Genomic DNA, 144,179 nt, shown 5'->3' with positions numbered 1-144,179 from the left:
CATGACAAATGGTGAGATTTGACTTCAATAGAAATCTGTAATCTGGAACCATGTAACCATTGTCGATTGTCGTAAAAACCCATCTGTCACCCTGACCTGGTCTGGCCTACATGTGACTCCAGATCCACGGCAATGTGTTTGACTCTTAAATGCCTCAGGGATGGGCAATAAATGCTGGCCCAGCCAGTGAAACCCACATCCCATGAACGAATAAAAACAAAGTGACCCGAGGTCAGAATCGAACCCTAGTCGCTGCCGTTGTGAGACAGCAGTGTTAACCAGCGGTAATAACCCCTCATGTCGCCTCTGATTATTTTACCAATCAACTGTGTACTCTGCTGAGCAGCCCTGCTGGCTCTCTAAACAATTTTGCAGTTGTTCCTTTTCATACTCGACATGGGCCTCCGTTGACTCTTATAAATTCCTTATAAATGCTTCATTAAATATCACCCCCGGAGCACAAACAAATAAAGTATCATCCCCCGAGGCCATGCAAAGATTAGACGTACCAGATAGCTGAGATTCCGTTACGTTACTTTTTGGACACCTGTTGGTGGAGTTGAATTGATGCCAGTTTGAGAGTATTTGAATAACCAGCGATGCATGTTCATGCTCAAGGGCCCACTTTCCATTAATTTTGCTGAGTTTAGTGAAAAAGTGGCAATTCAGACCCATTTAAACAGAGTGCAAAAACCCCACAAAGTAAGAAAACAACTTCAACATTTGCTCAAATGTCATTGAGGATGAAGAGCTGCAGAGTCAAAGTGGAAACTAAATATGTGTATACTTAGTGTTCCCAACATAGAGTGTCAATTGACGAAAGCGCATACTAGGTATTTGACGTAAAGCCTGATTCAGAATCTGCATGTTTTTTTTATGCAGCCAAATTAAGAGCTAGAGGGTTATGCAGGTCACTGAATATGCTTGAGTTTCCTTTCCCAATATATGTTCCTGTCACCAAAGCTGTCCACCAAGGGAACTAAACCCTAAACTTTACCCCATGTTTTACTCCAACCTCTCTGGCGACTTCTGAAGGAAGTTCAGCAGCATGGCTGAGTACAGGGTCTGTTTTTCATAGTGAAGTACTTCTTAAAATTACACAACGGTTTTGCCTCAACTACTTTCTGTGGTAGCGAATTCCACAGATTCACCACTCTCTGGGTGAAACTTGGGAGAGGGAAGGGAAGGTGAGGGATGTGCAACATCCATTGCGAAGTTTAACATGGACACCTCGTCGTAGCGGTTGAGAGTGTTCGAGGTCGAGACTGACCAGAGTCACCGAGGCCAATCGCAGTAGTTGGGAATTCTATTCAGGCAGTGTGTGGTCGGCCGAGCTGGGGTCCTGGGGGTTCATCCAAGATGGCGTCCATGGACCAAGATGGCGGCGCCCAGGATCTGCACGTGGTCCTGGGATATGGGGGTGGCGGTGCCCGCTGGCCACACGGGACCCGTGGAGATGTTTGTGGTGGCGGACTGGATTCGCCGCTGGAGACGGCGGCCTGACATACCCCCACGAAATGGCCCTTTTTGCCGCATCCCTTGCAGGTGGATGCGCGGGCCGGGTAGTGTTGGCGGGGGTGCTGGCCTGTCCGCAAAAGTAGCAGCGGGGCCCCTCAGGTTTGCCAATCTGCCTTGCAGCGCAGGCCTGCGGGGGAACGGGGGAAGTCTCGGGGTTGGCAGCTGCGGGGTTCCACGCTGCCCAGGGGGCTGCCGCGCGGTCTGGAACGTAGGCGCGGGCGTTCCTGGAGGCCACGCCCAGGGAGCCTGCAAGGGCCCGTGCCTCCCTGAGACCCAGGGTGTCCTTCACCTACAGGCGCTGGCGGATTTGTGATGTAAGCATACCCGCCACGAAAGCGTCCCGGACTAAGAGTTCCGTGTGTTCACTCGCCGAAACTTGCAGGCAGCCGCAGCTTCTTCCCAACACCAGGAGTGCGCGGTAGAATTCCTCCAACGATTCCCCAGCGGTTTGCCGTCTTGTTGCAAGCAAGTGCCGGGCATAGACCTGGTTTACCGGGCGAATATAGTGTCCTTTTAGCAGCTCGATTGCTGCATCGAAGTCTTCCGCTTCCTCGATGAGGGTGTAAATCTCCGGGCTCACCCTTGAGTGCAGGACGTGCAGTTTCTGCTCTCCCGTGGGTGCGTTTTCGGCCATCTCGAGATACCCTTTAAAGCACGCCAGCCAGTGCTTAAAGATTGCCGCTGAGTTCGCCGCGTGGGTGCTGAGTTGCAGACACACCGGCTTGATTCGGAGATCCATCCTTTCTTCTTAAAAATCTAGCTTATTAAATTGATGCACGATCAATGACCACTAAAGCGAGGTTGTAGTCCAACTGAAGGCTTTAATAAGCTAGATGTTTCCCCCAGCAGCTCAGGTACAGAATGAGGGCTGCTGGGGCGGCACGGGTTCTTATACCCCACCTATCAGGGCGGAGCTATTATACACTCTAGCCAATAGCAATCATACAGGTTCTACCAATGGTACTTTAGCCCCTTAGGTACCGTAATACCTATAATACCACAGCTACCACAATCCAGAGGCAGGAATTCCAGGTGCCTTGAGGAAAGATAACCTCCTGGTGTGGGCGGGAACAACACGCAGCAGTACTGTATAGTATGGGCGAAAATATCAGGCCGCTGTGTGCTCGTCACATGGTCACTTCACCCCCCCGAAAAAAGCTGCAACAATAAAAGAGCATTGGAAAATCACATTTTTGTGTAAACATAACTAATTTTCCCACATGGAAAACGTAGTCGTAATTTTACGGCAATGGGACCCTGTGTGAGAACCTCTCTGGCTACATCGAGGGCATCTTGAAACCCATCGTACAAGGTACACCCAGCTTCTGTCGCGACACGACGGACTTCCTACAGAAACTCAGCACCCATGGACCAGTTGAACCAGGAACATTCCTCGTCACAATGGACGTCTCGGCACTCTACACCAGCATCCCCCATGACGACGGCATTGCTGCAACAGCCTCAGTACTCAACACCGACAACTGCCAATCTCCAGACGCAATTCTGCAACTCATCCGCTTCATTCTGGATCACAATGTCTTCACCTTCGACAACAAGTTCTTCATTCAGACACACGGAACAGCCATGGGGACCAAATTCGCACCCCAATACGCCAACATCTTCATGCACAAGTTTGAACAGGACCTACTCACCACACAGGACCTTCAACCGATGTTATACACCAGATACATCAATGACATTTTTTTCCTTTGGACCCACGGCGAAGAATCACTGAAACGACTACACAATGACATTAATAAGTTCCATCCAACCATCAGACTCACCATGGACTACTCTCCAAAATCAGTTGCATTCTTGGACACACTCGTCTCCATCAAGGACGGTCACCTCAGCACTTCGCTTTACCGCAAACCCACGGATAACCTCATGATGCTCCACTTCTCCAGCTTCCACCCTAAACACATTAAAGAAGCCATCCCCTATGGACAAGCGCTCCGTATACACAGGATCTGCTCAGACGAGGAGGAGCGTAACAGACATCTACAGACGTTGAAAGATGCCCTCGTACGAACGGGATATGGCACTCGACTCATCGATCGACAGTTCCAACGTGCCACAGCGAAAAACCGGACCGACCTCCTCAGAAGACAAACATGGGACACAACCGACAGAATACCCTTCGTCGTCCAGTGCTTCCCCGGAGCGGAGAATCTACGTCATCTTCTTCACAGCCTTCAACACGTCATTGATGACGATGAACATCTTGCCAAGGTCATCCCCACACCCCCACTACTTGCCTTCAAACAACCGCGCAACCTCAAACGAACCATTGTTTGCAGCAAACAACCCAGTCTTCAGAACAGTGACCACGACACCACACAACCCTGTCATGGTAATCTCTGCAAGACGTGCCAGATCATCGACATGGATACCACTATTACACGTGAGAACACCACCCACCAGGTACGCGGTACATACTCGTGCGACTCGGCCAACGTTGTCTACCTCATACGCTGCAGGAAAGGATGTCCCGAAGTGTGGTACATTGGCGAGACCATGCAGACGCTGCGACAACGAATGAACGGACATCGCGCAACAATCACCAGGCAGGAATGTTCCCTTCCAGTCGGGGAACACTTCAGCAGTCAAGGGCATTCAGCCTCTGATCTCCGGGTAAGCGTTCTCCAAGGCGGCCTCCAGGACCCGCGACAACGCAGAATCGCCGAGCAGAAACTTATAGCCAAGTTCCGCACACATGAGTGCGGCCTCAACCGGGACCTGGGATTCATGTCACATTACATTCATCCCCCACCATCTGGCCTGCGAAATCCTACCAACTGTCCTGGCTTGAGACAATTCACACCTCTTTAACCTGGGGTTACCCCATCTCTGGATCTGTAAAGATTTAATCACCTGCTAATGCTCGCATTCCTAGCATTGTTTGGCATCTTTGAATGTGTCTATATATGTGTTTCTGGAACAGACCTCTTCATTCACCTGAGGAAGGAGCAGCGCTCCGAAAGCTAGTGACATCGAAACAAACCTGTTGGACTTTAACCTGGTGTTGTAAGACTTCGTACTGTAATTTTACAAGTGTAATAATTTAAACATATTTTTTCAGAATTAAAAATGTAAACATTATTTTTCAGGATGCAGTAGGGGAGGCTGCAGTGTTGTGGTAATGTACAAAAGCCCAATCTGAGACTGTTCAAATCCCATCATGGCAGCTGGCGCAATTTAAAATAAATTAAGAAAAGCTGGAATTAAAAGTTTATCTCAATAATGATGACCATGGAGCCATCACTGATTATTGTAAAAACTCGTCTCGTTCACTTATGTCCTTTAAGGCAGGAAGTCTGCCGTTCTTACCTGTTCTGGCCTACACATGACTCCAGATCCACAGCAATGTGATTGACTCTAAACTGTCCTCAGCAAGCCGTTCGGTTCAAGGGGCAATTAAGAATGGACAACAAATGCTGGCCCAGCCCAGCGACGCCCACATCCCAATAATGAAAAAAATGATTTTTTTTTCCAAAGAACAAGTCATAGGGTGGAATTCTCTCAAACCCCCTCCGCCATGTTTGATGGCAGGTGTTGGGGGGGGTGGTGGTGGGGGGGGGGGGGTGGTGAGAACATGGCGGGAAATGCAGAAATCGTTTCCACGCCGGCATGAATTTCCAATGGGGTCTTCGGCTGGTGCTCGCCATGAGATAGGCCTGAAAACCCGGCATGAACCTCATTTGCTGATGATGTCGATGAAGACATGTCCTTCCACGTCAGGTTCTCCTTGACGCAAGGGGGAAAACACGTTGGCGTGAAATGTTTCGAACAATGTGGCATGCAGATGTCTGGACTCATCTGAGCAATGCATAGGTCTGCCTCCGGAATTCAGGATGGAGGCCGCCTGCATCCCTGGACCCAGGAGCACCACAGCAGTGGGTCGGGGGGAGCATCTGCAGGTGGACCTTCCAGATTCAGTGCTCTGGAAGGGGGGTGTTCATCTTCCAGTCTCAGAATGTTCCTGTAGATCCATCTTCATTCTCAGGAAGTCCACCTTCTGGTCTCAGAATGTTCCTGGAGATCCATCTCCATTCTCAGGAAGTCCACCTTCCAGTTTCAGAGTGCTCATGAGATCCATCTTCATTTTTAGGATATCCACCTTCTTTCTTCAATAGTGGGTCAGTGATGTTAGACACAATATTATCTTCAGAAGGTTAACCATTGAAGGGTTATTAGGCAAAGAAAAATAAAGGCCATAACGTGGCAACAGCACATAAGGCCCAGCCGGGCTTACCGATCATGCTGGTCCAATCCAGGCCAACTTTTAAGTACCTGGTTCACAAGTGCCAATTGCTAGGCCTCCGCCCCTCAGTGGGGGAGCTCATATTCCACAAGCCCCACGGGGAGATCAATTAGGTCATCTGCGTGGGTCTCATGAGGGTTATTACATCCCTCCCCATGGAGTTCAGAGGTCCCTGGAGGTGGAGGAGGTTTCCTTTGCCACTTTGCCCACGGAAGCGTTTCCACTGGCTCTAGGGCTGGGTCGGAGGGTGGGAGGGGATGCAATGTGCCAGGGAGCCTAGCTTCCATGACAAACATCTGGAGGGGTTCTGGCCAAAATGTCAACCAAAACTAATAATGCTTCCGTCTCCATGTCTGACCCCATATCCTCCATCTTGCGCATATCTGTGTTCTGGCCCTTGGGGAATATTAGTCCTTGGCGCATGGGTGATGGGTAAGAGGGAAGAAAGTCTGATTCATCTGGTGGGTGTGGCACTGATGCAGACTCCCTACCTTTGAAATAGAACAAAGAACAAGAACAAAGAACAATACAGCACAGGAACAGGCCCTTCGGCCCTCCAAGCCTGTACCGGGCATGAAACAACGCTTGGCCAAAACCCTCAGCACTTCCCAGTGCCGTATCCCTCTATACCCATCCTATCCATGTATTGTCAAAATGCCTTTTGAACGCTATTCATGTATCTGCTTCCACAACCTCCCCTGGCACTCTGTGTCAAAAGCCTGCCTCGCATATCTCCTCTAAACTTTGCCCCATGGACCTATGCCCCCTAGAGGCCCCTCCGCTCTTGGGAAGAGTGCCTGTCCATCCACTCTATTCATGCCTCTCATAATCTTGTAGACGTCTATCAGGTCGCCCCTCAACCTCCGTTAGTCTAATGAAAACAGTCAGAGTCTATTCAGCCTCTCTGCATAGCTAACACCCTCCAGACCAGGCAACATCCTGGTAAACCTTCTCTGCATCCTCTGCAAAGCCTCCACATCATTCTGGTAGTGTGGCGACCAGGAATGTGCACAATATTCCAAGTGCGGCCTTACCAAGGTTCTACACAACTGATGGTTGTATATCATCGGCTTTGCGTACCATCGTATCAATCTACCATTTTGCGTACCATCGGCTCCTTGGTTTTGATCATATAAGAGGCTGGACCACTCTTCTGTACTGTAGTTACCGGTATCCAACGGACACCGTCCCCAAAATTCCGGATGTTCACAGTGTACCCTGGCTTTAATCCCTTGTCCTGGTTCCGGTGGATATTGTACTTTTCCGGAGACCCTGGTTCTTCTCCAGCTTTCCACCAAGATTGGGTAACGTTAGGCTTAGGCAGGTTCATAGTCTTCGGCCCATCAGTAATTCTGCCGATGTTACCCGAATCGTTATGTGCAGTTTGGTCTGATAGTTGACAGGAAACGCATCGATTTTGTCTCAACTGACCCTGTGACTTGTTTCTTTATTCCCTTCTTAAAGGTCTGTATCTCCCGCTCAGCCATGCCGTTTGAAGAAGGGTTGTACGGGACGGTCCGAATGTGTTTCACTCCATCCACCTACATGAACTTTGAGAACTCCTCTCTGGTGAAAGGGGTGCCATTACCAGTGACGAGCACCCGGGGCACCATGGACACTGAATGACTGGCATAGCTTCTCAATAGTGGTTGTGAAGTGGTGGATGGCATCCGGTGAGTAGGCGTCGATGAGTAGTAGAAACATTGACCCTAAGAAAGGCCTGGCAAAGTCGACGAGGAACCCCACCCAGGGTTGGCCTGGCCACTCCCAGGGGTAAATTGAGGCTGATGGCAGGAGCTTTTCATGTTCCTGACATGTTGTGCGCTGCTTCATCAACCTTTCAATGTCATCATCAAACCCCGGCTACTACGCATAACTTCCAGTGAGGATCTTGATTTTGGAGGTGTTTATTATGCAGGTCGTGTAGGATGGCATTCCAGGTTTTCCTTGGGACAGTACATGGGATCATCACAGGAGAATGCCGTCTTCAACACTGAGCTCCTGTTGCTTAGTTTTGAAAACCCACAGTTCTTCAGGCCAATTTCCCTGTAGTTCAGGTGCTGGTTTAGCACAGGGCTAAATCGCTGGCTTTGAAAGAAGACCAAAGCAGGCCAGCAGCACGGTTCAATTCCCGTACCAGCCTCCCCGAACAGGTGCCAGAATGTGGCAACTAGGGGCTTTTCACAGTAACTTCATTTGAAGCCTACTTGTGACAATAAGCGATTTTCATTTTTCATTAGTCCCTCATGTAGGAGGACGACGTGGTGCAACTTTGCCAATGTCGGTTATTTTTCATCCACTCACAAATGGCGTCCATAGAATTTAGCACCAACAAGGCCGTATCCATTATTGGTGGGGATGAGGGGCGTGTCGGCAATGGGAGTCGGCAATCTGTGCGCCCGGGAAATACTCAAAGGCGTACTCATACTCCACCAACTTTAATGGCCATTGCTGTATCCTGGCTGAAACTATCAGCAGTATGTTTGACTATCAGTGGTGTCTTCTTTGAAAAGGCCGAGTAACTGTTTCTGGTCTGTGATGATTGAAAAGAGCTGCCCATAAACGTATTGATGGAGTTTTTGACCACAAAATCATAGCCAGTCCTTCCCTTTCAATCTGGGCGTACCTGCTCTCCGCGTCAGCCAAGTTTCTCAATGCATAGGGTATTGGCCTCTCCCGTCCCATCATCCATCCAATGGGACAACAGGTGGTCAGGACCTTTTGTTGGTCATCTCCTGTAATTGTGTTGGCTTGAAAGAAATAAAGCATCCGTCCAGCATAATGGGCCCAATCTTCCACACCTGTGCCAAAAGCCTCAGGTCTCTGAAAAACCAGCATTTTTAAACTTGCTCAGACCTTGCCCTTGTGCTGAGGAATTCAAACGCCGTCCAGAATCGCGGCTGTGATTTCTCCTTGTCACCAGTATAATATCTTCAGGAGTCCCGAGAAGGTGAAACAATGAAGGTTTATTCGGCAAACAAAAGTAAAAGCCGCAGCACGGCATGTAGCACAGTTCCAGCCGGGACCACCGATCACGCCTGTCCCAATCTGGGCCGACTTTTGAATACCTGGTTCATGAGCCCCAGCTGCTAGGCCTCAGTCCCTTAGTGGGGGAGCTCGTATTCCACGAGCTCCAACGGGAGATCAATAGGGTCATCCCCGTTGGTCTCGAGAGGGTTATTGCAGGCAGCATTTCTATATGGCACCAGGACATGGTGGGAGACTACGCAGCATCCAGGCCTGCCCATCACTGAATGTGGGGATGCATAGGAATGAGATTGAGGGTGGAAAATTTGGTGTGTTTTCTCACCAGCCTCCAAAGCAGAAAACTCTCCATGTTCGCTCCCCTACACTTAGTCTCAAAATGCGAGAATTCTGCACGCAGGTTTAGTTTTTATCATGTTTCATCAGTCTTTTAGAAGGTCTCCTGTTAAAAAAAACAATCAATTTTAAACTTTTAAAATAGGTCGGATCTCCTCGTTAGGTATTTCCAAATTGTGAGGAGGCCCCTAATGCTTAGAAATACTGTGGTGTCATTCATTCCAAATTAGTGGGCAGTTCGTCCAAATTCACTCTCGTTCCATCCTTGCCATTTAATGTAGTGAATTATTGAAAGTAGCGTTGGTTGGCCAACAGTAATTTTCAGATTAGTCATGAGATGTGGGCATCGCTGGCTAGGCCAGCATTTATTGCCCATCCCTAATTGCCCTTGAACTGAGTGGCTTGCTAGTCCATTTCAGAGGGTGTTAAGAGTCAACCATATTGATGTGGGTCTGGGGTCACGTGTAGGCCAGGCCAGGTAAGGCAGATTTCCTGCCCTAAAAGAGTGAACCAGTTGGGTTTTTGCAACAACTGACAATAGTTCTATGGTCACCATTTGACTCTGAATTCAAATTTTACCACCTTCTGTGATAGGATTTGAACCCAGTTACCCAGCGAATTAGTCATTGCTAGTCCAGTGGCAATGCTACTGTATCGCCAGCTCCCACAGGTTTTGGGAGCTCTCCGATATCCAGTAGCAGTGATCAGAAATTAGCAACACAAAATCCGGCACACACTATAACTTCTCTCTTTCTCTATCCTATCAACTCTGTTAACCATCTTAAGCACCTCAAATAGATCAACCACTTGCTTAATCTTCTACACTCAAGCGAATATCAGTCCAGTATTAACTCAGGGCTGGTTAGCTCACTTGGTTAAACAGCTGGTTCTTGCAACTTTAACTTGCCGGCTCTGTGCCATGACTGCTGGCATTAGACCAACAGAACATTCAACATTCTCACCCATTTCAGCCAGAGCCTTGTAACACTTACATGATCAAACAACTCTCTTTTAAAGAACAAGAAATGGTCCTAGCAGGAAAGCTGACCAGTGAAATTTAATGTTGGCTACCATTAGTCAACAAGCATAAGGCCTTTGTGAATATAGTTCTCATCATTTTTATCATGGAAGTTTTCTGTACCACTTGAATCTTAACGTGGGGGCGTTTGTACAGGGTTCCTCAGTTGTCACACACTTTCTGAATTCCTTACTCACACAGCGTATCTCATGTTGGAAGTACCTGCTCATACACCTGAGCCCATGTTAATCTAGGCACTCTTCCATCCTGCTGGAATGCCGTCTGTGATTCCCACAGCTCGCTGATGGCAACTTGAAAGGATGCATTCATCATGGAGAGCGAGCAGCTGTTGAGGTTCTGCTTGATCTCCCAGTCTAACAACAAGTGTTCTGTTTATTGCTAGCCCTGTAGGATGATGTAATTATGTGACCCCCCTCCCCCACACATCTTTCTGACATACTTCACAGAATCGCAACTAATTGATTCACCAGCCACTCTGAAGTGACCATCAGAATATACGAGGAGTTCATTTTCCGAAAGATATTGGGTGTTTTTTTAATTTGTTTATCCCATTTTGTTCTCCTCCCGGGAAAGATGTGGGAGCTACAGAATTGGAACATTTTCCTTTTTGTATCCAGCACTGAGGGTCTTGTGGGTCAATGGGTAGCATCCCCAGTCGCAGCCAGAAACTCTGGGTTCAAGTCCTGCTGCTTGACTCAGATGGTTGATGTGGAGCAGATTGGTGACAACGGCACCAGGTTTGATCCCTGTCCTTGCTTGGGTGGATTTGGGACATGCCTCCCTTGCTCTACCCATGGTGGAGATTACCATACTGTGGGCTGGGCCTGCCTTTGGGCAAAGAACACAAGAATAGCCGGAATCATCGCAATTTCGATGCAGCACAGGTGTTAAGTTCTGTCTGTGGCATTTCACAATGCCAATCTAAAATTAACTGAATTATTGATTGAAATCTCCGGATTACCATTACGCCGTTACAGATCATTAGCTCCACCATATGTTAAATCATCTGCAATGTTAACTTGTCGGCTATTATTTACACACTCTTGCCGCCACTATCAGACCTGTCCTGAACTGAAATAATACTCTGCTTCGTTGTTGCTGCAATGTGAAATTCTCCATTTCACCTCCCACACAACATCCTGTAGCCTCTCTGAGTATGACTCAATTTATCTGGAGGTACATTCCCAGGTGGCATTCTCCCAACCTATGTCACATACAACAGAGATTTCTATCCCACCACTCGGACCCGGATTTTTAACCCATCTCCCAAAGGTGATAGGGCCTCTCAATTGGTTCGACAGACTGGCAAACTAGGTTATTCTCTTCATGTCGGCATTAGCGCCGTTTCAGGGGCCATCGAGCAAGATGACTAGGCGCTGAGCTGCCCTGCCATTTGCCTGCACGTTCCTGCCTGCACACTCTGTCTTCTAGATACTTTTCCCTGTCCCCTCCTTGTTTAATCTCACTCGCCCCTCAGCATTACCCACGGTCCTTTTCTCTCCTCACTGATCCTTTTCCAAACTGTACTTCACAAGTTCAAGGACATCTTGTGGACAAATTAAAGTTCTTTTTCCACAAGATATACATAGCTTATGTACACTTATCGGTACATAGCTGTATTGCTCTTGCACCCTTCGGATCCTGCAGCTCATCAAAAACTCCTCTCTCCATATCCTATTCACCCGTCATCCCTGAGCATGCTGACCTTCCTCAACTTCCAGTCCAGCAATGCCTCAAATTTAAAATTCTGATCCTTGTCTTCACACCTTATCATGGCCTCACTCTCCTTACCTCTGTCAACACCTCCAGCCCGACCACCCTCTGGCATCTCTGCCATCTGAACTTTTTTGAATTTTCAGAATTCTCAATTCTGAATTTTTGCACATGCCCAATCTTCATACCAACTTAAAAACATACAAAATAGTAGGCGAAGTAAGCCATTCGACCCCTTGAGCCTGCTCCACCATTCAATAAGATCATGGCTGATGTGTTTTGTGTTTCAAATTTCATATTCCCCATTCAACTCTGATAGCCTTTAATTCAAGGCGGCACAGTGGTTAGCACTGTTGCTTCACAGCACCAGGTCCCGGGTTCGATTCTCAGCTTGGGTCACTGTCTATTTGGAATCTGCACGTTCTCCCCATGTCTGCGTGGGTTTCCTCCGGGTGCTCCATTTTCCTCCCACAAGTCCCGAAAGACATGTTTGTTACGTGAATTGGACATTCTGAATTCTCCCTCTGTGTACCTGAACAGGCGTCGGAATGTGGTGACCAGGGGATTTTCACAGTAACTTCATCCCAGTGTTACTGTAAGCCTACTTGTGACACTAATAGAGATTACTATTATTACCTCCATCTTAACAATATTCAGTGATCCCACTTTCACCGCCTTCTGAAGCAAAGAGTCCCAGAGTCTCACAACCCTTTGAGAAAAAAGGGTTCTGAACATCTCTGTCCAAAAAAGAGTGACCCCTCATTTTAAAACAGTTCCCCCTAGTTCTGGACTCACACGCACGAGGAATCATCCTTTCCACGTCCACCTTGCCAAGACTGTTCAGGATTTTATATACTTTAGTCAAGTCCCTGTCGCTCTTCTAAAATCCCATGGAAACAAGCCCAATCTGTCCAGCCTTTCCTCATAAGACAATCCTCATTCCAGGTATCAAACAAGTAAACCTCCTCTGAATTGCCTCCAGCGGCTGTGCCTTCAGCTGCCATTCCCTTATGCTCATGAATTCACTCCCTAAGCCTCTCCAACTAGAACTGCAAGGGTTAATGAAATGTCTGGAGTAGCCACTAGAGGGAACCACAGATACAAATATATAAGGCATTGATGCTAAGCCTTGGGCGTGAGAGTAGTCCAGGAGTTAGCTAGAGACAGTTAAAAGTATTGTTGGTGTGAGTTAGAGCAGATCATAGTTTATACCATAGTAAGATTAGTTGCAGATGAGTGTGGTTTATATGTTAACAATCCACTGTGTATAATTTAGAAGTACGTGTCGAATTCGAGTTAGTAGTGTTAATAAATTTAGAGCTTTGTTTAAGTTGAAGCTATTTTGTGGTCTTTGTGAACACTACGCCAACCATCCTTAATCATGCTACCTCTGTCCCCTCCTTCAGGACACTACTTAAAGCCTAATTCTTTAGCCAAGCTATTGGAGCAAGTTTTTGTTTGATAACTCTCCTGTCAAGTGGCTTGGGATGTTATGGTAGGTTGAAAGTGTGATGAAAATGTGAAAATTGCTGTTATTGTGCATTATTTTCAAGTCTAAATACCCAAGAACATTTTAGCATGCATTACTGCACCCTCTGACATCAAACTCCTTGCATTTTCCAGTGTCTTTTGCTTTCATTCCATTCATTAACTTGTATTGCTCAGGGTTGAATTTTTCACATAGCTTCGGTTGTCAGTATCAGCTTCCCCAATTCCAGGTTACTTGACACATTGCCCATGGTATTCATTTTACCCACATTGTTTTCCAACCTGTGCCAACTATGACTGCTATGCTCTGGCCTCAATGCGAATGCTGATCACTTCAGCAACCTCAACGTTCAAAGATTCAGTCCAACTCTACCTCGGTAGCTAAAGTTTTATTTCCCTTCCATCCCTTCTCCGTCCTCAATGTGCTAATGTAAAGGGTCCTTGCCATGAACCTCCAGAGCTACTCCCAACTGGCTGCCAACCATATACATATCGATACAGACCATAGATCAAGAACGGCAAATTTCCTGGCAAGAACCTACGAATAGATATCAGGAATGGGAACCCGAGTCGAGAATTTCCTTCCAACGGGGAACGCTGAGGTCATTGTAGCATTCCTCAGGCAGCTCACCATTGAGCTGTGTCAAGATGTGATCCTGATTTAAAAGTAATCCTTTACTCTTACTCTCTCATGGCACGGGATTGGGAGGTGGGTGAGACGGGTGTGGTGTGGGGCACAGTGCGGTGGGGGGGGGGGGGGGGGGTGGGGGAGGGGGGAGAGGGGTGACAGTTGGGTTGGTTTCAAGCTAATTTACCCGTCAAATCTGTTCCAATTTTCAATTTCTGACTCAATTCCTTTCTCTCTTATCCCTCGATATCCTTGCATTAAAATTCTAACAGGACTAGACAGGGTAGATGCAGCGAAGTTGGTACCAATGATGCGTGTGCCCAGGGTGTGTCCAGAACCAGGGGTCACAGTCTGAGGATTCAGGGTAAACCATTTCAGACAGAGATAAGGAGACATTTCTTCACACAAAGAGTGGTGAGCCTGTGGAATTCATTGCCACAGGAAGTAGTTGATGCTAAAACTTTGAATATATTCAAGAGGCAGCTGGATATAGCACTTGGGGATAATGGGATAAAGACAGGGGCAGCACGGTAGCATAGTGGTTAGCACAATTGCTTCACAGCTCCAGGGTCCCAGGTTCGATACTCGGCTTGGGTCACTGTCTGTGCGGAGTTTGCACGTTCTCCCCGTGTGTGCGTGGGTTTCCTCCGGGTGCTCCGGTTTCCTCCCACAAGTCCAAAGATGTGCAGGTTAGGTGGATTGGCCATGCTAAATTGCCCTTAGTGTCCAGAATTGCCCTTAGTGGTGCGTGGGGTTATGGGGATAGGGTGGAGGTGTGGGCTTGGGTAGGGTGCTCTTTCCAAGAGCCGGTGCAGACTCGATGGGCCGGATGGCCTCCTTCTGCACTGTCAATTCTATGATTCTATGATTCTATGGGGAGAAAGCAGGATTAGGCTATTGAGTTGGATGATCAGCCATGATCGTGATGAATGGTGGAGCAGGCTCGAAGGGCCAAAAGGCCTCCTCCAGCTCCTATCTTCCATGTATCTATGTACGCAATAGAAGAAGAGCTGTCTTCTTATTAAAGTCCTAAAATCTCCAACATATTTCTCATGCATGTGAAAACTTGGATGGACCAAAATATTGTGAATTCAAACAGTTGAATTTTCGATGGTTGCTCTGAGAAAAGACATCTGGACCCTTTGCGTCTGGGCCAGGGAACTGGGATTCTGATGTCACAACATTGAAGGAAGTACATCATACGGTCAATTTCCCAACATTTACACCACATCAGTGTTGGACGTGAGCAATGTCCTTGGCCCAAAGCATATCTACAAACGTCAGGCAGGAATATCAGCTTTAACCCTGAACAGTAATTTGCCACATGATCAAAACCAGGATTTAAGTACAAAAATCAGATTTTCCTGAGGAGTTTCAGGAAGAATTTAAACTACAGGATGTGCCTGAAACATTGACCTGCCCCTGACCTTTGTGCTAGGGCCAGAGGGCAAAGGGCAAACTATGAGACAGGTCGTAGTCCTCCTCTTCTGAGAATCTGCATTCACTGTGCCGCACATTCCATTTGGGGATTTTCTGACTTTACAGAGGAACAATCATGCGCAAATGCTGTTTTGTTTTCATGCTTTCATCGGATGAGAGCATCGCTGTTACCCATTTGTTACTCATCCCTAAATGCCCGTGAGAAGATGGTGGTGAGTCACCTTCTTAAGCACTGGAGTGCACAGTGCTGTTAGGGAGGGAGTTTCAGGATGTTGACACCACGACAGTGAAGGAACAGCGGTATAGTTCCATGTCAGGATGTGGTGAACTTGCATGTGGTGGTGTTCCCAAGTGTATGCTGTCCTTGTCCTTTGGGCAACTTTCACATGACACACACTGCTCTCATTGATTTTCTTTTTAATTCACTGGAAGAGGTCATCCCTTGTTGTGTCAGCATTTATTGCCCGTCCCTAACTGAACTGGATGGTCTTCAAGGCCATTTAACAGTCAACCACTTGGCTGTGGATCTGGAGTCACATCCCGGCCTGACCAAGTAAGGACGGCAAATTTCCTTCCCTAAAGAGAATTAGTGAACCAGATGGGTGTTTGTGACAATGGAAAATAGTTTCATGTTAATCTTTGGACTTCTAATTCCAAATTTTCTTTTTTTAACTAAGTGTAATTTAGCACGGCCAATCCACCTAACCTGCACATCTTTGGACTGTGGGAGGAAACTGGAGCATCCGGAGGAAACCCACGCAGACATGGGGAGAAAGTGCAAGCTCCACACAGACAGTCACCCGAGGCTGGAATTGAACCGGGGTCCCTGGTGCTGTGAGGCAACAGTGCTAACCACTGTGTCATCATTCCGCCTCTAATTCCACATTTTTATTGGATTCAAATTTCACCATTTGCTCGAGTGGGATTTGAGCCCAGGTCCCGACACTCTTACCTTTAGATTCTTAATCTAGTAACAATACCAATACGCCTCTGCCTCCATTGTTTGGGATTAATCTATTTCTATGTAGACTATCTGCCCCATTCTCAGAGGCTTGTTGTTTTCTATGTTTCATCGGAAAATAACTCATTTACTTGAACTGAAATGTACGCAGGTTTAAAGCTGGGGAAGGAGACACATTTTAGAGTTCTCCTCATTGTCTGCCATAACATTGGTGTAAAGTCTGAAGAAACTACAGAGAGGACTGGTGGAAGCAGATTCAATAGCAACTTTCAAAAAAGCATTGGATATCTACTTGAAAAGAAAACATTTGCAGGGCTATGGAGGAAATTGTGACAGAACAGACCATTTGTTCTTTCACAAAACCAGTGTACACGCGATAGGGCAAATGGCTATGCTATGAAATGATATGAGTAAGATTAATGCCATTTTTCTGGGGATTCTACAGATCTTTTTGTGATAAATTCAGATAATTAGGATAGCTTATGCAGAAAGTCAACACCCAAAATTCCATTTAAGCAGTGTCACACTGGTTGAAATTCCAAGATGCCAACACCTCTAGCAACCACAGTCCACTTGCTAACCAATCTTCGTGTAGAAGATTGTAGTTTAGTCGGGCAGCATGGTTGGCACGGGCTTGGAGGGCCGAAGGGCCTGTTCCTGTGCTGTACTTTTCTTTGTTCTTTGTTCAATCAGCATTCGCTTCTCATACAGTATAAAGTTGCTGTCCCCCCTGACATTGGGATTCGTATGAATTGACCTAATGAGAGCAAGGTGAAAGATTTCGACAAAATTACATTTTTCAACAATACTCAAGTTCGGCTCTACCAATCAGCTATTAGGTGGCTTTGATTTAGGCCCTGATCTAAAATAATAACTCAACAGAGAGCCACATATTGTTTACATTTGCTTCAGTATAATCATATTTAACTAAATAAATTGAGTTTTAGCCCGTCTAATTGACTGAATGCAATGATCTGACCTTGTGGCGATTTTTCTCAACCAAAGTAACCAAGGATTGGTGCAATATCCCGTGTGAAATTCCCCATTGAAATGGGGGGAATTATTCCCTTTGTATCATGCACAAGGTCACAAATTCAAATCATAGCAAACAGAGGCTGCTGTGAACCTGAAAAACTGAACCGTAATATCCCTTACAACCCAAATAAGTTGCTATTCCTTCTTTTAAATGTCTTATTCAATTTTGTTTTGATAGATTGAGGGGAAAGTTTATTTCACATTCTCACTGTGTGTGCAGATTTTTTTTCGAGAATCAGCTGGTGTTGATCTTATTTTCAAGTTATATCCCGTGATTCACTCACCACAGAGCTATGAAACGGATATTGTTTTGTTGATAACGAAAGGCAGTATATCTGAACTATTTTAATTTAGTTACATAAGATTAATATGGCAATGATAAAGATACTTATGAAGTGTGAATAGTTCTCCTTTTGGAAACATAAGATGAAGAATGTTATATTGCCTATTTGATCTCATCATCCCAGAATAACAACGCATAAACAACATTATGCCACATTACAAATGAGTTCTGTGTCCTAACCTCAAACAATCTTCCACGAAACACATTCCAGACACTCTACACCAATAATATGGTGCTTATGTAGCTTGATATAGATAGCAAATGTTCCAAGATGCGATACAAGGCCAAAGGATAAAATGAGTGAATTAAATAATATTCCAGTATGTTAGAAGAGCTGAAAGTGATGACCAAATGCTTAGCTGAAACGTTAGGTCATGAGAAAGAATTCCGAGAGGTAGAAACATGGGCGCGATCCTCCGGCCACGCTGCGCTGGGAAAACAGCTCGCCACGGCACAGCGTGGCCTGTGAAATCCGGGAGACTTCCTACCGGGATCTACCCAGCTGCAACGCCTCCAGAGATTCAATGCAAATCTCGCAAGATGTTGCAAGGTGAATCTCGCGTACAATGGGCAGGATCACATTTTGACAAATCTGCACATTAGAGCGAGGCAGTAAGCTTTACTTACTGCAGATTCCAGATGTTATTATTATTATCTTTATTGTCACAAGTAGGTTTACATTAACAGTGCAATGAAGTTACTGTGAAAAGCCCCGAGTTGCCTCATTCCGGCGCCTGTTCGGGTACATTGAGGGAGAATTCGGAATGTCCAAATTATCTAACATCACGTCTTTCGGTGCTTGTGGGAGGAAGCCGGATTTCCCCGGAGAAAACCCACACAGGCTCGGGAAAGAACGTGCAGACTCCACACAGGCAGTGACCCAAGCCGGGAATCAAACCTGGGACCCTGGGGCTGTGAAGCAATTGTGCTATTCACTGTGCTATTGTGTTGCCCTACCTGAGACGTTGGGTGCTGCCCTGGCACTGGTTATGCCACCTGGGTACCCTGGCAGTGCCAGCCTGGCACCCTATCAGTGCTACTTAGGTGCCAGCCTAGCACTCCAAGGTGCCCAGGTGGCACTGGCAGCTGACAGAGGCACTGCCAAGGTGCCAGGTTGGGACGGCCAAGGTGCCAAGCTGACGTTTTTTGAACACGCACATTCGGGCCGGGGTTGCCCGTCGCGGATGTTGGGGATGCGGAGTGGGGGGCATGCCGGGGGGCCCTCCCATGTTGCGTTCAGGCTGGGGGGGAGGGAGGTTGCGGATTCTTTTGGGGGCCTTGGTGATCGGCAAGGTACAACAAGGTGTACCGGCGAGCGGAGCTCCCCACATTGTAAAAAACAGGGCTATGTGCGGCCTTGATCACGCGTTCCCCATTCAGGCCCCTTATTTGACATGAGCCGCATTGAGTAGCCATGTACTTACATCTATTTGTGCAAATAATTCATTCATTTTATTGTGAATGCTCCATGCGTTAAGGCACAAAGTCTCAGGGCTTAACTTTTTGACATTACTTTTCCTATTCCCATTGTTTTTCACTGTGACCCTATTTAATTCTGGCCCTTCATTTCTCTGCCTATCACATTCCTTATCCGTCTTTCTGTCTTTTATTTTTGTCCCTGTTTCCCCGTCCTCTGCCTCCATGTAGAGGCTCCCATCCCCAAGCCATTTTAGTTTAAACCCTCTGGCAATTATTCCCCCAGGACATCAGTCCTGGTCCTGCCGTTGTGTAACCCGTCCGATTTGTACAGGCCCCACCTCCCCCAGAACCTGCCCCAATAGCCAAGGAACCTGAAACTCTCCCCCTTGCACCATCTCCCGTACCAGCCTCCCCGAACAGGCGCCGGAATGTGGCGACTAGGGGCTTTTCACAGTAACTTCATTTGAAGCCTACTTTGAAGCGATTTTCATTTAATTTTTTTTTTTCATTTCTTCAGCCACATATTTGACTTTGTCCGACTATTTCTGCTAGGATGTGGCATTCATGGTAACCCTGAGATAGCTACCTTTGAGTTCTTACTTTTCAACTTTCTTCCTCACTCCCTATTTCTGCTTCTAGGATGTCATTTCTTTTTTACCTATGTTGTTTGTACCGATGTGTACCATGACCACTGGCTGTTCACCCTCCCCCTCCAGAATGTCCTGTAGCCGCTCTGAGACAGCCTTGGCCCTAGCATCTTATTTGCCACAGCAGAAACGCTTATCTATTCTCCTTACAATTGAATCCCCTGTTATTATTGCATTCCCACACATTTTACTCCTCTCCTGTGCAGCACAGCCAAACATGGTGCAGTGAATTTGGCTGTTGCTGCTTTCCCCGGAGAGGCCAGTATCCAAAGCGGTATATCTGTTTTGTCGGGGAATGACCACAGGAGATTGCTGCACTGCCTGCCTAACCCTCTTACTCTGCCTGGCGGTCACCCATTCCCTTCCTGCCTGTGGAGTCTGAGCCTGTAGTGTGACCACCTCTCTGATGTTATCCACGATACTCTCCACCTCGCGGATGCCACACAGTGTTCCCAGCCACCGCTCTAGCTCTGAAAGCCATGCTTCCAGGAGCTGCAGCTGGAGACACTACCTGCACACATGATGGCCCTGGGCACTGCAAATGTTCCCGGCGTCACACATAGAACAGGAAGAGCAAACCATAGCCTTGAGCTCTCCTGCCATGACTTACTCCTTTAAAAGAAACCTTCTGGAAGATACTTATTATCAAATAATATCAACTACTGTCAGGCCCTTCTCTGGTCTTCATTACTGAGGAATATAGCCTTTACAACCAATAAACCACAAAAAAGACATTACAAATTATAAGCAATAAAAGTAGCAAATACTTCCCCGACTGTACTCACCCAATCAGCTGCTTCCACTTGTCCTGCGCCACTTTGAATCCTGACATCACCCCAGGAGCTCCAAACTAGCACTCCGCGCCCACTCTCGTTCTTTCTCGCATCTTTTATCCTCTGCATTCCAGACTGCTCCACCACGATGCTGACAGCAGGACACACTCCCCAGACACCAATCAGCCACTTCCTCTTACCCCGCACCACCTTTGAATCTTGACGTCACCTCAGGAGTTCCACCTCTGGATTCAAGGAAGGTTCGCTGAACTGCTCTGCCCACCACTCCGATCAGCTGCTCAACCAGATTCACTCCTGCCTCCGCTGCTCTCTGGCATTTTCCCCAGATTCCGGTGCCACGGCAAAAGTACATTTGCAGAGAGGTCAGATTGGGTTTAATGCTCCCACTGCAATGGGTTTGAAGTTAATTAAATCCATCAAGCTGCCTGTCACCTACCTGCCTCTGTCCCTGTTGCAAATATTCCAGCGATGGAGGTGGTATCAGATGACTCCTCATCAGTGGGTCAACTGAGGTAGTTAAGTGTTTAATAATTCCCTCTTACGAGCCTCACCTCACTGCCACTGAGATTTTACTGGTGGTGGGAGAGACAGACACCAAGCGCCCAGCCCAGTTTCTTTGAGGCACATGGGGTGCAGGCATCCCTCTTCAGTGGGTTCCCTGGGCTCATCAGAGGAAGCCTGGCAAGATTTTACTCCCTGACCTCCAGCCTCCCACTCCCCCAGTGACCTCTCAAGACCCAATCCTCCATCCCCCTTGTTGGGGCCTGCCAGCTTGGCACCATAGAGGTCTACAAACACTTATCACGATCCACATGCAATGTCACACCCCTCTCTCCCAAAGTGCCAGACAAACATGGAAACATAGAAACTAGGAGCAGGAATAGGTCATTGGACCTTTCAAACCTGTTACGCCATTCAGTATAATCTTTGCTGATGCCTGATCTCAAAGCCATATTCTCACTTTCTCCCCATATGCCTTGATGCCATTAAAATCTAAAAAAAAAGGTTTTGTTCTTTTTCTTGAACACATTCAGTGACTTGGCAACGGCCGCATCATGTGGTTGACAATTTCAGAGGTTCACTACCCTTTGAGGTTTTTCCTCATCTCAGTCCTAAGATCTTACCACGTATTCTGAGACTGTGTCCCCTGGTTCTGTATCTGTGCATCTTGATTGGCCGGTAGCTTTCTGAGATGCAACTTCCTGTTCCTGAGAGGCGGAAGTCCTGGTCCAGTCACCAAGCAGCTCTCGTTTCCCTCTGCGGATTCTCCCCATGCCAGCAGGGTGTGTGTGTGGCAATCTGACACCTCATATAATTTAAACTGTGGTTTGTTTCATGCATTCATGAGATGTAGGCATTGGGACATTGTTGGTAAGACCAGCATTTATTACCCACCCCCAATTGCCTGTGAGAAGGTGCTGGGGAATCACTGCAGTCCACGAGGTGTAGGTTACACTCACAGTGCTATTAGGGAGGGAGTTCCAGGATTTTGACCAGAAACAGTGAAGGAACAGCAATATATTTCAAAGTCAGGATGGTAAGTGGCTTAAAAGAGAATTTGCAAGTGTTGGTTTCCATAATACTACTAATAATAAAAATCTGTATTAGTGTCACAAGTAGGCTTACATTAACACTGTAATGAAATTACTGTGAAAATCCCCTAGTCGCCACACTCCAGTGCCTGTTCGGGTACACAGAGGGAGAATTCAGAATGTCCAATTCACCTAACGGGACTTTTTGTGGGAGGAAACCGGAGCACACGGAGAAAACCCACGCAGACATAGGGAGAACGTGCAGACTCCGCACAGTCACCCAAGCCGGGAATCGAACCTGGGACCCTGGTGCTGTGAAGCAACAGTGCTAACCACTGTGCTACCATGCTGCCCATGCATCTGTTGCCCTTGTCCTTCTAGGGGTAGATGTTGTGGGATTGTAAGATTGGAAGATGCTGTTGAAGGAGCCTTGGCAAGTTGTTGCATTTATTTAAAATTAATTCATTGGATGTTGCTGGCCGGGCCAGCATTTATTGCCCATCCCTAATTGCCCTTGAACTGAGTGGTTTGCTCAGCCATTACAGAGTTGACACATTGCTGTGGATCTGGAGTCACATGTAGATTAGATCAAGTAAGAATGGTAGATTTCCTTCCCTAAAGGGTCATTAGATGGGCTTTTGACAATAGTTTTATTGTCGCCATTAGAGATTTTTATTGACTTCAAATTTCACCCTATGCTTTGGTGTGATTTGAACCAGGGTCCCCAGAGCATTACCCTGGGTCTCTAGATTACTAGTCTCTTGACAATACCACTATGCCTCCTATGGTGGACCACAGGAGCTGGGATCCTGAAAGTGAATGAGTGAGGGAGATGGGGGAGAGTTTCCTAAGGTGGTTAAGATAGGTGAAGGGAATGTGGGATGAGGTGGGTGACACGGAAAATAAGGAAATGGCCAGAGAAGTTTTCTCAGTTAAGGAGATCTCAGTGATGCTGTGAGACATGGTGAGGTCGAGGGGGAGGGTTTTGTGATGTGTTTGGTTGGAGAAGCTTCTCAGATAGGTGAGGTTGGCTATGGGTTGGAAAGTGAAGGAGATTAAAAAGGAGTGGAATGAGCAGGGGTTTTGGTGCAAATTGAAATTGTGTCAAAATCATTGTTTGGCTGTCCTTTGAGGGAGGACACACAAAAGGAGATCTCAGCGAGAGGGAAATGAAAGAGGTTGAGATACTCAAAAAAGGGACCGGAAATGTAACAGGAGATTGGCAAAGAGCACCAAGCATTCCGAACTATTGTGCAGTAAGGTTTCAGTGGGAAGCAATTCACAGATGTGAGTAAATATCTGTCATTGGCAGAATGCAAGCTGGTCAAAAATTGATGACCACAGGAAGGGCCAGAGACCAGATGTTGGAAGAGGTAAAAAGGACACACAAGAGCTTAACTTCAGCATGGGCAGAAATTTAAAACAAAATACATTTGACAACCTCAGGAGCCGGAATCTTTCAACAGTGTGGAAATTAGAAAGTTGTTTTGCTTTAAATCATGCCTTTTCGGACAGTCATAGTCTGTGTTGAGATTCAAAATATCAGATTTCACCTCAAATATTTGTGCCATTCAATATTGGACAGGGTGAATGTTTAATATTTAAAGAGATGCATTTTCTTGACAAAATCGCAATGATATACCAGCTTAAATCCATCATGACACTAAGTTGTTCTTCAGTTGCACAATTTGGCAAGTATCCACAAGTATTGCCCTCGGAGAACCAGTCATTGAGAAACTGCTGGCGGACTGGCCAGAATTTTCCATCCTCCTTGGCCCACCATTTTCCAATTATTTACATGGACTGACCGGATTGGGTTGCCAACTCTTGTTTGGGCATTGTCGAGGAGGTGTTATTTGCATAACCTCTTGTTACCAACCACCCCACCCTCACGCTCCTGCCATTGGTTGTCCAAAACACATTGCCTGTCTATAGCCAATTCGAAAGCATACCAGCTGATCCTTACCTGATTGGACGATTCCGAACTTTCTGTCAAAAAGCTTTCTAACCTCGCACCTGATATTTTTACAACTAATAAACTGACAGTACTCAAAAAAAAATTGAAACTGCAACATTTTTAATGCGTCCTGTGATTTTTCTCCTCGGTTAGTTGCTGGGAGCAGTCTCCTGGGGAATAAGCCTTCATTACTGGCGACTCAAGGGCAATCTGGGAGAGCTCACAACCCTAGGACCAGTAGGGTTGGGTAGATAAACTCCCTGATCATAGTTAAAATCGGGGAAACCATGCCATCATACTCTCCTTCCTATACATCCAATAGTGATCAATGCCTGCTCCCCAAAACATGCTCTTATTTCCTTGAAACAGATGCAGAGAACAGAGGCTAATTTATAGACAACGTCTTTGGCCTGGATTTTCACTATGATGGTGAGCCTCTCCGTCATTGCAAAAATGGTGGTGGAGGCTGAAATCCAGAGCTCCCGCCTCCAATCATGGCACCTACTATTTTCATAATAATAATCTTTATTGGTGTCACAAGTAGGCTTACATTAACACTGCAATGAAGTTACTGTGAAAATCCCCTAGTCGCCACACTACGGTGTCTGTTCAGGTACAATGAGAATTCAGAATGTCCAATTCACCTAACAAGCACATCTGTGGGAGGAAACCGGAGCACCCGGAGAAAACTCATGCAGACTAACTACTGTGCTACCTTGCTGTCCCTGGGGGTGGGAATGAGCTCGGGTCAGGATTTGGGCATGTGCATCTCGCAGAGGCAGCTGCAAACTGTTGCTAACTTTTGGTTGGCTCTTAAATCATAATTTGCTCTGTTTGTTTAACCTTTGCTCTAGAGCCGCCAGGTATCTTTATGATACCGCCACGAGGTTCAAGTTCAAGTAATGATCAATAACTCAACACACCAATTAGTAAGATTCAAATCAAAACACATTTATTATACACAGTAAATCACTACTCATGCATAAACTCTACTTTCTAGACTATTCCTATCACTAAAAGGCCTATACTTAGCTTCGGAATTGGCCCACCAGGTCAGGGGAACAAATGGCCTTTCGTTCAGGTCCTGAGTCTGCAGGATTCAAAAGCTGGTATGGACTTGTAGCTAGGAGCGCCTATCTCGTAGAGAGCGTTGACTGGAGACTTACTTGGTTGGCCTGGCCGCTTGGACAGTTCACTCTCGCGGGTTGATTTAAGTTGCTGAGTGACCCTGCCAAGAAGGACGATTTGAACTTGGGGGCTTTACTTTATAGTCCACAGGGGCTTCCCACCCTTCGGGGCAGACCCCGTACCTGGTTCCAAGTGATTGGACTGCGTTCCGATCGCTTGGATCAATTTCTCCAATACTGGAGTTGTTCCCTGATCGCTGGGCGGGCCCTAAATGTCCGTTGGCCGTCCTTTGTCTTGGCTCCTGCTGGAGCCGAGGAGTCTGGCTTGGCTTTCTTCACCTTGAGTGTTGCAATTGTGCCTTGGAATTGCTCATTACTATGCAGATGGCTGCTGGTTTCAGTGCTGTCTAGTTTCTGCACGTTTCAATACACATGATTTCTGCACTTGCTCAATTTTGCCTGTGTTGGCTGAATTTCCCTTCAGTCTTTGCGGTTCTCCATTTTAAGTCAGGAAGTGGCCAACTCAGGTGGCTACAAAACATAAAACAGAAGCTGCCTCCAGTCATGTCTGATTTTTGTTAACCAGGAGCTGGAAACTGAGCACGTGCAGATTAGGCTTGTAGGACCAGGTTAAACTTTGCAGACTCCTTTGGAGATATGAAGTACCCTCTTGGATAGGTAGAGTACCCTTTTGGATATGGTCCTGGGACACCTATGGAGGAGGCCAGATATCCTTTAAGATTTTTAAAAGTGGACATGGATGTTCGTAAAAAGTGCACAAACCCATTGGAACTGTTAAGAGAGTTGTCCAGATGAAGTGTCAAAGTGTCAAGAGAAACTATCAAGAGGAACTGTCAAGTTATTAAGGAGTTTAAGCTCCTGCCCTTCAAATCTTTGAAAAGAAAACTGCATTGACTGTTAAAAAAAATAATTACTTGCTATGTCACTCTGTCTGTTGACATAAAACTTGGGGTTATTTTTACAGGATTTGTGCTACATGACTGATTTAACTCCCTTCATTATCACAGTGGGATGGCTTCCAAGTCAGTTTGATTGATAACACCCAAGGAGTTATGGACTCTTTGAAATGGGACTATGAATTCCATTCCTTGTTTTTATAATGAATCAAGCGCTTGAACAAAATATTTGCTCTTATATGAGATCATGCAATTGATGGAATGCAAATGTAGTGAATGGGGTTTTGCGAATAAAAGTGAATTTTAAAATAAGCCTACAATTGGAATTTAATTTAATTTAATTTAATCTCAACATGGCTCCCTGAGTCTGCCCATGGTGGATACCGTGTTAGTTGGCATGATAGGTGTAAGGGCAAAGGGTGGTGAGTAGGGATTGTATAGTTGGGTCATTGGGTGGAATACATGGCATTAAGAATGTAAGCCATCATGTGGGACGGTTGGGGCAATAGGTTGGCATGGGGATTATGAGGATCCATGGGGTTCATAGAGGGAATCAGGTGGCATGGATAGGCATGGATGGGGCATGGGGAGTAAATGAGGGTGAGGATTGAGAGCTGGAGAGCTGTTTTTCCTTTGAACGCTTTTGAAAAAATTGTTGATGAAATGCCGGTGCACCGAGTTCGGCCTTCCGCCCAGCCCACCTCTGCACCCGGCAGCCCCCGCACGCGTTCTTTGGTCACACATCTCGACTGCCGGAGAACCCCGGTAAATCCCAACTTCCCGGGCACTTTCTCCCAGATTGGATTTGCAGAACTGGGAAATGTCCCGACTCCGCTATCCTGACCCAGGAGTGAAAATTCAGGCCTTTATGTACAGTAATAGTACTTCTTACTCACTGGTTCTAATTGTCAATCCTCAGTGCAAGAGGGTGGATTTTATGCCTCAGTGCATATCCACTGGGGGTCCAAATCACTGAATAAAGGTCTTATAAAGTCCATTGACCTTTTTGGGCTGAATTCTTGTCAATGCAGAGCCAACATACAAATGGAGCACAAGTGCATACAGCCGAGAATTTCCTTGCAGTTGCTCCTGATCAGCCACAGCGGTCCCTTACCCTTCCTGAAAAGCAGCTCTCAGTATATTCTCAGCTGTTCAATTTGGCGTTATGAGTGCAGGTTATTTTACAGCCAGTGCTCTGCACCTGAAGCCAGCACTGCAGCAGAGCGGTTAGCACTGCTGCCTCACAGAGCCAGGGGTCCGGGTTCAATTCCAGCCTTGGGTGACTGACTGGAGTTAGCACGTTCTCCCTGTGTCTGCGTGGGTTTCATCCAGGTCTCCAGTTTCCTCCCACAGTCCAAAGATGTGCAGGTTCGGTGGACTGATCATGCTAAATTGCCCCTTAGTGTCCAAAAGGTTAGGTGGGATTACTGGATTACATAATAGGGTACGGGCGTGGGCCTAGGTTAGGTGCTCTTTCTGAGAGACTGTGCAGACTTGATGGGCCGAAATGGCCTCCTTCTGCACTGTAGTGATTCTATGATTCTGAGAAGCCAATGGGCATAATGTAGTGCTCTCCCTCATCCTGAGGTTGGGGCAGGTGGGGACAGGTGGCATTTAATACCGCGATTCAGTTGAGAGGCCCTTTCAGAGCCTGCCTGCTCATTTCCAGTTGGGAGATGGTACCATAGTGGTGATGTCACTGGACTAAGTAATCTAGAGGCCCAGCTAATACCTTGAGGCATTGGTTCAAATCCCACCACGGCAGCCGGTTGAATTAGAGAAGGAAATCTGCCATCCTTACGTGATCTGAGGTGCACGTTACTCCAGCCCCACAGCAATGCAGTTGACTTTTAACTGCCCTCCGCAATGGTCTGGCAAACCATTCAATTCAAGGGTGATTTAAAGCAGACCAAGGCAGGCCAGCAGCACGGTTCAATTCCCGTTCCAGCCTCCCCGAACAGGCGCCGGAATGTGGCCACTAGGGCCTTTTCACAGTAAGTTCATTTGAAGCCTAATTGTGACAATAAGCGATTTTCATTTCATTAAGGATGGGCATCAAATGCTGGCCCAGCCGGCAGCATCCACATCCCGTGAAAGAATTAAATAAGTGGAGACCTTTGAGTGGGCAATTATTGAGCCTGAGTGGCACTTAATTGGCCTTCCCAAAAAAGACAACACAGGGCTCTTACCAGCCTTCCAGCTACCAACTGGCAAGTGAGACCCCCATCACTTCTATTCCAGCCAGCCCAATGTCTTGGTGGCGAAGCCTCGGTGGAAATGTGAAGCCTGTGGCACAGGGCAGCACCACGGCTAATAAGAGTAAGAGAGAAGATCAAATAGTGACCTATTGATGCCATGTTTCTTTAAAAGTAAGGAGGCTGTAAGAGGAAAGGAAGACTGAACAAAATAAAGGAAATTCTGCAGTGTTTGATCAAGAGTATTGAATGTATGTGCAGCATATTGATATAGCTGCGTAAAGATGTTTCAGCGTGTGGTGATATGCATCACTGAAAATACACAAGGGGTTATGTAGATACACTAGGACACTGTAAATACACAAGGGGTTATGTAGATACACTAGGACACTGTAAATACACAAGTGGCTAATGCAAATACACTAATACTAGGTAAACACTAGAGGGACACGACCAATGGGCAGTCAAGACACACACAGAGGTGACACTACCACAAGGGGGCTGGCTACCCATACGAAAGGACACAGCACACATGGGGCGAAATTCTCCGTAAACGGCGCAATGTCCGCCGACTGGCGCCCAAAACGGCGCAAATCAGTCGGGCATCGCGCTGCCGCAAAGGTGCGGAATGCTCCGCATCTTTGGGGGCCGAGCCCCAACCTTAAGGGGCTAGGTCGGCGCCGGACGAATTTCCGCCCCGCCAGCTGGCGGAAAAGGCCTCTGGTGCCCCGCCAGCTGGCGCGGAAATGACATCTCCGGGCGGCGCATGCGCGGGAGCATTAGCGGCCGCTGACGGCATTCCTGGGCATGCGCATTGGAGGGAGTCTCTTCTGCCTCCGCCATGGTGGAGACCGTGGCGAAGGCGGAAGGAAAAGAGTGCCCCCACGGCACAGGCCCGCCCGCGGATCGGTGGGCCCCGATCGCAGGCCAGGCCACCGTGGAGGCACCCCCCGGGGCCAGATCGCCCCGCGCCCCCCCCCAGGACCACGGAGCCCGCCCGCGCTGCCTTGTCCCGCCGGTAAGATAGGTGGTTTAATCTACGCCGGTGGGACAGGCATTTTAGCGGCGGGACTTCGACCCATCCGGGCCGGAGAATCGCGGGGGGGGGCCCGCCAACCGGCGCGGCCCGATTCCCGCCCCCGCCGAATATCCGGTGCCAGAGAATTCGGCAACCGGCAGGGGCGGGATTCACGCCCCAGATCTTCCTCTTTCCAGTGGAGACACTTAGTGAGTACAGACAGGGTTGACTGAAACACATCACACCCACCACGTGGATTGTAGCAGACTGGTTCGTCAGTCTGAGTAGCTATAGCAGGATTAACAGTAGAGTCGAATCCAAGCAGGAGAATCATTAACAGTAATAAACATGTTAAAGTTAGCTCCAAGTCTGAACCTTCCTTTGTCAGAGTGCACATCAAGGAAGCAGCTTCTGCTACGTCAAGAGCATAACAAAACACAGCGCATCTGTGATGGAGAGACCACTAAAACATGGACTCTTACAGGAAGCAAAATTACAATTTGTTGAGTTGTTTACTCCCTTAAGAAAAAGTCCTGAGTAAATATCAGTAATGACGCTGATTATTGCACGCTCATTTAATGCTTCCTTCACTCACAGGGGCCAGGGATTTCTGCCCCCCTCCCCCGGACTATCCAGTGATGGAGGTGGGTTGCCACTGGCTGGCGGGTTTCCTAACAGTGCAGCCAGTAAGCCATGGAAAGCACCATTGCTTTCAGCGGGTCTGGAAAATCCTGCTGCCGGCCAATGGCGGGTTGCCTCTGCTGACGGAAAACCCGCGCCTGGGGGGCAGGAAGATCCCAGCAGAAGTCGAACATAACGGGCTGTCTCACCCAAAACAGTCACATAATTTTTTTAATTTCGAAAGAGTCTGTTTTTTTTGTAACTTTGAACTATTCCCACATTATTCTGGTAATGATTGCTAATTAACCGACAACAACAACATTTATTTATTTTGTGCTTTGCACATAATACAACACAGAAGCATTATAAACCTCAGTATGACACCGAGCCACAAAAGGAGATATTAATTTGGTTGGGACAGGGGACCCCCATCTACCTGGACCTATTAATGGCCAATTTGCCTAGGCCCAGGAGCCGTCCAACGAGGAGTCCCTTCTGTCTCTCCATCCCCCTCGACACAGTGCCAGAGCCATGTATGAGTGTTCTGCTCAAAGCAAAAGTAAAATTAAGATTAAGTCACATGGCACATTTCCTTTCTAATGATGTCATGCTGATAACACTTAAAACAAATATGCAAATGCAGGATTCAGTTCCAGGTGAGTAGAGAAAGGTGTAGAGACAGTGATGTGGAAATAGGCAATCTCAGTGGTGACATAAATATATAGTTGGAAGGTCATCTGAGGGTGGTATACCACACCAAGACTGTGAACAGACTGCTCTAACCTCAGACTGTTGCCAGGGAGAGGGAACCGTGTTTGGTGTGGAGACAGAAAATAATGGTTTCAGTCTTCCCAATATTTAATTGAAGGAAATTCCTGCTCATCCAGGATTGGGTGATTCACTTCATTTCAAAATGTTTTCAATGTGCAAAGCACTTTGAGACATTGCAGTATGATGAGATGCTATTTTGAGAAAGTGTTTATGTGGCATATATCATGATCTACGATGTATAAAAGTGCTTTAAATGGAACCACTCCTGGAGTAAAGCTACTGCTGTATTGTTGAAAACACAATAACCAAATTGCACACAGTAAAGTTCCACAAATAGCGGTGTGATAGACCAGGTCATCTGCTTCAATTATGTCAGCCGAGTGGTAAATATTAACCAGGAAACTGGGGAGAGCCCAGCTTCTGTTCTTTAAAACAGTGTCATGGGATCTTTTACAGTCACCAGAAAGAACAGACAGATTCTTAGTTTAATGCGCCATCTGAAAATCAGCACCTTCATTCATAGAATCATAGATTAATAGAATTTACAGTGCAGAAGGAGGCCATTCGGCCCATCAGGTCTACACCGGCCCCTGAAAGTGCACCCTACCCAAGCTCACCCGTATCCCCGTAACCCCACCTAACCTTTGGACGCTACAGGAAAATTTAGCGTGACCAATCCCACCTAACCCGCACATCTTTGGGAGGAAAGCGGAGCACCCGGAGGAAACCCACGCACACTTGGGGAGAACGTGCAGACTCCACACAGACAGTGGTCAAGCCGGGAATCGAACCCGGGTCCCTGTAAATTACAGGAATGGCAGCTCCACTAATCTAACATGCAGCAATCACTGTAAGATTGCATTTACTTCACCAGCAACAACAACACAGAAAGAAAGACATCTGTGCAGTAATTGACAGTTGCACTGTCTATTCAAGCTGTTTGTCAGACATTTTACTGCATTTCCCAAAACCTTACAGTATCAGCATAATGGTCAGAAATGCTGAAATAGTTAAAGTCCGCTTTTGGGTGTTTCTCATTGTGCAGTGCTCCCTAAATGCCTTGTAGCAATCATCAGTGCTGCTTCAGGATTCAGGTAGCGGTTATAACATGTTAGCAAACTTCCTGTTGGAATATTACCTTCAGTTGCCTTGCTCTGAACTCTTGGATCTATTACTTTACATTTCCACATTATACATTTCGAGTCGGTAAACAGTGACTCTTTAAAGAACGAGGAACAAAGCCTGGATTATTCTCACTCATAATTAGCTGGAAATGTTGAAAAAATATCTTCTGAATCTTGCCCTGATGTGCTAGTGTGATTCTGTGGGGTTATCTAAACACTCTACGGAGAAAAAAGTGAAAAGGTACCAAGCGTAACTTAAATTAAATAACTTGGATAGTTGCAGTAACATTAAGGATCACCAGGTCTAAACTACATTCAGCATATTCTATTTTACCTCCTGCACTGTGCCATATCTCCATTCCAATTTTAAATGATAGTTTCATCTGATTCTATTTTCAGCTGGGAATAGACCCTCGCTACTTCTAGTGCATCCATCTAGCTTCCCACCAGATTAACGTAATACATCCTTAACTCTAAAGAATGAAACAAATTAAATATATAGCCCAGATTGAGATTACACAAACTAAAGTTTTATTCGACAGAAGCTAGATGGTGATTTGAAGAAAATATTCAAGATATTGTGTGATAAACACAGAAATCTTTTCTATATATTGTATTATGTGTCTATTGCAGTAATGTTATTAAAAGGTATCCAGATTATGGGCACGATTCAACAATTATGGGGTACAGATAGGTTAACTAGAAACTATTTCCACTAGTTGTGAATCCAGGACAACAAGACATTGCCTATTAGAAAGAAGGAAAAGCGTCTTTCAGCAAAATGTGGTGGACGTTTGGAACTCGCTTCCATAAACAGAACTCGATGTTAGATCAATTGTTCACTGTAAAATTGAGGTGAATAGATCTTTGTTAATCAAATGTATGAAGAGATATTGGCAAAAGTTGGGTATCTGCCGGTAGGTTGCAGAGTAGCCACGGTGTCATTAAATGACAGAATATGCTTCAGGGACTAAATGGTCAACTCCTGTTATTCTTATGATGGTCCAAAACACTTCACATTTAATGAGGGTCATAGGATGGTTACATCATGTCCTTGTCAGATTTTTGCAAGAGCAACTCACCTAGATTTTTGTTTCTCTTCAGGTGCTTATCCGATTCCCTTTTGTAAACCCTGATAGCTTCCACCTCCACCACACTCTTAGTTAATGCATTGACGATCCTAACTACTTGCTGCATGATGAACAAAACTTCTTCCTCGGGGTGACATTGGTTCCTCTGTGAATCACCTTAAATCTTCTGGTTCTTGATTTTCCCATCAATGTGCCCACTCTTTCTGACCCATCAAGATTTTAAATACTTCTATCACACCTCCTCTCAATATTCTCACCTCTGAGGAGGGCAGTCCCAGCTCCTCCAACCTATCCAGGTAACTGAAGTCCCTCACCCTTGGGACCATTCTTGTAAACCTTTATTGAACCCTTTCTACATCCTTCCTAAAGTGTGGCTCCCAGATTTGGACGCAATACTCCAGCTGAGGTTGAACCAGAGGTTTATAAAAGTTCGTCAGAACATTTTTGCCTTTGTACTGTACGCCTCAATCTTAAAGCCCAGGAACCCGCATACCCTTTTAACCACTTTCTCAACCCACCATGTCATCTTCAATGCCAGTCTCGCTGCTCCCTTCTCCTGCACCCCCTTTAAAATTGTACCCTTTATTTTATATTGCCTCTGCTCTTTCCCCCTCCCAAAATGTATCATTTCACACTTCTCTGAATTAAATTTCATCTGCTGTGTGTCTGCCCATGCCACCTGCCTGCCTACATCCTCTTGAAGTCTCTCACTATTTTCCTCACAGTTCACAATACTTCCAGATTTTGTGTCATCTGCCAATTTTGAAAGTTTCCTGCACAGCCAAGTCAAAGTCATTTAGATACATCAAAGAAAGCAGCTCCTCTACTATTGACCCCTGGGGAACCCCCACTATGTACTTTCCTCCAGTCTGAAAAACATTCCCCAATACTCTCTGTTGTCTGTCCCTCACTAACTTTGTACCCATGCTGCCAACTTCCTTTTTATTCAATGGGCTTAATTTTGTTGACAAGTTTCTGATGTGACACTTTACAAAATGCCTTTTGCAAGTCCATTCACATTGCATTATCCTCAACAATCATCTGTTACCTCATCAAAAAACTCAGTCAAGTTAGTCAAAGACAATTTTCCGTTAACAAATCCCTAATTAATCCACACCTGCCCAAGTGAATGTTAAATTTGTCCTGGATTATCATTTCTATTGTAGTCAACGAGGAGTCCCGAATAGGCAAGTCAAAAGAAGTTTATTTCCAATTCATAACTAGGATAACAATAATAATCTTTATTGTCACAAGTAGGCTTACATTAACACTGCAATGAAGTTACTGTGAAAAGCCCCGATCGCCATATTCCGGCACATGTTCGGGTACACAGAGGGAGAATTCAGAATGTCCAATTCACCTAACAGCACAACTTTCGGGACTTGTGGGGGGAAACCGGAGCACCCGGAGGAAACCCATGCGGATATGGGGAGAACGTGCAGACTCTGCGCAGCCAGTGACTCAAACCGGGAATCGAACCAGCTGGGACCCTGGAGTTGTGAAGCAACAGTGCTAACCACTGTGCCACCGTGCTGCCCTTGTGCAGCGACTAAGCGACAGTGCAAGTCCCAGCCGGGACCATCCTGAGATGCCGGCTCCTTCCTGGGCCGCTTTTGATCTCAGGGAATTAACGGACTTGCTGTTGGGTCTCCGCACCTCAACGGGGGAGCTTGTACTCCACGAGCCCTACAGGGCGATCAATTGGGTCATCCCTTGGGTCTCATGGTGGGTCATAACAATCTCTAAAAGCCTTCTCACCACCAAGGGTTCAATTGACTGGCCTGTAGTTGCTGGGTTTATCCTTACACCCTTTTTTGAACAATTGAACAATTTGAACATTTGCTGGTAACAAGCCCATGAAGTGCAATCATTGCAGAAATGGAAGTAAACACAGTGGCTAATTTGCACATAAGAGCCAGAATTCTCCTGTCATTTGCTGACAGCGGGATTCTCTGGTTCCACTGCCAGAGCACCCCCGCCCGCGGGTAACCTGGAGGAACGGGGGGGGGGTTTCAGTTGGAATCCCCATTGACGCAGCAGGAGCAAAGAATTCTGCTCCCTGCAACAGCGCGCTGCCTCACGACACCGGGAAACATGCAGACTGGAGGCCGGAGAATCCACCCAAGGTCCCACTTCAGCAGTGAAATTAAAGACCACTTAAACTGTGTGAGTGGAGGGATAAATGGTGGCCAGAACATGTGCCTACTCATCTTCCGTTAATGTCATTTATCCTCCACATCTAACTGAGAGGGCAGGTATGGTTCAAAGACTTATCTGACAGACAGCATTTCCTGCAGTATCATTAATTCAATTTCCACCAGCTCCCAATGAGGAATTTGAATGTCTCGGAGCTGTGCTGGGGTGTACTCAATACAATGGAGTGAGATTTGAACGCAGGGGCCTGGATTCTCCGTTGTGAATCTGTTCCGATACCGCTGCCTGCGAGGACGGAAAGTTTGGCGCACAGCGGAGAATCCCGCTGCCGTGAACCAATGAAGAATCCCACCCCTGGGGCGGAATTCTCCGCAATCGGCGCGATGTACACCGACCGGTGCCAGAAACGGCGCAAATCAGTCCGGCATCGCGCCAACCCAAAGGTGCGGAATCCTCTGCATCTTGAGGGGCCGAGTCCTCACCTTGAGGGGATAGGCCTGCGCCGGACTGATTTCCACCTCGCCAGCTGGCGAGAAAGGCCTTTGGTGCCCCGCCAGCTGGCGCGGAAATGACATTGCCGGGCGGTGCATGCGCGGGAGCGTCAGCGGCCGCTCACGGCATCCCCGCGCATGCGCAGTGGAGGGAGTCTCTTCCGCCTCCGCCATAGTGGAGACCATGGCGAAGGCGGAAGGAAAAGATGCCCCCACAACACAGGCTCGCCCGCGGATCGGTGGGCCCCGATCGCGGGCCAGGCCACCGTGGGGGCACCCCCCGGAGCCAGATCGCCCCGCGCCCCCCACAGGCCGCCCGCGTCGCCTTGTCCCGCCTGTAAGAGAGGTGGTTTAATCCACGCCGGCGGGACAGGCATTCCAGCAGCGGAACTTCGGCCCATCCGGGCCGGAGAATCGCCGGGGGGGGGGGGGGGCCCGCCAACCGGGGCGATGCAATTCTGGCCCCCGCCAAATATCCGGTGCCGGAGAATTCGGCAAACAGCGGGGACGGGATTCGCGGCAGCCCCCGGCGATTCTCTGACCCGGCGGGGGGTCGGAGAATCCCGCCCATGGTTCCTGGACTGGGTCAGAGGCAAGAGTACTGCTACTCAGCTGGGAATGACACCCATTAGCCCTGAATGACATTTACTGACAGGAATTACTTTTTTTAAACAACCATGCAGCTTTTTCTTGTGCAATCATCTCACTAAGATGAAGAACTGAGGTCCTGACGACCGCCTCTCTTCAGTGTATTGAAAGTCTGAGGAGTTGTCATTCATTTTTCCCAATGGTCATGTTGTTGTTTCTCCTACCACACCTAATTGTGCACAAGGCCGGCTTCCATCTGATTCCATATCTCGCTTTTCCAGGAATGGCTGGCTAGCTTGGCCTATACCTTGAGGAATGCCATTCTGCATCAAACAAGACTGACCAGGAGTCTTACTGTCCCAATGACCACGGCATGGAACATAAGGTTGAATCTGGAATTGCCTTATTCGTGTAGCGAACTAAAAACTAAATACTGTAGCTGAACGGATTTGAATACTTGAAAGGAATTTTTTGCATGTTTCTGTTTTTAAACCTCCAAGCCCTTCCTTAAAAGTCCAATTCAGCACCGGGTGCTGGCTAGCTTGTTAATGAAGTTACATTGGAGGTAAGTTCAAAGGCGTTAATCAATGGGAAAGTAATAGGAAATTCCAGTCGAACTGTGTGGGAGGGAAAGGTGGAATTTCCTTCAAACATACAGGGCGCCATTCGCCCCCCCCCCCCCCCCCCCCCAACACGCCGGGGGGGAGAATCGCCGGGGTGCCGCGCAAATCGCGCCACGCCGCCCTGAGCCCCGCACGCGATTCTCCCACCCCCCAGAAACCAGCGGCACGCGATTTGCACCGGGCCACTCAGAGAACCGCGAATGGCGATTCTCCGGCCGAATGGGCCGAGCGGCACGAAAGGTTCCCACCGGCGCTGTTCACTCCTGGTCGCTGCCAACAGGAACTCTGCGGGAACGCTGGGGGGGCAGCCTGTGGGGGGGGGGGGGGGGGAGGGGAGGGGGGGGGGGGCTCCTTCACCGGGGTGGCCTCCAATGGGGTCTGGCCCGCGATCGGGGCCCACCGATCGGCGGGCCGGCCTCTCACCCCCCGGGCCTACTTCATAGAACATAGAACATAGAGCATAGAAAATACAGCACAGAACAGGCCCTTCGGCCCACGATGTTGTGCTGAACCTTTGTCCTAGATTAATCATAGATTGTCATTGAATTCACAGTGCAGAAGGAGGCCATTCGGCCCTTTGAGTCTGCACCGGCTCTTGGAAAGAGCACCCTCCCCAAACTCAACACCTCCACCCAACACCAAGGGCAATTTTGGACATTAATCATTGGCCAATTTACCTAACCGGCACATCTTTGGACTGTGGGAGGAAACCGGAGCACCCGGAGGAAACCCACGCAGACACGGGGAGGCCGTGCAGACTCCGCACAGACAGTGACCCAAGCCGGAATCGAACCTGGGACCCTGGAGCTGTGAAGCAATTGTGCTATCCACAATGCTACCGTGCTGCCCTTAAGAACAAATAAATCTACACTATATCATTTTACCGTAATCCATGTACCTATCCAATAGCTGCTTGAAGGTCCCTAATGTTTCCGACTCAACTACTTCCACAGGCAGTGCATTCCATGCCCCCACTACTCTCTGGGTAAAGAACCTACCTCTGATAGCCCTCCTATATCCTCCACCTTTCACCTTAAATTTATGTCCCCTTGTAATGGTTTGTTCCACCCGGGGAAAAAGTCTCTGACTGTCTACTCTATCTATTACCCTGATCATCTTATAAACCTCTATCAAGTCGCCCCTCATCCTTCTCCGTTCTAATGAGAAAAGGCCTAGCACCCTCAACCTTTCCTCGTAAGACCTACTCTCCATTCCAGGCAACATCCTGGTAAATCTTCTTTGCACCTTTTCCAAAGCTTCCACATCCTTCCTAAAATGAGGCGACCAGAACTGTACTCCAAATGTGGCCTTACCAAAGTTTTGTACAGCTGCATCATCACCTCACGGCTCTTAAATTCAATCCCTCTGTTAATGAACGCGAGCACACCATACGCCTTCTTCACAGCTCTATCCACTTGAGTGGCAACTTTCAAAGATGTATGAACATAGACCCCAAGATCTCTCTGCTCCTCCACATTGCCAAGAACTCTACCGTTAACCCTGTATTCCGCATTCATATTTGTCCTTCCAAAATGGACAACCTCACACTTTTCAGGGTTAAACTCCATCTGCCACTTCTCAGCCCAGCTCTGCATCCTATCTATGTCTCTATGCAGCCAACAACAGCCCTCCTTACTATCCACAACTCCACCAATCTTCGTATCGTCTGCAAATTTACTGACCCACCCTTCAACTCCCTCATCCAAGTCATTAATGAAAATCACAAACAGCAGAGGACCCAGAACTGATCCCTGCGGTACGCCACTGGTAACTGGGATCCAGGCTGAATATTTGCCATCCATCACCACTCTTTGACTTCTATCGGTTAGCCAGTTCGTTATCCAACTGGCCAAATTTCCCACTATCCCATGCCTCCTTACTTTCTGCATAAGCCTACCATGGGGAACCTTATCAAATGCCTTACTAAAATCCATGTACACTACATCCACTGCTTTACCTTCATCCACATGCTTGGTCACCGCCTCAAAGAATTCAATAAGACAGTGTCTTTCCAGATGCTCAGAAATCCTATCCTTCAGTACCCTTTCCATTACTTTGCCTACCACCGAAGTAAGACTAACTGGCCTGTAATTCCCAGGGTTATCCCTAGTCCCTTTTTTGAACAGGGGCACGACATTCGCCACTCTCCAATCCCCTGCTACCACCCCTGTTGACAGTGAGGACGAAAAGATCATTGCCAACGGCTCTGCAATTTCATCTCTTGCTTCCCATAGAATCCTTGGATATATCCCGTCAGGCCCGCATGACTTCCTTCCGCATGCGGCCCCAGAACACCGGCTCCATGTTGGTGAGGGGCCAGCATGCGTACGACGTTCCCCACGCATGCGCAGGTTGGCGTGAACCACTCTAGCGCAGTGCTGGTCCCCTGTGGCATTCACACTTGGCCTCAATATTGGAGAATCGCCCCCATATTTTCTAGTATTGCTGTAAAACAGAAACATTGGGAACACTTTTCAGCCCATGTTCACCATCTGAGAGAACGGTGTAGTAGGCGGAAAATCCGGGGAGAATCGCGTTTCCCGATTTTCCACTCCCCTCACCGGTGACGTCATGGGATCCATGGCCACAAAGGCCAAGAACCTAATTTCAATGGATTTTTAAAAATAATCTTTATTGTCACAAGGAGGCTTACATTGACACTGCAATGAAGTTACTGTGAACAGCCCCTTATTAATTGAATTTTAATTGATTACCATGGCCCCTCCTCCCCCCCCCACCCCCCCCCCCGCCACATGATCCCCATCGCTGAATATTAAAATGGCCCTGACACTGCCCACTGACACATCGTCTGGTACTGCCCCTGGAACAGGTTGGTAGAGCAAGGTTGTCATGGTTGTTCGCACTGCTGCCTCACATTGCCAAGGACCCGTGTACAATTCCGGCCTTGGGTGACTGTGTGGATTTCGCACTTCCCCCTCTATGTCTGTGAGGGTTTCCTCCGGATGCTCCGGTTTCCCCCCACAATCCAAATATGTGTTGGTTAGGTGGTTTTGCCAAGCTAAATTGCCCCTTAGTGTCCAAAGTTGTGCAGATTTGGTGGGAGTATATGGATCGGGCAGGGGAGGGAGCCTGGATAGTGTGCTCTTTCAGAGGATCGGTGCAGACTCGCTGGGCCAAAAGGCCTCCTTCTGCATTGTAGGGGAATTGTGAACTATGAACAATGGCACCTGGCAGTGCCAACTTGTGCCAAGGTGCAGTGTTTGGGGGCAGTGCCAGAGCGGGCCTTCATTGGAGCCCCATGAAGGGGAGTTTCCAGTTATGTGTAGTGGTGGGCGGGGGAGGGGGGAGGGGAAAACAGGCAGCGAGAGGGATAATCACCGGCTCGGGTGGAGCAGCCAGTTGGGGGAGGGAACTTGTATGTATGAGTGTGAGCAGTCAATGAGCGTGGGGGGGGGAATGCCAGTGATATTTCCACGGTGGTGGGGGGAGCTCCTGATGATTGTGTGTAGGGGGGAGGGACCCCCGATGGATGTGCTGTGGGAGAGAGTCTCCAATACCACTGTTGAGGGGGGGAGTTCCACTTCTGCACTGAGGCACGATCAATTGAACAAAGACTAGAGTTGGATCCAACTGAGGCTTTATTGCTCTAAAATGTGTGGCCTCCCACAGCAACTGGTGAAATGGCTGCTGAATGGAGGACACGCATATTTATACTCCGCCTATTGGGCGGAGCCAGCAGGCAGGGACTACCTTACACCACCTAATACAGGTGCAACAGTGGTTTACCACATTCACCCCCTGTTAAAATTGAGTCCGGCGGGGGTGGTGGAGAACTATATACAGCAATGAATTTATATTTACAGTATTTGATCAGAAAAAAAAATGTCTTTTGAAGTCCGGTGCCAGTTAGAGATTTAACCGGTCTGGTGCCTTGATGTTCCGCTGGGAGCAATGTAGCGGTAGCGGCGATGTGCTGGCCTGATGTTTGGTGACTCCAGGAGCATGCCAAAATCCTCTCCATCCTCGTGCGTGGGCAGGGAAGGACAGATGGTCCTGGTGGGGTTAATGCTGGGAGCGCCAGGGGAGGGGAGGGTGGCGCCGAGCCGGAGAGGTGTGTGCGTGTGGAACCTGCTGGTGCCAGGTCCCTGAGGGAGACAGTATCTTGGCGGCTGTCGGGGTACGCCATGTAGGCATACTGGGGGTTGGCATGGAGCAATTGCACCCTTTCCACCAACTTGGCCGCCTTGTGGAGGCGGACGTGCCTACGGAGCAGGACTGGTCCTAGAGCTGCGAGCCAAGTCGGGAGCGACACCCCGGATGTGGACTTCCTGGGGAAGGCAAAAAGACGTTCATGGGGTGTGTTGTTAGTAGCGGTGCACAGCAGTGACCGGATGGAGTGCAGAGCGTCAGGGAGGATCTCCTGCCAGCGAGAGGCTGTGAGGTTCCTGGACCATAGGGACAGTTGGATGGCCCTCCATACCATCCCACTCTCCCTCTCTACCTGCCCGTTTCCCCGGGGGTTATAGCTGGTTGTCCTGCTGGATTAGATACCATTGCTGAGCAGGAACTGACGCAGCTCATCGCTCATGAATGAGGATCCCCTGTCACTGTGGATATAGGCAGGGCAACCGAACAGAGCGAAGATGGTGTTTAGGGCTTTGATAACGGTGGCAGACGTCATGTCGGGGCATGGGATGGCGAAGGGCAACCTAGAGTACTCATCGACCACACTGAGAATATACGTGTTTTGGTCGGTGGAGGGGAGGGGCCCTTTGAAATCCACGCTGAGGCGTTCAAAGGGGCGGGAGGCCTTCACCAGGCGCGCATGGTCCAGCCGGTAGAAGTGCGGCTTGCACTCCGCACAGACCTGGCAGTCCCTGGTGATTGTCCGTACTTCCTCGACGGAGTAGGGCAGGTTGCTGGCCTTTATGAAATGGTACAACCGTGTGACTCCCGGGTGACAAAGGCTGTCGTGCAGGGTCCGGAGTCGGTCTACTTGTGCGCTGGCACATATACCTCGGAATTTAGAACAGGGCTAAATCGCTGGCTTTGAAAGCAGACCGAGGCAGGCCAGCAGCACGGTTCGATTCCCATACCAGCCTCCCCGAACAGGCACCGGAATGTGGCGACTAGGGGCTTTTCACAGTAACTTCATTTGAAGCCCACTTGTGACAATAAGCGATTTTCATTTTCATTTCATTTCATTTTTTCATAGGGCGCCTGGGGGCTCGTTGAGTTTGCCGGGCGATACAAAATCTCGTAATTATAGGTGGAGAGCTCGATCCTCCACTGCAAGGTTTTATCGTTTTTGATCTTGCCCCGCTATGTGTTATTGAACATGAAGGCTACCAACCGTTGGTCAGTGAGGAGAGTGAATCTCCTGCCAGCCAGGTAATGCCTCCAATGCCGCACAGCTTCAACGATAGCTTGCCCCTTTTTTGACGGATGAGTGACGAATATCTGAGGCATAAAGGGTGCGGGAAAAGAATGCCACGGGTCTGCCTGCCTGATTGAGGGTGGTGGGTCTGCCTGCCTGATTGAGGGTGGCGGCTAGGGCGACATCTGATGCGTCGCTCTCTACTTGAAAGGGCAGTCTCTCGTCTACTGCGTGCATCCCGGCCTTGGCGATATCGGATCTGATACTGGCGAAGGCCTGCTTTGCCTCGGCCGTCAGGGGGAAAAGGGTGGACTGTATGAGTGGGCAGGCCTTGTCCGCATAGTTTGGGACCCACTGGGCGTAGTACGAGAATACCCCAGGCAGCGTTTGAGGGCCTTGGGGCAGTGGGGGAGGGCAAACTCCATGAGGAGGCGCATGCGGTCGGGATCGGGCCCCAGAACTCCGTTCTGGACCACATAGCCGAATATGGCTAAGCGGGTCGTGCTAAACACGCACTTCTCCTTGTTGTAGGTGAGGTTGAGGAGGGTGGCGGTGTGGGGAAATTTGGCAAGGTTGGCATCATGGTACTGCTGGTCATGGCCGTAGATGGTGATGTTGTCTAAGTACGGGAAGGTGGCCCACAAACCGTACCGGTCGACCATTCGGTCCATCTCCCTTTGGAAGACCGAGACCCCATTAGTGACACCAAAGGGAACCCTGAGGAAGTGATAGAGACGACCGTCCGCCTCGAAAACTGTGTATGGACGGTCTGATTTACGAATGGGGAGCTGACGGTAGGCGGATTTGAGGTCTACCATTGAGAAGACCCGGTACTGTGCAATCTGATTGACCATATCAGATATGCGTGGGAGGGGGTACGCGTCGAGCTGCGTGTACCGATTGATGGTCTGACTGTAGACCACGACCATCCTGTGTTTCTCCCCAGTTTTAACCACTACCACTTGGGCTCTCCAGGGGCTGTTGCTGGCCTCGATAATGCCCTCCCGAAGCAGCCGCTGGACCTCGGACCTGATGAAGGTCCTGTCCTGGGTGCTGTACCGTCTGCTCCTGGTGGCGACGGGTTTGCAATCCGGGGTTAGATTGGCGAAGAGGGAAGGTGGATCAACCTTTAGGGTCGCGAGGCCGCACACAGTAAGGGGGGTAGGGGCCCGCCGAATTTGAGGGTTAGGCTCTGGAGGTTACACTGGAAGTCCAGGCCGAGTAGTAGGGCAGCGCAGAGGTTAGGGAGGACGTAGAGGCGGAAGCCGCTGAATTCTATGTCCTGGACTGTGAGTGTGACCGAGCAGAACCCCCGGATCACAACGGAATGGGATCCGGAGGCCAGGGAAATTCTTTGGTTGGCGTGGTGTACCGCGAGGGAGCAGCGCCTTACCGTATCCAGGTGTATGAAGCTTTCGGTTCTCCCGGAGTCCAGCAGGCAAGAGGTCACGTGGTCATTGATTTTCACACTGGTCGATGCGGTGACCAGGTTGTGCAGACGAGACTGGTCGATCGTCACTGAGGCGAGGCGTGGTCGGTCGTCGCTGACGTCGGATGATGGGGAGCCTGGGCGGCCCAGGTCCTAACCAGTCTCTGCACTCAGCACATGGTGAAGATCTGTGCTGTAAGCTGTAAGCTCTGTCCTTCTGAGAGGCTGCATCCCGAATGAGCGGGAACTCTGATGCCCTCTGTCTTTATAGTGAGTGGCTCTAACTGGTGATTGGCTACGGTGTTGTGTGTGTTGATTGGTCTTGCTGTGTGTCCATCAGTGTGTGTGTATCTGCACCATGATATACTGGTGTATATTATGACATCCCCCTTTTATAAAAGAATGTATGTGTGTGGCAATAAATAATGTGTGGTGAGAATGTTCCTCACTACGTGTGGGGTGCGAAGACATATTTACAGGACTAGGTACGTGAGAACTCAGCTATTTACATGGGAAGGTGCCTGGTGCAGAGAAGCAGTATGCAACAAGAGTAACGAGATCAACACTATCTACAAACCAGGGAAATGATCAAACAAAGCAACAAAACAATTCAGAGAGTCCATAAATTCGAAAAGTTCATCAATTAAGTCTCTGAGGTGGGCGACGAATTCTGGTTGACCGTCTCAAGGGTGAGTCGAGAGCCGCCGGTTCAGGAGCGGGCTGGACTGCGTCAAAGTCAGGGGGAGGCAGAGTGACAGGGAGCTCTGCATAGTCCGTGGCTGGGTCAGCAGGAGGGCGAGGCGACACTGGAGGATCACGAAGTTCTAACATCCCTCAACTACTGGAACCATGATGTGTTGGGTGCTCTGGATCCGTGGAACACATACAGGCCACTAAAACTTAAAATAGTACAACACTATTTGATTAAGTTAGAAACTGTTGAACATTCTTTCACTGTGGGTTAACACAATGTTAGATTAAACTAAAGACCGAGCCTGTCCGAACCAGTCTATGCACTCAGCACATGGTGAGGATCTGTGCTGTAAGCTGTAAGCTCTGTCCTTCTAAGAGGCTGCATCCCGAATGAGCGGGAACTCTGATGCCCTCTGTCTATATAGTGAGTGGCTCTAACTGGTGATTGGCTGCAGTGTTGTGTGTGTTGATTGGTCTTGCTGTGTGTCCATCAGTGTGTGATGTACTGGTGTACATTATGACAGATGGCAGCGCCCACTGGCCGTGCGTGGTCCGGGGAGATGAAGATGGCGGCACCTATTGTGTGTAGGCTAGAGGGGTGGGGGCGATAGCGGCGACTACGCGGGCCTGGCACACCGTGGTGAAGTGCCCCTTTTTGCCGCAAGCCTTGCAAAGGGCAGCGCAAGCCAGGAAGCGTTGGCGAGGGTGCTTCTGCTGGCCACAAAGGTAACATCGGGGACCCCCGGGGTGCGCGGGCTGGCGTGTGGCGCAGGCGTACTGGCTGGGTAAGGTCCCCGCTGGGGTGGCCATCTGTGGGGTCCACGAGGGGTAGGAGGGGTGGGCTGCACGGCTGGTGGGGTAGGCATGAATGTTACGTGAGGCCACCATCATTGAGAGCGCTAGCTTATTTGCTTCCACTAGGTCGAGTGTGGCCCATTCTAACAGTCTTTGGCGTATGAGGTCCGACCCAATCCCCGTAACAAAAGCGTCCCGCATAAGAAGATTGGAATGTTCGGTGGCCGTAAAGGCCTGACAGTCACATTCCCGGACGAGTGGGATTAGAGCCCGCCAGAAGTCTTCCATGGACTCACCAGGGAGTTGAGAGCGAGTGGTGAGGACGTGCCTGGCGAAGAGCGTGTTCGTTTTCTGTGCGTAGTTTTCTTTGAGAAGCGCCATGGCGGCGGTGTAGTTCAGGGCGTCCTGGATCAGCGGAAACACGTTGGAGCTCAACCTTGAGTACAGGATCTGTATCTTCTGAGCCTCCGGAACAGGGATGGTCGCTGAGTTGATATACGCCTTGTTACAAGCTAGCCAGTATTGAAAGACCTTTTTGACGTCGCTTAATTGCAGATCCAGCTGCAGGCGATCCGGCTTGATACGGAGGTCCATCTTTTAGAAAATCTTAGAGCAATAAATTGAGGCACGATCAATTGAACAAAGACTAGAGTTGGATACAACTGAGGCTTTATTGCTCTAAGATGTGTGGCCTCCCACAGCAGCTGGCGAAATGGCTGCTGAATGGCGGACATGCATATTTATACTCTGCCTACTGGGCGGAGCCAGCAGGCAGGGACTACCGACGAACCTGTAGTACAGGTCCTACCTTCCATCACCTAATACAGGTGCATCAGTGGGTTACCACATGCACAGATTGGGGTACCCTTTAAAGATGGTGCCCCGATCTCTGTGGAGTAAGTTGAAGGAAGTGAACTGAGAGCAGGAATCTCCAGCCTCCCAGCCCCGTGTTTCTCAGTGGTGGAAGCGGCGCTCCATTCCCTGGTGGTCGGATTCTCTGGTTCCACCGCTGTCAATTGGATTGCCCATTGAAACCACCCCGTCGCCCGGACATCATGCGCTGCCTGTGAGACCAGGGAATCCTGCTGGTGTGAATGGCTTGAGAATTCCAGCCTGAGGATATGGAGGTGGCTTTGCCGGCTCTTATCAGGCCCCGCCCCCCAGAGTGATGGCATTATACCCCACCCACTCATTTTGTTTAGTCAGAGGGGCTCAAGACCTGGAGAGACAATTCGGCTGCGCAGCTGGAGAGCTACACTGCCAGTGTGGCACTGCCAAGAACCAGCACCAACCTGTGCAAGGAGGCAGTGACAAATTGTGTCAGCATGCAGTGCCAACTGCTGCCAGGAGGCAATACCAACCTCTGCTGCGGCAGTGCTGCGGAAGTGCCAGGGCACACACTGGGCCTGTCCCTCTCCCCCTGGAGCTATACTTCATAATCATAATCTTTATTATTGCCACAAGTAGGCTGACATTAACACTGCAATGAAATTACTGTGAAAATTATGGTGAGTTCGCCCAGTGAGCCAGAGAAGAGACAGCCAGAGTGAGACAGCAAAGAGTGAGTTTGGGAATTTGAATCTAGGTGGGAATTCGGAACTGGGTGGGGAGGAGGTGCTCGTTCATCCCTGGTAAGTGACTGGTAAGTCGTTTTTCTTTTCATTGTCTAATTTATTTATTTTTTTCTTTCGATTTTTGGAATTGTAGTTGTATAAGTTTACCTAAGGTTTAAGACATGGCAGGGGACCCCAGACCCGTGCCATGCTCCTCGTGTGCGATGTGGGAGCTCAGGGATACGTCCACTGTACCTGGCTCCTTCACGTGCAAGAAGTGTGTCCAGTTGCAGCTTCTGTTAGACCGCTCTGGAGCTGCGGATAGACTCAGTTCAGAGCATCTGCGATGCTGAGGACATCGTGGATAGCACGTTTAGCGAGTTGGTCACACAGGAGGTGAAAGTTACTGAGGGAGACAGAAAATGGGTGACCAAAAGACAGAGCAAGAGTAGGAAGGCAGTGCAGGTGTGCCCTGTGGTCATCTCCCTGCAAAACAGATGTACCGCTTTGGAGGGAGATGGCTCACCAGGGGAAGGCAGCAGCAGCCAGGTTCATGGCACCATGGCTGGCTCTGCTGCGCAGCTGGGCAGGACGAAGAATGGCAGGGCTATAGTGATAGGGGACTCAATTGTAAGGGGAATAGACAGGCGGTTCTGTGGACGCAATCGAGACTCCAGGATGGTATGTTGCCTCCCTGGTGTAAGGGTCAAGGATATCTCGGAGCGGCTGCAGGACATTCTGGGGGGCGGGGGGGTGAACAGCCAGCTGTCGTGGTGCACATAGGCACCAACGACATTGGTAAAAAATGGGACAAGGTCCTACAAGCTGAATTCAGGGAGTTAGGAGTTAAACTAAAAGTAGGACCTCAAAGGTATTAACCTCAGGATTGCTACCGGTGCCACGAGCTAGTCAGAGTAGGAATGTCAGGATAGATAGGATGAATGCATGGCTCGAGAGATGGTGCAAGAGGGAGGGATTCAAATTCCTGAGGCATTGGAACCGGTTCTGGGGGAGGTGGGACCAGTACAAACCGGACAGTCTGCCCCTGTGCAGGACTGGAACCAATATCCTAGGGGGGGTGTTTGCTACAGTTGTTGGGGTGGGTTTAAACTAATGTGGTAGGGGGATGGGAACCGATGCAGGAAGTTGGAAGGTAGTGAAACAGGGACAGGAACAAAAGGCAGTAAGGGGGAAAGTGTAAGGCAGGAAGCCATAGTCTAAAGTCAAAAAGGGTGACAGTACAAGGTACAGTGACTGAGGGGAGCTCAGTGAATAGGACCAGGAATACTAAAAGGAATAAAACTGGAAGTAAAAACATTAATGGTAAGCGACGCGGCAGGTTGTTACATGAAGATATGGGTTCAACGACAAGGAAAATTAGGAGAAAAGTTAAGAGGAAATATAACTTAGGAGAGGTTACTGATCGAGGTGTTAAGATTCAAAACAGAGGTAAAAAAAAGCCAACATAAGTGTACTTTACCTGAATGCTTGTAGTATTCGGAATAAGGTAAATGAGTTGATGGCGCAAATCATCGTGAATGACTATGATTTAGTGGCCATTACTGAAACATGATTAAAGGATGATCACGACTGGGAGTTAAATATCCAAGAGTATCAAACTATTCGGAAGGACAGAGTGGATGGTAAGGGAGGTGGGGTAGCACTGTTATTTAAGGATGACATCCGGGCAATAGTAAGGGATGACATTGGTGCTATGGAGGATAAGGTTGAATCCATTTGGGTGGAAATCAGGAATAGTAAGGCGAAAAAGTCACTGATAGGAGTAGTCTATAGGCCACCAAATAGTAACATTATGGTGGGGAAGGCAATAAACAAAGAAATAACAGATGCATGTAGAAATGGTACAGCAGTTATCATGGGGGATTTTAATCTACATGTCGATTGGTTCAACCAGGTCGGTCAAGGCAGCCTTGAGGAGGAGTTTATAGAATGTATCCGCGATAGTTTCCGAGAACAGTATGTAATGGAGCCTACGAAGGAACATGCGGTCCTAGATCTGGTCCTGTGTAATGAGACAGGATTGATTCTTGATCTCATAGTTAGGGATCCTCTCGGAAGGAGCGATCACAATATGGTGGAATTTAAAATGCAAATGGAAGGTGAGAAGGTAAAATCAAATACGAGAGTTTTGTGCTTAAACAAAGGAGATTACAATGGGCTGAGAGAAGAACTAGCTAAGGTAGACTGTTAGCAAAGACTTTATGGTGAAACAGTTTAGGAACAGCGGAGAACCTTCCAAGTGATTTTTCACAGTGCTCAGCAAAGGTTTATACCAACAAAAAGGAAGGACGGTAGAAAGAGGAAAAATCGACCCTGGATATCTAAGGAAATAAGGGAGAGTATCAAATTGAAGGAAAAAGCATACAAAGTAGCAAAGATTAGTGGGCGACTAGAGAACTGGGAAATCTTTAGGGAACAACAGAAAGCTACTAAAAAAGCTATAAAGAAGAGTAAGATAGATTATGAGAGAAAACTTGCTCAGAATATAAAAACAGATAGTAAAGGTTTCTACAAATATATAAAACAAAAAAGAGTGGGTAAGGTAAACATTGGTCCTTTAGAGGATGAGAAGGGAGATTTAATAATGGGAGATGAGGAAATGGCTGAGGAACTGAACAGGTTTTTTGGGTCAGTCTTCACAGTGGAATACACAAATAACATGCCAGTGACTGATGGAAATGAGGCTATGACAGGTGAGGACCTTGAGAGGATTGTTATCACCAAGGAGGTAGTGATGGGCAAGCTAATAGGGCTAAAGGTAGACAAGTCTCCTGGCCCTGATGGAATGCATCCCAGAGTGCTAAAAGAGATGGCTAGGGAAATTGCAAATGCACTAGTGATAATTTACCAAAATCCATTAGATTCTGGGGTGGGCCCGGTGGATTGGAAATTAACAAACGTGACACCACTGTTTAAAAAAGGAGGTAGGCAGAAAGCAGGTAATTATGGCCAGTGAGCTTAACTTCAGTAGTAGGGAAGATGCTGGAATCTATCATCAAGGAAGAAATAACGAGGCATCTGGTTGGAAATTGTCCCATTGGGCAGACGCAGCATGGGTTCATAAAAGGCAGCTCATGCCGAACTAATTTAGTGGAATTTTTTGAGGCCATTACCAGTGCGGTAGATAACGGGGAGCCAATGGATGTGGTATATCTGGATTTCCAGAAAGCCTTTGACAAGGTACCACACAAAAGGTTGTTGCATAAGATAAAGATGCAAGGCATTAAGGGGAAAGTAGTAGCATGGATAGAGAATTGGTTAATTAATAGAAAGCAAAGAGTGGGGATTAATGGGTGTTTCTCTGGTTGGCAGGAGCTAGTGGTGTCCCTCAGGGATCAGTGTTGGCCCACAATTGTTCACAATTTACATAGATGATTTGGAGTTGGGGACCAAGGGCAATGTGTCCAGGTTTGCAGACGTCAATAAGATGAGTGGTAAAGCAAAAAGTGCAGAGGATACTGGAAGTCTGCAGAGGTGTTTGGATAGGCTAAGTGAATGGGCTAGGGTCTGGCAGATGGAATACGATGTTGACAAATGTGAGGTTATCCATTTTGGTAGGAATAACAGCAAAAGGGATTATTATTTAAATGATAAAATATTAAAGCATGCTGCTGTGCAGAGAGACCTGGGTGTGCTAGTGCATGAGTCGCAAAAAGTTGGTTTACAGGTGCAACAGGTGATTAAGAAGGCAAATGAAATTTTGTCCTTCATTGCTAGAGAGATGGAGTTTAAGACTAAGGAGGTTATGCTGCAATGGTATAATGTGTTAGTGTGGCCACACCTGGAGTATTGTGTTCAGTTTTGGTCTCCTTACTTGAGAAAGGATGTACTGGCACTGGAGGGTGTGCAGAGGAGATTCACTAGGTTAATCCCAGAGCTGAAGGGGTTCAATTACGAGGAGAGGTTGAGTAGGCTGGGACTGTACTCGTTGGAATTTAGAAGGATGAGGGGGGATCTTATAGAAACATATAAAATTCTGAAGGGAATAGATAGGATAGATGCGGACAGGTTGTTTCCACTGATGGGTGAAAGCAGAACTAGGGGGCATAACCTCAAAATAAGGGGAAGTAGATTTAGGACTGAGTTGAGGAGGAACTTTTTCACCCAAAGGGTTGTTGAATCTATGGAATTCCTTGCCCAGTGAAGCAGTAGAGGCTCCTTCATTAAATGTTTTAAGATAAAGATAGATAGTTTTTTGAAGAATATAGGGATTAAGGGTTATGGTGTTCAAAGAACAAAGAACAAAGAAATGTACAGCACAGGAACAGGCCCTTCGGCCCTCCAAGCCCGTGCCAACCATGCTGCCCGACTAAACTACAATCTTCTACACTTCCTGTGTCCGTATCCCTCTATTCCCATCCTATTCATGTATTTGTCAAGATGCCCCTTAAATGTCACTATCGTCCCTGCTTCCACCGCCTCCTCTGGTAGCGAGTTCCAGGCACCCACTACCCTCTGCGTAAAAAACTTGCCTCGTACATCTACTCTAAACCTTGCCCCTCTCACCTTAAACCTATGACCCCTAGTAATTGACCCCTCTACCCTGGGGAAAAGCCTCTGACGATCCACTCTGTCTATGCCCCTCATAATTTTGTATACCTCTATCAGGTCTCCCCTCAACCTCCTTCGTTCCAGTGAGAACAAACGGAGTTTATTCAACCGCTCCTCATAGCTAATGCCCTCCATACCAGGCAACATTCTGGTAAATCTCTTCTGCACCCTCTCTAGAGCCTCCACATCCTTCTGGTAGTGTGGCAACCAGAATTGAACACTATACTCCAAGTGTGGCCTAACTAAGGTTCTATACAGCTGCAACATGACTTGCCAATTCTTATACTCAATGCCCCGGCCAATGAAAACAAGCATGCCGTATGCCTTCTTGACTACCTTCTCCACCTGTGTTGCCCCTTTCAATGACCTGTGGACCTGTACTCCTAGATCTCTTTGACTTTCAATACTCTTGAGGATTCTACCATTCACTGTATATTCCCTACCTGCATTAGACCTTCCAAAATGCATTGCCTTACATTTGTCCGGATTAAACTCCATCTGCCATCTCTCCGCCCAAGTCTCCAAACAATCTAAATCCTGCTGTATCCTCCGACAGTCCTCATCGCTATACGCAATTCCACCAACCTTTGTGTCGTCTGCAAACTTACTAATCAGACCAGTTACATTTTCCTCCAAATCATTTATATATACTACAAAGAGCAAAGGTCCCAGCACTGATCCCTGTGGAACACCACTGGTCACAGCCCTCCAATGAGAAAAGCATCCTTCCATTGCTACTCTCTGCCTTCTATGGCCTAGCCAGTTCTGTATCCACCTTGCCAGCTCACCCCTGATCCCGTGTGACTTCACCTTTTGTACTAGTCTACCATGAGGGACCGTGTCAAAGGCCTTACTGAAGTCCATATAGACAACATCCACTGCCCTACCTGCATCAATCATCTTAGTGACCTCTTCGAAAAACTCAATCAAGTTAGTGAGACACGACCTCCCCTTCACAAAACCGTGCTGCCTCTCACTAATACGTCTATTTGCTTCCAAATGGGAGTAGATCCTGTCTCGAAGAATTCTCTCCAGTAATTTCCCTACCACTGAAGTAAGGCTCACCGGCCTGTAGTTCCCGGGATTATCCTTGCTACCCTTCTTAAACAGAGGAACAACATTGGCTATTCTCCAGTCCTCCGGGACACCCCCTGAAGACAGCGAGGATCCAAAGATTTCTGTCAAGGCCTCAGCAATTTCCTCTCCTGCCTCCTTCAGTATTCTGGGGTAGATCCCATCAGGCCCTGGGGACTTATCTACCTTAATATTTTTTAAGACACCCAACACCTCGTCTTTTTGGATCTCAATGTGACCCAGGCTATCTACACACCCTTCTCCAGACTCAACATCTGCCAATTTCTTCTCTTTGGTGAATACTGATGCAAAGTATTCATTTAGTACCTCGCCCATTTCCTCTGGCTCCACACATAGATTCCCTTGCCTATCCTTCAGTGGGCCAACCCTTTCCGTGGCTACCCTCTTGCTTTTTATGTACGTGTAAAAAGCCTTGGAATTTTCCTTAACCCTATTTGCCAATGACTTTTCGTGACCCCTTCTAGCCCTCCTGACTCCTTGCTTAAGTTTCTTCCTACTTTCCTTATATTCCTCGCAGGCTTTGTCTGTTCCTAGCCTTTTAGCCCTGACAAATGCCTCCTTTTTCTTTTTGACGAGGCCTCCAATATCTCTCGTCATCCAAGGTTCCCGAAAATTGCCGTATTTATCCTTCTTCCTCACAGGAACATGCCGGTCCTGAATTCCTTTCAACTGCCACTTGAAAGCCTCCCACATGTCAGATGTTGATTTGCCCTCAAACATCCGCCCCCAATCTATGTTCTTCAGTTCCCGCCTAATATTGTTATAATTAGCCTTCCCCCAATTTAGCACATTCATCCTAGGACCACTCTTATCCATGTCCACCAGTACTTTAAAACTTACTGAATTGTGGTCACTGTTACCGAAATGCTCCCCTACTGAAACATCTACCACCTGGCCGGGCTCATTCCCCAATACCAGGTCCAGTACCGCCCCTTCCCTAGTTGGACTGTTTACATATTGTTTTAAGAAGCCCTCCTGGATGCTCCTTACAAACTCCGCCCCGCCTAAGCCCCTGGCACTAAGTGAGTCCCAGTCAATATTGTGAAAGTTGAAGTCTCCCATCACCACAACCCTGTTGTTTTTACTCTTTTCCAAAATCTGTCTACCTATCTGCTCCTCTATCTCCCGCTGGCTGTTGGGAGGCCTGTAGTAAACCCCCAACATTGTGACTGCACCCTTCGTATTCCTGATCTCTACCCATATAGCCTCACTGCCCTCTGAGGTGTCCTCTCGCAGTACAGCTGTGATATTCTCCCGAACCAGTAGCGCAACTCCGCCTCCCCTTTTACATCCCCCTCTATCCCGCCTGAAACATCTAAATCCTGGAACGTTTAGCTGCCAATCCTGCCCTTCCCTCAACAGGTCTCTGTAATGGCAACAACATCATAGTTCCAAGTACTAATCCAAGCTCTAAGTTCACCTGCCTACCCGTAATACTTCTTGCTTTAAAACATATGCACTTCAGGCCACCAGACCCTCTGTGTTCAGCAACTTCTCCCTGTCTGCTCTGCCTCAGAGCCACACTGTCCCTATTCCCTAGTTTTCCCTCAATGCTCTCACCTTCTGACCTATTGCTCCCGTGCCCACCCCCCTGCCATACTAGTTTAAACCCTCCCGTGTGACACTAGCAAACCTCGCGGCCAGGATATTTATGCCTCTCCGGTTTAGATGCAACCCGTCCTTCTTATACACCTGCCCCGGAAGAGCTCCCAGTGGTCCAGATAATGGAAACCCTCCCTCCTACACCAGCTGTTTAGCCACGTGTTTAGCTGCTCTATCTTCCTATTTCTAGCCTCACTGGCACGTGGCACAGGGAGTAATCCCGAGATTACAACCCTCGAGGTCCTGTCTTTTAACTTTCTGCCTAGCTCCCTGAACTCCTGCTGCAGCACCTCATGCCCCTTCCTGCCTATGTCGTTAGTACCAATATGTACAACGACCTCTGCCTGTTTGCCCTCCCACTTCAGGATGCCCTCTACCCGTTCAGAGACATCCTGGACCCTGGCACCAGGGAGGCAACATACCATCCTGGAGTCTCTTTCACATCCACAGAAGCGCCTATCTGTGCCCCTGACTATAGAGTCCCCTATTACTATTACTCTTCTGCGCTTTGACCCTCCCTTCTGAACATCAGAGCCAGCCGTGGTGCCACTGCTCTGGCTACTGCTGTTTTCCCCTGATCGGCTATCCCCCCCGACAGTATCCAAAGGGGTATATCTGTTCGAGAGGGGGACAACCACAGGGGATTCCTGCACTGACGGCCTGCCCTTTCTGGTGGTCACCCATTTCTCTGCCTGCACCTTGGGTGTGACCACATTTACATAACTGCGATCTATGACGCTTTCCGCCACCTGCATGCTCCGAAGTGCATCCAATTGCTGCTCCAACCGAGTCATGCGGTCTGTGAGGAGCTCCAGTTGGGTGCACATTCTGCAGATGAAGCCATCCGGGACGCTGGAAGCCTCCCGGACCTGCCACATCTCACAGTCAGAGCACAGCACCCCTCTAACTGACATTGCATCAATTAATTAAAATTAAAATTTTAATTTTCTTTTTTTTTGAATATTTTTTTTAAATTTCAAAGTTACTGTTAACTATCTGTTTCCTAGCACTAGATTTCTAATAGAAATGCGAAAGCTAAATATAGTACTCTCCGATCTCTGGCTTAGATATCCCTCTAAATTATAATTAAGTAATTATGTTTAATTAGTTACCAATGCTCAATTTTTTTAAATTTAGTGTAGAATCCCAACCAGCCACTCAGGCCACAGCTTTTCTGTGATGTCACTTCAGTTTCCCCCCGACACACACACAATTTGAAAAAGGTACAAAAGTAAAAATGAGTAAAAATCACTTACTTACCTTCTTAGTGTTAATAATAAAATATGGTACTTACCTCACACCAATGGGTTTTATTATTAGGTTAGAGGAGGAGGGCGGGTGGGAGACACTACACGTGTAGTGTCTCGGGTTTCCTCTCCACCAGAATTTATTGGTGAGGGTCTTCCCAGAAGTCCGCGGGTCGAACTTCCTGTTCCCGCCTTAAATACTAAAATATAATTTTAAAAATAAAATAAAATTTTTTAAAAAACAGAAGAGAGGGACCGAAAACGGGACCAGGTAAGTGTTTTTAAAGGACAGACTTACCTCCCAGCAATCACTTCCGCACTGCCCCCGCTGAAATTGACTCACCAGCTCTGCTCCCGCCGAAATCGACTGGCCTGCCCCTGCAAAGACAAGTGTTTTTAAAGGACAGACTTACCTCCCAGCAATCACTTCCGCACTGCCCCCGCTGAAATTGACTCACTAGCTCTGCTCCCGCCGAAATCAACTGGCCTGCCCCTTCAAAGACAAGTGTTTTTAAAGGACAGACTTACCTCCCAGCAATCACTTCCGCACTGCCCCCGCTGAAATTGACTCACCAGCTCTGCTCCCGCCGAAATCGACTGGCCTGCCCCTGCAAAGGCAAGTGTTTTTAAAGGACAGACTTACGTCCCAGCAATCACTTCCTTACTGCCCCCGCTGAAATTGACTCACCAGCTCTGCTCCCGCCGAAATCGACTGGCCTGCCCCTGCAAAGACAAGTGTTTTTAAAGGACAGACTTACCTCCCAGCAATCACTTCCGCACTGCCCCCGCTGAAATTGACTCACCAGCTCTGCTCCCGCCGAAATCGACTGGCCTGCCCCTGCAAAGACAAGTGTTTTTAAAGGACAGACTTACCTCCCAGCAATCACTTCCGCACTGCCCCCGCTGAAATTGACTCACCAGCTCTGCTCCCGCCGAAATTCGGGCTGGAAAGTGGAGCTAAGTCCACAAAAGATCAGCCATGATCTCATTGAATGGCGGATCAGGCTCGAGGGGCCAGATGGCCTACTCCTGCTCCTAGTTCTTATGTTCCTATGTTCTATCAAACAGGTGTTATTAATATTCATTGGAAGAACAACACCGCCACTGAGGTTTACCTGCAGAGGCCCATTAGATTGCATGTCCTCCCACTGTGGAGTCATTCCTGTGATTCTATGGCCAATGTCAGATTGCAGAGTAGATTCCGTGAGCATTACTCTCCCGTAAGAATAAAATCAATACAATAAGACGGATTTTATTTTTCTGTTTTTGCTCTGTACTTAATAGTTTTTGTGCCTTCAGGCCACTAGAGTGGATGTACAAAGACCAAGATTTCTATTAAGAAAGGAGGGGACAGTGCCAATGAAAATCTTCGAACATTTCCAGAAGACTGAACACCCTGGGGCATTTCTCATTTAGAAAGCAGCTGGAGTAATGACAGCAACACAAAAGAAAAACAATGAATCACTTGCAAGTTGAAGCCTCAACAATAACTGTGCATATATCTGACTACTGGTGAAAAATCCCTTTGAAACATTAATCTTTCTTGTTCTTTTCCAGAATCTTCTGAGATTTTTGGGGGGTGATTCTCCGATATGGAGGCCAAATGTTCGCGCCGTCGTGAACGCCGTCGCGTTTCACGACGGCGTGAACAGGGCCCGGGCATGACCCGCAGAGTTCCCGCCGGCAACGGCCAGGGGTGGACGGCACGGGCGGGAATCTGTCGTATCGTAGCGGCCGCTCAGCCCATCCGGCTGGAGAATCGCCGCTCGCCGGTGGGAGAATTGCGTGCGGGGGTCGGGGCGGCGTTGCGCGATTCACGCGGCGCCCCGGCGATTCTCCCACCTGGCATGGGGGGAGAATAGCGCCCTTTACTTTTTTATTAATGGGAATCTGGGCTCGGCCAGCATTTATTTGCCATCCCTAAGTGCCCTTGAGAAGGTGGTGAGCTGCCTTCTTGAACCGCTGCAGACCATGTGGTGTAGGTACACCCACAGTGCTGTTAGGGAGGGAGTTCCAGGATTTTGACCCAGTGACAGTGAAGGAACAGCAATGTATTTCCAAGTTGGGTTAGTGCGTGGCTTGGAGGGGAAGTTGCAGGTGGTGGTGTTGCCATGTATCCTCTACCCTTGTCCTTCTAGCTGCTAGCAGTTGTGAGTTTCAACTGTGCTGTTTAAGGTATGTTGCTGCAGCGTATCTTGTAGATTGTACACACTGCTGCCAGTATGCATCAGTGGTGGAGTGAGTGACTGGTCATCTTGTGTGCCTCAATTAAATCACCTCTGAACCTTCTTCTCTCTAACGAAAACAGCCTCAAGTCCCTCAGCCTTCCCTCATAAGATCTTCCCTCCATACCGGGCAACATCCTGGTAAATCTCCTCTGCACCCTTTCCAATGCTTCCACATCCTTTCTATAATGCGGCGACCAGAACTGCACGCAATACTCCAAATGCGGCCGCACCAGAGTTTTATAAAGCTGCAACATGACCTCATGGCTCCGAAACTCAATCCCTCTATCAATAAAAGCTAACACACCGTACGCCTTCTTAACAACCCTATCAACCTGGGTGGCAACTTTCAGGGATCTATGTACATAGACACCGAGATCTCTGCTCATCCACACTACCAAGAATCTTACCATTAGCCCAGTACTCTGTCTTCCTGTTATTCCTTCCAAAATGAATCACCTCACACTTTTCTGCATTAAACTCCTATGGTGAATGTATAATTACTGACAATTCACCAGTGGACTGTATTATGTTATGTTATGTTATTAACCCTGTGGGCTCCACCTATGGGCCATTGTGTGGCTTCACCCACAGGGGGATATGTTGGGGCATGTACGGGCTCCGCCCATGGCTCCACCCCTTTAGAGGAAGTATAAGAGCAGCTGACCTGCGGGGCCGCCTTCAGTATTGTACCGGTCGCAGGCAGGCACAGTTCTAAGCTGATTAAAACCACGGTTTACTTCTCCACGTGTCATCGAGTGAACTGATGGTCGTATCAACTCCATTTGCCACCTCTCAGCCCAACTCTGCAGCTTATCTATGTCCCTCTGTACTGTCCACAACTCCACCGACTTTAGTGTCATCTGCAAATTTACTCACCCATCCTTCTACACCCTCCTCCAGGTCATTTATAAAAATGACAAACAGCAGTGGCCCCAAAGCAGATCCTTGTGGTACACCACTAGTACCTGAACTCCAGGCTGAACATTTCCCATCAACCCTTTGTCTTCTTCCAGCTATCCAATTTCTGATCCAAACTGCTAAATCACCCTGAATCCCATGCCTCCGTATTTTCTGCCATAGCCTACCATGGGGAACGTTATCAAACGCTTTACTGAAATCCATATACACCACATCAATTGCTTTACCCTCGTCCATCTGTTTGGTCACCTTCTCAAAGAACTCAATAAGGTTTGTGAGGCACAACCGACCCTTCACAAAACCGTGTTGACTATCGCTATTCAAATTATTCCTTTCCAGATGATTATAAATCCTATCTCTTATAAACCTTTCCAAGACTTTGCCCACAACAGAGGTAAGGCTCACTGGTCTATAGTTACCGAGGTTGGCTCTACTCCCCTTCTTGAACAAGGGGACAACATTTGCTATCCTCCACTCTTCTGGCACTATTCCTGTAGACAATGATGACTTAAAGATCAAAGACAAAGGTTCAGCAATCTTGTCCCTAGCTTCCCAGAGAATCCTAGGATAAATCCCATCCAGCCCAGGAGACTTATCTATTTTCACACATTCCAGAATTGCTAACACCTCCTCCTTATGAACCTCAAGCCCTTCTAGTCTACTAGCCTGTATCTCAGTATTCTCCCCGACAACATTGTCATTTTTCCTGTGTGAATACTGACAAAATATATTCATTTAGCACCTCTCCTATCTCCTCGGACTCCACGCACAACTTCCCACTACTGTCCTTGACTGGCCCTACTCTTACCGTAGTCATTCTTTTATTCCTGACATATCTATAGAAAGCTTCAGGGTTATCCTTGATCCTACCTGCCAAAGACTTCTCATGTCCCCTCCTGGCTCTTCTGAGCTCTCTCTTTGGGTCCTTCCTAGCTAACTTGTAACCCTCGAGCACCCGAACTGAACCTTCATGTCTCACCTTTACATAAGCATCCTTCGTCCTCTTGACAAGTGATTCAAATGCATCCCGAGCATTTTCTGTTTTTGTTGATTAGAATCAAAGAATGGTTACAGTACAGAAGGAGATGATTCGGCCTATTGTATCCATACTAGTTCTTTGCAAGAGCAATCTACCAAGCCTTTTCCCTATAGCCCCGCAACCATAGAACCATAGAATCCCTACAGTGCAGAAGGAGGCCATTCAGCCCATCGGGTCTGCACTGACCCTGCGAGGCAGCAGTGCTAACAATTGTGCCACCATGCCGCCTCCTCTTCATTTCCTCTTCAGCAATTCTTGAATCCATCAGACTCTCAGGCAGTCCATTGATGATCCTAACTCCTCATTGCCAAAAACGGTTTATCCTCATGTTGCTCTAGCTTCTTTTCACAATCACCTCACATCAGTGTCTTCAGTTTCTCTGTACAGTCAACACAAGATTTTGAACACCTCCATCATAACTCTCAGCCTTTTCAATGCCATCAGTGTTTCACCCTGGTGATGAGGTATCAATTTGTCCCAATAATTATTTGAGAAGTGGGCCTTTCTGAAGGACCTTTAAGCTGCAATTTCCCTCACAAAACTCCAGAGGAGGGATGGTTTTGCCACTCCTCCCAAGTATATAACGACGGAAATCCTTGGAGGATATTCCCTCTGATTTAATTGGACATATGAGGAAAGGTTGAGGACTCTGGTTCTGTAGTCATTGGAGTTTAGAAGGATGAGAGGGGATCTTATTGAAACTTACAGGATACTGCGAGGCCTGGATAGAGTGGACGTGGAGAGGATGTTTCCACTAGTAGGAAAAACTAGAACCAGAGGACACAACCTCAGACTGAAGGGACGATCCTTTAAAACTGAGATGAGGAGGACTATCTTCAGCCAGAGGGTGATGAATCTGTGGAATACTTTGACGCGGAGTCTGCACATCTGTGCGGAGTCTGCACATCCTCCCCGTGTGTGCGTGGGTTTCCTCCGGGTGCTCCGGTTTCCTCCCATTGTCCAAAGATGTGCAGGTTAGGTGGATTGGCCATGATAAATTGCCCTTAGTGTCCAAAATTGCCCTTAGTGTTGGGTGGGGCTACTGGGTTATGGGAATAGGGTGTAGGTGTTGACCTTGGGTAGGGTGCTCTTTCCAAGAGCCGGTGCAGACTCGATGGGCCGAATGGCCTCCTTCTGCACTGTAAATTCTATGATGATGAGAAGGCTGTGGAGGCCAAATCACTGAGTGTCTTTAAGACATCGACGGATAGGTTCTTGATTAATAGGGTGATCAGGGGCTATGAGGACAAGACAGGAGCATGGGGATGATAAACATATCAGCCATGAGTGAATGGTGGAGCAGGCTCAATGGGCCGCATGGCCTAATTCTGCTCCTATGTCTTATGGTCTTATACTTTTGAGGAGTGTCAAGGCATAGACTGTATATCCATGGCATCATGCAAGATTATCTGGACACGCATCAACTTACAAGGACTTAAGCATTAAAATTTCACAATGCATGAAAGACAATATTGTAGAGACTTCTGGAACATTTTCTACCCAGTAAAGCCGTGTTAGTGTGCTGGCAGTTACATTGCATTGACGGAGACAGTAAACCAAAGCAGCTGCCTTACGCTAATCCTCTGTGGTAGGATTGCCATAGCAACATGGCAAATTCATTGTTGCTCTACAAATTCAGGAAAGCCTTGCGGTCTTTGCTCTAATCTTTTTATTTTTCCTAACATACAAAATAAATGACTATCAAGAGTCGTTCCCCTTCGGTCTTGACTCTCGAGGTTTCTCTGTATTGTAGGACATGGCCGATGACACACTTGCCCCGTGGAACACTCTAAAGTGCTCACATCAGCACCGTCAGAACTAGAGACAGATTAACAGGTCCCTAAAAATGGAATGCAGTTTTGAATAACCGTGCTGCTGAGAAGGGGAAATGAAGAATTAACTATGCTTAATGAGGGCAGTTTACAGTATCCTTTGAGACCAAGAGTAGTGAGGACTAATTGAGTAACTAATATGGATACAGCCTAAGAAGACACATGAAGGAGACAAAATAGAGGGCTATCCGGGCAGTGTTTGTTGAAGTAATGTGAGGGAAGGCTAGGGAACTAAATATGGACCTGTTCGCCCAAATGTCCTTTTTTCTTTGCTGTAAATCCTATGTAAGACCCAAGTTGATAGTCCAGTTAGTCACTCCAGAGAGTGCAATCATTCAGGTATAAAGGCCTGGTAATGACATAATAATTATTTCAAATTATGTTCCCATCACCAAACCTTCCCAATGAGATTGGAAGCGGAAATTCCTGACCATCAACTTTCACTTACCTCATTATTACTGCTTGCAACCGACAGTAATATCTGCCGAACATCAGTCACTGCAAAAGAGATAATTCATGGATATTTTGGGATGTTTCTGAGGGGAATCATACGGTGCTGCAGGAACACAAGAGACGGGAAAGGATTTCAGGAGGAGAGCAGTGTTACAGTTCTCTATCCATATGGGAATATTGCCACCACTAAGTTCTGGCTTACAACATAGGAGGTTCCTCTAGAGCTGACAAGGAATTGGCCGCTACTTCAACACTAACCTCAGTGAGATTGCATGTAGAATACGTTGTACACTTTTTGTGCACCTTACTTAATAAAGGTTATAATTGCAATAGAACCAATTTAGAGAAGGTTCATTCAACTGATTCCTGGGATAAAGGGGTTGCCTTATGAGGAGGGGAGATGGTGGTAGTGTTGTCACTGGACTAATAATCCAGAGACCCACGGTAATTCTCTGGTGGCCTGTGTTCAAATCCCACCACAGCAGCTGGTGCCATCTGGGGCGGGATTCTCCGCCCCCGCCGGGTCGGAGAATCGCCGGGAGGCGGCGCGAATCCCGCCCCCGCTGGCCACCGAATTCTCCGGCACCAAACATTCGGCGGGGGTGGGAATTGCGCTGCGCCGGTCGGGCCCCCCCCCCCGGCGATTCTCCGGCCCGCGATGGCCCGAAGTCCCGCTGCTGTCATTCCAGTCCCGCCGACGTGAATCAAACCACCGACCTTATCGGCGGGAATGGCGGCGCGGGCGGGCTCCGGGGTCCTGGGGGGGGGGGCGTTGGGCGATCTGGCCCCGAGGGGTGCCCCCACGGTGGCCTGGCCCGCGATCGGGGCCCACTGATCCACGGGCGGGCCTGTGCCGTGGGGGCACTCTTTCACTACGTGTCGGCCGTGTAGGTCTCCGCGATGGCCGACGCATAGGTGACCCTCCCCTGCGCATGCGCGGGGATGACATCAGCAGCTGCTGATGCTCCCGCGCATGCGCGGACTTCCGCTGACCAGCGAAGTCCTTTCGGCCCCGACTGGCATGGCGCCAAAGGCCTTTCCCGCCGGCCGGCGGCGCGCCAACCACTCCAGCGAGGGCCTAGACCCTAAAGGTGAGGGCTTGGCCCCTAAAGGTGCAGAGAAATCCGCACCTTTGGCGTGGCCCGCGCGGGAGTGGTTCACGCCACTCCATCCCGCCGGGTAGGGGAGAGTCCCGGCCCTGAATTCAATACAAATCTGGAATTAAGAGTCTAATGATGACCATGAAACCATTGTCGATTGTCATAAAGACCTATCTGTTCCTTTAGGGAAAGAAATCTGCCATCCTTACCTGGCCTGGCCTTCATGAGTCCAGATCCACAGCAATGTTTAACATTGAAGTAGGTTGTGTAACCGGCTTCACCGTGCACCCAGAATTTCATTGTACATTCCTTTTTTAGGATTTAGGATAATTTTAGGACTGCCTCAGCAATGGCAATCTCAGTAAAATACAGCACGATCGCGTCTATGGTTATTAGGACATGAAGCTACACCAACCCTCCTGCCTCTGGTTTATGTGCCAATTTGTACAGAAAGAGAGGGGGAAGGGTATCAATGAGTGTTGTGAAATCTGTTTGGGTGATGATGAATAGTTGGCATGATGTGCTGTCACATATGGGTGGGGGCTAAGAGTATGAGTGTGTGGTGAATTATGTGAATATTAGAACTGGTAAGTAGGTGAGTGACGGAAGTGTGGTCCATTGAGCAATGGCTGAGGCTAATGGTACCGTTGGCAGGATATGGCATTTGATGATATATTCACAGACCTTGACCACTTCTGTGTGACCATTGAACTTCCTGCAGCACTGTGTCCGGGTCCTTAGTGCCTGACGCTTAGCATCAACCTGCACTTTTATCTGGTGCAACTATCTTTTGGTCATGTGGTTGGGAGGACTCCTGGCCAGGGGACATTTTTCCTTTTTTCTGCGTCATCCACAAAGATGTCAGGGGGTGCTGGTGGTTTAGTGGTAATGTCACTGGTTTTGTACTCAAGGGGCCCAGGTCAGTACCCTGGGGTAAGGGCTCAAATCTCACCACAGCAGCTAGTGCGATTCAGATTCAGTTAATCAATCTGGAATTGAAAAGCTAGTCTCGGTAACGGTGACCATGAAACAACTGTTGATTATTGTGAGAGTCCTCCTGGTTCACGAATGTCTCTTGGGGAAGGAGATCTGCCAACCTTACCTGGTCTGGCCTACACCTGACTCCAGATCCACAGCAATGTGGCTGACTGTTAACTGCCCGATATAATGGTGTGGCAAGCTGAAGGGCAATTTGAGCCAGGCAAAAAACAAAAATACTAATAAAGGAAAAATATATATATCCAATTCAGTATCTGAAAACCTTGGGCTGACTCTCTCCAATGTTCTTTCATTCCTCATTTATGACCAGTAAAAGTTCACTGCCAGCAGGAATGCCAGGACCTGCTGCAAGCACATCCCGCCTCCATTTCAGGAGGTACAGGGTGGCTTGAAATGGTGCCTGGAAGTAATGATTTCCAGTTAATGGACATGGAATAACCAGGCAGTGCTGTCCTTCTACTCATTTCCAGAGGTCATCCAATTTAACTCCTCATAGATTTAACATGTCGATAAGAGGTGGGGAAAGGTCACAGTTCACTGTCCAGGGGCCATCTCCGCATAAGGCAGAATGGCCCACAGATAGGACTACTGAGGATCTCAAATTGCAAAGTCAAAGGACAAAGGAAGGGGGTGCTAAATGTCACCTGACTTCTAAAGTTGGTACTTTCAAAGGGAATTTTTATTATGAAAATGTACAATATGTGACAGCATTTATTTATTTTTCATAAGGTAAGCCCATGGCTGGTGAAACATATGGAAATGTGTATAATTCACAAAACCAATTGTATAGAAAAAAAAGCAATATGTGCATTAAATACATTTAATATCGTATAGCAAGTTAAGGTTTTTCTTTCTCCTTAAGATGTGGATTTTAGTACTGTTTCTTTCAGGTGAATCTCTAGGCTTTATTCAAAAGAGCCTCCATGTCCCTCATAGATCCTTTGGGCCGAATCTTCCACGGAGTAAGAGTCACCATCGGACTTGCATTCGTTTTTACTAACACTGGAATGAAGCTGCACATTTGTTGCCCTGACTTCCAACTAAGACCTGCTGAGAAATGTGCAGCACAGCAGCTCCAGGATCCTCTCTGAGCAGCCATATTGGGGAAGGTGAAGCCCAGCCGGGGCTCATATGAACTCAGTATAAAGGCCGGCCCGGACAGGGACCGGCATGTTGGTTGTCCCAATTGGACTGCACTGTGTAAATAGTTGCTGCCACAGGCAGACTTAATGTTGTCTTGATCAAACCAATGTTCACCTCACCGCTCGGCATCCTGGGTCTTAATACTTGCAACAACGTAAAATAAATTTTAACTCCGATTCTGGACATCCCAGCCCCTCCGGAAGATTGTCGTACAGCAATGTGTGGAACTGACTTTTAAATATGCTGCTTTTCGGGAAATTGGAGGCCTTTGAAGCAGGTCTGAAAGATTGGGCTCAGTACGCAGAGCGGATGAGGTACTTTTACTAGGCCAACATCATCGGTGGAGAGGACCGACGGAAGGTAATCGTTCTGACTGCCTGTGGGGCCCAAACCTTGGCTCCTCCCTCTGCAACTGGATCCTCGACTTCCTGACCCATAAACCACAATCAGTAAGGATAAACAGCAACACCTCCTCCATGAGCATCCTCAATACTAGGGCCTCGCAAGGCTGCGTAATTAGCCCCTACTATATTCCCTATACACACACGACTGTGTGGCAAAATTTGGCTCCTCCTCTTTAACCTCCTCCACCAGGACATCCAGTGGCGCATGAGAGGCCTGAGTCCCCGTTCCCTTGCTCCTTGACATATCATTCCACCTCCACCCAATACACTCCACACCTCCAGTAAAGGTATGTGAGTGCAAGCTACATCTATACCTCTGGGAAAGTTGCACCTAATCAGTGTTTAAGTGGTAAAGTTGAGAGTTTGAGTGCCTGAAAGCGTGTTTAAATCACAGTTGGGTCCAAAATTGCTTCTTAAATCCAGACGTTTATACAGCCATCTCTTGTTAGAAGAGAACCCATTGAGCACCATTTTTCATCCCTTGGCTCCCATTAATTCTTGTTTCTCTCTCTGCAGATACTAGGTAATGAGTGCTGAATTTTCTGATTTTTATTTTAGATTTCCAGCATAATTTGCCTTTGTGAGGGTTGTGTCTGGCTTTGCTTATTGAGTCTGAAGGGAGGCATTGGAAACTTTGGTTCAGTATGGATGACAATTACCTGACTGTGCCTGGCACCAGAGCAGTAGTGTGCCATAGTCATAGAGTCATAAAGTCATACAGCTCAGAAACAGGTCCTTCGGCCCAACATGTCTCTGCTAACCATCAAATACCAATCCATACTAATCCCATTTACCAGCATTTGGTCCATAGCCGATGCTATAACCCCACAAGACCTTTGGGGATGACCCCGTTGATCTCCACGTGCGGGCATGGAGTATGAGCTTCCCCGCTGAGGGGCGGAGGCCCATCAATGGGCTTGTTAATTCCATGACACAACAGCCAGCCCAGGTAGGAGTCGGTATCTCAGAATGATCACAGCTGGGATTTGGATGATCTGTGTGTATATACTTTTCGGAACTGAGTGTTGGAAATAAGCTACTTTGACTCTCCTTTTCTGGGCTCCTCCTTGACTACAATATTGGCAACGAGGATAAAATGGAACTACTGTCCACGCTACTGGCATTTCAGGGTACAGCTACCTTTCAACGTGAAGGAATAAAGTTTGCACTATTTCAAAAATGTCGCTTTTTTGGCAGACTCGACGCGTTTGATGCGGTTGGGGAAGAATAGAGCGTAAGTGCTATTTTTTTAAAGCCAATGCAATTACCGGGGAGGATCATCAATTCTTCTAGCCCACCATTTTAGCAGGCACAACAATGACCCCAGCTATCCGCAGACAGCAGTCCGTCAGGCTGCCCCTGACAGTGGTATGGGTCCCCGGCCCCGGTCTGCTGGGCCACAGAGACTCCGGCTGGATTGGCAGCGGATCTTCCGGGTGGGAGAAGGTGATACTTCTGACCACCTGTGGAGACCCCACCTTAAGTGGCATAACCCATGGCCCAGGCCCAGACTCCAAGTTGTTAGAGGAATTAATGGAGCTTGTGACAAATCACTACGGCCCAAGCCAATGGTCATCATGCAAAGGTACCAGTTTAACATGGCCGAGAGAATTCAGGGAAGTCCATTACCATATTTTTGGCATAGTTACACAAACTGGAGGAGTATTGCGACTATGGGACATCCCTACCCGAGATGCTACGAGACCGCTTTGTATGCGGAGTAAATAATATAGCCAACCAGTGGAAATTGCTGGCCGAGCTGTTGCTGGACCTAAAAAAAGACGTTGAGATTTCTCTCTAATGGGTGAACACAGGGAAAGGAGTCCAGGAGCTCATGGGGATGTAGGGGTTGGTGGTAAATAGCGTAGGATTCCCCCCATTCAGACAAACAGCACCCCTGGAGTGGAACCTCTGCAACCACGCCCTGGCCCGAACAGCATCGGGACCAGGTCCATTGATCAAAGGCCGCTGCAAGCAGGTGAGAATCCCCCCTAGACACAATGGAGCAAGATCCACAGCGGGGCGGCACTTGTAACTGGAGAAACTGCAGCAATAGGAAACCATGGGTCAGCCAGCAGACCCACCACCCTTCTCGAGGGTGACACCAGCCCAGAGCCAGAACTGTCCACCTTGAACAGCCTGAGGAAGATGAGTGCATGCATTAAATTGTATTGCCGCGTCACGGGTTTCCCCATCAAAATTACTGTCCAGGTGAATGGCCACCCGCCAGACATGGAGTTAGATAGGGAGGCCGTGGTATCAGTAATTGGGAGGTTTGAGAAAACCAGGACTGGAATGCAGCAATTGACTTTGAGGGACACCGAGGCAAAACTGGCAACTTAAACAGGAGAACCCCTAGGGATAGCAGGCATAACAATGACGCCAGTTGCCCACGGACAGCAGTCTGTTAGGCTGTCGCTAAGCGTGGTACAGGGCCCAGGCCCGAGTTGGCTGGGCCAGGATTAGATTCAGAGCCTCCGGTTGGCTTGGTAGTGGATCTTCCAGATGGACACTGGGGGGGGGGGGGGTTGCAAATGAAGTCCTGGGGAAGTACTCTGAGGTTTTACAGGAGGGCCTGAAAAATGAAAGAGGACCGTGGCCCACCGGTTGACCCTGAGACAAATACTTAAGGCCCACCAGGTTTTCTTTGCGTTTCTGGTGAAGGTAGAGGACAAGCTAGGCCAATTGGAAAGACTTGGTATCATCAGGCTGGTGCAATTTGCTGTTGGGCAGCGCCTGTAGTTCCGGTGCTGAAACCAGACAATCCCATCCACTTGTGCGGGGGTTATAAGTTGCCATTAAACAAGGCCTCTTGTCTGGATAGGTACCCAATGATGCGAATAGAGGAACTTTGTGCAAAGTTAACAGGGATACATTTGTTTTCTAAGCTTGATATGAGTCATGCTTATCTCCAACTGCAGCTGGACGCCAATTACCAGAGTTACATGAGCATTAATATCCACAGGGGCCTCAATGAACTTTTAAGGTTGCCATTCTGAGCGTCATCGACTTGCCGGTCACCACCGCCCAGATATGCGTGTGGACGCAGAAGGACCCAGTGTTGCTGAAATTGAGCCACGTCATCCTGCATGGAGGCCAGCAAGTGAAGCTGCCCAAAGAGCCACAAGCTTTTGAAGCCAAGAAACAGTAGATTAATGTGGAGGGTGGCATGCTCCTGTGGGGGGCTCACGTCGTGATCCCAAGTCAGGAGAGTTGGGCTATACTCCGAGAGCTGCACAACGGACACCCGGGGGTTGTCGAAAATGAAAATGCTGGCCAGATGTTGCATGTGGTGGCCAGGCCTGGATGGTGAGATTCAACAACAAACAATGTACCACATGCCAGGTGTATGAGGTTCCCGCCGTCTGCACCATTACACCCATGGGTTTGGTTGGGCCAGCCTTGGGTACACCTACACACAGGCATTTTTAAGGCTCCATGTTCTTGCTCATGGTAAACGACGATTCTAAGTGGCTGGACATCCATCGGATGTCGTCCATTACATCAATGGCCACCATTGAGAAGATATGGCTTTCGATTAGCACCCATGACATCCCGGAGGTATTGGTTACGGACAATGGTACTCTGTTTACTGGTGAAGAGTTTGCCCACTTCGTGAAGGTGAACGGAGTGAAGCACATCCGAATGTCCCCAGAGTACCCTTCTTCAAACGGTCAAGCCAAGGGAGCGGTGCCCTTGAAGAAGGGTATAAGGAAACAGGCCACAGGAACCTTCAAAACAATACTGGCAAGCTTCTTATCTAGCTACCAGACCATGCCACATGCCACGACCGGAGTGGCATCAGCTTAACTGTTGATGGGACGAAGGCTCAGGACCTGCCTCAGCCTGACATCCTCCCATATTGGTAGGAGTGTGCAACGCATTCAGGGTCTGCAGAAGTAATGTCGAGGCAGGCGGATGCTGATCAGAAGCTTCTGCCCGGGAGATGCAGTGTAGGTATGAGTCTTCAGGGATGGAGCCTGTTGGATTCCAGGGACAGACTGGACTAGTCTTGGACCAAATTAAGACTCATGATCGGACAGTGCGGAAGCACATTGATCACCTCCGAAGCAGGAGACCTGTGTTAGGTCACACCCCTCCAAAGGTACCGTCTTCCAGCCACACAAGCCTGGCACATGGCGGCCTGAGACTGTCAGCCCCTGGGGATCTCGACACAGAGATGCGAGAGCTAATGGACTCGGATTCTGAGATGGAAACTCAGGCACCGAGGTTTCGAACGGGCAACCGTCGGGCAAAGAGGAGGAGATGACATCCTCCTATCCCTACCTACATCAGAGGGACTTATGGACTTTGCAAGGGAGGCCAATAGGGATGATCCAACTGATCCCCTAGGGCTCATGGAGTACAAGGGGCGGAGGCCCATCTGTGAGCTTGTCAATTCCATGAGATAAAATTTGGCCCAACTAGGAGCCGGTATCTCAGATTGGTCTCAGCTGGGACTTGGTCTTGTATATACTTTCCTAAATGAGAGTTGGAAATAAACTACTTTGACTCTGCTTTTCCGGGCTCCTTCTTGGACTGCAATAGCCACCTATGTCTTGGAGATTTAAGTGCTCATCTAGATGCTTCTTAAATGTTGCGAGGGTACCTGCCTCCACCACCCTCTCAGGCAGTGAGTTCCATATTTTTAACACCCTCCAGGTGAAAAAATGTTTCCTCAGGTCTCCTCTAAACCACTGACTCCTCACCTTTAACCTATGCCCTCTGGTCTGAGACTCCTCTGCTATAGGGAAAAGATTCTTACGATCTGCCTTATCTATGCTTTTCATAATTGGGGGGAGTCTATCAGATCCCTCCTCAGCCTCCTCTACTCCAGGGAAAACAAACCCAGCCGATCCAGTCTCTCCTCATAGTTGAAACTTTCCATCCCAGGCAACATCCTGGTGAATCTCTTCTGCACCTTGTCATGTGAGAGTACCTTTAAGAAATGGGTGTTTAAGAAATGTACTTTTAAGAAATGGGTGTTTATCAGTGATGTCAGAGTGTGGGTGGAGCTGGGCTCTCTGTCAGTTTTTTACTTTCGTTTTAGGCTGTTTGCTGCAGGGTGTGTTTTAGTTTCGTTTTCGGTGTTGGAGCTGAAGCCAGACCAAGCAGGTGTACTGCTGTTCTCGCTGCCATGAAAATACTTTCTCTTGATCATTTGGTGAATTCAGAATTATAAATGTTTTCAGTAGTGACTTTAACCTGATGTGCTTCTGATAAATGTTATGTTTTTTGTAAGTCTTCTGGATGTTAAAAGGACAGAGTAAGCATTACTTAGTGTTGTACTCTTTGGGGGTTGTATTTGAATTAATGGTTGCTAAGATGTTCACTATTTGTTTTAAAAAGGTTAACTTGAGTTCATAGAATAAACATTGTGTTGCTTTAAAAAATACTTTTCCATTTCTGCTGTACCACGCCTGTAGAGTGGGCCGTGTGCTCCCCATACCACAATCTAGTAAAAGTTGTGGGTCAGGTGAATTCCATGATACACTTTGGGTTCTCTAAACCCTGGCCCATAACAACCCCCTCCTGTGCAGTCATGTCCTTCAGATGGTGTAGAAACCAGAACTGCACACAATATTCCATCTGTGGCTGAACCAATGTTTTATAAAAAGTGTACCAAGTCTTCTTGCTCTTATATTCATGATGAAAGAGTTTGACTTATGAAATAAAGAACAACGAACAGTACAGCACAGGAACAGGCCATTCGGCCCTCCAAGCCTGTATCGGTCATGATAACCTTGGCCAAAACCCTCAGCACTTCCTTGTGCCCTATCTCTCTATACCCATCCTATCCATATATTTGTCCAGATGCCTTTTGCACGCCGTTAATGTATCTGCTTCCACAACCTCCTCTGGCAACGGCTTCTAGGCACTCACCACCCTCTGTGTAAAAAATCTGCCTTGCACATCTCCTTTAAACTTTGCCCCACGGACCTTAAACGTATGCCCCCTGGTGACTGACCCCTCCACCCTGGGAAAGAGTGCCTGCCCATCCACTCTATCCATGCCACTCATAATCTTGTAAACCTCTAACAGGTCACCCCTCAACCTCCGTCATTCTGAAGAGTTGTATGTTTCAGGGGTATGGACCTAGTAAAAGTTGTAGCAGAGAAAGATTCAGTAAAATGTGACAGTGGACCAAGGAGCTCAGTCGAAAATAACAAGAGGCATTATTTTAATTCATTCATGGGATGTGTGTGCCACTGCAAAGCTGCTATTTGTTGGCCAGCCCTCATTGACCTTGAACTGAGTGGTGTGTCACACTGTCCCAGAGGGTAGTTAAGTGTCAACCACATTGATGTTGATCTGGAGTCACACTAGGCCATACTGGGTAAGGAAGGCAGATTTCCTTCCCTAAAGGACATTAGTGAACCAGATGTGTTTTTATGACAATCGACAACGGTTTCATAGCTTTTCAATTTCACATTATAAATTGAATTTAAATCTGCTGTGGTGGAATTGGAAGCCTTGCCCTCAGAACATTAGCCTGGCATTGCAAGTCCAGTGCCATTACTACTATGCCACCATCTCCCCAATTACTGATATCATCAAGTATTATACCATCAGGATTTTAGGGATAATACTATCAATTATTTCACATGTGGAATGAATGTTTGGGTAAAACAGTTAACACTGTAGCCATCTCAGATGACCACCTGCAAAGGACCATGGGAATTATGGCCAACCCAGGACTCAGACACACTCAGAGCTTGTGTGTGTATTTGCAACCCAGATAGCTAGACACGATCGAAACCCCCGCTCGTTTGCATAATGGCCCATTTCCCCAGAACAAAAGGACTGCACTCAGGTCACCGATACAGATGCAGACTAACCGGCGCCACTCCCTTTGCTAAGAAAGCCCAAACAGCCAAGGTCAATGACCGCGAAGGACATGCCCAGCCATCAAGGCACCCGCCCCTTTATTGGCCAAAATCGAAGGCAGTGATCGAAGCCTGTCGAATTATTGGGCCCAAAGCTAAGGACCGCCCCAAAGAGCGCAAAATCCCAGAGGGATAAAAAGAGACACAGCCATGTGTTCGGTCTCTCTTGGCCCTGGCCTACACCTAAAACCAAGTGTAGCATAACGACCAGAACACAAGTTCAAGACCAACGATTGCTACCAGACGGATGAGCCCAGCAGAAACGAAGCCACGCAAGATCCAGACAAAGGCCTTGTTCATCTGCAAAGAGCCGGTTGGCCTGAAGTTAAGTGTAGGTTATTGTAGTTGTTAGGTGTAGTTTAACTTGTAGTGTTTTATGTTGCATGTCAAAGTAATCCTTGTGTGTAAATAAACCATCTTTGAACTTGAACTAGCTAACTGGTTGTTTGGTCTTTGATCGATATCCGGTAAAGTCTTGTGGTGGTATCATTTGATACCTGGCGACTCTGAAAAGCAATATTATCAATAATAACTGCCATATCTAGTTAATTTGGCAACATCATTGGTGACGCTAGTGGGATAGTATTCCACTCATTAAAAAGAGCAACAACACAGACCCGGAATCATCTGAGAAACAGTTGTTTTGATGGAAGGGTTGTTGACTATTCCTATATATCTAATTATATGGGGGATAGCTCTTGTATATAAAATGATCCAGGGAGAACTTCTTGGCCAGGGAGATTGAGCAGTGGAAGAACATACTTTTAAAACCATTTGAGATGAAATGAAATGAAAATCGCTTATTGTCACAAGTAGGCTTAAAATGAAGTTACTGTGAAAAGCCCCTAGTCGCCACATTCCAGCGCCTGTTCGGGGAGGCTGGTACGGGAATCGAACCGTGCTGCTGGCCTGCCTTGGTTTGCTTTAAAAGCCAGCGATTTAGCCCAGTGTGCTAAACCAGCCTCATTTAGTTAGGGAGGAGAAGCTACCATTTACCATGAAACTCATCTCTCCGATGGTACCTTTCCCTTTGGGGCTGCACAGTAGCATAGTGGTTAGCACAGTTGCTTCACAGCTCCAGGGCCCCAGGTTCGATTCCCGGCTTGGGTCACTGTCTGTGCGGAGCCTGCATGTTCTGCCCGTGTCTGCGTGGGTTTCCTCCGGGTGCCCCGGTTTTCTCCCACAGTCCAAAGATGTGCGGGTTAGGTGGATTGGCCATGCTAAATTACCCTTAGTGTCCAAAAAGGTTAAGTGGGGTGACGGGGATAGGGTGGAGGTGTGGGTTTGGGCCGGTGCAGACCTGATGGGCCGAATGGCCTCCTTCAGCACTGTAAGTTCTATGATTCTTTGTAACATCACTGAGCTTTCTGCCTTTACTAACCCTTCTGGCAAATTATTCTGTACATTATGCACTCTTTGAGTTACAAGAGGTGCTAAAACTGGTTTCAAGCTTAAGTTTCCAAATCCTTGTTATCTGCCTGTTGTGACATGCAACGTGGAGATCCTGGTTCATGTTCACAGTAGTACTTGTCATGTTTTGTTCTGCTTGTGACTGCTCTTTTGGCAGCTCTGCTGCAGTGAGAGCAGAGAGAGGCTGCTTTGCAACAGGCTCCTGTAACCCAGTCAGCTGCCACGAGAAGCATCCTGTCTCAGTAATTATTGAGCTTTCCAATGCACAGCCATTCACATCCACCACACTTTAATCATTCACTTGGCTCTGTGTTTGCGTCTGTGCAAGAATGCACACAAGGAAATGTCCTGAAGACGCGGTTAATGACAGATAACGTCATTTGTGCGTCAATGGTACAGCAACTTCAGGTGATGGACAGATGTTCATCTAAACAGCATAGCCAAAAGGTTGCGGTCCAAGTTCCACTTTTCCAACAAAAAAAACACCCTTTTGCAGTCTGCTTCCCATTCAAGTGTGTGGAATGGTTTGAATTTGCTGCATTTACACCATAGAATGCAATATAACTCACCACAGAAAGTTAAGTCTTTCCAATACAAGCAGAAGTATCCTTTTCAATCCAGTGAAAATGATGAATCACTGCTAATCAACCTCTCCAGTAATAATGTCTCATTCCTTCGGGTGTTAATTGTTGCTGGAGAATTTAAATTGCAAAATTAAGCAAATTATTTTCTGCCTCTTTTCTCTCTGATGCAATTTGATCCACCTTTGTCTCTCTGATGCACGATCAATTACGATTAAAGACGAGGTAGTAACATAACTGAAGGCTTTAATAGACTAGAACTGTTCCCCAGCAGCTTCGGTACAGAATGAGGGCTGCTGAGACGGCACCGGTTCTTATACCCCGCCTGTCAGGGCGGAGCTACATACCAAATAGCCAATGGTAAACTTCTAGGTTTAACCAATGGTCTTCAGCCTCCCGAGTACTGCAATACCTGATAATACCACATTCACCCCCTGTTAAAAAAGAGTCCGGCGGAGATGGTGGCCAGTGGTTACAATTGCATCTAACATGGTATGATCAGATATGGAGGTACCGTGATACCTCCTTAGAGTTGTCGAGAATATTTACAAGCGTGGAAGATATATACATTCAGTGTTCATTTACAGTTACAGTGAAGCAATCAGTCCGTCGGGTGGCCTGGTCATCCTCCTGGATCATCTGGGCTTCGGTGGTGATTCTGGTGGGGGTCCGGGCGTCTGCGACTCCGGGAGCGTGGCTTCGGCCTCCATGGCAGCTTCGTCACCCTTAGACGGCGCTGGTGGGGCAAAACGGTTGACACGAGAGGAGGGCGCCTGCAAGGGGCGTCGGTGGGTGGGAGGGCCTAGGCAGGAGTGGTGGGAGGACTGACCCTCCTGTGAGGTGCTGTGGAGGGGGGGGGTTATGGTTTGGGTGCGTGTGGGGTTCCGGCGGGCGCCAGGTCCCGAAGGGAGACTGTATCTTGCCGGCCGTCAGGGAACGCCACGTAGGTGAACTGGGGGTTAGCGTGCAGCAGGTGGACCCTCTCGACCAACGGGTCCGAATTATGCGCCCACGTGTGCTTCCGAAGCAGGATGGGTCTGGGTGTTGCTAGCCAGGTTGGGAGCGAGGTCCCGGAGGAGGACTTCCTGGGGAAGAGAAGGAGACGTTCATGAGGTGTCTGATTTGTGGTTGTACAGAGCAGAGACCAGATGGCGTGAGGGCCTCCGGGAGGACTTCTTGCCAGCGGGAGACTGGGAGATTCCTCGATCGTATGGCCAGTAGAACGGTCTTCCAGCCCGTTCCGTTCTCCCTCTCTACCTGCCCATTTCCCCGGGGATTGTAACTGGTCGTCCTGCTTGAGGCAATGCCCCTGTTGAGCAGGAATTAACGCAGTTCGTCGCTCATAAAGGAGGACCCCCTATCACTGTGTATGTACGTGGCGAAACCGAACAGTGTAAAGGTACCCTGGATGGCCTTGATGACGGTGGTTGCAGTCATGTCTGGGCAGGGGATGGCGAATGGGAACCGGGAGTACTCGTCAATCACGTTCAGGAAATACATGTTGCGGTCGGTGGAGGGGAGGGGGTCTTTGAAGTCCATGCTGAGGCGTTCAAAGGGACGGGAAGCCTTTATCAGGTGCGCCCTCTCTGGCCGGTAGAAGTGCGGTTTGCACTCCGCGCAGATTTGGCAGTCCCTGGTGGTTGTCCTGACCTCAATGGATTAGGGCAGGTTGCGGGTCTTAATGAAGTGAAAAAGACGAGTGACCCCCGGGTGGCAGAGATCCTCGTGGAGGGCTCGGAGGTGGTCCACTTGTGCGGTGGCACATGTGCCACGGGACAGGGCGTCAGGTGGCTCGTTTAGCTTCCCGGGACGATACAAGATCTCGTAGTTGTAGGTTGAGAGTTCTATCCTCCACCGCAAGATCTTGTCGTTTTTTATCTTGCCCCGCTGTGCATTATCGAACATGAAAGCCACCGACCGTTGGTCAGTGAGGAGAATGAATCTCCTGCCGGCCAGGTAATGCCGCCAATGTCTCACAACTTCTACTATGGCTTGTGCCTCTTTTTCGACCGAGGAATGGCGAATTTCGGAAGCATGGAGGGTACGGGAGAAGAAGGCCATGGGCCTGCCCGCTTGGTTGAGGGTGGCGGCCAGAGCTACGTCTGACGCATCGCTCTCGACCTGGAAGGGGAGGGACTCGTCGATGGCGCGCATCGTGGCCTTTGCAATGGCTGCTTTGATGCGGCTGACGGCCTGGCGGCCTCCGTCGACAGGGGGAAGGTTGTGGACTGGATTAGGGGTCGGACTTTGTCTGCGTAGCTAGGGACCCACTGGGCGTAATAACTGAAAAACCCGAGGCAGCGCTTCAGGGCCTTGGGGCTGTGAGGGAGGGGGAACTCCATAGGGGGCGCATGCGTTCAGGGTCGGGGCCTATAACTCCATTTCGCACTTCGTAGCCGAGGATGGCTAGGCGGTTGGTGCTAAATACGCATTTATTCCTATTATACGTCAAGTTAATGATTTTCGCGGTCTGGAGAAATTTCCGGAGGTTGGTGTCGTGGTCCTGCTGGTCACGGCCACAAATGGTGACGTTATCAAGATACGGGAACGTTGCGCGTAAGCCGGCCCGGTCAACCATTCGGTCCATCTCGCGTTGGAAGACCGAGACCCCGTTAGTGACACCAAAGGGAACCCTTAAAAATTGATGGAGCCGCCCATCTGCTTCGAAGGCAGTGTACTTGCGGTCACTAGTACGAAGGGGTAGCTGATGGTAGGCGGACTTGAGATCCACCATGGAGAAGACCTTGTATTGCGCAATCCTGTTTACCTGGTCGGATATGCGGGGGAGAGGGTACGCATCCAGCTGCGTAAACCTGTTGATGGTCTGACTGTAGTCAATGACCATCCTATGTTTCTCTCCGGTCTTTACCACCACTACTTGAGCTCTCCAGGGATTGTTGCTAACTTCTATGACCCCTTCCGTCAGTAGCCTTTGGACCTCTGACCTGATGAAGGTCTGGTCCTGGGCGCTGTACCGTCTGCTCCTGGTAGCGACGGGTTTGCAATCCGGGGTGAGGTTCGCAAACAGGGAAGGCGGGTCGACCTTAAGGGTCGCGAGGCCGCAGACAGTAAGGGGGGTTATAGGGCCGCCAAATTTGAAGGTCAGGGTTTGCAAGTTACATTGGAAGTCCAACCCCAGGAGTGTAGCCACGCAGAGGTGCGGCAGGACATAAAGGCGGAACTTGTTGAATTTCCTGCCTTGGACAGTGAGGTTTGCTAGGCAGAACCCCTTTATCTTTATTTTTATGTGACCCGGAGGCCAGGGAGATTATTTGGTTTACAGGGTGGGTAAGAAGTGAACTGCGCCTTACCATGTCGGGGTGTATAAAGCTCTCCGTGCTCCCAGAGTCAATCAGGCAGGACGTCTCATGGCCGTTGATGAAGACCGTCGTCGTTGCTGTTGCGAGTGTCCGAGGTCGATTTTGGTCCAGAGTCACCGAGGCCAGATGAAGTAATTGCGGGTTTTGATCAGGCAGCGTGTATTCGGTCGTGCTGGGGGCCTGGGGCCCCATCCAAGATGGCGTCTCCCATGGGTCGCACATGGTGGTCGGGGATTGACAAAATGGCGGCGCCCATCCGTCCAGCGTGGTGTCCGAGGGGCAAGATGGTCGCACGCGTGGATCGCTCATGGCCCTAGGATAGGGGGCTGGCGGTGAGTGCTGGCCGCCTGGGGCCCGAAGGGAAGATTGCCGTGCCGGTCCGGAGTCGCTGGAGACCGCGGCCACGACTCATGCCTGGCAGACCCCCACAAAATGGCCCTTCTTGCCGCACCCTTTGCAGGTCGAGGTGCGGGCCGGTCAGCGCTGGCGGGGGTGCTTCGCCTGCCCGCAGAAGAAACAGCGGGGCCCGACGGAGTTAGCGGGCCGTCTTACAGCGCAGGCCTGCGGGGACACGGGAAAGGTCGGTGGGGCTACCACTGCGGGATGCCACGCAGCCCAGGGGGCCGCCACGCGGTCGGGCGCATAGGACTGTGCGTTTCTGGAGGCAACATCCATGGACCCTGCCAGGGCCCGTGCCTCTCTAAGTCCCAGGGTGTCTTTTTCTAAGAGTCTTTGGCGGATCTCTGAGGAGCTCATACCTGCTACGAAGGCATCTCGGATTAGGAGTTCCGTGTGCTCGCTCCCCGAAACCTGCGGGCAGCCACAGTTCCTTCTGAGCACCAGTAGCGCACGGTAGAACTCCTCCAACGATTCCCCGGAGCTTTGCCGTCTAGTTGCAAGCAGGTGATGTGCGTAGACCTGGTTTACAGGGCGGATATAATGTCCTTTTAACAGTTTGATCGCAGCATCGAAATCCTCCACCTCCTCGATGAGGGTGTAGATCCCAGGGCTTACCCTTGAGTTCAGGAGATGCAGTTTCTGTTCTCCTGAGGGGGTGCCTCCGGCCGTCTCGAGGTTGCCTTTAAAGCACGCCAGCTAGTGCTTAAATATCGCTGCCGGGTTCTCCGCGTGGGGGCTGAGTTGTAGGCACTCCGGCTTGATTCGGAGATCTCTCCTTTCAGCTTAAGTGTAGTCTATTAAATTGATGCACGATCAATTACAATTAAAGACGAGGTAGTAACATAACTGAAGACTTTAATAGACTAGAACTGTTCCCCAGCAGCTTCGGTACAGAATGAGGGCTGCTGGAATGGCACCGGTTCTTATACCCCGCCTGTCAGGGCGGAGCTACATACCAAATAGCCAATGGTAAATTCCTAGGTTTAACCAATGGTCTTCAGCCTCTCGGGTACTGCAATACCTGATAATACCACACTCTCTTTATTGTGTCAGATTTTACAATTAATTTACTCACTCCAATTTACAATGTTCTCTCAATCCTTGCATTGTCTATTTCTGATTGGTTAAGGAGATACACAGTTGATTTCCCTGTTCATAAAGGTTTCCTCACACCATAATTATTAACTTGCACTTCCATGACCTTGTGAAACATTTTAAAAGCTTTATGTATACAACCCTGTCGAGCCAATTCCAGACTCCTTAGATGCGATGCTGCAGCAAAATATGGCCAATATGTTTTGACTCTAAGAGTCTGATGACCCTTTGTTGAAATGTGCACTTTACCATTGCACACCCGCAATTGCATAGTTGGCTACTGGGAGCTGTTCCTCTGTCAACACACACAACACATGTCTAAATCTGTACAGAAACAGAGAATCATAGAATTCCTACACTGCAGAAGGGGGCCATTTGGTCCATCGGGTCTGCACAGGCCCTCTGAAAAGGTACTCCACCTGGGCTCTCTCCCCATCCCAGTAATCTCACCTAACTTTCAGACACTAAGGAGCAATTTAGCATGGCCAGTCTACCCAACCTGTACATTTTTGCACTGTGGGAGGAAACCGGAGCACCCGGAGAAAACCCATGTAGACAGGGGGAGAACATACAAACTCCACCCAGACAGTAATCCAAGGCTGGAATCCCTGGCGCTGTGAGGAAGCAGTGCTAACCACTGTGCCACCGTACCACCCAAAGGAACAATGGAATTAATTGAACAGATCTTTCAAATAGCTAGCACAGTCACAATGGAATAAATGGCCTCCTTCTGTGCTGTATAATTTATGATGCTATATTGCTCTACTTATCTTTGAATTTGTGTGTTTATAGCGTGCACATATTTGTGTTTGTGTATAGCCTTGTCTCTACATGATGCTGTATATGCTGATATGTATGTGTGTATCTTATGTGTGTGTTTTGGGCATGGTTGCTTATGTTTGTTCCACTGACGAATATCTCTCAATATCCCAACGTGCGATTGAGGGTAAACAATAGTAAAGAACAATATTGAATAAAGGAAGATGCGACTGTGCCTGTAACAGCTGGAACAGGTTGTACGACCCTGAGAGGCAGAGTCAACAATATGCAGTCATTGTATTCCCATGTACCCGATTATATTTCATGATTAGTCAGGAATGGCATTTAAATTTTTGAAGTACGTTATTGGCATGCTCAAATCAAAGGAAAAAGATTTTAAATGCTTTATCTCACTGGTCTCCTGACTATAATATTACTTAAGTTGTTATTTAAGGTCATTTTACTTTACATTATTTAAATAATTTGATGGAGAGCCGAATATTGTACTGTTCAGGGTGAAGATTGTCTTTGCAAAGCAAAAGGGGCCTTCCTTTCCGTTTCTAATTGAGCATCAAGCACCCAAAAATCCTGCAGCACAGTAAAGTTTTTCTTCCTGCTCCTACACTGTTACCGCTGGGGTCTCTCAAGGATCTATCACTGACCACCTCCCATTTCTCTCCGACAAACTCCTCCGAAAGCATAGCATTAGTTTTCAGATGTACGTTGATAACACCCAACTCAACCTCAGCACCACCTTTCTCGATTTCGCCACTGCTGCTATATTATCAGGCTACTTGCATAGGCACATAGAAGATTTGAGCAGGAGGAGGCCGTTTGGCCCTTCGAGCCTGCTCTGCCATTCATCACAATCATGGCTGATCATTCAACTCAATAGCCTAACCCTGCATTCTCCCCATAACCTTTGATCCCATTCTCCCAAAGTCCTATATCCAGCTGCCTCTTGAATATATTCAATGTTTTAGCATCAACTGCTTCCTGTGGTAATGAATTCCACAGACTCACCACTCTTTGGGTGAAGAAATGTGTCCTCATCTCTGTCCGAAATGGTTTACCCTGAATCCTCAGACTGTGACCCCTGGTTCTGGATACACTCATCCCTGGGAACATCTTTCCTGCATCAGTCCTGACCAGTCCTGTTAGAATTTTATAAGTCTCTATGAGACCCCCCCCCTCATTCTTCTGAACTCCAGCAAGAACAATCCTAACCTAGTCAATCTCTCCTCATATGACAGTCCCGCCATCCCTGGAATCAGTCTGGTAAGCCTTCGCTGCACTCCCTCGAGAGCAAGAACATCCTTCCTCAGAGAAGGACACCAAAACTGCAGGTTTTTTGCAATATCCAAATTATATTGCAGCTGCCATTGATTTGCCCACTCACCCAACCTGTCCAGATCATGCTGTAGGATTCCTGCATCCTCGTCACAATTCATCCTCCCACCCAACTTCGTATCATCTACAAACTTTGAGATGTTACATTTTGTTCCCTCATCCAAATCATTAATATATATTGTGAATAACTGGGGTCCCAGCAACGATCCCTGTGGCATCCCACTAGTTACTGCCTGCCAATTTGAAAAGGGCCCATTATTCCTACTCTTTGTTTCCTTTCTGCCAACCAGTTTTCTATCCACCTCAATACACTTCCCCCAATTCCATGCGCTTTAATTTTGCACAATACTCTCTTATGCGGGACTTTGTCAAACACCTTCTGAAAGACTAAATATACCACATCGACTGGCTCCCCCTTGTCAACTGTACTGGTTACAGCTTCAAAGAATTCCAACAAATTTGTCAAGCATGATTTCCCCTTCATAAATCCATGCTGACTCTGACTGATCCTGCCACTGCTTTCTAAATGTTCCACTATAAAGTCCTTGATAATGGATTCAAAAATTTACCCCACTACCGATGTTAGGCTTGCTGGTCCATAATTCCCTGCTTTCTTTCTACCTCCCTTTTTGAACATTGGAGTGACATGAGTTACCCTCCAATCTGCAGGATCTGTTCCAGAGTCTATAGAATTCCGGAAGATGACCACCAATGCATCCACTATTTCCAGAGCCACCTCCTTAAGCACTCTGGGATGCAGATTCTCAGGCCCTGGGGATTTATCTGCCTTCAATCCCATCAATTTTCCCAGCACCATTTCTCTACTCATGTTGATTTCCCTCAGTTCTTCCCTCTCACTCAACCTTTCATTCTCCAGCATTTCTGGGATCTGATTTGTGTCCTCTTTGTGAAGACAGAACCAAAGTATGTATTCAATTGCTCAGCCATTTCTTTATCCCTTGTTATGCATTCCCCTGTTTCTGTCTGCAGGGGGCCTACATTTCTCTTTACCAATATCTTTCTCTTCACATATCTATAGAAACTCATAGTGTCAGTCTTTATGTTCCCTGCAAGCTTACTTTCGTACTGTACTTTCCCCTTCTTAATCAATCCCTTCGTCTGTCTTTGCTGAATTCTAAATTGCTCCCAATCCTCAGACCTATTATTTTTCTTGGCCAATCTGTATGCTTCTTTCTTGGATCGGATGCTATTTATAATTTTCTTTGTAAGCCATGGATTGGCCCTCTTACCCATCTTGCTTTTGTACCAGACAGGAATGAACAGTTGCTGTAGTTCCCCCATGCGTTCCTTGAATGTTTGCCATTACCTATCCACTGTCATCCCTTAAAGTAACTCTCCCAAGCCCAACTCACGCCTCATATTTTCATAATTCCCATTATTAAGATTCAGCATTCTACTCTCCGAATCAACTACTTCACTCTCCACCTTGATAAAAAATTCTGTCATTTTATGGTCGCTCATCCCCAAGGGGTCTTGCACAGCCAGATTGGCAATGATTCCCTTCTCATTAAACAGTACCCAATCTGAGATGGCCTGCTCTCTAGTTGGTTCCTCCACATATTGGTCAAGAAAACCATCCCGTACACATTCCAGGAATTCCTCCTCTACAGCATTGTGGCTAATTTGATTTGCCCAATCTATGTGAAGATTAAAATCACCCATGATCAGCGATATTCCCATATTACATGCATCACTACTTTCGTGTTTAATGCCATTCCCAACATCACCAGTGCAGTTTGGGGGTCTATATATGACACCCAGTAATGTTTTTTGCCCCTCGGTATTTCTCAACTCTATCCACACAGACTCCACATTGTCAGAGCTAATATCCTTTTTCACTATTGTGTTAATTTCCACTTTAACCAGCAGTGCCACGCCACCACCTTCTCTTTTATGCCTGTCCTTCCTAAATACTGAAAACCCTGGGACATTCAGTTCCCATCCCTGTTCACCCTGCAGCCATGTCTCCATAACCCCAATTATATCATACCCATTTATATCTATCTGCATGATTAGTTCGTCCACTTTATTGCAAATGGTCCATTAAGGCACAGAGCAATCCGTTTCCTAGATACCACGCCATCTCTCTCCCCAGTAACCGTCTGATGCGCAAAACCGTTTGATGCTAGGGCATGGATAGAGTGGATGGGCAGGCACACTATCCCAGGGTTGAGGGGTCAGTCACCAGGAGGCATAGGTTTAAGGTCCGTGGGGCAAAGTTTAGAGGAGATGTGCGAGGCCGGTTTTTTATACAGAGGGTGGTGAGTGACTGGAGCGTGCTGCCAGGGGAGGTTGTGGAAGCAGATACATTAATGGCATTCAAAAGCCATCTCAACAAATACATGGATCGGATGGGTGATGTGTGGAGGGATACGGCGCAAGGATGTGCTGAGGGTTTTGGTCAAGGTTAATATCATGACCAGTACAGGCTTGGAGTGCCGAATGGCCTTTTCCTGTGCTGTATTGTTCTTTATTCTTTGTTCTTCAACCAAGTCTGTTCACACCCTTGGCATCGCTTTTGACCCCCAAATACAAGCCATCATTAAGAGTGTCTATTTCCTCCTGTGTAACGTCTGCCAGTTGCACACCATTCTCAGCTCATCTGTTACTGAGAATCGCACTGCCAGGGAATGACGCACCGCCTCAGGCCACTGAGGGACACACGGCTGGGAGGTTGGAGAATCACAGCCTTCACGTCATTCAAAAATCTGCCACCTTCTGGCTTCAAGTTTCCCCCCCCCCCCCCCTTTGTCACCCCCGTATTCACTGGTTCCTGGTCAAGTTATGCCTTGATTTTGAAATTCTCATTCTTGATTTCAAATCCCTCCATAGCCTCACCCCTTCTAATCTTCTCCAGCAGCACAGACATCCAAGATATTTGCATTCCCAAAATTCTGGCCTCTCAGATCATCCACAGGTTTAAGTGTTCCATCATTGCTCCATCTATGCCTTCAACTACCTTGACCCAAAGCTCTGAAACATCCTCCGTACACCTCTCCACCTTACATAGAACATACAGTGCAGATGGAGGCCATTCGGCCCATCAAGTCTGCACCGACCCACCTAAGCCCTCACTTCCACCCTATCCCCACAACCCAATAACCCCTCCTAACCTTTTTGGACACTAAGGGCAATTTAGCATGGCCAATCCACCTAACCTGCACATCTTTGGACTGCAGGAGGAAACCGGAGCACCCGGAGGAAACCCACGCAGACACAGGGAGAACGTGCAGACAGTGACCCAGCGGGGAATCGAACCTCGGACCCTGGCGCTATGAAGCCACAGTGCTAGCCATGTGTGCTACCGTGCTGCCTCTTACTTTTATTCTTTAAGATGTTCCTTAGTACTTGCCTTTTTGACCAAGCTTTAAGACAGAGATGAGGAGAACTGTTTTCTCTCGGAGGTTCGTGTCTGGAACTTTCTTCCTCAAAAGGCGGTGGAAGCAGAATATGAATATTTTTCAGGTAGAGTTCAACAGATTCTTGATTATCAAGGGTCAAAGGCTATTGGGAGGAGGCAGGAATGTGGGGTTGAGTTTATATTCAGATCCACTATGATCCTATCAAAGGGTGGAATAGGCTTGAGGGACCGAGTGGCCTACTCCTGCTCCTAATTCAGATGATGTACGTATATATCGAAGGTTTTGGTCATGTTGGCTAATATCACTTTATCTGGCCTCCTGTCGCAATTTGTTTAAAAATTCTCCTGTTAAGTGTCTTTGAACATGTTATCATGTTAGATGTGCTGTTTATGTTGCACCAGCCTCAAAGGAAATCTTTGAGAAAGAAAGGAGTTGCATTTTTATAGCGCCTTTCACTTCCACATGATGTCCCAAAGCTTTTGTTCCAGTTGCCAAATGTTTTTGAAATGTAGTCACTGTTGTAATATGGAAAACATGGCATTCAGTTTGGGCAAAGCAAGGTCCTTATAATATCCTGCACGGGATGTACAGGGTGGGAATGCTCATTTGCGTAAAGAAAACTTTGTTCTTAATCTACTTGGTGTGGACTCCCAGTGTCCTTATTAATTCCCACAAATAGCAATGACTAGACAATCTGTTCAGTCATGTTAGTTGAGAGATGAATATTCAACAGACCACTGGGGGAACTCCACTTCTACAATAAACGAGCCATGGAATAGAGGGCTCAGGACTTTGGTTTCCTGTGTCACAAATCTCTAACAGCTACCGCAAGGACATAGCTGACACCCATATGGACCACTATGGGTGCTCCCATTTTCCATCTCACCCTGATTGCCTTACTTGAGATACACAGAGCGCGATTCTCTGGAAAGATTTCTAAGTTTTGTTGCTAGTGGGCATGGCCGCGAGCTTCCCGGCGCTTGGTGCAAGGCCAGCAACGCTATTCAAGGTTAACTCGGCCACTTAACGAGGCCTTGTGGGCTTCTCGCTACAAATCGAGGCTCACCAGCTGATTCGCCGAGACTGCATCCGCCAGCCCCCCACTAACAAGGTCGAGCAGCATTTAAGCAGCACCTGCTCAGCTAACCCCAGCCAGCTCGCAACAATGGTGCCGAGGAGACTGGCCCCAAGATTAGGGGACGCTGACCTGGGGAGGCGGCTAGATGCAGTGGAGGCCAGGAGGGATGTCCTGTTCCCCCGAGGGCCCAGGAGGGGCGTCCAGAGGGCGGCCAGTGCTGCCTGGGATGAGGTGGTGTCGGCTCCGAGCTCGGGGAGTGTGACCAGGAGGACTGGCCTTCAGTGTTGGAAAAAGGTCAATGACTTACACCGGACAACACGACTGAGTAGACCCCAAAGCCTACATCCCCCACCCCGAGACCATTCCGCCCCATGGAAGCATCCACCCCCCAACTCTCCATACAGCCTCCAACCGTCCATCCCTCCTACCCCTTCAACCTCCCAACCCTTCCTCCACCCTCCTTCCCTTCAACACCCAACCCCTCTCCACACCCCTCCCCCTTCAACCGCCCCCCCAACCACCCTCCCTTCACACACCCCTTTCCCACCACTGTGAACCATGTGTGTGGCCAACAATGCCCTCTCTGTGTCTCCTCAGGAGAAGCTCTCCCACAAGCGCCAGGAAAGGGGCCAGACTGGCAGAGATGTGCCAGACATCAGAATCCTCACCACGTCGAGGTCCCTGCCTTGGAGTTGACCTGTGTGGCTGAGGACAGGACGGTCACCAACGCGGAGGCTGGCGGATGCCGCAGAGGTGAGGAACCACCGGGTCCCACCCGGGGGACCTGTTGTTTTGCCTTACTGACTGACCACATGACCATTCTCCCACAGGTCCTCGAGCCGACAGCATTGACCCATCCCGGTGGCCCCCCTCTCCAGTCTCCCATGAGACCACCTCGGTGGAGAACTCGGAGGATGCCAACGTAATAGTCCCCTCACAGCTGTCACCCCCACCCTCCACCAGCGCAGATACATACACTTCGGGGGGAAATGATAGTGGACAGACTTCTGGTGCCACATTCTGATGCTCATCACACTGCTGATGATGTACATCAGGTGAGACAGCAGTCGGAGGACACAGTCCCAGCACCCTGGCATGAGATACATAACCTGGGAGGGTGGGACATAGGGGTGGTGGGTGGGTAAGGATGCAATGATGGACCAGGCCTAGGTGAATTGGCCAGTATGTGGGCCTCCCTGATCCTCTGGGCTTGCTAGACCCTCACCGCTGTCGCCTGTCCTGCGGCCTCCGGCTGGACCTCAGGTTCCTCCCCAGCCTTGTCCTGCAGCCCCTGCTGGTCCGGCACCTCGTCATCATCCTCGTCCCCATCCCCCTCCTCCTCCTCCTTACCCTCCACCTCCTCAGAGGTGGCCACATGTTCCTCATCACTCACCTCCAGCAAGTCACCCCGTAGCTGTGAGAGGTTGTGGAGGGCACACAGACCACCACAAGGCGGGTGACCCTCTGGGCAGTGTACTGGAGGGCACCTCCGGAGCGGTCGAGGCATCGCAACCACATCTTGAGGAGTCCGATGCACCGCTCAATGACATTCCAGGTGGCCACATGGGCCTCGTTGTAGCAGGTCTCCGCTTCGGTCTCCGGCCTCCGTACTGACATCATTAGCCAGGTCCTCAGTGGATATCCCTTATCCTCCAAGAGCGAGCCGCCCATGCTGGGGTGCTCCTCGAAGGAGCCAGGGATGACCGACTGTCCCAGGATGTAGCTGTTGTGTACACTCCCCAGGAAGTGGGCACACACGTGCATTAACTTCCTCTGGTGGTCGCACAGGCATTGTATGTTGAGGGAGTGGAACCCTTTTCGGTTAACATAGGGCACCCACAGGTGGCCCGATGAGCGCATATCCGTGGCATCAATTACCCCCTGGACTTGGGGCATCCTGGCAATGGCAGAGAAACCTGCTGCCTGGCATCTTTCTGGGCTTGATCCATGTCAAAGTGGAGATAGTTCTCCGCCCGGGCATACAGGGCATCCGTAATATGTCAGATGCACCTGTGGGTTGTGGACTGTGAGATATCACACAGGTCCTGGCTCGAGACCTGGAATGAGGCCGAGGCGTAAAGGTTCAGGGCTGTGGTGACCTTGGCAGCCACCGGGAGCGGATGCCCTCCTCCTCTATGTGGTGACCCCGTCTCCTTGCTGAGGAGGAGCAGCCTGCGGCATGTACTGTCCGTAATCTGCTCGAAACAACCAGCGAAGCCTTTACATCCTGGTCTCCCCCTCTGGGTCCCTCCCTGGCCTGATGGGCGGCTGGGTCCTCAGAGTGTGGGGCAGAGTCCGACATATGGACTGCGCCTCGAGCATCTCCAAACACTGCTGCTGCCGCCGCCTTCTCGGGCGTCCGGCCGCCCGGCCTAGCAGCAGCACCACTCGGGTAAGTTCTGGGTCAATATCCCTGCCACACTGTTCAATATCTGTAAGGAATTGGGAGAGGGTGTTCGACTGACAAACAGCAGTGGCTCCCAACCAGGGACCTTCCCTTCCCCATTGATCCCTCACTCCCCCCGCCGACCCAGAAGGCCCTGCCCACGCATACCTGGCCGCAGCGGGCAGCCCCCCTCCGGACCGCAGACCCTGTATCCCGCACAACAGCTCGTAACGTCACTTGGGACGGCTGATCATCCCCTCCCCATGGTGCTCACCCATCCTCCAGCTGTTTTCGTTTTCGGCCTCTCTCGCGATCCACCGACCTCCTTTCGCTTGAGCGAGATGAGGCTGGACAAACTAATTTTATATTTGGGACTTTGGTTATCATAAAGAGTAAAATCCTGCAGTCACTAGGCTGGGATGGAGAGAAATCCCGGCCTCGGAGTTAAAAGGACCACTGCAACTCCCAGTCAAAAATTCCAACTTGAAGATGAGTTTAGCGACTTCAGCCTAGATTACTAGACCGGAGTGGATGTGATACAGAAATGCCCAAGCTTTATTTTAATTTTAATCCATTCCCACCTAACTGTTTCCAAACCATTTTGTCTGATCTAATTTGCTCCTGTGTTATCTTACTGTCAACTACGTGAGCTTTGCAAATCCTGGACAGCTTCCAATCCCAACGCTGACAGTAGAAGTGTTTATCGTGAAGTAGAATTTGTCAGGGATCTGACCGACTGCCAAGACACATACTGACAGGCTGAGAGATTACAAAGTGGACTCCCTCAGACAGAGGGTTTGACGAATGGTTGGAGAAGATTGTGAAGGCTTGGGCACGTTGCAGCTAGACTCTTATCTCATTTACCCCCCACACTTTGGTCAGCATCGTTTAAGCCACGCAAATGAATTGCAGCCAGATGCAGACTTAGCAACAGCAGTTTGTACTTGCTGCTTTCTGCAGTAAAATATCGAAAGATGCTTCACAGGGCTGTTAACAACCAAAGAATTTTGCAGAGGAGGAAGACATCCTGTCACCATGTCCGAACGCCAAGGGGCATCCTGTCAGTTGGGCGGTGGTATACAGGGCTGCATTTTCACACCAACAGCTGGGGCCGTCGGCCTACACTGGACATTGGTCCGCCCACAGCAGCTGCCGGACAATCAGAGGGCCAGCAGCTCAGCAGTGTCAGGAGTGCCTGGACTAGCAGTGCCCACTCCTGGGGCTGCATCTTCTCAATGAGACCTCATTGATGGCCGTGTTCCCCTGCAGACAGGGGAAGGCAGTGGCGTTGTGTCATTGTCGCTGGACTAGTAATTCCAGTGAACCAAGGGTAATAATGCTCTGGCGACAAGGGCTTCAATCCCACCACGGCAGATGGTAAAATAATTTGAGTTCAGTAAAAATTTGGAATTCAAAGTCTATTGATGACCACGAAACCACTGTCGATTGTCGCAAAATCCATCTAGTTCATGAATGTCCTTTAGGGAAGGAAATCTGTCACCCTTACCTGGTCTGGCCTATATGTGACTCCAGATCCATATGGGCGGCACGGTAGCACAGTGGCTAGCACTGTTGCTTCACAGCTCCAGGGTCCCAGGTTCGATTCCCGGCTTGGGTCACTGTCTGTGCGGAGTCTGCACGTTCTCCCCGTGTCTGCGTGGATTTCCTCTGGTTGCTCCGGTTTCCTCCCACAAGTCCTGAAAGACATGCTGTTAGGTAATTTGGACATTCTGAACTCTCCCTCTGTGTACCCGAACAGGCGCGGGAATGTGGCAACTAGGAGCTTTTCACAGTAACTTCATTGCGGGTGTTAATGTAAGCCTACTTGTGACAATAAAAATTATTATTATTATTAGATCCACAGCAATGTTGTGTCTCTGAAATGCCCTCAGGAATGGGCAATAAATGCTGCTCCAGCCAACGCCGCCCACATCCAATTAACGAATAGAAAAAAAGTAAGTGCAGCCTCGGAGTATCAGATCCAGGCATGCAGGCTCAGCGATGGAATGTTGTTGCCGGGGGCAGGTGGGACTGTTGCTGCAGGGTGGACATTGCTGCTGGGGTCCCTCTCCATGGGCCAAAGCATGCCCAAAAAGACCCCACTCCCTGGAGCCTACTGAGAGGTCGCCACCGTTTATATGGTGATCTCCACTCGTGGTCGTGAGTCCTTCCAGTGCAGGTAAAATGACTGTGGAGACAGCAAGAGGCCATTTATTGGCCACTTAGGTGGCTCCATTGGGCCCAGGGTATGTGGGAAATCTCTCCGCGTTCCCTTACCAATTTGCTCGTCATCCTGCCTTTCAGTCCCCCGGACGTAATTTTCGGTAACAAAGCTGAGCAAGTGGTTGAAATATCAGTGGGGGAGGATTTTGCAGACAACGATCAGAACTTCGTTAGATTCAAGATTGGTATGGAAAAGGACAAGAACGGGCATGAAATCAAAGTTCAAAACTGGAGGAAGGCCGATTTTAATAAGATCAGGGCTGGAATTCTCCATTTGGGAGACAGAGGGGCAGGATTCTCCGTCCCCCCTCCCCAGGAGCGAAATTCTCCGCCCCGCCCCGCCACATTTCTGCCCCGACCGGCCGCCGGGATGCTCCGTAACACCGGCCGGTCAATGGGGTTTCCCATTGTGGGGCAGCCCCGCGCCGTCGGGAAACCCCCGGGCGCCGGCAAAACGGAGACTCCCGCCGGCGGAGAATGACGCCCCAGATTTCTGGTACGGCGCGCCGTCGGGTTTCTCCATTTCACCAGCTGGCCAATGGAGTCTCCAATTGTGGGGTAACCCCACACCGTCGGGAAACCCCCAGGCTGCCACCAAAATGGAGAATCCCGACGGCGGAGAATTCAGCCCTAAGTATTGCCGTCGGGATTGAATAACATGAGGGGCGTCATTCTCCGACCCCCCGCCGGGTTGGAGAATGGCCGTTGGCCGCCGTGAATCCCGCCCCCGCCCCCGCCGAAGTCTCCGCTCCCGGAGATTGGGCAGGGGCGGGAATCGGGCCGCGCCGGTTGGCGGGACCCCCCGCTGGATTCTCCGGCCCGGATGGGCCGAAGTCCCGCCCAGGAATTGCCTGTCCCGCCGACGTAAATCAAACCTGGTATTTACCGGCGGGACCAGGCGGCGTGGGCGGGCTCCTGGGGGGGGGGCGCGGGGCGATCTGACCCCGGGGGGTGCCCCCACGGTGGCCTGGCCCGCGATCGGGGCCCACCGATCCGCGGGCGGGCCTGTGCCGTGGGGGCACTCTTTCCCTTCCGCCTCCGCTACGGCCTCCACCATGGCAGAGGAGGAAGAGACTCTCCCCACTGCGCATGCGCGGGAAACTGACAGCGGCCGCTGACGCTCCCGCGCATGCGCCGCATTTCCGCGCCAGCTGGCAGGGAAACAGATGCCATTTCCGCCAGCTGGCGGGGTGGAAATCCCTCCAGCGTCGGCCTAGCCCCTCAATGTTGGGGCTAGGCTGCCAAAGATGCGGAGCCTTCCGCACCTTTGGGCCGGCGCGATGCCCGTCTGATTGGCGCCGGCTTTGGCGCCAGTCGGCGGACATCCCGCCGTTGGGGGAGAATTTTGCCCGAGATTTGTATTCCCATTGGGGGCGCTAATCAGTAAGCAAGTCAGCACATGCAAATGGGCCAGCGCTCTGCCAGCGCAGATTCAGAGCAATTCCTTGCCCAGCAGGTGTTGTAACCATTTGGGCCAAAGTTAGCACTAAAGAGCCTGATGACTGGAACTGGTTTTAAACGCTCCACTTACCTCACACTCATTGCAGCCATGAAGTTGGCTCACAGAAGACTTGGCCCCCTGAATTTGGGAGTCCACAGAGGTGTGGGTCACTGGTGAAGCCTCTGCCCTGAAAGGAGCAGAGAACCAGAGAGGGTTCCAAAGGCCACGGTTCAGGCGTCCTCTGGTTGAGGTGATCTCTGCTGATCCCTTGATTCCTCTGCAGTGGGGCAGCACTTCTGAGGAATGCCAACACCGGGTGGACTCCTGATTGAACTTAACCACGCCCATCCCCTTGATGAAACAACGGTGGTGTGAGGGTGTCCAGATGGACAACTTGGGTGGATTCCCAGAGGCATTCTGAGCATTCAAAGGTCACAGGTAACACTCAGCAGAGTGAAGAGCCAAGAGCCCATAAGTAGCATTTGGCCAGCCCGATCCCGAAGAGGACACCCCGTATCCACGGACATTGAACCAAGTCGCTCGCCGCTACTATCCCCAGCACTGCCAGCTAACCCCCGGCAAGCCTGACAACCTTTTCCACTGTTTATTTAGTCTCCCATTCCCCCTCCACAGCCTTGGAGTCCAGGTTCCGCTTATAAATAATTGCACTAATTCCCGCACGCAAGACCTCCATCTAAGAGGGACTGAGCATTGCGGAAGGGTGGAGCATGAAATGTCCAAGCTGCTAATAGTATTGAAATCCATGCAAAAGACGGTTTTGCATGGATCTGCCAGCGCCGTGCGCAGACACCGATATCGCCAGCATAAGGACCAGAGCATGGCGTCAGAATTAGCGGCGGGCACAAACCTCGATTTTTTGATAACCCACGATTCACCCCCCGATCGCAATTCATCTTTCCCACATCCCAAAGCGGAGAATCCAGGCCCAGATATGATTTGGCCAGAGTGGATTGAGAACAGACAGGTTCCAATAAATAAAAAGGCTGGAAGCAACAAATCCAGTGAAGGCTGGATATCTAACCCATATACAACATTGGATAAAGGGGAAAAGGGAGGCTTATGGCAGATTTGGGGGGCTTAAAACAGCAGACGCCCTGGAGGTATATTTAATGTGTTAGAGGGAACTTAAAAAGGAAATTAGGAGAGCAAAAGGTGGACATGAAAGGATAGTGGCAAGTAAAATAAACAAAAATCCTAAGTTATTTCACATTAAAGGTAAAGGGATAACTAGGGAAAGACTAGGGCCCATTAAGGACCACTGTGGTATTTGTGTGTGGCAACAGAGGACGTTATTGGGGTTCCAACTGAATACTTTGTGTCAGTGTTCACTAATGAGAAATGAGAGATGTAGGTATAGAAATCATGGAGAGGGGCTGTGATAAAATTAAAGAAATTAACTTAGACAGAGAGGAGGTCCTGAATGATCTGGCAGGCTTAAAAGTAGGCAAATCTCCAAGGCCAGATGAAATGTATCCCAGGCTATTGAGTGAGGCAAGGGAGGGAATAGCTGGGGTGCTGGCAATAAAAGAGAGGTGCCAGAGGACTGGAGGATAGCCAATGTGGTAACATTATTCAAGAAGGGAGGACGGGATAAACCAGGAAACTACAGTCCAGTCAGTCTAAACTCAGTTGTGGGGAAACGTTTGGAGCAATTCTGAGAGACTGAATTAATCTGCATTTGGAGAGGCACAGATTAATCAAGAACATTCAGCATGGTTTTGTTAAGGGGAGGTCATGTCTCGACAACATGATTTGAAGTTTTCGAAGAGGTGACCAGATGTGTAGATGAGGAATGCATTTGACATAGTCTACTTGGACAACAGCAAGGCTTTTGAAGATCTCACATTGGAGGTTGATAGCGAACATAAGCTTCCATGGAAATTTGGCAAATTGGATCCAGAATTGGTTATGGTCGAGGGGTAATTTTTGACTGGATATCTGTGTCCAGTGGGGTCCCGCAGGGGTCAGTGTTGGGGCCCTCACTGTTTGTGGTTTATATAAATTATTTAGACTTGAATGTAGGAGGGTTAATCGGCAAGTTTACAGATGATACAAAAATTGGTGGGGTGGTAGATAATGAGGAGATGGGCTGTTCAGATGGGCTGATCAGTGGCAAATGGATAAGTGTGGGGTGATGCACTTGGGCAGGACAAAAAAGGCAAGGGAATTCATGACAAACGGCAGGACCCTGGGGAGCATCGTGGATCAGAGGGACCTTGGTATGTATGTACACCGGTCCCTTAAGGCAGCAGAGCAGATTCATACAGTGGTTAAGTAGGGATATTGTATACCTGTATTTCCTCGCCGAGGCATAGTGTTTAAGAGAAGGGAGGTTATGCTGAAACTGTATAAAACTTTGGTTACACCACAGTTAGCGTATTGTGTGCCGTTTCAGAATGCACATTATAGGAGGGATTTGATAGCACTTGAAAGGGCGCAGAGGAGATTTACCAGGATATTTCCTGGGCTGAGACGTTTAGTTATGAAGAGAGATTGGATAGACTGGGCTTGTTTTCCTTGGAGCAGAGGAGACTGAGGGGGGACATGATTGAGATGTGTAAAATTATGAGGGGCATAGACAGAGTAGACAGGAAGAAACTTTTCCCCTTGGTGAAGGGATCAATGAGCAGGGGGAATAGATTTAAGTTAAGAGGCAGGAGGTTTAGAGGGGATGTGAAGAAAAACATTTTTACCCAGAGGGTGGTGGGAGTTTGGAACTCGCTGCCTGAAAGGGTGGTAGAGGCAGAGACCCTCATAACATTTAAGAATTATTTAGATGTGCACTTCCAATGCCAAGGCATACGAGACTATGGGCCAAGTGCTAGAAAATGTGATTAGAATGGCTAGGTGGTTGTTTTTGACTGGCACAGAGTTGATGGGCCGAAGGGCCTTTCCTGTGCTGTAGATCGATCTGATTCTGCCAACCCCAAAGGGCCTGGGAAACGTTGGTTAAGATTTGACACCTAGTCACAAAATAGGTCTTGGGATAATTGACCAGGATCTCAAACGAAGAGTTTGGTTTTAAGGAGCATCTTAAAATGAAATGAAATGAAAGAAAATCACTTATTGTCACAAGTAGGCTTCAAATGAAGTTACTGTGAAAGGCCCCTAGTCGCCACATTCCGGCACCTGTTCGGGGAGGCTGGTACGGGAATTGAACCATGCTGCTGGCCTGCCTTGGTCTGCTTTAAAAGCCAGCTCTTTAGCCCTGTGCTAAACCAGCCCCTGGAGGCAGGAAGAGGTATAAGACCATAGGACATAAGAGCAGAATTAGGCCGCTCAACCCATCGAGTCTGCTCTGCCATGCAATTATGGCTGATATTTTTCTCATCCCCATTCTCCTGCCTTCTCCCCATTACCCCTGATACCCTTATTAATTAAAAACCTACCTATCTCTGTCTTAAAGACACTCTGTGATTTGGCCTCCACAGCCTTCTGCGGCAAAGAGTTCCACAGATTCACCACCCTTTGGCTGAAGAAATTCCTCCTCATCTCTATTTTCAAGGATCGTCCCTTTAGTCTGAGATTGTGTCCTCTGGTTCTAGTTTTTCCGACAGGTGGAAACATCCTCTCCACGTCCACTCTATCCAGGCCTCGCAGTATCCTGAAAGTTTCAATAAGATCCCCTCTCATTCTTTTAAACTCCAACGAGGACAGACCCAGAGTCCTCAAACGTTCCTCATATGACAAGCTCTTCATTCCAGGGATCATTCTTGTGAACCTCCTCTGGACCCTTTCCAATGCCAGCACATCCTTCCTTAGATACGGGGCCCAAAACTGCTCACAATACTCCAAATGGAGCCTGACCAGTGCCTTAAAGAGCCTCAGAAGTACATCCCTGCTCTTGTATTCTAGCCCTCTTGACATGAACGTAACATTGCATTTGACTTCCTAACTGCCGACTGAACCTGCACGTTAACATTAAGAGAATTGTGATCAAGGACTCCCTTTGTGCTCTGATTTCCTAAGCATTTCCCCATTTAGAAAATAGTCTATACCTCCATTTCTCCTTCCAAATGTATAACTTCACACTTTCCCACATTGTATTCCATCCGCCACTTCTTTGCCCACTCTCCTAACCTGTCCAAGTCCTTCTGCAGCCCGCCTGCTTCCTCAATACTTCCTGTCCCTCCACAGATCTTTGTATCATCTGCAAACTTAGCAACAGTACCTTCAGTTCCTTCTCCCAGATCATTAATGTATATTGTGAAAAGTTGTGGTCCCAGCACCGACCCCTGAGGCACACCACTAGTCACCGGCTGCCATCCTGAATAAGACTCCTTTCTCCCCACTCTCTGCCTTCTGCCAATCAGCTAATTCACTATCCCTGCCAGGATCTTACCCTTAACACCATGGGCTCTTAACCTATTTAACAGTTTCCTATGCGGCACCTTGTCAAAGGCCTTCTGGAAATCTAAATGAATCACATCCACTGGTTCTCCTTTGTCTAACTTCCTTGTTACTTCCTCAAAGAACTCTAACAGACTTGTCCGACATGATCTCCCCTTGACGAAGCCGTGCTGACTCAGTCCTATTTTATCATGCACTTCCAAGTACTCCACGATCTCATCTTTAATAATGGACTCTAAAATCTTACCAATGCAGAAGGTAAAGAGGCACAGAGGTTTAGGGAGAGAATTTCAAAGACTCGGGCCTGGCTGAAAGCACAAATAGGGAATGCTCAATTAGCCAGATTGGAGGAGCTCAGTGATGTCAGCGTGTTGCAATGCCAGGAAAAGATACAGGAAGAGTGTGGGGAGAGATTCAAATGGAGAAGAAAATCCAGGCCAACATCGCCCCAGTATATGTCCAAGCAACAAAAAAGATGATAGAACATGAATGTAGGCATTAAAGTAGATATCTAAATTCAACTTGTAAACACAAAATGTTGTACGTGAAGATACACAAGCAAACTCAGAGACAGACTGACAGAAGTGAAAATAGTCAATGTGAAACATTAACATTTGGAACCATAAAGACCGATATCCAGGCACAAAATCTGCACTTGCTAAAAGTATTGAGTTGTATTGCGGGCAGCCTGTGCTTCAAACAAGTGTTACACATTGCGTCCATTGCACTACAGTTAAGAAATAAATGGTTGGCAACATGCAGTCTAAAATTATTCTTAATCAGATTGTAACATACTCCAGGTTAAGATAGAGATCCAGGAACTATTTTCCACTGCACAAGAGTGAGGAGAACTCACATGTAGCCTATATAAATTTGCTCATCAGTCATGTGGCTGGGTTTATTGAGCTTGTGTGGTGTTTGCACAATGTAAATCAAACATTTATTTAAATCGGTCATTTTCTGGAAGGAATTTGAGTTTAGCTGAAGAAACAGGATCAACTAAATACCTAAACTTGGACAAGTCAAAGCAGGTATTAAAAACTCCCACAAGGTGTATTCCCTGATAAACTGCACTTTCTGAAGATTCAATACTCTGTAATCTTCACTCAACCCATTTCATTTCTAACAAAACCTCCTCTTAGTAACTGCACTGCTGCCACCTGTAAATCCTGCCCTCCCCTCCCTCACCCTGCACCCAAAACCTGGTCAATACTCCTGAACTGTGCCTTGCCTTCCCATTTTTCTTCCTTTTTTCGCTTGTACTTGTCAACCACCTTTTCCAAATGCCCTCTGGGATATTTTTCTTCATATGAAAGGCATTGCAGAAATATAAGTTGTTGTCGAGGTTTGACTGCATTCCAGCTGGCAATTCCACACTGTTACATTGGCAAGAAAAGATTGTTGAAGTAAATCTATATAATTTGGCTCTACTGTTTGAATGCTCTTGACAAGAGGCAGCGGCAGACTCTGTGTTTTTTCCCTTATCCCATATCCCTGCCCACCCACTCAACCCAACTGAGGAGCGAGTCACGTGAAGCATGAATCCCAGGGGGCTGGTTCAGCTCAGTTGGTTGGGCAGCTGGTTCGTGAGGCAGAGCAAGGACAATAGAGGAGGGTTCAATTCCCATACTGGCTGAAGGCCTTCTCAACCGTACCTGAGGTGTGGTGACCCTCAGGTTAAGTCACCACCAGTCAGCTTTTTCTCAAAAAAGGGAGAGCAGTCTATGGCCGCCTGGGACAGTTACATTTACACAGCTCTTTTCAGGTGCTCTGCTTCAGGGCTTGAGTGACAATGTCTAGCCTGACTCTTTCGTGCAGTACTGATTGAATGCTGCACTATTGGAGGTGGTGTCTTTTAGGTAAAGTGTTAAACTCAGGCCCCAATTGGCTTCTCAGGCAGACCGAAAAGATCTCATCGCACTAATTCTACGTCACCTCCATGTTCCTGTATTATCTCCAATCTCTTAGTATCGAAAAACTTAAGGGTCTCAACCTTAAACATTCTCGTTAATTAAGCATCCACAGGTCTCCAGAATCAAGAATTCCAAAAATTCACAACCTTCCCATTGAAGGAATGTACCTCATCTCAGTCCGAAATGGCTGATCACATGTCTACATCAATCATATGCTGGCTGATTTCACTTTTTCATAGCTCTGTATATTTATACTTATTACCTTTGCCCTAGTTACCATACAACCTTTGCCCTAGTTACCATACTTATATATTCTGGGCACAATCCAAAGCCATGCTGAGCCCGAAAAGCAGTTCGCCGCGGGGAGAGACCTCACTCCCAGGATCTACCTGCCTCGCAACTGGAGGGCCCTCCCACATTGCATTCGGGCTGGGGGAGGTTGGGGATTATTTTGGGTGCCGTGCCAATCTCCCGCTACATTGGGGAGTTCCGGCGAGTGGTTTTCCCCACTGTACAAAAAGGGGCTATGTGCAGCCTCAACCGCGCATTCCCCATTCAGCCCCTTATTCAACCCGAGTCGCGCTGAATAGCCGTGTGTTTCTCAGTGCTGTGAAACGCGTGGCTAAACGCGCTCGCTAGGGGACTTTGTTTTCTTTTGGGGGAATCAGGCTCTCTATCTCTGTCTCACGTATATGCATTCACTATTTATCTGTGAAGCTGGTAACATCTTCTCCTCTGATATCTTGGTGAGCTTAGCCAGCGAGTAGTTCGACCAGGGAGATGAAGCAAGTTCCAGAGTCATATTTTGGTCTCTACTATGTGAGTTAGACAGCAGTAAGATGATTGGGTCCACTCTGGGTTTGGGATGGAAAATTCTGTCAAGGGTCCTTATGCTGATCAGTGTCCAGTTACCCACACCGTAGATGGAACAAATAGCCACGAGGGTTCATAACTGAGCAATGAACACCAGAGGATGCCCGTAACCCGAGCAAGGAGACAATGACCCCAGATTCTCACTGAGTTCGAATGAGTCTAGAGCCATTTAAAAATGGCGGCCAGGACCTGATTTCAGGGCACCCATCCCATTCCGTCCCACAATTTTCACTGACATGACTTAGGGAAGCGTGTAGCGAGCATGCACTCTGCAGTCCCAAGCTGGCAGGCTCGACTCTGGGGAGAAGCATCTCCCAGCAACCACCACCAATTTCCGCGGATTTGCGGCAGCTTCTCCCTGTCTCATGGTTCATGACCCCTTAGAGCAGTCATGAGCCACAATGGGGGCCAATTTTAAAGGTAAATTCAAAAGTCTTACCCTTGACTTCCATGCCACTTCCATGCCCCCATGCCATACACACAATGTACATAAACAATTAGTCATACGATAATTAGTCATATAGCAATTGCAATGAGGAACTGTTGAGCGAACAAAAGACACATTCACAAATCCTCCTTTGAAAAAAAATTGTTCTTTCGACAACCGTCTAACAATATCAGTCAGACAGATCACAAACCTGTCAATAAAAGAGGCTTCAAATATTTCACACCTCTTAATCTTGCCCATATAAACATTGGAGCCTTGACAAAAGAGATCACAATAAGAATGATTTATCGTAACCACTTAAAAATGTCAATCAAGCAAAGTCAAATATTCATTTCAGCTGTCAAAACTGAATCCTCTGCTGTGATAATGCCTTTATTGGTCTGGGCATGCCTCATTATGTACGCTAACACAATTAAGTCCCACAGAACTGAGGCCATCTTTTAAACCAGCCTTAGCATTTCCCCCCCCCCCCCCCCCCCCCCCCCCCCCCATGGCCACCAATAATCTGTTCCAGGGTCAGTGAGGCCCAACAACACCCTACAGACACCCCCAGAAGCTACCCACCTCAGCAGTTAAAATCAGGCCCAGGAAGAGAAGAAGTGAAGGGAGAAAACCAATGAGAAAGGAAGAAAAGAAAAGGGAGCAGCTCAAAACTACAAGGGAGCTGAGGTAATCCAAGGGTTACAGTCATAGAAACACTAGCGTGTTGGTAGAAAACAGAACAGTTGTGACATTGGCTCCACTGCCAGCATTTCTGACCGCAGCTATGCCTGGAATGCCACAGCAGAAAAGATTGGACAAGTTAGGAAAACAGTCAGGAAAGGAAAAACCTCATTCTCTAATTACTTTATTTTTTATCTGATAAATGTCGGAGAAGCAGATGGTTTGCGTTTAATAAAAATAAATCTGGACGTCTGTCTGTAAACGACGATCTAAGTGTTCAGAACAGCTGAGATTGCAATGTCGGTGGTGTCTGGTTGTGTGGGGTGAGGGGTTCTGGCAGTGGTGGAAGGGAAGGCAATACCTCAGGTGTGAAAAATGTGGAAAACAAAATGGTTCCTCGTGACCTACTGCCCCCATACTGATTATGTTTTTTTATTGTGTCAACTTTGCTTCCTTCCTCTTCTGAAGACCTTCGTCTCTTGCTGCTGTTCAGTTCCATGGAATGTAATTTAGAACATATAACATAGAACATAGAACATGCAGTGTGGAAGGAGGCCATTTGGCCCATTGAGTCTGCACCGACCCACTTAAGCCCCCATTTCCACCTTATCCCCAGAACCCAATAACCCCTCCTAACTGTTTTGGTCACGAAGGGCAATTTATCATGGCCAATCTACCTAACCTGCACGTCTTTGGACTTTGGAGGAACCCGGAGGACCCGGAGGGAACCCGCGCAGACACGGGGAGAACGTGCAGACTCCACACAGTCAGTGACCCAGCGGGGAATGCTCCGGATGCTCCGGCTTCCCGTTTTAAACTGGATTCTTCTGCCTGAGCCATTAAGTAACCGTCAAGGACCTTAATCAGGACAAGAGCGGGCTTCCCTTCCGAGGCCCCGCCCATCCCAGCGCAAAATCATCAAGACCAGATCAGGCCAGACGGGATCCTGCAGAGGATGGAAAGTCAGTAGCAAGGCCATGGGAATTTTTCTCAGCAACTATCCAATGCCGGATCCCTCAACTGGGTGCAGGGGTGCTTATTCTTGAGGCCCGCCTTCTCAATCTGAGTACATGAATAGGATGGGAGTAGAGGGGATATGGACCCCAGAAGTGCAGGAGGTTTTCGTTTAGACACGCATCATGATTGGCACAGGCTTGGAGAGTTGAGGGGCCTGTTCCTGTGCTGTATTCTTGTTCTTTGTTCTTTGGTAATGAGGGACATACCTCCAGGAGCTCCCGATAGGGTTTGTTAGGTGACCTTTGGGAAGTGCGGGAAAACCAGGTAGCTCCATTTAATCCCTGGACCACCATTAAGTTGCAGTGGACTCAGGGCTAACATGTGTCCATTGGCTCATTCATGAACCCGAATTAAGGTTCCACTGCCAGGAACCAGGGGCGTCATTCTCCGACCCCCCGCCGGGTCGGAGAATGGCCGTTGGCTGCCGTGAATCCCGCCCCCGCCCCCCGCCGAAGTCTCCGAAGGGAGAAAAGTCGGCGGGGCGTTAATGGCGCCGCTGCCGCGGAGAATTTCACGGGTCTGCGCAAGGCAGCCGATTTTCGGCCTGCCGATATTGTCCCTTCCGGGTGGTCCGAAGTCCCGTCGACGTGATGACCGTTCACGTCGACGTGAATCAAACCTCCTTTTCATCGGCGTGACCCGGTGCTCCAGGCTCACGCCGACCAGCGAGGAGGTGAGCGACGGCCTGGGGGGGTTGGCTCTGGGCAGGAAATGGCGTGGCCGCAGACTGATTGCGTGAGGAGAGGTGTGTCTCGGCTTGTGTGTGTGTGTGTGTGCGGCGGGGGGGGGGGGGTGGTTAGAGAAGGCTGGGCTCCGGGGGGAGTGCCTGGAGGGGGTCCGTGCTGGGGTGGAGGTTGGGGGGGGGGGTCCGTGCTGGGGTGGAGGTTGGGGGTTGGGGAGGGGGTCCGTGCCGGGGTGGAGGTTGGGGGGGGGGTCCGTGCTGGGGTGGAGGTTGGGGGTTGGGGAGGGGGTCCGTGCTGGGGTGGAGGTTGGGGGTTGGGGAGGGGGTCCGTGCTGGGGTGGAGGTTGGGGGGGTGTTCCGTGCTGGGGTGGAGGTTGGGGGTTGGGGAGGGGGTCCGTGCCGGTGTGGAGGTTGGGGAGGGGGTCCGTGCCGGGGTGGGTGATGGGAGGGCAAATGAGTTGGTCCACCTGGCCAGGTGCCAGGCTCCAACAGTTGGACCCATGCGGTCCATGCCACCTGGCTGGGGGGAGGAGGGGATATGGGCAATGATGAATATGGGCAATGATGACATGTCGTCGTTCCCCTCCCCCCCACCAGGCCGTCATTTTTTCAGACCATCCAGCGATGCTGGCCGCCGTGGTGGCAGCCGCTCATGTCTATGTTGCCCTGGATGAGGAGGAGGAGGAGGAGGGGGAGCGTGCCAGAGAGGCGGCGCAGGCTGCCGCAGAGGGGCAGGCGGCAGCCGCCCAGGCTGGAGGGACACCTGACCGACAGGACGAGGAGGGGGAGGAGGACGTCGCGGCCCCACGGCAACGGAGGCACCCGAGGGCGCCCCGTGTGTACCGGCCCCGGCAGTCATACTAGGACCTCACGGACCGGGAATGCAGGAGGAGACTCCGGATGAGCCGGGAAACCGTGGCACACATCTGCCACCTGCTGGCACACCTGTCACCGCGTGGCACTGGCGGGGGACACCCTCTCCCCGTGTCCGTCAAGGTTACGGTGGCCCTGAACTTTTATGCAACGGGATCATTCCAGGCACCGAGTGGGGACCTGTCCGGCATATCGCAGACATCGGTGCATCGGTGCATCCGGGCAGTGACAGATGCCCTTTATGCCATGGCGCACCGCTACATCCGCTTCCCCGTGGACCGGGCCAGCCAAGATGCCCGGGCCGTGGGCTTCTCTGCCGTTGCCGGGTTCCCCATGGTCCAGGGCGCGATCGATGGGATGCACGTCGCCGTGCGGCCACCTGCAGAGAACAGGGCCGTGTTCACTAATAGGAAGGGGACCTATTCAATGAACGTACAGGTGGTCTGCGACGTCTGCGCCCGTCACCCAGGCAGTGTACACGACTCATTCGTGTTGTCGCGGTCATCCATCCCTGACATGTACGAGGGACGCCATCCCCGGCTGAGGGGCTGGTTGCTGGGCGACAGGGGCTACCCATTGCGATCGTGGCTGATGACGCCTATACGGAGGCCACGCAATGAGGCGGAGAACCGCTACAATGATGCCCATGTAGCGACAAGGGGAGTGATCGAGAGGTGCTTTGGCGTGCTGAAGATGCGTTTCAGGTGCCTGGACCTCTCTGGGGGCGCCCTCCAGTATCGGTCAGATAGGGTCGGCCGCATCATTGTGGTGTGCTGCGTCCTGCACAACATAGCCCAGCAGAGGGGCGATGTGCCGCAGGCAGAGGAGGGCGGAGTGGAAGAGCAGCAGGAAGATGCCCAGTCCCCCCAGATGAGGGGGATGGGGGCAATGGTCAGGGCAGACGGGGTAGACACAGGCGGGTGGCTGTCCACCGTTACCGGCTGGCCCAGCGGGCACGGGACAGACTGATAGACGCCCGCTTCACTGACTAGATGGGCATGGGAATCGGGTAGTATGGCCACAGACCGCACACCATGACAACAGCCGACCACCCACACCCCCCACCCATCCACCCACCCAGCACCCTCACCCCCCTCCCCAACCCCACACACCCCACCCGCATGCACACCACCCCCCCCCCCCCAATTGCCGATCCACCGGCGGCACAACGGGCCGGGCTCACCCAGTTGCGGGTGGACGCGTGTCTATCGCAGGCCATGGAGGATGATGACAACCCGCCTCCGATGAGCTCCTGGCTCTACATCGTTGGACTATGTCTGACCCATGGCCACAGTACCACCATCCACCCGGACCATCCCTGCATGCGGCTGTGACACTGCAGCGCACGGTCCCGTCCTCTGCCCGGGGGATGTTGATGGCGGCCCAGGGGGAAGGGGGCAGACTCACCTGGGGCTGAGGTAAGACCACCCGTCACACACACACTTACATAACACGCCCGCACACTTTGGACAGAGCACAAAGGCAGCTTCGGTAGGTGTAACATTGACTTTAATAACCAAAGGAGTTCATGCACGTGCCCTAGCCCCTAAAACTCATCTGTGCCCTGCACCCGTGCCAACTTACTCAGTGTCTAATTGTTTGGCCTTACGGGCCCTTTGACTACATCTACGTGGTTCCCCAGACGGTACAGCAGAACTGGAGGTGGACTCCTGTGATTCCTGCCCTCTGACACCGGATCCCTTTGGCGGCCGTTTCCTGAGGCGTCTAACCACTATCCAGGACAGCCCTACCCGGGACAGCACTACCCGGGACAGCACTACCCGGGACAGCACTACCCAGGGCACCCCTACCCGGGAAGACGAAATACCGGACAGTGACTCAGAGTGGATGGGTGGAGACGAACCCCCACCCCAAAGTGCCATGGACTCAGAGTGGGACGAAGAGCATGACAGAACGCCACTGCTGTCACCAACACCCTCCACCATCGCAGAAACACTCACCACGGTTGGGCACTTTAGTGATGAGGCGTCTGGTACACTCACTGGTGCGCACAACACAGCCGTCCCGGTACAGCAGGTGGAGGTAGGAGCAGCAGAGGGACCGGGCGGTCGGAGGGCAGCCCAGGCCAAGCGAACATCTGCCGCCCAGATGGATCCCGGGTTCCTGCAGTTACCACACCCACACATAGATCCGATGCAACCACCGACACGGAGACGAGCGAATAGGGTGACGGGTGGCTTGCGGCGGCTGCGGTCGCAGGTGGAGGAGTCCACCCGCGTCCAGGAGCTGGGAGTGGTCCCGGTCATGCGTGCCACCCAGGCTGACACCGCACGGGTGGCGTCCGCGGTGGAGGCAATGGGTGCGACGGTGTCAGACATGGGGAACGGTTTGCGAGGCCTGGGGCCTTCCGTGCAGGCGGCGTCTGTGGCCCAGGAAATGGCTGCCCTCTCACAGGAGGCCATGAGCCAGTGCCAGCGCCAGATGGCAGAGGCGCTCACCGCCATAGCCCAGTCTCAGCAGGCCATGGCCCAGTCTCAGCAGGCCATAGCCCAGTCTCTGCAGGCCATGGCCCAGTCTCTGCAGGCCATGGCCCAGTCTCAGCAGGCCATCGCTGAGGGCATCGGCGCCAGTGGCCATGTGCGAGCTGGCGTCGCACTGTCGCAGACAGGGTTCAACAACCCCCTGGGCTCCATGGCTGCAAACCTGCAGACCCCTGTCGATACCAGCACGGGCCTCCAGGACTGGCAGCGCCAGATGCCGGGGGCGCGTCGGATGGCCAGTCCGTTCGCATCCCCCACCCATGTAGAGGCCTGGGGGCCATCGGGCACCCCGAGGGAGGAGGAGGTGGCGTGGTCCGTCCCGGCTCCCTCTGTAGGGGAGATCCCGGTACACCGCGACACCTCGGACTCCCCCCCTTCCGTCCCAGGTGCATCGGGTGGGCAACGGGCAGGACAGGCTGGCAGCTCGCCATCCCAGTCGCCCGGGCCGCAGCCTGGCCCATCTAGGCCAGGACGCCTCAGGAAACGGCCGCCAAAGGGATCCGGTGTCAGAGGGTAGGAATCACAGGAGTCCACCTCCAGTTCTGCTGTACCGTCTGGGGAACCACGTAGACGTAGTCAAAGGGCCCGTAAGGCCAAACAATTAGACACTGAGTAAGTTGGCACGGGTGCAGGGCACAGATGAGTTTTAGGGGCTAGGGCACGTGCATGAACTCCTTTGGTTATTAAAGTCAATGTTACACCTACCGAAGCTGCCTTTGTGCTCTGTCCAAAGTGTGCGGGCGTGTCATGTACGTTGAGCGCAAGTGTGTGTGTGACGGGTGGTCTTACCTCAGCCCCAGGTGAGTCTGCCCCCTTCCCCCTGGGCCGCCATCAACATCCCCCGGCAGAGGACGGGACCGTGCGCTGCAGTGTCACAGCCGCATGCAGGGATGGTCCGGGTGGATGGTGGTACTGTGGCCATGGGTCAGACATAGTCCAACGATGTAGAGCCAGGAGCTCATCGGAGGCGGGTTGTCATCATCCTCCATGGCCTGCGATAGACACGCGTCCACCTGCAACTGGGTGAGCCCGGCCCGTTGTGCCGCCGGTGGATCGGCAATTGGGGGTGGGGGGGTGGTGTGCATGCGGGTGGGGTGTGTGGGGTTGGGGAGGGGGGTGAGGGTGCTGGGTGGGTGGATGGGTGGGGGGTGTGGGTGGTCGGCTGTTGTCATGGTGTGCGGTCTGTGGCCATACTACCCGATTCCCATGCCCATCTAGTCAGTGAAGCGGGCGTCTATCAGTCTGTCCCGTGCCCGCTGGGCCAGCCGGTAATGGTGGACAGCCACCCGCCTGTGTCTACCCCGTCTGCCCTGACCATTGCCCCCATCCCCCTCATCTGGGGAGGACTGGGCCTCTTCCTGCTGCTCCTCCACTCCGCCCTCCTCTGCCTGCGGCACATCGCCCCTCTGCTGGGCTATGTTGTGCAGGACGCAGCACACCACAATGATGCGGCCGACCCTATCTGACCGATACTGGAGGGCGCCCCCAGAGAGGTCCAGGCACCTGAAACGCATCTTCAGCACGCCAAAGCACCTCTCGATCACTCCCCTTGTCACTACATGGGCATCATTGTAGCGGTTCTCCGCCTCATTGCGTGGCCTCCGTATAGGCGTCATCAGCCACAATCGCAATGGGTAGCCCCTGTCGCCCAGCAACCAGCCCCTCAGCCGGGGATGGTGTCCCTCGTACATGCCGGGGATGGATGACCGCGACAACACGAATGAGTCATGTACACTGCCTGGGTGACGGGCGCAGACGTGCAGGATCATCATGCGGTGGTCGCAGACCACCTGTACGTTCATTGAATAGGTCCCCTTCCTATTAGTGAACACGGCCCTGTTCTCTGCAGGTGGCCGCACGGCGACGTGCATCCCATCAATCGCGCCCTGGACCATGGGGCATACGGCAACGGCAGAGAAGCCCACGGCCCGGGCATCTTGGCTGGCCCGGTCCACGGGGAAGCGGATGTAGCGGTGCGCCATGGCATAAAGGGCATCTGTCACTGCCCGGATGCACCGATGTCTGCGATATGCCGGACAGGTCCCCACTCGGTGCCTGGAATGACCCCGTTGCATAAAAGTTCAGGGCCACCGTAACCTTGACGGACACGGGGAGAGGATGTCCCCCGCCAGTGCCACGCGGTGACAGGTGTGCCAGCAGGTGGCAGATGTGTGCCACGGTTTCCCGGCTCATCCGGAGTCTCCTCCTGCATTCCCGGTCCGTGAGGTCCTGGTATGACTGCCGGGGCCGGTACACACGGGGCGCCCTCGGGTGCCTCCGTTGCCGTGGGGCCACGACGTCCTCCTCCCCCTCCTCGTCCTGTCGGTCAGGTGTCCCTCCAGCCTGGGCGGCTGCCGCCTGCCCCTCTGCGGCAGCCTGCGCCGCCTCTCTGGCACGCTCCTCCTCCTCCTCCTCCTCCTCATCCAGGGCAACATAGACATGAGCGGCTGCCACCACGCGGCCAACATCGCTGGATGGTCTGAAAACATGACGGCCTGGTGGGGGGGAGGGGAACGACGACATGTCATCATTGCCCATATCCCCTCCTCCCCCCAGCCAGGTGGCATGGACCGCATGGGTCCAACTGTTGGAGGCTGGCACCTGGCCAGGTGGACCAACTCATTTGCCCTCCCATCACCCACCCCGGCACGGACCCCCTCCCCAACCCCCAACCTCCACCCCAGCACGGACCCCCCCACCAACCTCCACCCCGGCACGGACCCCCTCCCCAACCTCCACCCCGGCACGGACCCCCTCCCCAACCTCAACCCCAGCACGGAACCCCCCCCCAACCTCCACCCCGGCACGGACCCCCTCCCCAACCTCCACCCCGGCACGGACCCCCTCCCCAACCTCCACCCCAGCACGGACCCCCCCCCAACCTCCACCCGGCACGGACCCCCTCCCCAACCTCCACCCCAGCACGGACCCCCCCCGCAACCTCCACCCCGGCACGGACCCCCTCCCCAACCTCCACCCCGGCACGGACCCCCTCCACAACCCCCAACCTCCACCCCAGCACGGACCCCCCCCCCCAACCTCCACCCCGGCACGGACCCCCTCCCCAACCTCCACCCCAGCACGGACCCCCTCCCCAACCTCCACCCCAGCACGGACCCCCCCCAACCCCCAACCTCCACCCCAGCACGGACCCCCCCCCCAACCTCCACCCCGGCACGGACCCCCTCCCCAACCTCCACCCCAGCACGGACCCCCCCCCAACCCCCAACCTCCACCCCAGCACGGACCCCCTCCCCAACCTCCACCCCAACACGGACCCCCCCAACCCCCAACCTCGACCCCAGCACGGACCCCCTCCCCAACCTCCACCCCAGCACGGACCCCCCCCAACCCCCAACCTCCACCCCAGCACGGACCCCCCCCCCAACCTCCACCCCAGCACGGACCCCCCCAACCCCCAACCTCCACCCCAGCACGGACCCCCTCCCGGCACTCCCCCGGAGCCCAGCCTACTCCAACCACCCCCCCCCGCCGCACACACACACACACAAGCCGAGACACACCTCTCCTCACACAATCAGTCTGCGGCCACGCCATTTCCTGCCCAGAGCCAACCCCCCAGGCCGTCACTCACCTCCTCGCTGGTCGGCGTGAGCCTGGAGCACCGGGTCACGCCGATGAAAAGGAGGTTTTGACTTCGGCCCATCCGGAAGGGAGAATATCGGCAGGCCGAAAATCGGCTGCCTTGCGCAGACCCGTGACATTCTCCACGGCAGCGGCGCCATTAACGCCCCGCCGACTTTTCTCCCTTCGGAGACTTCGGCGGGGGCGGGGGCGGGATTCACGGCGGCCAACGGCCATTCTCCGACCCGGCGGGGGGTCGGAGAATGACGCCCCAGAACTTCTGCCCTCTGAATGAATTGAAGGAGATTCTCCCACTGACCTGGGCTTTTCCCGGGATTCGGATGGCCTGCCTGCCATGTTTCTCACCATGGTGGGCTACATTAAATTAGGCTCTGTGACTTTGTATGCTGTGATCTGCCACGAAAGCTGACAGAGGTTCTGTCACATTTTGCGCCCAGTCTCAGCATGGAAATTAAACGGTCAGACATTGTGGAGGTCATTTCAGCCCTGAACAATCCTTCCCCCACTCCAGGCTGCCGGGGGCAGACAGCTGTCAATCTGCAGCACATTGATATATGAAGCAAGTTGCTGGCGCCTTAGGCCATAAGAACATAAAAAGTAGGGACAGGAGTATGCTATTCGGCTCCTCGAACCTGCTCCGCCAGTCAATAAGATCATGGCTGATCCGGCCTTACTTGGGCCTTGTCCATCAGGGAATTAAATTTCTTCATTTCCTCACAGGCAACCGGCAATCTATTTGAAAGGCTCCCCTCAAAGTAGCCATCATCTGCTCAAGGTTGCTTGTCATCGCTTACATGACTTCCAGCAATTTCAAATCGTTGGCCAGGGCAAGGGAAGCGCTCCTGGCAGAGAGGACAGTGGGTGCCACTGAACGGTGCATTGATCACACACATTGCGGACAACTTCATTTACTGTGTGCAGTTTCTTAATGTACTCAGTGGCTATTGGTCCCAAAGAGAACTCTTCCCTTTTTCATAGACTTCTCCAATAGCATTGCTGGTTCCTGTAGCTCCGAAGCTGAAAGATTAGTGCTGGAGAATACTCTTCCCTTTAAATTGCTGCAGATCTTTAGCAGCACACTGTTTCCACCTACAGATCAGTGAGTTCCTGACTATCAGCAGTTCTGATATTGAGAATAGCTGCCCACCTATAAGTCAGGCTGGACCTGTGAACTTCAGGTAGAAACATGTTAAGGGCATGTCACTGAAATGATGCGCACCAGTTGGGTCACAATAGGGATATTTCTGCTCTTCTGTCATTCTGTTCCCTCTGGCCTGCTGCTCACAGCAAGAGTGAACACATCTTAATTCCATTGATCAGAAGTGAGCTGGATCCCAAATCCCAGAAACGTCAAAGCCCTTTAACATGTTCTGTCGCTCAACCCCGCAGCATCAGGGAAAGTGGATCCTAATCTTCGTTATTGGGAATGGATTACATCCCAAATCTCAGGGATGAATGATCTGGCACAGCCAGACGCCGAGAGCTATGCAGCCATAACAAACTCCAAATAACCTGCTTCATGCTGACGAAATCCAATAACCAGACAAGGCTTGGTTTCACCCCCATAGATTGTCACAGGAACACTTGTCTCCGCTGTATCCTCCACATGAATCACCAATGTCCCAGCTCACTTCCTATTACTCCTCTTCAAGCTCGATTCCCTTTTTCACAGTAGTCTTGAAGTGGTCATGTTTCTGGAGGTGATGGGGGTGGGGGTGGGACAGAGGTGGGACGGGTACTGGGTGAACCTTCCTTTTCTCTTTCCAGAGACTGATGGGGTATTCTGGTTTATTCCAAAAGCTCCGCTGTTTGGAGCACTGCAGGAATACAATTCAATGCAGGATGCAATTGTGGTGAGTGTATCTCAATCAATTTTTCATATCTGAGCTCCATTTGGCTAACTCAGGATTTCATTTCATTCGCAGACTAGGTCAGCAACTTTTATTTTTAAATTTATGAAGAATTAAACGTTTGCTTCCAGTCCTATCTTCAGAACCACCTCTGAAGCAGGGCCAAGGGCTACAGCTGTAGGATACACAGATAACACAAAGCACATGTCCTGGTTCCTTCCCGTCCTGTTTGTCGCACTGTGCGAACCACACAATGGCTTTTGCTGACATACTTCCTTCCAAGAAGAGGCCTGGGGGTCCACATCTTGTTGAGGCGCACCCTTTGTTGTATCTTTCCAGGAACTCGTGGTGAGTTTCCAGTGCTTCATTGAATGAAGGCACAGCAGCAACCCTTCGTGGAGCAAAGGACAACATGTTTGGTGTTTCCACGGAGGGAAAAAAGCCGTCATTCCACTGTATCATATATCAACAGCTGCTGTCCATAAATAACATGGCCTTCAATATTCTGGAGTAGGTGTAGCAAACGCTGGAGTGTGTATCTCTAAAAGGCATTCTAGAATGTGTCCTGGTGGGAATTCCGCGATGCATCTATTACTAGCACAAGTTGGCAATGGAGCAGGATTACCACCCATTGGTTGACAGCCAGATGGAATGTTTTTCTTTCGAGTGCTCTGTCTGTAAATTTCTAAGATGTAAACCAGACAGCGAAAAAAAAAAAAAATGCTTGGCAGTACAGAACTTGAAACTGTTGAAAAGAGACTCGTGTTGCATCAGCACCCTTGTCTCCTGTAACATAAATTGTTGTGAGTGTTCGAAATCTGGCTCTCGTGCATTTGCCCTGAGTGCAAGATGAAAGGCTTCAGCAACAGACAGCAGAAAGTGCGATTTTTCTTTTCCAGCTCAGCCACTTAGTGCTGTGCGCCGTCATGTGGAGGGACGATCTCTTGTTGAGGAAATCTCATCACTTGAGGAAAGATGTAACAGCATTGGAGGCAGCTCAGAGGGGGTTCATTAGGTTGATTCCAGTCAAGAAGGGTTTGCCGTATGAAGAGAAATTGAGCAGTTTAGGCCTACACTCTTCTAGAGTTTAGAAGAATGAGGGTAGATCAATTTGACGTATACAAGCTGATAAAGGTAACGGGTAAAATAGACATGGAGCGGATGCTTCCTCTTGTGGGTCATTCTAGAACGAGAGGTCATAGTCTCCGCATAAGAGGTAGCAAATTTAAAACAGAGATGAGGAGCAACTACTTCTCCCAAAGGGTTGTGAATCTGTGGAATTCGCTGTCCCAGAGTGCAGTGGATGCTGGGACAGTGAGTGAATTAAGGAGGAGTGAGACAGATTCTTAATTGGTAATGGGTTGAGGGGAGTACATGCAGGACGGTGGAGTTAAGGCCAGGATGAGATCAGCCATGATCGCACGCGAGGCTAAATTGCCTACTCCCGCTCCTAGCTCATGTGTTCTAAGAAAGACCTACTCTGGCTGATGTCACCATCCAGCTCTTGGACTGTAGCACTGCAGGTAACAGCATCCCAAGCACAAATATGGTGTTCTTGATGAATAAGGGGATTTCTTGATTAATATGAACATCAGGGGAGAAAGCAGGAGAATGGGGATGAGGATCTTCTTCCTTTCGCGCCGACCCCTGTAGGGCTCCCTGCAGAATTCCGCACTTTCGGGGCTGTTGATGCCAGAGTGGTTGGTACCGGTTCTCCCGCCGCCGTGGGGACTTAGTCCCTAGAAGGGAGAATCCCGCTGATAGAGGTTTGGGCCTCATAAATAGAGGCACAGGGAGTTACGGTAAACTTGCACAAGACACTGGTTCGACCTCAACTGCAGTATTGCATCCAGTTCTGGGCACCACAACACAAGAAGGGTGTGATGATATTAGACAAGGTGTAGCAAAGAATGGTTCCAAGGGTGAGGATGTTTGGTTACGTAGATCGATTGGCGAAGCTGGTACTGTTGGGTGATCGAAAGGAGATTTGATATAGGTACTGAAAACCATGAGAGGATTAAACTGTTCCCTTACATGGAAGGTTTGAGGATGAACGGGTATAGATTTAAGGTAATTGGCAAGAGAAGTAATGGCAACATGAAGAAAGCCTTTATTACACAGTGGAGGATTAGGATCTGTGACGTGCTGCCTGGTGCTTTACGACAGCAAAAACGGCAGAACAGGTGCACCGATTCAGCAACTCTAGATTGGCTGGCACCATCGCCATGTGGAATGCAACCGGTTTCAAGCGGAACGGTGTCGGGTTCGCCGGGTCCGTGATTGCTACACATGAGGCTCACACGCCGCAGCCGCACTTAAATGATCCATACCCGCCCACACACCATCCACTCAACAAGATGGGTAGAAGGAGAACAGCACCACGATTCAGGGACGCTGAGCTGGACACCCTCCTGGATGCCGTGGAGGAGAGAAGGGTGACCCTATACCCTGGCCCGGGAGGAAGGTGACCAGGCGCAGCCGTTCTCCGTGCCTGGGCGCAGGTGGCAGACACGGTCAGCGCCATGGGCAATGTCGCCTGAATGGGCATCCAGCGCAGGAAGAAATTGCATGACCTCCTTCGGGCGGGCAGGGTGAGTAGGCAACGCTGTGCCCCTGGCACCAACCCCCCTACCCACCACACCCATATTACCCGGACCCCCCCCCCCCCCACTCAACGCGAAGGTCAGCGGTAGGTGAGCAAGTGAGACCCCCTGTTTAGTTGACACATGTGTGGACACCCCCCCAAACCCCCTCACCTTCACCCCTCACCCCCCCCCCCACATCCCACAATCCCCACACACACCCACCCTCACCCTCCCACATCCCACACCCCCTCACCCCCCACACCCACACCATACAATCCCCCACGCCCTCCCTCACCCTCACACCTCACCCCTCCCCCCGGCCCTAACGCCCGCCCCAAATGACATAGGCAGGAAGTGCAGCAATGTCCTGCAAAGATATTACAGGGAGTTAGGTAGTAAGCTAAAAATCAGGACCTCTAGGGTAGTAATTTCAGGATTATTCCCCATACCTGGTCCCAGGTTCGATTCCTGGCTTGGGTCACTGTCTGTGCGGAGTCTGCGCGTTCTCCCCGTGTGCGCGTGGGTTTCCTCCGGGTGCTCCGGTTTCCTCCCACAGTCCAAAGATGTGCAGGTTAGGTGGATTGGCCATGCTAAATTGCCCTTAGTGTCCAAAATTACCCTTAGTATTGGGTGGGGTTACTGGATTATGGGGATAGGGTGGAGGTGTGGGCTTGGGTCGGGTGCTCTTTCAAAGAGCTGGTGCAGACTCGATGGGCCGAATGGCCTCCTTCTACACTGTAAATTCTATGATAACCACGTGCTAGTGAGGTTTGGAACAGGGAGATACTACAGTTGAACACGTGGCTAAAGAGCTGGTGTAGGGGGGAGGGCTTCAGATATGTGGATCATTGGGATGTCTTCCTGGGAAGGTGGGACCTGTACAAGAAGGAAATGAAAATGAAAAAATGAAAATCGCTTATTGTCACAAGTAGGCTTCAAATGAAGTTACTGTGAAAAGCCCCTAGTCGCCACATTCCGGCGCCTGTTTGGGGAGGCTGGTACGGGAATTGAACCGTGCTGCTGGCCTGCCTTGGTCTGCTTTAAAAGCCAGCGATTTAGCCCTGTGCTAAACAGCCCCTTAAGGGTTTGCACCTAAACTTGAGGGGCACCAATATCCTGGCCAGGAGGTTTGCTAATGTGATTCGGGAGGGCTTAAACTTGTATGGCAGAGGGATGGGAACCAGAGCAGCAGGCCTGCAAGTGTAGAGACTGGGGAACAGCTTGAGACAAACTCAAATAAAACTAAGAGGGAGAGCAAGCAGTGGGAGGTCACTGAACTCAGCGGGTCTGGAGGTGCGTTTGCTTTAATGCAAGAAGTACAGCAGTTAAGGTGGATGAACTTAGAGCTTGGATTAATGTGGAGAAGTATGATCTTGTTGCTACTGAAGAGACATGGTTAAAGGAGAGACAGGACTGGCAGCTTAACATTCCGGGATATCGATGTTTTAGATGAGACAGAGGGGTTAGTAGAAAGTCTGGGGGAGTTGCATTACTGGTTAGGGAACATATCATAGCTGTGATGAGGGAGGACATCTTGGAGGGATCCTGCAGTGAGGCATTGTGGGTAGAGTCACAATCGGAAGGATGCAATCACAATGTTGGGGCTGTACTACAGGCCTCCCAACAGCCAGTGGAATACAAAGGAACATAAACGGAGCCAGATTCTGGAAAGATGCCAAAAAAGCAGGGTTGTTGTGGTGGGTGATTTTAATTTCCCCCATATCGACTGCAATTCCCTTAGTGCAAGGGGTTTTAATGGAGAGCAATTTGCTAAGTGTGTCCAGGAGGGTTTTTGAAACAGTATGTTGATAATCCAACTAGGGAGGGCACCTAGATTTAATAGATTTCATGGAATTTACAGTGCAGAAGGAGGCCATTCAGCCCATCGAGTCTGCACCGGCCCTTGGAAAGAGCACCCCTACTCAAGCCCACACCTCCACCCTATCCCCGTAACCCAGTAACCCCACCCAACCTTTTTGGACACGAAGGGACAAATTAGCATGGCCAATCCACCTAACCTGCACGTCTTTGGACTGTGGGAGGAAACCGGAGCACCCGGAGGAAACCCACGCACACACGGGGAGAACGTGCAGAATCTGCACAGACAGTGTGAAGCAACTGTGCTAACCACTGTGTGACCATGCCACCCTGGACCTGGTATTGGGGAATGAACCTGGCCAGGTGACCAAAGTTTCAATAGAGGAACATTTTAGGAATAGTGATCATAATTTCATAAGTTTTCGAATACGCATGGATAAGGGCAAGAGTGGTCCTGGAGTGAGGGTGCTAAATTGGGGGAAAGCCAATTACAACAGAATTCGACAAGAGCTGGAGAATGTGAATTGAGAGGAGCTGTATGGGAGTAAATTCACATTTGATATGTGGGAGTCTTTTAAAGACCAGTTGATGATAATAATCTTTATTATAATCTTTATTATTGTCACAAGTAGGCTTATATTAACACTGCAATGAAAAGCCCATAGTCGCCACATTCCGGCACCTGTTCGGGTTCACTGAAGGAGAATTCAGAATGTCCAATTCACCTCACAAGCTCGTCTTTCGGGACTTGTGGGAGGAAACCGCAGCACCCGGAGGAAACCCACGCAGACACGGGGAGAACGTGCAGACTCCACACAGACGGTGACCCAAACCGGGAATCGAACCTGGGACCCTGGCAGAACAGGCATGTCCCTCCGAAAATAAAGGACAGAAATGGCAGGATTAGGGAACCATGGACGACAAGCCAGGGGAAATTGCGAGACTAATCAAAAAGAAAAAGGAAGCATATATAAGGTGTCGGCAACTAAAAGCAGACAAAGCTTTTGAAGAATAAAGGGAAAGTAGGATGGATGTGTGAATACTCTAGGGCATGTTGGTCAGGGGTTGGTTTAGCACACTGGGCTAAGTAGCTGGCTTTTAAAGCAGACCAAGGCAGGCCAGCAGCACGGTTCAATTCCTGTACCAGCCTCCCGAACAGGCGCTGGAATGTGGCGACTAGGGGCTTTTCACAGTAACTTCATTTGAAGCCTACTTGTGATAATAAGTGATTTTCATTTCATTCACATGTCAGCATAATGCAGAAAGAAGTGTTAGATATCTTAAAATGCATTAAGGTAGACAAGTCCCCTGGACCAGATGGGATCTATCCCAGGTTCCTGTGGGAGGCAAGAGAGGAAATAGCTGGGGCCTTAACAGATATTTTTGCATAATCTTTGACTACAGGCAAGGTTCCAGAGGACTGGAGAATAGCCAATGCCAATGTTGTCCCTTTGTTTAAAAAGGGGAACAGGGACAATCCAGGTATTAATAGGCCGGTGAGCCTGGTGTCAGTGGTAGGGAAGCTGTTGGAGAAGATACTGAGGGACAGGATTTATTCACATTTGGAAGCAAATGAACTTGTTAGTGATAGGCCTGATTGATGTCTACAAAATGATGAGGGGTATAGACAGGGTGAATGGTCAGAAGCTTTTTCCCAGGGTGGAAAACTCAATTACAAGGGGCACAGGTTCAAAATAAGAGGGGGAAAGTTTAGGGGAGGTGTGCAGGGAAAGTTTTTCATGCAGAGGCAGACAGGTGCCAGGAACGCATTGCCAGTGGAGGTGGTGGAGGCAGGCACGATACCAATGTTTAAGATGTATCTTGATAGACAGATGAATGAGCGGGGATTGGAGGAATACAGATCGTTTGGGCAATACGTAGCAGGTCTAGATAAGGAATCAGGATCGGCACAGGCTTGGAGGGCCGAAGGGCCTGTTCCTGTGCTGTAATGTTCTTTGTTCTTTGTGTTTGAGACGGGATGAGTGTGGGAGGCAGGGGTGAGTGTGTGAGACAGGGGTGAGTGTGGGAGACAGGGGTGAGTGTGTGTGACAGGGGTGTGTGAAATGAAAATGAAAATTGCTTATTGTCAAAAGTAGGCTTCAAATGAAGTTACTGTGATAAGCCCCTAGTCGCCAAATTCCAGCACCTGTCCAGGAGGCTGTTACGGGAATTGAACTGTGCTGCTGGCCTGCGTGGTCTGCTTCCAAAGCCAGCGAATTAGCCCTGTGCTAAACAGCCCCTTTGGGCTATAGGGGTGAGTGTGGGAGACAGGGGTGAGTGTGGGAGACAGGGGTGAGTGTGTGAGACAGGGGTGGATGTGGGAGACAGGGGTGAGTGTGGGAGACAAGTGTGAGTGTGTGAGACAGAGGTGAGGGTGTGAGATACGGGTGAGTGTGGGAGACAGGGGTGAGTGTGGGAGACAGGGGTGAGTGTGGGAGACAGGGGTGAGTGTGTGAGACAGGGGTGAGTGTGTGAGACAGGAGTGAGTGTGTGAGACAGAGGTGAGTGTGGGGGACAGAGGTCAGTGTGGGAGACAGGGGTCAGTGTGTGAGACAGGGGTGAGTGTGTGAGACAGGGGTGAGTGTGTGAGACAGGGGTGAGTGTGGGAGACAGGGGTGAGTGTGGGAGACAGGGGTGAGTGTGGGAGACAGGGGTGAGTGTGGGAGACAGGGGTGAGTGTGGGAGACAGAGGTGAGTGTGGGAGACAGGGGTGAGTGTGTGAGACAGGGGTGAGTGTGGGAGACAGGGGTGAGTGTGGGAGACAGGGGTGAGTGTGGGAGACAGGGGTGAGTGTGGGAGATAGGGGTGAGTGTGGGGGACAGGGGTGAGTGTGGGAGACAGGGGTGAGTGTGGGAGACAGAGGTGAGTGTGAGAGACAGGGGTGAGTGTGGGAGACAGGGGTGAGTGTGGGAGGCAGGGGTGAGTGTGGGAGACAGGGGTGAGTGTGGGAGACAGGGGTGAGTGTGGGAGGCAGGGGTGAGTGTGGGAGGCAGGGGTGAGTGTGGGAGACAAGGGTGAGTGTGGGAGACAGGGTGAGTGTGTGAGACAGGGGTGAGTGTGGGAGACAGAGGTGAGTGTGGGAGACAAAGGTGAGTGTGTGGGACAGGGGTGAGTACGGGAGACACGGGTGAGTGTGGGAGACAGGGGTGAGTGTGGGAGACAGGGGTGAGTGTGTGAGACAGGGGTGAGTGTGGGAGGCAGGGGTGAGTGTGGGAGACAAGGGTGAGTGTGGGAGACAGGGGTGAGTGTGTGAGACAGGGGTGAGTGTGGGAGACAGGGGTGAGTGTGTGAGACAGGGGTGAGTGTGTGAGACAGGGGTGAGTGTGGGAGGCAGGGGTGAGTGTGTGAGACAGGGGTGAGTGTGTGGGACAGGGGTGAGTGCGGGAGACAGGGGTGAGTGTGTGAGACAGGGGTGAGTGTGGGAGACAGGTGTGAGTGTGGGAGACAGGGGTGAGTGTGGGAGACAGGGGTGAGGGTGTGAGACAGGGGTGAGGGTGGGAGACAGGGGTGAGTGTGTGAGACAGGAGTGAGTGTGGGAGACAGGGGTGAGCGTGTGAGACAGGGGTGAGTGTGGGAGACAGGGGTGAGTCTGGGAGACAGGGGTGAGTGTGGGAGACAGGAGTGAGTGTGGGAGACAGGGGTGAGTGTGTGAGACAGGAGTGTGTGTGGGAGACAGAGGTGAGTGTGTGAGACAGGGGTGAGTGTGGGAGACAGGAGTGAGTCTGGGAGACAGGCGTGAGTGTGGGAGACAGGAGTGAGTGTGGGAGACAGGGGTGAGTGTGTGAGACAGGAGTGAGTCTGGGAGACAGGGGTGAGTGTGGGACAGGGGTGAGTGTGGGAGACACGGGTGAGTGTGGGAGACAGGGGTGAGTGTGTGAGACAGGAGTGAGTGTGGGAGACAGGGGTGAGTGTGTGAGACAGGGGTGAGTGTGGGAGACAGGGGTGAGTCTGGGAGACAGGGTGAGTGTGTGGGACAGGGGTGAGTGTGGGAGACAGGGGTGAGTGTGGGAGACAGGGGTGAGTGTGTGAGACAGGGCTGAGTGTGTGAGACAGGGGTGAGTGTGGGAGACAGGGCTGAGTGTGTGAGACAGGGGTGAGTGTGGGAGACAGGGGTGAGTGTGGGTGACAGGGGTGAGTGTGTGAGACAGGGGTGAGTGTGTGAGACAGGGGTGAGTGTGGGTGACAGGGGTGAGTGTGTGAGACAGGGGTGAGTGTGTGAGACAGGGGTGAGTGTGGGAGACAGGGGTGAGTCTGGGAGACAGGGGTGAGTCTGGGAGACAGGGGTGAGTGTGTGAGACAGGGGTGAGTGTGTGAGACAGGGGTGAGTGTGAGAGACAGGGGTGAGTGTGGGAGACAGGGGTGAGTCTGGGAGACAGGGTGAGTGTGTGGGACAGGGGTGAGTGTGGGAGACAGGGGTGAGTGTGGGAGACAGGGGTGAGTGTGTGAGACAGGGGTGAGTGTGGGAGACAGGGCTGAGTGTGTGAGACAGGGGTGAGTGTGGGAGACAGGGGTGAGTGTGGGAGACAGGGGTGAGTGTGGGAGACAGGGGTGAGTCTGGGAGACAGGGGTGAGTGTGGGAGACAGGGGTGAGTGTGTGAGACAGGGGTGAGTGTGTGAGACAGAGGTGAGTGTGGGAGGCAGGGGTGAGTGTGGGAGACAGGGGTGAGTTTGTGAGACAGGGGTGAGTGTGTGAGACAGGCGTGAGTGTGTGAGACAGAGGTGAGTGTGGGAGGCAGGGGTGAGTGTGGGAGGCAGGGGTGAGTGTGGGAGACAGGGGTGAGTGTGAGAGACAGGGGTGAGTGTGTGAGACAGGGGTGAGTGTGAGAGACAGGGGTGAGTGTGTGAGACAGAGGTGAGTGTGGGAGGCAGGGGTGAGTGTGTGAGACAGGGGTGAGTGTGGGAGACAGGGGTGAGTGTGTGAGACAGGGGTGAGTGTGAGAGACAGGGGTGAGTGTGTGAGACAGGGGTGAGTTTGTGAGACAGGGGTGAGTGTGGGAGACAGGGGTGAGTGTGGGAGACAGGGGTGAGTGTGGGAGACAGGGGTGAGAGTGGGAGACAGGGGTGAGTGTGTGAGACAGAGGTGAGTGTGGGAGGCAGTGGTGAGTGTGGGAGACAGGGCTGAGTGTGGGAGACAGGGGTGAGTGTGGGAGACAGGGGTGAGTGTGGGAGACAGGGGTGAGTGTGGGAGACAGGGGTGAGTGTGTGAGACAGGGGTGAGTGTGGGAGGCAGGGGTGAGTGTGGGAGACAAGGGTGAGTGTGGGAGACAGGGGTGAGTGTGTGAGACAGGGGTGAGTGTGGGAGACAGGGGTGAGTGTGTGAGACAGGGGTGAGTGTGTGAGACAGGGGTGAGCGTGGGAGGCAGGGGTGAGTCTGTGAGACAGGGGTGAGTGTGTGGGACAGGGGTGAGTGCGGGAGACAGGGGTGAGTGTGTGAGACAGGGGTGAGTGTGTGAGACAGGGGTGAGTGTGGGAGACAGGTGTGAGTGTGGGAGACAGGGGTGAGTGTGGGAGACAGGGGTGAGGGTGTGAGACAGGGGTGAGGGCGGGAGACAGGGGTGAGTGTGTGAGACAGGAGTGAGTGTGGGAGACAGGGGTGAGCGTGTGAGACAGGGGTGAGTGTGGGAGACAGGGGTGAGTCTGGGAGACAGGGGTGAGTGTGGGAGACAGGAGTGAGTGTGGGAGACAGGAGTGAGTGTGTGAGACAGGAGTGTGTGTGGGAGACAGAGGTGAGTGTGTGAGACAGGGGTGAGTGTGGGAGACAGGGGTGAGTCTGGGAGACAGGCGTGAGTGTGGGAGACAGGAGTGAGTGTGGGAGACAGGGGTGAGTGTGTGAGACAGGAGTGAGTCTGGGAGACAGGGGTGAGTGTGGGACAGGGGTGAGTGTGGGAGACACGGGTGAGTGTGGGAGACACGGGTGAGTGTGTGAGACAGGAGTGAGTGTGGGAGACAGGGGTGAGTGTGTGAGACAGGGGTGAGTGTGGGAGACAGGGGTGAGTCTGGGAGACAGGGGTGAGTCTGGGAGACAGGGTGAGTGTGTGGGACAGGGGTGAGTGTGGGAGACAGGGGTGAGTGTGGGAGACAGGGGTGAGTGTGTGAGACAGGGCTGAGTGTGTGAGACAGGGGTGAGTGTGGGAGACAGGGCTGAGTGTGTGAGACAGGGGTGAGTGTGGGAGACAGGGGTGAGTGTGGGTGACAGGGGTGAGTGTGTGAGACAGGGGTGAGTGTGTGAGACAGGGGTGAGTGTGGGTGACAGGGGTGAGTGTGTGAGACAGGGGTGAGTGTGTGAGACAGGGGTGAGTGTGGGAGACAGGGGTGAGTCTGGGAGACAGGGGTGAGTCTGGGAGACAGGGGTGAGTGTGTGAGACAGGGGTGAGTGTGTGAGACAGGGGTGAGTGTGAGAGACAGGGGTGAGTGTGGGAGACAGGGGTGAGTCTGGGAGACAGGGTGAGTGTGTGGGACAGGGGTGAGTGTGGGAGACAGGGGTGAGTGTGGGAGACAGGGGTGAGTGTGTGAGACAGGGGTGAGTGTGGGAGACAGGGGTGAGTGTGGGAGACAGGGCTGAGTGTGTGAGACAGGGGTGAGTGTGGGAGACAGGGGTGAGTGTGGGAGACAGGGGTGAGTGTGGGAGACAGGGGTGAGTGTGGGAGACAGGGGTGAGTCTGGGAGACAGGGGTGAGTGTGGGAGACAGGGGTGAGTGTGTGAGACAGGGGTGAGTGTGTGAGACAGAGGTGAGTGTGGGAGGCAGGGGTGAGTGTGGGAGACAGGGGTGAGTTTGTGAGACAGGGGTGAGTGTGTGAGACAGGGGTGAGTGTGTGAGACAGAGGTGAGTGTGGGAGGCAGGGGTGAGTGTGGGAGACAGGGGTGAGTGTGAGAGACAGGGGTGAGTGTGTGAGACAGGGGTGAGTGTGAGAGACAGGGGTGAGTGTGTGAGACAGAGGTGAGTGTGGGAGGCAGGGGTGAGTGTGTGAGACAGGGGTGAGTCTGGGAGACAGGGGTGAGTGTGGGAGACAGGGGTGAGTGTGTGAGACAGGGGTGAGTGTGAGAGACAGGGATGAGTGTGTGAGACAGGGGTGAGTGTGTGAGACAGGGGTGAGTGTGTGAGACAGGGGTGAGTGTGTGAGACAGGGGTGAGTGTGGGAGACAGGGGTGAGTGTGGGAGACAGGGGTGAGTGTGGGAGACAGGGGTGAGAGTGGGAGACAGGGGTGAGTGTGTGAGACAGAGGTGAGTGTGGGAGGCAGGGGTGAGTGTGGGAGACAGGGCTGAGTGTGGGAGACAGGGGTGAGTGTGGGAGACAGGGGTGAGTGTGGGAGACAGGGGTGAGTGTGGGAGACAGGGGTGAGTGTGGGAGACAGGGGTGAGTGTGTGAGACATTGGTGAGTGTGGGAGACAGGGCTGAGTGTGTGAGACAGGGGTGAGTGTGTGAGACAGGGGTGAGTGTGTGAGACAGGGGTGAGTGTGGGTGACAGGGGTGAGTGTGTGAGACAGGGGTGAGTGTGTGAGACAGGGGTGAGTGTGGGAGACAGGGGTGAGTCTGGGAGACAGAGGTTAGTGTGTGAGACAGGGGTGAGTGTGTGAGACAGGGGTGAGTGTGAGAGACAGGGGTGAGTGTGGGAGACAGGGGTGAGTCTGGGAGACAGGGTGAGTGTGTGGGACAGGGGTGAGTGTGGGAGACAGGGTGAGTGTGTGGGACAGGGTTGAGTGTGGGAGACAGGGGTGAGTGTGGGAGACAGGGGTGAGTGTGTGAGACAGGGCTGAGTGTGTGAGACAGGGGTGAGTGTGGGAGACAGGGCTGAGTGTGTGAGACAGGGGTGAGTGTGGGAGACAGGGGTGAGTGTGGGTGACAGGGGTCAGTGTGTGAGACAGGGGTGAGTGTGTGAGACAGGGGTGAGTGTGGGTGACAGGGGTGAGTGTGTGAGACAGGGGTGAGTGTGTGAGACAGGTGTGAGTGTGGGAGACAGGGGTGAGTCTGGGAGACAGGGGTGAGTGTGTGAGACAGGGGTGAGTGTGTGAGACAGGGGTGAGTGTGGGAGACAGAGGTGAGTGTGGGAGACAGGGGTGAGTGTGGGAGACAGAGGTGAGTGTGTGAGACAGGGGTGAGTGTGGGAGACAGGGGTGAGTGTGGGAGACAGGGGTGAGTGTGGGAGACAGGGGTGAGTGTGGGAGACAGGGGTGAGTCTGGGAGACAGGGGTGAGTGTGGGAGACAGGGGTGAGTGTGTGAGACAGGGGTGAGTGTGTGAGACAGGGGTGAGTGTGTGAGACAGGGGTGAGTGTGTGAGACAGAGGTGAGTGTGGGAGGCAGGGGTGAGTGTGGAAGACAGGGGTGAGTTTGTGAGACAGGGGTGAGTGTGTGAGACAGGGGTGAGTGTGTGAGACAGAGGTGAGTGTGGGAGGCAGGGATGAGTGTGGGAGACAGGGGTGAGTGTGGGAGACAGGGGTGAGTGTGTGAGACAGGGGTGAGTGTGAGAGACAGGGATGAGTGTGGGAGACAGGGGTGAGTGTGAGAGACAGGGGTGAGTGTGTGAGACAGAGGTGAGTGTGGGAGGCAGGGGTGAGTGTGGGAGACAGGGGTGAGTGTGGGAGACAGGGGTGAGTGTGTGAGACAGGGGTGAGTGTGTGAGACAGGGGTGAGTGTGAGAGACAGGGGCGAGTGTGTGAGACAGGGGTGAGTGTGTGAGACAGGGGTGAGTGTGTGAGACAAGGGTGGGTGTGTGAGACAGGGGTGGGTGTGTGAGACAGAGGTGAGTGTGGGAGGCAGGGGTGAGTGTGGGAGACAGGGGTGAGTGTGGGAGACAGTGGTGAGTGTGGGGGACAGGGGTGAGTGTGGGGGACAGAGGTGAGTGTGGGAGACAGAGGCGAGTGTGGGAGACAGGGGTGAGTGTGGGAGACAGTGGTGAGTGTGGGAGACAGGGGTGAGTGTGGGAGACAGGGGTGAGTGCGGGAGACAGGGGTGAGTGTGGGAGATAGGGGTGAGTGTGGGAGATAGGGGTGAGTGTGGGGGACAGAGGTGAGTGTGGGAGGCAGAGGTGAGTGTGGGAGACAGGGGTGAGTGTGTGAGACAGGGGTGAGTGTGAGAGACAGGGGTGAGTGTGTGAGACAGAGGTGAGTGTGGGAGGCAGGGGTGAGTGTGGGAGACAGGGGTGAGTGTGGGAGACAGGGGTGTGTGTGTGAGACAGGGGTGAGTGTGGGATACAGGGGTGAGTGTGGGAGACAGGGGTGAGTGTGGGAGGCAGAGGTGAGTGTGTGAGACAGGGGTGAGTGTGTGAGACAGGGGTGAGTGTGGGAGACAGGGGTGAGTGTGTGAGACAGGGGTGAGTGTGGGAGACAGGGGTGAGTGTGTGAGACAGGGGTGAGTGTGGAAGACAGGGGTGAGTGTGGGAGGCAGGGGTGAGTGTGGGAGGCAGAGGTGAGTGTGGGAGACAAGGGTGAGTGTGGGAGACAGGGGTGAGTGTGTGAGACAGGGGTGAGTGTGGGAGACAGGGGTGAGTGTGTGAGACAGAGGTGAGTGTGTGAGACAGGGGTGAGTTTGTGAGACAGGGGTGAGTGTGGAAGACAGGGGTGAGTGTGGGAGACAGGGGTGAGTGTGTGAGACAGGGGTGAGTGTGAGAGACAGGGGTGAGTTTGAGAGGCAGGGGTGAGTGTGGGAGACAGGGGTGAGTGTGGGAGACAGGGGTGAGTGTGGGAGACAAAGGTGAGTGTGGGAGATAGGGGTGAGTGTGGGAGACAGGGGTGAGTGTGGGAGATAGGGGTGAGTGTGGGAGACAGGGGTGAGTGTGGGAGACAGGGGTGAGTGTGGGAGACAGGGGTGAGTGTGGGAGGCAGAGGTGAGTGTGGGAGACAAGGGTGAGTGTGAGAGACAGGGGTGAGTGTGTGAGACAGGGGTGAGTGTGTGAGACAGGGGTGAGTGTGGGAGACAGGGTTGAGTCTGGGAGACAGGGGTGAGTGTGTGGGACAGGGGTGAGTGTGGGAGACAGGGGTGAGTGTGGGAGACAGGGGTGAGTGTGTGAGACAGGGGTGAGTGTGTGGGACAGGGGTGAGTGTGGGAGACAGGGGTGAGTGTGTGAGACAGGGGTGAGTGTGTGGGACAGGGGTGAGTGCGGGAGACAGGGGTGAGTGTGTGAGACACGGGTGAGTGTGAGAGACAGGGGTGAGTGTGTGAGACAGGGGTGAATGTGGGGGACAGGGGTGAGTGTGGGAGACAGGGGTGATTTTCTGAGACAGGGGTGAGTGTGTGGGACAGGGGTGAGTGCGGGAGACAGGGGTGAGCGTATGAGACAGGGGCGAGTGTGGGAGGCAGGGGTGAGTGTGGGAGACAGGGGTGAGTGTGGGAGACAGGGGTGAGTGTGGGAGACAGGGGTGAGTGTGGGAGACAGGGGTGAGTGTGGGAGACAGGGGTGAGTGTGTGAGACAGGGGTGAGTGTGGGAGACAGGGGTGAGTGTGTGAGACAGGGGTGAGTGTGGGAGACAGGGGTGAGTGTGTGAGGCAGGGGTGAGTGTGGGGGACAGGGGTGAGTGTGGGCGACAGGGGTGAGTTTGAGAGAAAGAGTTGTGTTTCAGGGACTGCTGGGGATGAGAGTTCGGGTTGGGTGCAGGCTTTTGTAGTTTGCTCCTCTTTCTGTTTCTCCTTTTGAAGGTGTCAGTGTCGTCAAGTTCCTCAGCCCTCCCGTACTTCTCCAGAGAACCAGCCTTTATTGAGGAGGTGATGATAGGCCATCTATTCATCCTGTGGGGCATCACAGCTGGGCTCAACGCCATCCTCACCTAGGCCCCACGTTACTGGAAAGATGTCAGGAATGAGTGCGTGGCTGATTTTTCCCTTCCTTAGTCCAGGGAGTGGGAACTACAGCATCCATCCCACAACAAACTTCAGGAATTGAACTGGGATCTGATTGGGGTTTGTGGCTGAACAGTCTATTGAGGAATGTATTTCACCACCATTGAGCAGTAACCAGTTTCTTTTTACAGCTCCTTGTTGCTAAGCGGTACTCATGCGGGCAACAGTATGCAATGACACAGATGGATTTGTGCTGTTGATTGGGCTGATACCTGGGAATAAATAAACGGTTAACTGGCAGTGAATGGAGCAGAAAACTCTGGGGAATATGACTAAGTGTGCAGTCCTGTCATTCAGGAAACTCTTCACTGCTCTTTTATGTCTCCCAGTTTTCCTGATATCATCTAATGGGATCCTCTGAGCAACCTGATACAAGAGGGCACTCTTCTTTGATGTAGCCACAAGGGGCTTGGCCTTTGGAATCAGGCCAGTCTCGACACTGTGCGGCCGTGTCTGGAGCTGAACATGCCTAATATCCCAAAGCCGCACCTCAAATTTCTCCTTCACACATCACTGGTAACAGGAAAGAGTAACAGTGAAAAATAAAAATAAAGAATTGGCCGGGTAGTGCTGGAACAGAATGCCGAGCTTTTCTGTCACTCACGGGAGGGAAGTGAGCAGTTATCCACCAAATCGACAATTAGATTCACCTCAAGCATTGAAATGCAAACTTTTGTCCAGATGCAAAGGGGATTTTACACAGGCTCCAGATTTCCATTTGAACTTGCTCCTGTGTTTTTATTTCTTAATCTCAGGGAAGATGCACGCGTTTTGCAAAGGCAACCGGTGGTTTGTTTTGCGATAACATTGTTTATAATCACTGGACTCATCCAGGCCAAGGGTCTTTCACAACAGCCCAGTCAATGTGACCATTGTTGTCGCTCTCCCTTGGGTTCGGGCACTCGAGTGGAGCGGTCCTGGGAGGGGGCTGCAGATAACAGGCCAGCAGCCACTTTACAAATTGAACACAATTAACCATCCCTGATGATGTTGGACTCTCCTTGTGGTGAACCACTGTAATAGGAGATTGTAGCGCACAAAGACTCCGTGAGACGAATAGAGTGAAGTCGATGAGGCTTTATTAAGCGTGTCTGTTCCCCCGCAGCTTGATAGTAGAATGGCCTGCGGGGGAGGACTCCGGCATCTTATACTCCGGCTTCAGGGCGGAGCTAGAGGTCAACGGCCAACCAGGACCCGGGATCTGTCAGCCAATGACATTAGGGCTTCCAGTCCCACATGACCCCTAATACATACTACCACATTCACCCCTTGTCAAAAATGAACCCGGCGGGGTGATGCTTCGTATGGTGGTAAGGGTTTACAATGCTGGTCCTGGGAGGAAAACATCCACATGGCAATACAGTATTGTACAAGTTTGTCCTGTTTCAACTATTTACAGAAGGTATCGTGAGAAAAGCAAAATGGATTTAGATCGACGCCACGAGTCGGTCGGGCGGTCTGGTCGTCCGTGTCGATCGCCTCGGCCCCGGTGGTGGTGGTGGTGCTTGTACCGGTGTTGTCGTCTCCGGGAGCCTTACGGTTTCAGCTTGGCCTTTATTCTTGGTCGGGCCTGAGGGGAGGGGAACCGATCCTCCTGGGAAGGGGGCGGTCGCGTGGTGCGGCGGTGGCAGGAAGGGGGGGGGGGGTTGGGTGAATGGTGTCGGGGGGGGGTGTGTTGCCGGCGGGCGCCAGATCCCGCAGGGAGACCGTGTCCTGTCGGCCGTCGGGGTACTCCACGTAAGCGTACTGCGGGTTCGCGTGGAGGAGGAGAACCCTTTCGACCAACGGGTCCGCCTTGTGTGCCCGCACATGCTTTCGGAGCAAGATGGGTCCTGGGGCCGCCAGCCAGGTCGGCAGTGACGTTCCAGAGGAGGACCTCCTAGGGAAGACAAGGAGACGCTCATGAGGCGTTTGATTAGTGCTCGTACATAATAGCGACCGGATGGAGTGGAGAGCGTCCGGGAGGACCTCCTGCCACCGTGAAACTGGGAGGTCCCTGGACAGTAGGGCCAGTAGGACGGTCTTCCAGACCGTGCCGTTCTCCCTCCCTACTTGCCCGTTCCCCCGGGGGTTGTAGCTGGTCGTCCTGCTTGAGGCTATGCCCTTGCTGAGCAGGAACTGGCGCAGCTCGTCACTCATGAAAGAGGACCCCCTGTCGCTGTGGACGTATGCGGGGCAACCGAACAGTGTGAAGATGGTGTTCAGGGCTTTAATGACTGTGGCCGCGGTCATGTCAGAGCAGGGAATGGCGAATGGGAAGCAGGAGTATTCGTCCACCACATTAAGAAAGTATGTGTTGCGGTCGGTGGAGGGGAGGGGCCCTTTGAAATTGAGACTAAGGCGTTCAAAGGGGCGGGAAGCCTTAATCAGGTGCGCACCATCCGGCCTGAAAAAATGCGGTTTGCATTCCGCACAGATGTGGCAGTTCCTTGTGACTGTACGGACCTCCTCTAAAGAGTATGGGAGATTGCGGGACTTGATAAAGTGGAAAAACCGAGTGACCCCCGGGTGGCAGAGGTCCTCGTGGAGGGTTTGGAGGCGGTTAATTTGTGCGTTGGCACATGTGCCGCGGGATAGGGCATCGGATGGCTCGTTCAGCTTTCCGGGACGATACAAAATCTCGTAGTTGAAGGTGGAGAGCTCGATCCTCCACCTTAAGATCTAGTCGTTTTTGATTTTGCCCCGCAGTGCATTATCGAACATGAAGGCTCCCGACAGTTGGTCGGTGAGGAGAGTGAATCTCCTGCCGGCCAGGTAATGCCTCCAATGTCGCACAGCTTCCACTATGGCTTGGGCTTCCTTTTCCACTGAGGAGTGGCGGATTTCTGAGGTGTGGAGGGTCTGGGAGAAAAAGGCCACGGGTCTGCCCGCTTGGTTAAGGGTGGCCGCTAGAGCTGCGTCGGAGGCGTCGCTCTCGACCTGGAAGGGGAGGGACTCGTCGATGGCGCGCATCGTGGCCTTTGCGATATCCGCTTTGATGCGGCTGAAGGCCTGGCAAGCCTCTGTCGACAGAGGGAAGGTCGTGGTCTGTATTAGGGGGCGGGCCTTGTCTGCGTACTGGGGGACCCACTGGGCGTAGTATGAAAAAAAACCCAGGCAGCGTTTCAGGGCTTTTGGGCAGTGCGGGAGGGGAAATTCCATGAGGGCGCGCATACGTTCGGGGTCGGGGCCTATTATCCCATTGCGCACTACGTAGCCCAGAATGGCTAGCCGGTTGGTGCTAAAAACGCACTTGTCCTCGTTGTACGTGAGGTTCAAGGCTTTGGCGGTCTGGAGGAATTTTTGGAGGTTGGCGTCGTGGTCCTGCTGGTCGTGGCCGCAGATGGTTACATTGTCGAGATACAGGAACGTGGCCCGCAACCCATGTTGATCAACCATTCGGTCCATCTCCCGTTGGAAGACCGAGACCCCGTTTGTGAAGCCAAATGGGACCCTTAGGAAATGGTATAATCGCCCGTCTGCCTCGAAGGCTGTGTACTTTCGGTCACTTGGGCGGATGGGGAGCTGATGGTAGGCGGACCTGAGGTCCACGGTGGCGAAGACTTTATATTGGGCAATCCGATTGACCATGTCGGATATGCGGGGGAGAGGGTACGCGTCTAGTTGTATGTACCTGTTGATGGTCTGGCTATAGTCTATGACCATCCTTTGTTTCTCCCCTGTCTTCACTACTACCACCTGTGCTCTCCAGGGACTATTGCTGGCCTGGATTATGCCTTCCTTTAGTAGCTGCTGGACTTCGGACCGAATGAAGGTCCGGTCCTGGGCGCTGTACCGTCTGCTCCTAGTGGCGACGGGTTTGCAATCCGGGGTGAGGTTCGCAAACAAGGACAGGGGTTGCACCTTGAGGGTTGCGAGGCCGCAGATAGTGAGTGGGGGTATTGGGCCGCCGAATTTGAATGTAAGGCTCTGTAGATTGCACTGGAAATCTAATCCCAGTAACGTGGGGGCGCAGAGTTGGGGAAGGACGTTTAGTTTGTAGTTTTTGAACTCCCTCCCCTGCACCGTTAGGGTAACTATGCAGAAACCTTGGATCTGTACGGAGTGGGATCCTGCAGCTAGGGAAATCTTTTGTGCGCTGGGATAGGTGGTCAAGGAACAGCGTCTTACCGTGTTGGGGTGGATAAAGCTCTCCGTGCTCCCGGAGTCGACTAGGCATGGTGTCTTGTGGCCGTTTATTAGCACCGTTGTCGTCGTCGTCTGGAGTGTCCGGGGCCGAGCTTGATCGAGCGTAATTGAAGCGAGACGTGGTTGTAGTAGTGGAGTGGGGTCCGTTGTTGCCGTCCGAGGTGGCGTCGGGGATGAACAAAATGGCCGCCCCCATACATCGCACATGGCTGGGGGGTCACAAGATGGCGGCGGGGGTGGACAAAATGGCCACCCCCACGCGTCGTACAGGTCTGGGGTGGTCCAAGATGGCGGCGCCCTTCCTCCCCTCGTGATGGCCGGGACCCAAAATGGCGGCGCCTGCGGGTCGCACATGGGGCGCTGGGGGGGTTGGGGAGTGTTAGGACCGCGTGGGGCTCCCGCATCTCTGGGGACAGCGGTGGTCGGGACCCAAGTTGGTAGCGCCGGCGGGTCAGACGTGGGGCACGGGGGGGGGGGGGGGTTTGGGGGGCGTTAGAGACGCGCAGAACTCCCTCTTCTCCGGGGAGAGCGGTGGTCGGGACCCAAAGTGGAAGCGCCGGCGGGTCATACGTGGGGACGGAGGGGGGCGGGGGTTGGGGAGCGTAAGCGGCGTGCAGGGCTCCCTGTTCTCCCGGGACCGCGGTGGTCGGGACCCAGAGCGGCTGCGCCTGCGGGTCGTACATGGGGCGCTGGGGGGGTTGGGGAGCGTAAACGGCTTGCAGGGCTCCCTCTTCTCCCAGGACAGCGGCGACCTCGCGGGACCGGCATACAACCGCGAAATGGCCCTTTTTCCCGCAGCTCTTGCAGATTGCTGCGCGGGCCGGGCAGCGCTGCCGGGGGTGTTTCGCCTGGCCGCAGAAATAGCAGCGGGCGCCCCCGGTGCGACTTGGCGTTTGGACCGCGCAAGCCTGTGGGGTGTCCGGGGGGGGGGGGGGTGGGTTTGTCGCGACGGGTAAGTACGGAGCCCAATGGGCTGCCGCGCGGTCGGGGCCGTAGGCGCGGGTATTACGCGCGGCCACGTCTAGGGAGGCTGCTAGGGCCCGGGCCTCTGAAAGTCCTAGAGACTCTCTTTCTAGAAGTCTTTGGCGGATTTGGGAGGATTGCATACCTGCCACAAAAGCATCGCGCATTAACATGTCCGTGTGTTCATTTGCGTTCACCGAAGGGCAGCTGCAGGCTCGTCCCAAAATCAGCAGCGCGGCGTAGAATTCGTCCATCGATTCTCCGGGACCTTGCCGTCTCATCGCGAGCTGGTAGCGAGCGTAGATTTGGTTAACTGGGTGGACATAGAGACTTTTCAGTGCTGCGAACGCCGTCTGGAAATCCTCCGCGTCTTCGATGAGGGAGAAAATCTCCGTGCTCACCCTCGAGTGCAGGACCTGTAGTTTTTGGTCTTCTGTGACCCGGCCGGTGGCCGTTCTGAGGTAGGCCTCGAAACAAGTCTGCCAGTGCTTGAAGGCTGCTGCCGCGTTCACTGCGTGGGGGCTGATCCTCAGGCATTCCGGGATGATCCTGAGCTCCATAGTCCTTTTTAGGCACGCTTAATAAATTGTAGCGCACAAAGACTCCGTGAGAAGAATAGAGTGAAGCCGATGAGGCTTTATTAAGCGTGTCTGTTCCCCCGCAGCTCGATAGTAGAATGGCCTGCGGGGGAGGACTCTGGCTTCTTATACTCCGCCTTCAGGGCGGAGCTAGAGGTCAACGGCCAACCAGGACCCGGGATCTGTCAGCCAATGACATTAGGGCTTCCAGTCCCACATGACCCCTAATACATACAACCACAGAGATGTAAGGTATGACCTGCACTACAGGTAGCTCCTGCCGACTGGCTCCGCCCACGGAGAACTGTATTAATATGCATGACCTCCAGTGCCCTGCCATTTCGCCAGCTGCAGCAGGAGGCCACGCATCTGACTGTAATAAAGCCACAGTATTACCCAACTTTAGTCTTTGTGCAATTGATCGTGCATCAATTTATTACAGTCAGATTTTCCACAGAATGGATATCAGAATTAAGCCCGATCGCTTGCAGCTGGATCCGCACTTGCCCGACGCCAGGAAAGACTTTACTCACTGGCTAGCATGTTTTGAGGCCTACATCAAGGCTGCGGACCCCGCGCCAACGGAGGCTCAGAAGATAAACGTCCTGTACTCCAGACTGAGCTCCAGCGTGTTCCCGTTGATCCAAGACGCCACGACTTACACAAAAGCAATGGAACTCCTCAAAGGAACACTACACACAGAAGGCGAACACGCTCTTCGCCAGGCATGTACGCGCCACCCGCTCGCAACTACCTGGTGAGTCCATCAAAGACTTCTGGAGGGCCCTAATTCCACTCATCCGGGACTGTGACTGTCAGGCCGCCACGGCCGCCGAACACGCGAACCTCCTCATGCGCGATGCCTTCGTGACGGGGATTGCGTCGGACCGCATCTGAGAATGATTGTTGGAAGGGGCCACGCTCGAGCTGGCGGAGACGAAAACCTTGGTGCTCTCCATGTCGGTCGCATCCCGTAACGTACAATCGTACCTCTCCCCCCACGCTGCCCACCCTTCTACCTCTTCCTACCCCTCCTGGACCCCGCCGACGACCTCCTCAGCCGTGGCCCTGCCTTCGCAATACACCTGCGCCACATGCCGATCCGCGCACCCCGGGGGTCCCCGCTGCTACTTCTGCGGTCAGCAGAAGCACCCCTGCCAACACTGCCCGGCCCGCACGGCAGTTTGTAAAGCCTGCAGTAAAAAGCACCACTTCGCGGCTGTGTGTCAGGCCCGCGCAGTCGCTGCGATCGTGCCCGCTATCGCCCCCGCCCCCACGCCAGACGCACAATGGGAGCTGCCATCTTCTCCTCCCGGGTCCATGTGCGACTAATGGGCGCCACCATCTTGTCTCAATTCAGCCACGTGCGCCCCCTGGGCGCCGCCATCTTGTCCCGGCCCCGCAATGTGCGCACCATGGGCGCCGGCACCTTGTCCCGACCCCGCAATGTGCGCACCATGGGCGCCGCCATCTTGTTCCCCACAGGGTCCCCGGACATCCCGACATCGGAACCGCACACACTTGCCACCCAAAGCATCCGATGGCTACCCGCAGCTCGCTTCGATGACGCTGGACCAATCTCGCCCGCACAACCTGGCCACCTCGTCGACGACGGTTAAAATCAACAGCCACGCGACCTCATGCCTGCTGGACTCCGGGAGCACCAAAATTTTCGTTCACCCAGATACAGTAAGGCGCTGCTCCCTCGCGGTCCACCCTGCCAATCAAAAGATCTCCCGAGCATCCGGATACCACTCCGTCCCGATCCAAAGCTTTTGTACAGTCACCCTCACGGTCCAGGGCGTAGAATTTAGTAACTTCCGCCTCTATGTCCCTCCTAATCTCTGCGCTGCACTCCTATTGGGCCTGGACTTCCAGTGCAACCTCCAGAGCCTCACCCTCAAATTCGGCGTGCCCTTACCCCCCTTACCGTTTGCGGCCTCGCGACCCTCAAGGTCGATCCCCCCCTCCCTTTTTGCCAATCTAACTGCGGATTGCAAGCCTGTTGCCACTAGGTGCAGACGGTACAGCACCCAGGACAAGACCTTCATCAGGTGCGAAGTCCAGTTAAGTAAAGGTCATTTAAGCTGTTAGGTATATTTAATGTGTAGCCGCGTGTAGATTATTATGCATAGAACCAAGCCTATGTTTGATAATAAACAATAATTGAATTAATATACTCGTTGTGTGGTCATTTGTCCAATACACAATAAAGATAAAAGATCAACGGTGCACAACTGAGTATCAAAGATTGAGGAGTGAGCAGGGCAAGGTGTTTAAAATGTTAAAAGGCTCAATGGGGTAAAACCAGAGAAACTATTTCCTCTTGTGCGGGATGACGGACGAGGAGACATAAGCTTAAAAGTAGAAACCGGTCATTCAGGAGGAAATTCAGGAAGCATTTCTTCAAACAGATGGCCGTAGATATCTGGAATCCTCTCCCCCATGGGATAGAATAAAGAACAAAGAAAATTACAGCACAGGAACAGGCCCTTCGGCCCTCCCAGCCTGTGCCGATCCAGATCCTTTATCTAAACCTGTCACCTATTTTCCAAGGATCTATGTCCCTCTGTTCCCCGCCCGTTCATATATCTGTCTAGATGCATCTTGAATGATGCTATCGTGCCCGCCTCTACCATCTCCGCTGGCAAAGCGTTCCAGGCACCCACCACCCTCTGCATAAAGAACTTTCCACGCACATCTCCCTTAAACTTTCCCACTCTCACCTTGAAATTGTGACCCCTTGTAATTGACACCCCCACTCTTGGAAAAAGCTTGTTGCTATCCACCCTGTCCATACCTCTCATAATTTTGTAGACCTCAATCAGGTCCCCCCTCAACCTCCGTCTTTCCAACAAAAACAATCCTAATCTACTCAACCTTTCTTCATAGCTAGCACCCTCCATACCAGGCAACATCCTGGTGAACCTCCTCTGCACCCTCTCTCAAGCATCCACATCCTTCTGGTAATGTGGCGACCAGAACTGCACGCAGTATTCCAAATGTGGCCTAACCAAAGTCGATACAACTATAACATGACCTGCCAACTCTTGTACTCAATACCCCGTCCGATGAAGGCAAGCATGCTGTATGCCTTCTTGACCACTCTATCGACCTGCGTTGCCACCTTCAGGGTACAATGGACCTGAACTCCCAGGTCTCTCTGTACATCAATTTTCCCCAGGACTCTTCCATTGATCGTATAGTCTGCTCTTGAATTAGATCTTCCAAAATGCATCACCTCGCATTTGCCTGGATTGAACTCCATCTGCCATTTCTCTGCCCAATTCTCTAATCTATCTATATTTTGCTGTATTCTCCGACAGTCCTCCTTGCTATCTGCAACTCCACCAATCTTAGTATAGAACATTGAACATAGAACATAGAAAAATACAGCACAGAACAGGCCCTTTGGCCCACGATATTGTGCTGAACCTTTGTCCTAGATTAATCATAGATTATCATAGAATCTACAGTGCAGAAGGAGGCCATTCAGCTCATTGAGTCTGCACCAGCTCTTGGAAAGAGCACCCTACCCAAGGTCAACACCTCCACCCAACACTAAAGGCAATTTTGGACATTAAGGGCAATTTATCATGGCCAATCCACCTAACCTGCACATCTTTGGACTGCGGGAGGAAACTGGAGCACCCGGAGGAAACCCAAGCACACACGGGGAGGATGTGCAGACTCCACACAGACAGTGACCCAAGCCGGAATCGAACCTGGGACCCTGGAGCTGTGAAGCAATTGTGCTATCCACAATGCTACCGTGCTGCCCTTAAAAACAAATTAATCTACACTATATCATTCTACCTTAATCCATGTACCTATCCAATAGCTGCTTGAAGGCCCCTAATGTTTCCGACTCAACTACTTCCACAGGCAGTGCATTCCATGCCCCCACTATTCTCTGGGTAAAGAACCTACCTCTGACATCCCCCCTATATCTTCTACCATTCACCTTAAATTTATGTCTCCTTGTAATGGTTTGTTCCCCCTGGGGAAAAAGTCTCTGTCTACAATATCTATTCCCCTGATCATCTTATAAACCTCTATCAAGTCGCCCCTCATCCTTCTCCGTTCTAATGAGAAAAGGCCTAGCACCCTCAACCTTTCCTCGTAAGACCTACTCTCCATTCCAGGCAACATCCTGGTAAATCTCCTTTGCACCTTTTCCAAAGCTTCCACACCCTTTCTAAATGAGGCGACCCGAACTGTACACAGTATCATCTGCAAACTTGCTAATCAGACCACCTGTAACTTCGTCCAGATCTTTTGGCTTGACAATGGATTCTTGGTTGGTAAAGAGACAAGAATTCGAGTGAAAAGGCAGGTGAAAGGCAGAAGTAGAGATACACATCAGCCGTGAGTTAATTGAACGATGCAGGAGACTCGAGCGGCTGAATGGCCTAGCCGTATTCTTATATTGCTATTTTCCCAATGAGACTCTGGTGGACATTTACTAGCAATGACCTCAAGCCTGAGGGCATGAATATTGGAGCGCAGTGGAGCCACCTATTGTACTTATATCCTTATATCTTTCCCTCACCATCACTGCGGACGAGGCCAAGTGCATGCAGTTGAGGGAACTGGTTCCTCTGAGGAATGCAGCCAGAGCGAAGTCCAAGGCTCCACGGGCGGCCTAGTTGTGCAGGTCGGGAGGAAGAAGGTCAAGAAATCAACGAGGGTAAATTATTCAACAGTTATGGGGAACAGACAGGCAGTTCTGCAGCCACTGGCAGGAATCCAGGGTGGCATGACGCCTCCCCATGCCAGGATCAATGATGTCACTGAGTGGCTGCAGAACATTCTGAGGGGGGAGAGTGAACATCAAAAACATTTGATCAGATTAGTCAAGAACGATCTGCTTTTTACAAATCCATGCTGGCTATCCCTAATTAACTTAAACCTACCCAAGTGCCTGTTGAATTTTTCCCTGGTTATTGCTTAAAAGGCCTCACCAGCAAATGATGTGAAACTGATTGGTCCGTCGTTATTAGGAATGTCCTTGCTACCTTTTTTGAAGAGGTGTGTCATATTTCTCATTCGTAATATCCTCTGACACCCCGCCCCCCTGTATGTAGGGAGGGTTGGAAGGTGATGGCCAGCTCCTCCGCTATCTCCACCAGCAATTCCTTTAGCATCCTGGGAAATAAGCCATCTGGACAAGTGTTTTATTCAGTCTAAGCCAGTCTTACCCATCACTGAGATAAAACCAGTGTAAAAGCTATAGTGAGTGCAGTATTCTTAAATCAGGGGCAGAGTTTTATAATTCCTCACCTGCAGGCTTGCAGGCTGAAAACCTCCTCGGGTAGCCTTCCCACTGGGCTCCCGTCTGCTCTGACACGTGAGCAATTGTTGACCGCTTAAGGGCTGTTTCTCGCTTAACCTTAATTTTCATGGGTGTGAGGAGGAGTTCAGAGGCAAGGGGGAAGCCAGGAAAGTGTCCCTCAGGCCTCAAGCGAAGAGGGAGGGGGGGGTGCATCCATCAACAGTCGCCTTTCACCCACAAAGTCTGCCCCCTGCAGGATTCCCTCCCCGTTGACCTCTGAACCAGTCATAGAAGAGTGTAAAATATTGGATGGAATAAACATAACGAGGGAGCAATTTCACATCCTTGAAAATAGACAAATCACCAGAATCAGATTAAATATACGTCAGGTTGCTAAGGGAAGCAAGGACAGAAATAGCAGAAGTTCTGGCCATCATTTTCCATTCTGTCATGGCTCCAGGGGCGGCATTCTTTGAGCCTCCGCGCCGAAATCGCAATCGGCGCGGGGACGGAGAATGGGCGTCAAACCCGAGATCGGGTCCGATGCTGCTCCCGCGATTCTCCGGTCCCCAGAGAATCGCCACCAATCGGGCGCACGCGGTCGACGTGGCGCCGATCGGGGGCCATTGAAATAGGCCTCCGCAGCGATTCACCGAGTGCTGCTGGCCGGGTTCCCGCCGGCGTGGTTCTCTCATGGTACAACCCGGCAGCAACCCGGTGCCCCCTGGTGGGGGGCGGGGTGATCATTCATGGGGGGGGCCTCACAGACGGCCAGGCGTTCAATCGGGGGCCACCGATCCGCGGGCGAATGAAATCTGAGGGTGGGGCCTATCTTCTTGGTGCCGGTCCATGGTGTGGGTCGGCCATGTCTTGCGAGGCGGCTGACGCAGACCGCCACCGTGCGCATAAGTGGACCCTCGACCGGAAGTGCAGGGCCCCGTATCGGCAGCCAGAGCTGCGCGGACCACTCCGGGGCCCTGTTAGTCCCCTGCAAATTGGAGAATCACCCTGGACTTTCTCCAGGTAAGTCCAGAGTGATTCATGTGTGTTTTTCACGGGCTTGGGGACATAGACCCATTATTGGCGAATCCCGCCCCTGGTACTTGCTGAAGGACTGAAAATGTAGCTTTGTTGAAGCATGAAGGAAAATATAACTCGAGTAATCACAAGCCAGTCACAAAATCACAGAACCACACAGTGCAGGAGAGGCCCTTCAGCCCATCGAGTGAAAAACACCTGACCCACCGACCTAATCCTATTTGCCAGCACTTGTTCCACAGCCTTGAATGTTATGGTGTGTCAAGTGCTCATCCAGGTAAAGGATGTGAGGCAACCTGCCTCTACCACCCTCCGTGCCTCCATAACACAGTGCATTCCAGACCGTCACCACCCTCTGGGTAAAAAGGTTTTCCTTCACATCCCCCCTAAATTCCTGTCCCTCACACTGGACTAAATCGCTGGCTTTTAAAGCAGACCAAGGCAGGCCAGCAGCACGGTTCGATTCCCGTACCAGCCTCCCCGAACAGGCGCCGGAATGTGGCGACTAGGGGCTTTTCACAGTAACTTCATTGAAGCCGACTTGTGACAATAAGCGATTTTCATTTTCATTTTTTCATTGAACTTGTGTCCCCCTCATAACTGACCCTTCAACAAAGGGGAACAGCTGCTCCCTACCACCCTGTCCATGTCCCTCATAATTTTAATCACCTCGACCAGGTCACCCCTCAGTCTTCTCTGCTCCAATAAAAACAACCCAAGCTTATCCAACCTCTCTTCATAACTTAAATGTTCCATCCCAGGCAACATTCTGGTGAATCTCCTCTGCACCCTCTCCAGTGCAATCACATCCTTGCTATAATGTGGTGACCAGAATTGTTCACAGTACTCCAGCTGTGGCCTCACTAATGTTCTATATAGCTCCAACACGACTTCCTTGCTTTTGTAATCTATGCCTCTATTGATAAAGTTGAGTGTCCCATATGCCTTTTTCACCACCCTATTAACCTGCCTTCAGCCTTCAGAGATCTGTGGACAAACACGCCAAGGTTCCTGTGTCCCTCGGAACTTCCCAGAGTCAGCCCATTCCTTGTCAAATTGCTCCTTCCAAAGTGTATTACCTCACACTTTTCAGGGTTAAATTCCATCTGCCACTTTTCTGCCCATTTGACCAGCCCGTCTGTATCTTGCTGTAACCCAAGACACTCAACCTCACTGTAAAACATCTGGACAAACTTTGTGTCATTTGTAAATTTACTGATCCTACCCCCCACATAGTCATCTATGTTGTTTATATAAATGATGAATAATAGGGCTCCCAGCGCAGATCCCTGCGGTATGCCACTGGACACTGACGTCCAGTCAGTAAAGCAGCCGTCTGTCATCACCCTTTGTCTCCGACAACTAAGCCAATTTTGAATCTAACTCGAGGAGTACGCCGCATGTCGTCGGGCCAGCTTCAGGACATCACCTGACCCTCCCCTGATACTCCGGCCCCGGTGGCCCGAGTTCCCGACGGCACGGAACACTTATGATATCTTTTTTCGTGGACCCCGCGTGGTGGCTGCAAACTGTGTCCAGCACCGCCACAGTTGGGGGAGATCCGTGACACTGGCTACTGGGCACGATTCTCCACTCCCACGCCGGTTGGGAGAATCGCCTGGGCCGCCAGAATTTCCGGGGACGCCAGTCCGACGCCCTCCCGCGATTCTCCCAAGCGGCGGGAACAGCCCGGTCGAGTTTCGCGGGCCGCAGGCCGGTGAATCACCGAAGACACCGAAAATGGCGATTTTCCGGCACCCCCGCTATTCTGAGGCCCGGATGGGCCGAGCGACCAGGCCAAAACGGCGGGTTCCCCCCGGCGCCGTCCACACCTGGTCGCTGCAGTCGTGGGCGGTGCGTGAACGCTGGGGGGGCGGCCTGTGGGGGGGGCGAGGGGGGATCCTGCACCGGGCTTTACCTGGAATGTGGGGTGGCCCGCGATCGGTGCCCACCGATCTTCGGGCCGTCCTCTCTGAAGGAGGACCTCCTTCATTCCGCGGCCCCAGAAGATCCGTCCCCCATCTTCTTGCGGGGCGGACTTAGAGAGGACGGCAACCCGCGCATGCGCGGATGACGCCCGTTATGCGGCACAGGCCGCGTCATCTATGCGGCGCCGCTTTTACGCGGGCGACAAGGCCGGGCGCGTGTAGATGACGCGGCCCCGATCCTGGCCCATTGTCAGGGCCTGAATCGGTCGGGACCGGGGCCGTTCCGCGCCGTCGTGAACCTCGACGGCATTCACGACGGCGCGGCCACTTCAGCGTGGGAGTGGAGAATCCCTCCCACTGTCCCCACACCGGCGTCAGCACTTAGTCTAGAAATCGGAGAATCCAGCCCCCCATCTCCTGTTGATTTTTAGAGTATTACTCTTCAAATGTTACAGAGGTGAGAAGACTACGAGTGTTAATCAACATTGAGTTAAAGATCATCCTGGCAAGAAGCAAATGAGTAACATATATTGCACAAAGCAATACAACACTACAACCAGGAGTAGTAATATACCAGTAATTACCTGTTTTACAAAACAATGACTATAGTAGATATGGTATCAAATTCCTCTGGCGTATATAGCCAGCTGGACTTTCAGAACTGTTTACCATGCCAGGAAAGAAAACAGAGGAAAATACAATACTGAAAGTCTTAAAAGACTGTCTCATTCTCTCTCTCTCTTTTGCAAAGAGAAATGTACTGAAAACCAAGATCAACACCCAGCGAGACAATTTCCAGGAACACAATGGCCACAGCGTGGAATCACTGCATCAAAGGCCACCCAAAAACAGTGAACTATTTATTTTTTTGTTTCTCTTCTTTACAAACTATGAAATATTTTTAAGTCTGTCCTCTTATTCTGCGGCTCTCGATTTACCTTAATTTTTTTAATTTGAAAAATAGATTTATCTTGTTCAAGATTTCAACTCAGAAAACCTGTCGGAAGAAGTATTTATAATGTGAAATGTACACAGCGGGACTCCTGTAGTATTGTCAAAGCACCTCCTTGCTAAATTCACAACTAAAGCCTCTTACAGCAGAGAGGTAAATTAGGGGAGTCCTTTTTTACCCCTCCTCATATGGTCGTAACTCAATTGAACTTTTGGAGAAGTAAGAAGGAGGGTCAATGAGGGTAGAATGTTTGATGTGATCTCTTTGAATTTTAGTTCGGCTTTTGACATGGACCCACTGGGCAGGCTGATCAGTAAACTGAAAGGTGATGGGAGACACGGGAAAATGACAAACCAAATTCAAAACTGGATCCCTTTTCATGGTATATATTAATAATTGGGACTTAAATAAAGGGTGCATGATGAAGAAGTTTGCAGAAGATAGAAAATAATGGCTGTTTAGTTACCAGTGGGAAGAAAGCTGGAGACTGCAGGAAAGCATCAATGGACTGGTTAACTGGGGAGGAAAATAATAAAGGGAATTCAGTCTCAAGAAGTATCAAGTGAAGCATTTGAGGAGGACAAGTGATGAAGGAAATACGTGATAAATGGTAACATTCTAAAATTTATAGAGGAACAGAAAGACCTTGCAGTGTTTGTTTGCAGATCCCTAAAAGGACAGATAGCTTCAGAATTGGCTTGGGTCACTGTCTGTGCGGAGTCTGCACGTTCTCCTCATGTGTGCATGGGTTTCCTCCGGGTGCTCCGGTTTCCTCCCACATTCCAAAGATGTGCAGATTAGGTGGATTGGCCGTGATAAATTTCCCTTAGTGTCTCAAGGGGTTGGGTGGGGTTGTTGGGTTAGGGTATGGAGTGGAGGTGTGGGCTTAAGTGGGCTGCTCTTTCCAAGGGCCGCTGCAGACTCGATGGGCCGAATGGCCTCCTTCTGTACTGTAAATTCTATGTCTATATAAGGTGACCAAGAAGCCATGTGAGCTGGATTCTCCATTGCCGGGATCCTCCATTTTGCCGGCAGCACACTAATGCCCGGGGATTTCCTGACGGCGTGGGGCTGCCCACGATGGGAAACCCCATTGGCCGGTTGCCGGAACGGAGAATCCCGCTTCCAGCGGGGACGCACATCATCAGAAAACGGGTACGGCGGGACAGAGAAGCCCACCCATGTTCTTTCACTGGTAGAGGCTGGGAGTATAAAAGCAAGGAGGTTACGGTAGAATTGCATAAAACAGCAGTTATTGTATACAGTTCTGGTTACTTACTGTGTTATAGGAAGAGTGTGATCATATTGGACAGAGCACAAAAGAGATTTATGTGGATGTTTCAAGAATAGAGAATCCTGCGTTATACATCTTTCTATGTTCCTAAGTAAAACTCCAGGCTGGACAGCCAGATGGAAAACAGTGCAGTGATCAGTCAGTGATAAGAGTTCAAGGTAAAAGAAAGACTGCAGGATGGATTTGGCTTTACGTCAGGTCTGTCCCTGGCCCCACTTTCTATTTAAAGATCGTGTTACTATACAATCTCTCTGCACCACATTTTTAAAAGCACATCAAACACATTTCCATCCATTCAAGTACTTTTCTCTTCCAGCTGTCAAAGCACGACTTCTTCTACATTACATTAGGAAGGTTGCAGACTGAATCAAGCGATATTTGCTGTTGGCACAATGAATCAAGCTCCCGTCCAACCCCCCCCCCCCCCCTCCTCCTGCCCCCAGCTTAAAGCAAGGGAAGCATCTGATGGAAAATAAGTTCATGTATATATTACAATTTTTTTATAAGCTCAGGAAGGAGAGTCACAAAGGAATGTCTGCAAATGGAATCACTGACATTAACGGTTCGTATTCAATCTGCAATCTCGAGTTTTATTGAGCAGGTGTGAATTCAATCAGTGAAAACTGCATTTGTGATCACCCCACTTGAATAACAACAGTGAAAATAGAGCTTCAACCTGTTCAAAGAATAAAAGCTGATAGAAGATAGGATACAGGGTGTAAGTCCGAGGAAGAGGCAGGGGTTAGGGGTCAGGAATCCGACAGAACACAGGATACTTCTTATCAGGAGATAGGATGGGTGGTTTCAAACTCTGATAGGATAGAGACAGACTTTGAAACGTATGATAGGTTGGGATGGGATGGGATAGGATAACGGGTAGGATTTTCCATCCCCTCCTGCTGGCAGTATCTTGCGGTCAATGGGGATTTAAATGGATCGCCAAATCTGCCCCAGGAAAACCTGCCTACTATCTAATTTCCTAAAAGAAATGCAGGTTATTCATATTTCAGATCTCTAACACTGAGATAAGCCAGTGCTGAATGCCTGTCATCAAGGTGAGCACAGAATGGTATATGAGGATCAGAATCTATACATTTTAATTTGACTTCACCTGACTTTCTGTTTTACTGTTTAGACCAAATATAATCGGAAATCAAAACCGTGATCGGCAATAATGGATGATCCAACACTTAACCGATTTAGTACAAGAAGTCCAAACTCCAACCACATTTTGGAATGAGAGATGCAGAGCGCTGCACCCAATGGTGATGGTATAGAAGGTACGGAACCCAAAATGAGACGGTATAGGGGATTGAGGGCCAATCGAATGGTATAGAAAACCCAGTACTCAGCACAAAATGGTATAAAGTACCAAATATTTCAGAGCGTCGGGATGGCAAACAGGTTGCAGTAATAGCTTGAATTCTGGGGCGAAATTCTCCCCCAACGGCGGGATGTCCGCCGACTGGCGCCAAAGACGGCGCCAATCAGACGGGCATCGCGCCGGCCCAAAGGCCAGCTGGCGGAAATGGCGTTTGTTGCCCCGCCAGCTGGCACGGAAATGCGGCGCATGCGCGTGAGCGTCAGCGGCCGCTGTCAGTTTCCCGGCGCATGCGCGGGAGCGTCAGCGGCCGCTGTCAGTTTCCCGCGCATGCGCAGTGGGGAGAGTCTCTTCCGCCTCCGCCATGGTGGAGGCCGTAGCGGAGGCGGAAGGGAAAGAGTGCCCCCACGGCACAGGCCCGCCCGTGGATCGGTGGGCCCCGATCGCGGGCCAGGCCACCGTGGGGGCACCCCCCGGGGTCAGATCGCCCCGCGCCCCCCCCAGGACCCCGGAGCCCGCCCACGCCGCCTGGTCCCGCCGGTAAATACCAGCTTTGATTTACGCCGGCGGGACAGGCAATTTCTGGGCGGGACTTCGGCTCATCCGGGCCGGAGAATTGAACGGGGTGTCCCGCCAACCGGCGCGGCCCGATTCCCGGTACCGGAGACTTCGGCGGGGGCGGGATTCACGGCGGCCAACGGCCATTCTCCGACCCGGCGGGGGGTCGGAGAATGACGCCCCTGATGTTTGCTTTGGAACTGATGATAAGGCATAGGAAAACACAACAATATGAATAATTCATAGTCCCAATGCCATGAGATAGTGGAGCATACAGAAGCAGAGGTATTTTTACATGAGACTTTTCAATATCTGGTTCACATTTACAAAATTTCCAACCAGCTCGAAACCTTGGCCCCTCCAATCTAAATGTGGGATTGGTGGGAACCTTGGTACAGAGTCATGAAATACTGAAACTCTTCTTTACTGTCGGTTGTGAAGTGATGGTAAGACTGCACGCAACCCCTGTTTATGGCCAAGAATCTATGTATGCTGCAATATCGGTGCAGACATGGGCGGGATTCTCCGACCCCCCGCCG

Source organism: Scyliorhinus torazame, chromosome 8 (genome assembly GCF_047496885.1).
Source record: "Scyliorhinus torazame isolate Kashiwa2021f chromosome 8, sScyTor2.1, whole genome shotgun sequence".
Taxonomy (NCBI): Eukaryota; Metazoa; Chordata; class Chondrichthyes; order Carcharhiniformes; family Scyliorhinidae; genus Scyliorhinus; species Scyliorhinus torazame.
Note: the sequence above shows the minus strand (reverse complement) of the source record.